The sequence below is a fragment of the Magnolia sinica genome, chromosome 6 (assembly GCF_029962835.1).
Source record: "Magnolia sinica isolate HGM2019 chromosome 6, MsV1, whole genome shotgun sequence".
NCBI classification, from domain to species: domain Eukaryota; kingdom Viridiplantae; phylum Streptophyta; class Magnoliopsida; order Magnoliales; family Magnoliaceae; genus Magnolia; species Magnolia sinica.
The window spans coordinates 8,420,686-8,564,864 of NC_080578.1; the positions used below are offsets into that span (position 1 = coordinate 8,420,686).

Consider the following 144,179-nt stretch of genomic DNA (forward strand, 5'->3'; position numbering starts at 1 on the left):
GAAAGCAAGGACTGCTACCATTTTCCATGATCAGGGGTTGTTGATCTAGTATGACAGTGTGGATGGGCTATTTGGTTGAGAATCACATGATTGGACAATTATTAGTCCTTGTTTCATTTGCAGGGCTGAGATTACATGGGTGGTTTTTTGTGCATCAAAATCATAAGCAGATATGATCATTCAAATGAGTGGATTGCAAAAACTCATAGAATACACATCAAAATCATAATATAAAGGCAAGAAAGCATATCTAAATCATGTGTAGCTGTACGCTTGGGCAGAGAAGACATGAGAAATAGATAATGCCACAGAAAGTGACCTTGAAAGAAGAGGAACTTCCAATGGGCCAACCATCATGTCAATATAGAAATCATGGTTTCACTGTTCTGCAATTTAAAGAACAATACATTGTATCAACAATTTAAAGACCACTATTTAGATCTTTCGAATATCAAATCATTTCCTAACTACTTATAAGTAAAATGCTTTGTTCCTTTGATACATAGTATAACTTTCTTTACCACTTGCTGACGAGGTATTCCTGATGTACTGTGGAATTTGCATATGAAACCTACATCTTATGACATATTTTCTCTCATCTAAAGCTTGGAATATCTGATGCTTTCCATTGTTTCAAGTGTATGGTTTTCTTTGCTTTACAAACTTTTCTTCAGTCATTGGACGCATCACTGAAACAACTGAAGTTTCTACAAATAGGAATATTAATTGTGTTTATCGCCCAATTTGTCATGTGCCTGACCATGCTTTATTTGCACAAGAACATTAGATGCCAAAGGAAGAGGATTGCTTCATGGTAAACCAGGTGAGGGAATTTAATAAGAACATTAGATGCCCGGCCATTTTATGACAGGGCACACTCATAGAATCGTATTCTTGACATTCTCAAAACTCAAAATATCAGGCCAGCACCAAAGGAATCTAATCCCAAACCCAAATGGTTATAAGGAATGAGCTAAATGAAATACCTGATTGATGTTGAATTAATCTCTAATTGTTTTCAGGGGCTTCGAAAATATATATATATTTTAATAACATAAGAAACAATTTTAAGGTGGAAAAAACCAGCAAGATCATCAATGGACTTCTGAAAAAATAATAAAAAAGGAGTCACTACTAGTAAAAATATATATATATTGGATCTATTAAGGGCTAGAATATATAGAGCCAAGTAGCTCAAAGGTAAAAGTTTGACTAGTTTGACTTAAATGACTTCAAAATTAAGTAATATTTTTTAATTCCTGAAATACCTATTGGACGGGGCAAAAGCCATATTCGAACCCTTCAACTGGAATTTTTTTAGTTTCTGGAATATTACTTAGACCCAAACACGATCCCATCCATTTATCAAGTGGCCACACATGATAGAAAAATGATGCCATTGATCTGTATTGTACGTGTTGCACCAGTCTGCTATGTTTGCATGTGAGGGTTGCTGCCATTTGGAGCTTGAAAACGTACTTTCGAAATTATTTTCCTCAATGTGCTTTTCTTTTCCCCAAAGTAGGAATAACTGAGTCTGAAGGCAATGATTGAAGCAAGTGATTCTAATTTCTGAAGTTTGAAAAGTAAATAAGTTTTAGGTGAGTTACACTCTGGTAGAGTATGATGCTTGATCCACATGCGTTCAAAAATTGTACACATGGCACACATTAACTGAAATTAAACCGACTAAACTGTAGAATCCAGTGTTGCTAAGTAACAGTCCCAATAAAAGATTGGTTGAACAATTCCATACTCTTATCCATGGGCACTCCTTTGCTTAAATAGGACAGTTGGATGTTTTTCTGTTTTGAGTAAACTATTTCTTTTCCTCTGAAGAGTCCAGATTTTATAATTGTTAGGGGCTTTAACACTGGTTTGATATCTACCATTTTTTCCCCATCATCTGGGCATCAGATTAACACACATATCCTCATAGATTAGGAGTACGATAGATTAGGAGTACGATCCTAAAATGTTGACATGCGTCACATTATGGATAGGAGTCCTTCTGTTTTATGGGAAAGGATAAACCACATAATTAAATTAGGGTTAATTACTAATCATGCTTAAGGGCTTTAAAGAAATATTTTCCTATATTCTCTCACCTGCCTTTAAGAGCCAATATATTTCAACTTAACTAGCTGCATGCTATCATGGTTTCCAAAAACTTTCTTGACAAAGATTTAGTGAATGGATTTCCAAACATTTCAGAAGTGGGGATATATGATATTGTAGTTTTGCCATTTTTTGGAAACATTTTTTATAGTGACATTTTATATCAATACATTTCAATCTAAAATAGAAGCTCAGATATAGTTCACCAAAGTAATAATAACTCAGTCGTACTCTACTTCTTGAGCAGCATCATATTGGGGCATATATATACTCTGCTTCCGTGCATAGTGATAAGGCAATGAAGGTCTACTTGTTGCTTGATGACATTTATTTTATTTTATTTTATTGATGACATAGCAATACCTCCTAAGGGTGAAAATGTAATGGATGCTTCTTTAAAAAAAAAAAAAAAAAAAAAACTTGGGCACCACTTCAATCTGTCTTTAGATATTTGGAAAATCAAATTATTTCCTAACTATTTATAGGGAAAAATGCTTTGTTCCTTTGATACATAGTATAATTCTCTTTACCATTTGCTGATTAGGCATTCCTGATTTACTGTGGAATTTGCTTGCCAGACCCACATGATAAGACATATTTGGTGTCACCTAGAGCAATTGGAATATATGATGCTTCCGATTGCTTCAAGGAAGCGGATTGGCTGGTGTACCACACACCACCAATGTGGCTGGTGTGTTGACCACCCCAAGTTCTGTGGGTCCCATCATGAGGTATGGGTTATATCCAAACTGTCCTTCCACTAATTGGTGAGCTTGTCGTAAGTCTAGAGATGAAATATAAGACAGATCCAAAAATCAAGTGGACCACACTGTACAAAGCAGTGGAGGATTGAACGCCTACCATTGAAACCCTTTTGGGGTTACAGAAATTTTGGAGCAATATGATTTGTTTTTTCTCTTCATCCAGATCCGTGTGACCTTATGAACAGATTGGATGGAAAGTAAATGTTACGGTGGACCCTATGAATGTTTTAATGGTGAGAATCATTGTCCCCGCTGCTATTTGTGATATGGTCCACTTGAGCCTTGGAAATTACTCATTTTTGGGGTCAAGTTCTAAATGATCTCTCCAAATGGATGAACGGTGTAGATATGATAAATACATCATTGTGGGGCCATGTAACTTTGATCTCCTTTGAACCGTTGGTACAACTCGGAGCTCAAGGAGCGCCAGCACTCCTCTTCGCAGGACCGTACCTACACCAGCTAGGTTGCTGGTGTGTGGCACACCAGCCAATCCGCTTCTGTGCTTTAAGTGCATGGTTTTCTTTGCCTTTTCATACTTTTCTGGACGCATTGGATTCATGCCACTAAAATAATTGAAGTTTCTACAAATAGGAGTTTTAATTGTTGTCCCAATTTGTCAGGTGCCCGACTAGGCCATTTGTGCATAAAAACATTAGACATGAAAAGAAGACTGCTTCATGGTAGACCAGATGATGCAATTTAGTAAAGTCGAGCAGCTGACAAGGTAAGGTATTGATCGACAGAGCACACTCATAGAATGGTACTCTTCACAGTCTCAAAACATCAGACCATGGATCAGCACAAGTCTTCTCAAAAGTAGGATCCCATGACCCAAATATTTATATAAAATGAGCTAAATGAAATACCTGATTAAGGTTGAATTATTCTCTAATTGTTAGTAGGGCTTCAAAGACACATTTCTCAATAACATAAGAAACCATTTTAATGACTTAGAAGGAATATACCGGCAAAGTCATCAATGGACTTTTGAAAAAAAAAGAAAAAAAAGAGTCAACATTAGCTAAATGATATTGAATCTATTAAATACTAGAATTATAGAGCCATGTAGGCCAAAGGTGAAAGTTTGACAAGTTTGACTTGACTCTAAAAGTAATATTTTTTAATTCTCAAAATAACTATTCCATGTATAAAAATCATGCATGGTTGAACCCTAACTGAAAATTTTTTGTTCCTAAAATATTTAGATCCATAGACATCCCATCCATTTATCAAGTGGTCCACATGCTAGGCAGAACAATAATTCTATTAGTCTATGTTGCACGTGTTACACAAATTTACTGCGTTTGCATGTGTGGTTCGTTTGCAGTAAAATTATGTCAAAATCGTAACGGATTGCATCCGTCGCAAAAAACGCCGGTTTAACGACTGACGTGCCCATGTTTCGGGATTTAGCGACGGCCAAAATCCGTTGCTAAAAGAGATCTGCGACGGATTTGGTTGTTGCAATTTTGCGACAGATTGGATCCATCTTAAATTAAGATTTTGTGATGGATTTTGCTGTCGCAAAGTACCCACATAAAACATTTAGCGACGGATTTTATTTGCTTTTGCGACGGATTTGGCTCCGTTGCAAAGTACCACCCATAAAACATCTAGTGACAGATTTTATTTGCTTTTGCAACGGATCATCATCCGTCGTAAATTGACTTTTGCCCCTACCGCATGTTTTTGTGTAGAATATGGTGTAAAATGTGTTTTATTGTAGTCTAAGAAGTGTTTTTTAATAGAATTTCAGTCGTTTAATTGTATTTATTTGTAACGAAGATTATTTTTGTATCAATTGATTGCATGCAAAGATATTTTTGTTTTGTTTTTATATCGAGTGAAAATTATTATTATTATTATTATTTTTCTTTAAAATCGATATTTAAATGCTTTGAAATCTCACATGAAAAATCCCACTACACATCCTTTGTATTTTAGGAAATGAAGTGAGAAAAAAATTGAGATTAAAAAAATCGAGATTTTGATTTACAATTGACATTTTGAAAAAGAAAATTGAGAAGTTTTTAAAAAATCATGATTTAAAAAAAAATCGTTAATAAATTAAAAAAAACAATTAACAATTTTGAGAAAAATTGAGATTTTGAAAAAAATGGTGATCTGATAAAAATCTAGATTTTGAATTTTTTTTAAAAAGAATATTAATTAAAGTTGATAATTTTGAAAAAAAAAAGATATCGAAAAAAATGATATTTGAAAAAGAAAAATGAAGAGAATAAAAAAATAATGAAAAATTTGACAACTTTGAAAAAGGAAAATATTTTGAAAAAGAAATTCAGATTTTTGTATTTTGAAAAAAATTGAGAGTTCTATAAGAATTTACAAGTTTGAAAAAAAATATTTTAAAAAAGAAAATGGAGAAGCTTGAAAGAATGAAGATTTTGAAGATAAAATGAGATTAACAAATTGAGATTTTGACAAAAAAATTGACATTTTTAAAAGGAAAATTGAGAAGTTAAAAAAATTAAGATTTTGAAAAAAAAATTGAAAATATTCGAGAAAAATTAAAATTTTGAATAAAAAAGTAATTTAAAAAAACACTGAGATTTTGACAAAAAATTATCGTTTTGAAAAAGAAAATTGAAAAGTTAAAAACAAAATGGTGCTTTTGAAAAAAAAAATTGCCATCTTGAAATTTTATAGAAGTTTGAATAAATTGTTAAGTTTGACAAAAAAAAAAAAAAGATTTTAGGAAAAAATTGAGATTTTGAAAATAAAAAATCAGAATTAGTATTTTTAAAAAAATTGAAAAGTTTGATAACAAAAATGAGATACTGTTAAAAGTTTTGAAAGAAAATTAAGATTAAAAAAATGGACATTTTGAAAAAAACAACGAGATTTTTAAAAAGAAATTGATATTTATATGTGAAAAAAGTTTAGAGTTTTTACTAAATTACTAGGGATCGATATCCACTAATTGAACCTCCAACTGTTTCTACGTACAAAGATTCACTGGTGAAAAAAATGATAGCCCAAGTATAATGAAGTGAAATTGCAAGAATAACTTATAATGATGAGATTGATCAAATTGTATGATCATGCTATCCTAAGGTTGATTTGAACGGTCGGATATGTTCGGAACGTGCTAATTAGGATAGAGAACAAAAATGGGCTCAATATGACCTGAAACGAATCAGATCCATCCAAAACATTCTTTAAATGGGATGATCAGTTTGTCTAGATCTAGACTGATTTTGGACAATCTGATTGGTACAAATTAAAGAGTAAATATAACTTTAGATGTTTAGATTATATTTCACTCAAATCTGATCATTGGATCACAAGATATGGCCCATCATATTGTTGATCAATCTTGTCCACTAATATCTATTTCATCTGAAACCCGATCGTGGTGAGTGATTAGTTAAATTGAAGTTTGAATAAAAAAAATGGCATTAAAAAAAAAAAAAGAAGTTTGAATAAAATTAATAAGTTTAAAAAAATTTGAGATTTTTATATAGAAATTGAGATTTTGTATTTTGAAATAAATTAAGAAGTTTCATAAAAGAAAATGAGGTTTTGAAAAAAATGGTGATTTCGAAAAAAAATAAAATTGAGAAGTTTTTTCAAAACCTCATTTTGTCTAGTTTGTTATTTTTGCTAATCTTTTGAATTTTGTTAATGAGTTTCTTATTAAATAATATTGTGTTTTTTCGGACGACTATTAGGTGTAACAGATTCAAAAAACAATAATATAGTGCTATTTTGTTACTGCTGAAATTTTAGCGACGGACCAAATCTGTCGCTAATTTCTGAATAAGTCGAAAATCAATGACGGATTTGAGGTCCGTCGCAAAAGTTTATAATGATTTCTAGTTCTAACGGATATTTTATTTTTACGACGAACAATCTGTAAATCTATTGCAAATTTGTGACAGATCCGTCGTAAGATGATACTTCTGAAATTATTATTCCTCAATGTACTTTTCTTTCTTACAAAGTAGGAATAACTTGGCCTGATGGCAATGATCGAGGCAAGTGATTCTAATCTCCGAAGTTTGAAAAAGTAGGTTTTAGGTGAGTTATTTGATACTCTAATGAGTATGATGCTTGATCCACAAGCAATACATATGGCACACATTTACTCAAATTAAATTGGCTAAACTCTGGAATCCAGCGTTGCTAAGTCATGGTCCCAAATTAAGATTGATTCAACAATTCTAAACTTTGCTCCATGGTGCTCATTTTCTTAATGACGCAGGAAAGGACATGATGAGGATGATCACCATCTTCCTCAAATGATAAACACCTTGAATCCACCTGGTCCTCTTGAATACACGAGAAATAAAATAATTTTTGAGAATTTTATTACTAGCCTCCTGAAAATACATGAGTTTGCATGCTTAAATAACTTTAAACAAACTCTAAGACATAATTAGAAGAGACCTAAATGAATAAAGAAACAAAATTTGAAAAACATGCAAGTTTCCACTGTTCGTCGGTGAAATTGTTGATTGGTTGAATTGGCCCAAAAATGTCCAGAGACAAACTAAAAATTATGTGAATTTTGACTAGTCTAAATGGATTTTCACCTATCTAAACTAACAAAAATTGTCCATCATCCAATCTGAAATTTCTAGCAGAATTTCAACCTATATATTCAATCGGTCGATCGGTCGAACTATGCTAAAATTTGTCTATTTCTCTTTGAGCTTCTTTCAGTCCATCTGTGTTAAGAACATGCTTGATCCACATATTACATCAAACCCTTCCATTTGAAAAAAACTCGTCATCGAGTTCTTCAATAGACTTGGTTCACAATACATGTTCAACTTCGTGTGTCGACATTTATTAGTCTCTTCCTTGTACTTTGTAGTAGGGTTCTCTGACATTTCCTAGACATCAACATCAATCGTTGCGACCCGAACTATCATATTCTCCACTGCAATACTCATTTTAGGTAGTTTAGGCAATGTCAACAAGTCGAGTGCATGTTTAGGAACTCGGGTATACACAACTTCAAATTGGGCATGGTCGGTAGATTGATTCTTCGTGTTGTTGAAAACAAACTCAACCTGAGAAAGACCAATCTCCTGCACAGAGAATAATTCATCGAGAAGTTCGACGAGCACAATTGCCTTGAACTCCTGCAACACTGGCTTCATTATCTCTTGGAATGTTCATGGACTCTACATTCACTTCCTTTTCTACTACTGTCACTATCACTCCCATCTCCTAGAGTGTTTGATGAAATCTCATTCATTTACGAGATACTGCTTGTCCACTTTAGAATTTTTAGGTTGGTTCTCCATTTCCACAGGGGCCACACGTATGCCACTGATGAATCCAATGGCCTATCGCGACTCCCTTTCGATCAAGTCACCTCTCACCGACAATTAATAAGATTTCTCTACATAACCCCTCACTGATCCACTATCCTGCTGACAATTTTAGTATTGTTGGAACAATAGCTGATCGTAAGCATTGGGGAAGAATTGCACGTGCATCAGCTGCTTCATCCACAGCCACATGTGAATTAGCGCCTTCATCTGTCTCGTCTACATGAGCTAAAGTTGTTCCCACCAAGCCAAACTCTGCCCTTCAACTTGTAAACCTCAAGTTTATCTTTCTTCTCTTTAGGAATGTCCATGTAGTCAAAGAAACACTCGACTTCAAGTAGCTAATCGAGGAAGTCCTCAATGTGGTGTTAGCCGTTAAAGATAGGAAGATTGACTTTTATCCTAAATTCTCAGTCTGTTTGATTTACCCGATTGCTGCCTCGTTCGGGATGTTGGAGGATCATGTCATCAATTTCCTCGTTGTTGGATCTCGCATCCTTAGGTGTGATTCTGCTATTCATCGTCGATATTGCCCCGCGATCAGCATGATTGCGAATTCTAGCACCTATCGGAGGCGGATCATCTCCACGAACATGGAGTTGTCCTAAGGCCTCCGTCATGTGATCTAGAGCAGCTTGTAACCCTTGCATGACTTACCAATGCTCCAGTTGCACAGCCTCGAAAGCCACCGTTGTTAAAGGATAATTCCCTACAACACCATCCATGGGATTGTTATCCAATCTATTGTTAAAAGTCATTGATCTAAGGAAACATCTCGCTTTGATACCAATTGACGCAGGAAAGGACATCATGAGAATGATCACTATTTTCCTTGAATGATAAATACATTGAATCCACAAGGTCTTCTTGAATCCACGAGAAATAAATTAGTTTTTTGAGATTTTTATTGATAGTTGCCTGAAAATAAATGAGTTTACATGCTTAAATAACCCTAAACAAACTCTAAGACACAATTAGAAGAGACTTAAACAAATAAGGAAACAAAGTCCGAAAAAGTTTTCGCCATCCGTCGATCGGACCATCGATCGATTGATTCGATTGGTTGAACTGGCCCAAAAATATCCATAGATTAAAACTATAAAAATTATGGGAATTTTGACCTATCTAAATGGATTTCCGCCTGTCTAAATTAGCAGAAATTGCCCAACTATCAATTTGGAATTTCTGGCAAAATTTCAACCCGTCGACCTGATCAATTGAACTATGCTGAATATTGTCTAATTCTCTTTGGGCTTCTAATGGTCTATCTGTGCTAGGAACATGCTGGATCCATGTCCTATATCAGACCCCTACACTTGAAAAAAACTCATCCTCAAATTCTTCAACGAACTTAGTTTAAAATACACGTTCAACTTTAGGTGCCGACATTTATTAACCTCTTCCCTGTACTTTGTAGTAGGCTTTTCTGACTTCTCCTTAACATCATCATTTTCCAATGACAACCAACAATTTAGTGTTTTTCAGACTTCTTGGTAATTTCTTGATATTTTTCTGGCTGATCACCACTGTGTTGAAAATTCTCACCAATTCATACTTGGCAACGGAGCCTACCGTTTTCATGTAACATGCTGCTTAGGACCACTGAGCAAAGAGGGCTGATCACATACAGGCAACATGCAACTTGTGGGGCCGCGACATCATCCCCACATGCCACCTGTATAGAGACATCCGTACCATCAAAACTGCGCACCCCACCAAGACTAACCTTCTTGTCTACCCACCAGGTAGGCCATAATTGTATCCTGTGTTCAATGACGTGCAAGCCAATGCGAATTTTGTTCTAGAGAGTGTGGGATATTTTTTCAAATATTATCGATTAATTAACTTGATGGTTCGATCAATCGATCATGGTCCAAATAGTCTAGATTATAATTTATCTAATTCTAAAGAGTTTCAATTGATCCAAAATCTACTGTTCCTATATATCGAAAACATCTATTCTAACGTATCTTTTCCTGCCAAGCTTTTGAGTACGTCCTCCTATCTCTGTAAACTATGAGCCATCAGCAAAACGCGTCAATATGATAAGAAAGGAATTATATTTTGGACCTCAGGCTTTGCACATATACCCTCACTGCGGATTGCCTACAGCCCTAAGCCATATGCGGCTACCGTGATGTATGTGTCATATCTTCTCTGTTCATCCATTCGCCTCCCATATGCTCATGTCTTCATTTCTGACACATGATCCATGATTCGGTAACCCAGACCATTGGTCCTATGGTTGGCAGCGAGTGGGCTCGGGTTAAGCCAAACGTGGCTAGTTTGCAAAGCGGTCAAAAAATTCCAGTCCGAACCCATCCAGCGATCCACTCTCTTGTGGCCTGACCCAACCTACTTAAAATTCATCAAGCCCGTGACCAACTGGACCCCACCCATTTAACTGTAATCTGGTTGGCACAACTGACCCTACCAGACCCAGCACGACCAACTGACCCTGTTCAATGATACAAACATATCACTACGTATCATCTATTAATTTGTTTCGTGGTTAGGGTTGGCTCTGGTTTAGTCATATGGCCCAGTCAATTTTATAAGCTATAGTGGGTTGTTTTCGAGTTCAAAAAATCAACTCGACTCGGCTCGAACTTATGGTGGCCGGCCGGATTGGGTAGTGTTAACCCTAATCCATCCAATTTAAATGGGTCACATTTTCGAACTCATGCTCAACCCATGACCCATTTAGCATGGCCAAGTGCCACCCTTAATTGGTCAATTGCCTCCTACAAAATGTCCCTAGACTCACATAATGGAAGATCCCCAGCACCGGTTTTGGGTATTTTTTGTTGAACCCAACTTGGCTGTTTCTCTTCTGACCAATGGTCAGAACTCACCCTCCTAAAAAGTAATTTTTGAATGTTGTGGGATTTCTGCCGTTCGGCATTTCACAATCCATCCAAAGCTCAAGCTGAAATGGCAATGACAGGTGGGCCTAAACACCACCACCCTCCACGGTTTGGATCATAATATCAGTAGTTTGGATCATAATTTAGACAGTATGGATTATTGGAATCATAATATCTACTGTTTGGATTGTCTAGATTTTAAATCCATCATAATTTAGACGTTCTTTACTGACCTGAATGTTGTTGGGTTTAAAACCCCACTTTTTGCTGACGTGTGGCTGCGGCCACTATAGAACAGAAAACAGAAACTTGAAAGAAGAAGAGAGTTGAACTGCTGTATTTTTAATTGAGTAAGAAATGCATACAATGGTGCCTTTTATAGGCTTTTCTCCTTATGTGAAATAACTAAGATATCCCCATCTAGATGCTTCCTAGGGGTAGCTAAACATAGAAAAAATCCAGAAAAAAATATCTACTGTTATCTTAACTCAACTAGCACTCTAAACTTAGAAAAAAATCTCAACACATAGCTAGCATACACAGTTCTCACACGGTTTTGGATTTGCTCAAATCCACCACCATGTCCAATACTCCCCTTCAAACCAAAACCGGCTTCATTCTGAGCACTAATCTAAGTCTCCTAAATGTGTCAGTCGGCAATACTTTGGTAAAGATGTCTGTCACTTATTTAGTGGTGTGACAGTATTCCAGCTTAACCAATTTCTGCTTTATTTTATCTCTAAGAAAGTGATACGTTGTGTCGATGTGTTTGCTCCTTCCATGTTGAATTGGATATTTGACAAATTAGATTGCCGACTTGTTATCCACGTATATAACAGTGGATTCCTTCGCTACAAGAAATATGCATATCAGCGGTGGACGTCCACAGGCGGCCACAACGAACCGCCCGTGTAAATTTAAAAGAGGGGCGTTTTAACGTGGCCGCCCCTGCATGGATAAGCCACCGCCGCTGCTGAAACAAAAGAGGGCTTTTCACCTCCCGCGTCCCCAAATCCGAGCGGCAAAAATTTATCTCCCGAAACCATCTTCCCTCCTCTCCCCAAAATCGCCCCATCCCCATATCTCTCACGCGCTAATATTTCTCTCCCAAAACCCTTCTTCCCTCTTCTCTCCCAAATCGCCCCATCCCCAAATCGCGCGCACCATCCCCAGATCCCGAAAGTCTCTCTCTCTCCAACGTCCCTCCACTCTGGCCTCTCTTGATATGACTTCCATTTCTATTGTTTATTGAAGACGCTGATCTCTCGGCTGTTGCCCTCCTTGCTGGAACATGCCAAAGTCTGAGAAGGCCCGCAAGAGGAAGAAGCACTAGCAACAGCCGCACCAGTAGCTCCCCTTCTCCAACAGCCGCAACAGTATGCTACTCTCTCTCTCTCTCTCTCTCTCCGGGTTTCATCATGTCTGAAATATCTTACAGAGTGTGATGGATGATACGCAGGCACTTAGAAATTGCATACATGTCATACATGGTGGAAAAATCTGATCTGCATCTTGCGGGTGGTGTGGATTTTGTTTATGGCTTTTTTTTTTTTTTTTCTATTGCTGATTTCTGAACAGGGGAAACTACCAAAAGTAATGGGTATATACTGGTTAGTGCAAACGGTGGTCTAAACCAGCAAAGAGTAGCTGTAAGGCTCTAACTGCTTGTACATTTTCTCCTCTTAGAAAACACTGGTAAACATGCAAGTTATTAAACTACAGCGATTTTAAAACCAGCATGATCAGATTTCCATCAAGCAGCATTTTCAGAAATAATGTGAATGAATTCTTGAAAAGTTAACCAACGGTTTCTACATGCAATATAATAGCACAAAGTTGCCTGCCTTTTAACCTAATGACCTATTTGGATTGGTGGAATCCAAAAAGTAAATGTAGAAAAGAAAGTGTTTTCTGCATATGTGATGTTTTGGGCTGATTGGAACAATAAGCAACCTATGGAAAATGGTTTTCCTTCCCATGGTTTCATAAAACAAAAAGAGGGTGATTTTCGTTTCCTACACAAAACCTGGTAACCCTGTTTTGCATTTTGTTTAGAGACTTTCTCACGTTTGACCATTGACCTTTCCACTTCTCTATGGTAATCATGTTGATTATAACAAACAACCTTTTTATTATTCTTTTCCATGAATTTTCTTATCCACGGTTTTCCTTAGATGTGATGTTTTCCTTTCCAAATCTACTTGTTGGATTTCACTAATCCAAACAGACCCTAAAGTAGAAAGAATGGGTGCTAACATCAGTCATTTTGGGTGCAGATATTGACTCTCTCGAATTGATCTGCAACTTAGAAATTGCATACATGTCCCTTTGGTTTTTGGTATGGAGTTTCAGTTCGCTATCTCTGTTTCTCTCTGTTCTGTTTTTCTTTAATGAAGCTTCTGTTTCTCAGAGTGTGATGGATGGATTGGGTCTTGCTCCAATGTGCCTCATTGGTGCGTAGTACCCACCTGTTGGAAGCTGACTCCATTGAATTGGTGGTTATTATTTTCCAATAAAAGTGATTTTTTTTTTTTTACAGGATGTGTGATTAAGGATGAGAACTACATGAAGCACTTTTGTTTGATTGCACAATGCTTCTCCCTTCCTATCTGATTATACAGCAAACATCATTTTGCATGTCAGCTCAACTTCTCTTCTCCTTCTCCATGGATCTGAAAGAAATCAGGTCTAGTGGTCTGATACTATTAGCTTCTCCACAATCTAAACAAGTGGACCTCCACCGCATTTAAATATGTTTATATATGTGTGTGTGTGTGTGTGTGTGTATATATATATATATATATATATATATATATATATATATATATATATATATATATATATATATTATACCTAGATTTTTATCATATGAGTGCATGCTGCATTTGGCTTGATTTTCGGGCCAGGGAATTCACAGTGGGCCCACCTGACAAACAGCCTAGCTCTCTACATGCGCTCCATGTTAACACGCATGCCTATGAATCCCGATGTCTCAGTCTTGTTAGCAGGCCTATATAGAGTTAGTCTCATTTCAACCCCAGTCATGTTCGATATAGTTATGCTGTGTTTTTGCTAACTTTATCTTATTTCAAACCCTTAAAATGGGTCTGTATTTGTGCATTGATTCTGGGTCTATTTTGCTGTTATTGTCATGTTGTGGCTGCAGCACTGATGAATGGAAGTTTCATATCCTTATGAAGCACTTGAATAAGATATATATATTGTCACCTATATTTTGATTTTAAAAAAAAGATCAATTAAACCGACAGAATTATATGCTTCCTAAGTTGAGGATATGCTCAGTAAGCTCGAGCCTTGAGTTGGGACAAGCAGGTGATAGACTGTGACCCAAATCTCCCATATAGGATGCTCACCATCTAATCTTTGTTTTCCCATTGATTTTGAATATGGACCATTCATCTATTCAAAAAGAGAGGATTGTTCAGTTAGGGAAAACTTTGGGATATCTCCCATTGACAATGACAACCATCCTACCAATGGTATGGATCACTGAGCCATAGTCCACACTTGTTCAATCTTAAGGCTACAAGATATTGTGAATTCAGACTGATTGTTATGAGGAAAAAGAAAAGAAAAGAATCTTCCATCCATTGCTCGTGAACTAGTTCAACTCTTTGGGATGGACGGGGGGATGGTAGTGGACATTGGAACTAATTGGTTATTAGTCCATGAATACATTTCTTTTTCTTCGCTATTTGAAGTGCTTCATGTAGCTTTTCCTTGTTTGACTGCAGGTTTGTAGTCTTGAGTTGGGAGCTTTGTGTATCATGCCTTGACATCTTCACAAGTTCACATTTTCTTTTTCCTTTTTGTTCTGTTTTCCTTGTGTGGATTCATATTTTAATAGATGAATGTGAAGTTTCCTATTAATTGTTGTGGGTGTTTTTGGTGTATGGGTTGTTGTCCATCACAAAACATACTAAAGCATGGACATTTTCTGCATGTAGTACTGAGTGTAGGACCTAGCTTGTATATTAGGAAGTAGCTTGATTTTTCTATAGAATATTGATGTCATGTTCGGATGAACCCATTTGAAAATGATTAAACCATTGGGATTGAAGGGCATATTATCCCCTGATCCCATCATCTAGGTGTTAACATCTAGTCCCCACATAAAAATAGCAAAGACCAGTTTTTTTTTCCAACTAGCTATGGAAATGGGTATTCCTTGTTGTGTTAGAAATTGCTACTTACATCCATGTAATGATGAATGTACTGCTTGTTGATTTATTTTTATTTATTTATTTATTTATTTTTTAAGTCGTCATCATCATCTAAGCCTAAGTCTTTATCGTAGCTAGTTGTGTTAGGCTTTGTCACGAGCTGAAATATGTTCGACTAATGCTCTTCATGACTTGAAAATGTAAAGCATGTAGCAATTTTGCTATACAACATTGATTTCTTTGTGACATTCATGAGGAAGTAGGACTTATTTCATTTGAAACAAAAAATCTTCTTGAAAAAAAGCATACTACTAGTCATTTGCTATGGATCTCATTTCTTCCATTTGTAGATTAGGGACAGGTGTCGTTCTCTACATAGAGAAGGCATCTTCTCAATCCGGTGCAGTTGGTGTTGTGGAAGTCATTGTGATTGTACAAGTAATTAAAAATGCCCCTAATTTACAGATTTATTGACTAAGTTTCGATCTGCCTGATTTTTGGACTCTTGTCCTAATGTGAGCATGAGAAACAAATGGACAGAGTGGCTTGAACATGATATGAAAAGAAGGAAAGAGATAAGTGTCTCTAATTACAGTTTACAATTGTATCTAAGTTCATCAGAGATGCATTTACATGAACAGATCAACTGAGTTGTCGAACATCTAATTACAGTTTATAGTGGTTAATTGATCTTGCTTAATGATATTTAGCAAAAGACATTTTCAACATATCTCCAAAGCGCCAAGAACATCACAATAATGTCCAATACTTTTTCCAATGGTGCCATGTTGTATTCAAATTTTCAGATCTCCTTCTCCTTATTTTTCTACCATTTACATATTTTCTATTTTTAAAAAATTCTGCAAGACTTCCCTTTCAATTCAAATAGTGCTATATTTATAACATATTGTTTTTTGTGCATCTTCAATATCCATGTAACAAGCAGACTCCACTTCTAAAGACATTGAGGTGCCAACCATGCAAACATACATAATCAATGTTTTAAAACCAGACTGGACCTTGGCCCTTTCTCCTGACCGGTCACACCCGTTCTGACCCATTTCAACTAAAAAATATTCTTATTTGTAATCATTAAAAAATAGAAAGAACTAAAAAATAATATGTCATTGGCGTAGTGGTTCAGCCGTTTGATTTTCAAGTGGAGGTAGGGAATTGAACTTTGACTGATGCTTTTTTTTTTAAAAATAAATACAAAAGCAGTAAAAAACAGTCATCCACTTAACTGACTGGATTTCTTGACCTGAAACATTTGGTGGCTGTTCTGGTCCAACGGCTCAGTCCACCTGGGTTTAAAACATGTGCATACTTGTGGTTATAAGAGAAAATAAATTCTCTTTTTCCCCCCTTTTTTGTTGCACTACCAATTATGTTGGTGATAACATTATGTTTAGGATATGTTTGTATGCAGCCGGCTTTGCTTGAATCAGATCGGAAGAACCCATCCTTTTGAGTGGAAGACGGTGCAAAAATAATTGGAAAAGGCGCCCATCTTAATGTGTTTCTGCTTCCACATGAAACTTTATGGATAAACCAAATGCCTGATCTTTTAGATTGAAATCTCTTTGGATAAAAGAATCCAAAGGAGTCAGGATTCACCACCATCCCAAACAGGACCTAAGTTCACAATTATTTGCAATGTTGCTCTTCGAAAAAAAGAAATCACTATTATTAACTTGTTCTGTGTTTGTAACATTGTCTTGTGAGAAATAAAGTGCACTAATGTAACCTTATACTTTTTTATAATACCTTATAACAAGGTACATTACCAATCAGATTTTCTGGCACATGCACACCAAGGAATATTTTCAGCAAGCTTCTGATGGATGAAGAGAGTGACTCTTTTTTTAGGCTCAATCACTACCCTCCATGACCTGAACTTAAAGCATTGAGTTGCAACTTAACTGGTTTTGGAGAACACACTGACCCTCAGATAATATCAGTTCTGAGATCAAACAATACATCAGACCTTCAAATCTCTCTCAGTGATGGGAGCTGGGTTTCAGTCCCACCTGACCACAACTCCTTTGTCATTGTTGGTTATTCCTCACAGGTATAAATCTGCATAATGATGCTTCTTCTTTCTATTTAATTCCCAAGTTTCTCTGTTTTGAAGAATGGGCTTCATATGGTGCATTCTTGCAGGTATGGGCAAACAAAGCCAGTTTATGCATATCGTTTGATGGCACATGGAACTATGGAAGAAAAAATATATAAACGGCAGGTACAGACAAAACATGACTACTAATAAATGATGTGTATGAGGCTTTACTTACCATCAAATTGTGAATCTCTAGATCCCATTCACATGTATTTACTGTATGGTTTATATGTGTATTTGGATGGTATCCTTATTGTTGCATGTTTGATGTTTGCTCTGGTAGTTGGAATGCTGAAGTTCAAAGAATTAGTAGAGGCTTCTATTGTGGTTCTCAGATGTCGAAGAGCATCAAAGCATGCCTGCCCACTTTCAGTCCCAACTGATGTACGGTTTTGCCTGTTTGGCTATATCAGGCTATGTGGCTGCATGGAAAGTTGTATTGCTATAAACATTTGTAGCATGGAAAATGGACATTCGTGTGCATTTGTAGTCTGAAAACATTAAATAGACCGTTAACTGTTTTATTGGTATTGTGCAGTTGCTACTGGTCTACTTGTTGAGGAGACATTGTCTGGTGCACCAGTCCATACAGATAAGGAGCCTCCTTATTGTTGAAACAAAGGTAATTAAACACCTGGGTTGGAGTTGAGTAAATATAGACAACACAGACATAATTACACCAACCTAACTTCTACGAAAGACATTATTTCCTGTTCTGCAAAAATTTTCATTTCAAAGGATTTTGTGTGTGTGAAGATTTCATTGTAATCAAGATAAACAACCAAACAAAAAGATTTCATTCTTTTGTTGTAGAATTTATGATTTCATAGCTTGTTTATGGAAGCATTTTGATTTTGTTTATTTACTTACAATAGGCACTTAGACATTGGTGAAGTTGAATTTTCTAGATTCCATTCTAGTACCAAACGTGGCGATATTGTTGGTGTCACTGGAATTCCAGGTTGGTTGGTTTTCATTTATGTTCTTCAATTCTAGCTAGCAAAACTTTTCCTGTATCTTATCCTTTGGGTATTGGCTGTACTTGCATGTCAAAATATTGATTTCTTCCTTTGTAAACAGTGACACTTGAGCTTTGTAGGAGAAAGTGGATCACTGATTATGTTAGACTTTTGGTATTTGCAAAAGAGTGGAAAGCAGCAGCAATGCGTTCAAAGTCTTATGAATAAAAGTTCATTGGTCTATTGTACATTTGTGATTTCTGATATGTTAAAAATCCCAAAACTAGATGATAAATATTATGCTAAAAGTATCATAAGAACAAAAGATAACTGTAATAATCATGAAAGGTTTTTTTTTTAAATTTTTTTTTGTGTTATGTCCAATGTGGTAACACACGATGAATATTGATAGAGGCATGTGTTGACATGGAATTTTTTTAAAAAGGTTCCATTTCCTTGTTACATAGCCCATAAATACGTGGTTGCCTGAATCTAAATCTTTGCTTTGTTAGTGTCTTCTATTGTGGAATGATCCGATTTAAACACTTTAACAAAATCTAATGTGTTAGCAAACTTTGGGATCATCATACAATTCTGATCATTCCTCTAATACATGTGGTGCTCCATGCCTGTCACAATGTCCAACCTATAGACCAGATTTTGTTAACCTTGCATATGCTATAATGCCTATTTGTATTTGTGTGTATATAATTTTATTCTGCTTTAATGGTTATTAGTTTAGAGTACATTTGGTTGCCACTAAAGAGATTTTTCTTCATATTTCATAATTTACAGAAACCTACTAAGAGCCTAAGACTGGAAATTCCAAAGTCATAAATTTGTTTTTCTATGCCTGTGAAATGCTCATGAGCCAAATGCAGCCTGAATGATTTTTTGATGTAAGATGTTAGAAACTATTCATGAAATGTAGGTTCCAGGGTGTGTTTAGCAGTTCAAAGAGTGGTTGATGGGTACATATATATGTTGATTTCACTGTACAGGTTTTGATTTTAGTATCGAAAACCAATCCCATTCTCCAACCATCCAGCTAAGATATTGTAGCATGGCAACAGTTATTGGACTGTGTCTGCGAGTTAAGCTCATGCGCTGTTTCCCTCTAATTGTTGCCTTGGTCCCTTATTGGCACTGGCAGTCCAGTCCCCATAAATAAATATATGCGGCTGCTGTCTCAGCTGCTCTCTCAAAACATTTAATTGGCCTAAATAATGTGGCTGCTGTAAATGGGACTTGAACATTCAAAGAGTGAAACAGATAACGACAGGAAGAATCAAGAACTGCTTTATATGCAGGACTTACTGAACCAGGAACTGCTGTAAATGGCCTACTGATTCTTCTTGAAGTTAACTTTGCACAAAAGTATTTCCTTCATCGATTCCCATGAAGAGTTGTTGCTCTGAGAAGAATCAAGAACTGCTTTATATACAGGATTTGATACTGCAGTAGCAGCTAATACACCAACCGGTTCACCAGCAAGAGAACTTCCAGGACTATTTTCATCCACCTGTCTATACTCAAATTGAATTATAGAATTGCTGCAGAGGTTTCTCACTGTCCCATCATAACAGATAACGACATCTCTAAGTGTGGCCATTAGATTTTTAAACAAAGTTCCTGGTTCAGTAAGTCCTCTAGAAGAACGGATCAACACTTCCTTGGATGATATGGAATGGACCAAGTCTTCATAAGGGGTCAGACCTTGAAAAAAGGAGCTCTTAACTAACCCAAATGCCTCAGAAGGATAGTCAACACCATTAACAGAATACTTATTTTGGAAGTGGAAACTCATATCCTCAACCAAACTCCTTGAATAAAACTTTCCTCGGTCATAAAGTTGAAGCCCCAAAAAGCCAAGTTGTTGAACAACCTTACTGATAGCTGAATCATTTTTAGAATCTATCAAATTACCCAAAGCAAATAACTTTAGAATATGAGTCATGATAGGCAGTTTTACAGTTTTCAAGTAGCTTTCCACTTGCAACTCTACAAGTTCATTGTAATTTGATCTCAAGTGAAGCAGCAAAGGTGATATGTCCTGAATATTCTTCTTTATATCTTCAGTAACAGCCTTGGGAATGTCAAAATCATTCAAGCCAACACTATATCCTTCTAAAAAGAGAATCTCCATCAGCAATGGCTGCAACATATTAAAGAACTTTACAGCCTCTTCTGTTCCCTTCTTGTCAAGAACAGAAGTAACAATCTCTGTGAATGATGACTGCAGTAAATCTCTATTGAAATCAATCCTCACCATTTCACTTTTACTGATCAAATGCCTCTCCCAAAGCAGTCAAAAAACGCAGGTAAAGCACTCTGTACTATTTGCAAAACAGTCCATAGAGGACCTGTATGGTGAGCCTTACGCAAAGCAGGTTCTGGTAAAATTGGTGAAACACACGTAGCCAATTGTTGTGCAGTCGCTTTGTTCAAGAAAAAAGTCCTAAACATGAGTTTAAGTGACAATAAAGAATCATGCACCAGTTGTAAATTCAGACTACCACTATGAGAACTACGGATTTGCTTTTCAACACTAAATAGCTCCAAAACTTCTGCCTTTGCTGCTAGAGACTGTGGATAAAATATATGAACACAATCCATCATGATGCGTGCATACACACATTCACAAACACACCTCATCCATCCATCCGTGCAAGCATACATACATCCATCCATACTCCATCCATTCATGCATGCATATACACACATAAAAACATGGATTTCATCATACAACCATGCACCCATTAAAAAATGAAATGGAAAATCAGGTTGCTTGTTTTGAAAACCAGTTACTTCCATTTTCTATTTTTTTAAGACTGAGAATTTATTCCTCATTGTGGCAGGCATACACGAACAAGCTGGAGAACAAGGTTTCACGTCTGGAAGGAGAGAATGAAAGGATCAAGAAGCAGAAGGTCAGCATTTCATCTCTCCTTGTGATTTTTTTTTTTTCTAAATGGGGTTGCAGGACCATGCAGAGTTGTTTATATCTAAGTTTTGGTTGGATATTGCCTGAGAATTAGATTGTGTTTGTTTTCCTTTCGGTTACATTTTAAGGCATCTTATGTTAAAAAAGCTAGGATTTAGTGGCCTTATTGTTGTTTTTTTGTTTGTTTTTCATTAGTTTCTCATAGCAAGTTGCGATTTTGGTTCGTTTCCTTTTGCTATTGAAATGCTAGGAATTTACTTAGCATTTAGAAACTACGGGCTGCACCTTGTTTATTTTTCTTTGTTGGATAGACTTGGTAGAAGAGAAGTATCTTGTCCTAGCTTCTTAGGGTCTGCTTCAAGGATCTTTTTTTTCTTGGTTGCCAAAATTCCGATCTAGGACCCTATCTTGTGCGAGTGAAAAAGCCATCTTGTCCATTATCACCACCTCTATCATGGTCCTGTTAGAGTATCTAAGGGCCCGTTTGGCCGGGTGGATTGGAAGGGATTGAATGGTATTAGGATGGATGGCATGGGTTTCTAGGTAATGATGGTGTTGTCAGTGGATTGTCTTGAGATCCATGGGATTGCTATATCCGGATTGCTCTATCCAGTAATCTGGGGATTAAACCTTCCCATCCCTTCCAATCCCACGAACCAAACATGTCCCAGGCAAATTTGAACGGATTAGGGTGGATTGGATGGGATTTAAAGGTAATGATGGTGTTGTCAGTGGATTGTCTTAAGATCCATGGGATTGGGATTAGATTACCGACTTTGTTTAGCACGCCCGACCAATCCCGGGCTTTAACTTCCAATCCCTTCCAATCCAATTCGAGCGGCCAAACGGGCCCTAAAGTAAATTAATGGAATCTTATGAATGTGAATGAACTGAATGAATCATATTTATCATCTACATTCTGACTGTTGAGTTTTCTTATTTTTTCAGGTTTTAGATGCTTCTTGTACATGCCTGACTAGCAACGAAATCCACTTCAAGAATATCAGGTGATGACTTTTGTTTGCTTTTTCTTTCTAAACTTTTTCATACTTGGTATGTTTTTCTTACTAGTTTTCTTTTATAAGGCCAATTTTGGTTTCCTTTATTGCTTATGATTTGCAATACCTGCCAGCAAGCAATTGAGTACGGGTTGTATTGAGGTGCTTGTAAGCCTTGTAGCACTGTATAGTTTGATACAATGACAATTTATTAATGTGGTTGAAGTTCCAATTGAAGGCAAATCATTAAGAAAAAAGGAAATGAAAAAAGAAAGAAAAGAGAAGAAAAGTTCCAATTGATACAATGACAATTTTTTTTTTTTACTGTGACACTTTCCCAACTATAGAGGTGACTTGTGAAGCTGATTGTCCTTTTATTTTCTTGTTTATCATAGGCTTGATTGTTTATAAAGGTTCAAGTCTTCAACAAATAGAGGGCTTGGTTCTGCAGCACTTTACAGCTCCAAGCATTATAGTCTCAATGCTGTGCCACTTACCGAATCAGCTATGCTTCTTAGCCCATTGCAGGGAAACTTCTCAGGGAGGAATTTAGGCTCATTGCAATAAAAGGGCCTACATGTACATCACACATAGTGGACACGTGATTATGGCCAGTGAGGTTGGTGTTGTAGACATTTGCCAGAAGATGTGGCTAGGAAAGGAAGATATATGATTGGTCTAGAAGGGGACCTTACTGAAGCAGTTCATGTGAAAGGCTAGGAAAGGAAGACATTTATAGTTTGTTTTGAAAACTTTAAATTGACCATTAATTGTTTTGTTGATATTGTGCTAATTGTTGTCTTGATGAATGTTAGATTATTGGGTAATTTAAATTCTTGTCATTCAATCATAGGTTTTAATAGTTATGCAGATAGAAATTTGATAGTTAGATCGATGGAGATTTGATTGTAGGACAGCAATTATAGGAAAGGATTAGTCAGAATCAACAGGAATTTGTGTGAAAGGATTAGTAAAGAATCAACAGGAATTATTATTATCGGCACTTTTACCGGCGTTTGTCCAATCTGTTAGCAGCACTTGTTACATCTTTTAGCGGCGTTTCTAACAACATTTACACTGCGTTTCTTATCACTTTAACGACTTTTTTTATCGCTTTTACCCGGCGTTTGTATAATTTTACCGACGCTTCATTGACTTTTAGCGGCACTTTTGTTGCTTCTATCGGCGCTTTTATAGTTTTTAGCGGTAGTCACAGAAGCACCGCTAAAGTATAGTAAGCGCCGGTAAAAGTCTTCTATTCGCGGCGGCCGTTAACGACGCCGCTAAAAATGAGCGACCGCCGGTAAAAGATACAGCAACGCCCCCTCACGTGCCGGACCGCCGCTAATTCTTATACCGGCGGTATTTTAGACTTTTAGGGGTGGTTTTGGCCGTCGGTAAAGGTCATTTTTCTTGTAGTGCTTCTATGGATCCTTCAGCTCCTTTAGCAGATTCTTTAGTCATATCGCCTCACATACAGTGGATGAAGTTGCTGCGTACTCAACTTCATATGTGGACAGGGCGACCACACTCTGCTTCTTTGAATTCCATGTGAATGCCATCGACCCAAGATAGAAAGCATAGCCTGTGGTGCTTTTTCTTTCGTCTTGGTCACCATCCCAATCACTATCAGATTATCCATACAGCATTGCCTCATCATCGTATAGATAAAAGAGACTGAATTCAATAGTCCCTTTGATATACCTCAATACTCGTTTTACAGCTAGCCAGTGTGACTCTTTTGAGGCTTCCATATACCGGCTTAGAAGCCCAACACTATATACTATATCTGACATAGTGATTGTGAGGTACCTTAAGCTTCCGATTAGGCTCTTGAATAGGGTTGAGTCGATGTTTTTTCCTTTTTCATCTTTCGTGAGCTTTAGGCCTGTTGTAACAGGTGTATTTACGGCTATACAGTCGACCATATGAAACTTCTCAAGAAGTTCCTTTGTGTACTTTTTCTGGGATATGTAAATGCCGCCAACTTGTTGCTTCACTTCAATGCCTAAGAAGAAGGACATCAATCCACCATCAGTCATCTCGAACTCTTTGAACATAGTTGCTTGAATTCTTCAAACATCATCTGGCTATTCCCAGTGAACAGCAGATCATCAACATATAAACAAGTTATAAGCATATCACCATGGGTATTCTTCTTTGTATAGACGACATGCTTATACAGACATTTGACGAAATCATTCTCTTGAAGATAGTTGTCGATCCGTGCATTCCAAGCACGAGGAGCTTCCTTCAACCCATACATGACTTTCTTCAGCTGATACACCTTATGTTCCTCCCCTTACACAATAAAGTCTTCAGGTTGGTCAACGTAAACTTCTTTTTCAAGTACTCCATTTAGGAATGCAGATTTCACATCCAGTTGGTAGATCATCCAACTGTGATGAATTGCAAGGGAGATAATCATTATTACAGTGTCAAGGCGAGTAACTGGGGCGAAAACTTCTTCATAGTCTACCCCATATTTTTGTTTGTAACCTTTTCCTACGAGCATTGCCTTATATGATTCGATCTTACCATCGTCATTCCGCTTGATTTTGTACACCCATTTGAGACCAATGGTTTTCTGGCTTTTAGGGAGTGAGGTCAACTCCCATGTTCGATTCTTCTTGATGACATGAATCTCTTCTTCCATAACCTTTCTCTAACATTTTTTTCTTCTTCTTTTGTTAGCTTGTTAGTACACCCACTGTTAGATCACACTTCAACATTAGCCACCCCCACTAGGGAATCGACGTCAAGACCTCGGGCTGTTCTCCAACATTCTTCATTCATAGCTTCCTCAAATGTGAGAGGCTCGTGGTCCGCATATAGGCAAAGTAACTTCACTTCCTCAATTTCTGCGTATATGTCATTGAGGCTTCTCATTTTTATAGGAGCCAAGGGTGAAGGAAAATTGGATGAAGATGTCACTACAAGAAAATAGGCCTTTAGCCACAATTTTTTAGCCTCAGTTGAAAAAATGGAGGCTAAATGTGTCTTGTTCATCTTTAGCCTCAGTTGCAGAGGAACTGAGGCGAAAAGTCTACCTTTTAGCCTCAGTTGCATAGGAACCGAGGCGAAAAGTCTACCTTTTAGCCTCAGTTGCATAGGAACTGAGGCGACAAGTCATCTTTTAGCCTTAGTTGTATAAGAACCAAGGCAAAAAGTCTAGTTTTTAGCCTTATTTGCATAGGAACCGAGGCGAAAAGTCTACCTTTTAGCCTCAGTTGCATAGGAACCGAGGCGAAAGGTCTACCTTTTAGCCTTTGTTGCATAGGAATCGAGGCAAAAGGTTTACCTTTTAGCCTCATTTGTATAGGAACCGAGGTGAAAGGCCTACTTTTTAGCCTCAGTTGCATAGGAACCAAGGTGAAATATCTACATTTTAGCCTCAGTTGCATAGGAACCGAGGCCAAAAGTCTAGTTTTTAACCTCCGTTGTATAAGAACCAAGGCTAAAAGTCTATATTTAGGAATATTGAAGGAATTAATAATTTTTAAATGTTTTGACAATTGTGAAAAAATTGAGAATTTAAAAAAAAAATTGAGAATTTTGAAAAAAAAATATTGAGAGTTTTGAAAAAGATTTGAATTTTGAATTCTTTTAGAACTAAGAATTTTAAAAATTTTTGAGAACTTCTAAAAAATTAAGAATAAAAAATGATAATTATGAAAAAGTATGAATTTTTTTAAAAATTGAGAATTTAAAAAAAATTAAGAATTTTGAAAATTTTTGAAATTAAAAAAAAAAAAGAATTTTGAATTTAAAAATCTTGAAAAAAATTAAGAAATTTCACATAATTGAAAATTTTGGAAAAAATTAAGAAATTTCAAATGAAATCAGATGAGGAAAGATTTCACAGAAAAGCCAAATGTCTACTTTTTAGCCTCAGTTGTATAGGAACCGAGGCTAAAAGTCTAATAAAAAAGAGTGCGAGAGAGATCTTCATTCTCTTTCTAAGGTTTTCCCCTGGGATTTTCTCACGCGCATGGATGCTCCATTCCTTTGCATGTATGCATGTATGACATACATACATTCGGCGCCATCCTCAACTCCTTCCATCCTTCTACCCTTCTCCTATAATACCCTCCGTCCCTGCCTCCGTCGTTCGTCCGAAAGCAAGAAAAAAAAAATGCAGAGAGAGGGAGACAGGTAGGGAAACGATAAAGAAGGAGAGCAGGAAACCGACGAAATCCTCTCGCATCTAGGGTTGCAGAAGCTCTAACTGGTTTTTCTATCCCTTTTCTCTCTCTCCAATGCCCTACATTCTGAAAATCCCTGGAATTTCCATCCTAGGTTTCTTCCACGCACTCCTTGATCTGCATTACCGGGATTTTCTGGAGAGAAAACGGGGGGTTTCTAGGGTTTATAGCTGAGAAAGAATAGAAGCCTCTGAAATCCCGATTTTTTCCTGAAATTTCTAAAAATCTGTTCCATTTTCCTGTTTGTAAAGGTGGATCTGACCATCGGAGATCTTCAAGGTGCTTTGTGTTTGTCACTTCAGAGTTTTCTGGAGAGGAATCGAGAGGTTTTCGGGTTGCTGGCTTTAGTGATACTGAATCCTTGGAATTTGAGTTTTCCCATCTCCTTTTTGGAGACATCTACCATTTTTTTCTCGGATCGGAGCTCAATCAACGCGGAAGCTCGGATCTCTGGAGTTTCCAAACCTTTGGCTTGCTCATTTTCACTGAATTTTTGTAAGAAATCTGACCTCTTGTGTTTCTTTCTCTTTTCCTCCAAGGGAATATGATCTATCTTTCCTTTCCAATCTTTGTTCAGCTCTTCCTTTAAAGCTTTTCATGAGTTTCTTTGATATGTTAAAACTCTCAAAAGCTAAAGTCATCTTTGAACTATTTCTGTTGTTCGATTTCTTTATTTTGCATTTTATAGGTTTTTCCTTCATTAGATTGATGTTCAGCTGTGTATCTAATTCTATTTAAATTAGATGTTGCAATGCTGGATATAATACGTTTTCTTTTTTATTGGATGCTGGATATAAAACTTCTGTAGCTCCTAAGAAGTTTTAAATGGTAGGTGATCATTCTGCACTACTTACTAGATATAATACATATGGTTCACTTGAGTTTTGATTCTATCTCATTTTTTTAGCTCGTGTCCTAAAATTATTTGGCAAAGAAAATGGACGAGGTGAATTTCTCATCAACATTACAGTGGCCCTACCTAGCTCCCATGGCAAGAAGTTCATGGGAAAGATTTCCAAAGAAAAGTCTGGTGGGTTTGTCACTTGTGAGAGTCATTCCGAAGAAAAGCGTGTTGACAATATAGTGGGTATTGCATATGCAATGGATATGCTGGATTATGTTGAAAAGGTCAGTTCTGCTATGGTTTTGATTTTTTTATTTCACTTGTGCTCATGAGACTTGCTTGCAATATGTTTAGGAGTGTAAGTGCTTGCCACTCTTTTTATGGCATGGGACAATTTGATCAATCTGCTTTCGAAAGTTGATAAACTAAAGTTCTACTGTGGGAGCAATTGCGCATAAGCCTACCTACTTTGTACCTGGTAATTTTTATTTGCATTTAATTATGTAGTTGAGAAACTCGCTACATGCTATCTGTAAAGTTGTTTTGCAATTTTATTTTATATCATAGATTCGGAATGGAGCGTCCATAACATCTAATGCTAAGTGATACAATTAACAGACGGTTACCCTGCCTTGTATTATGCTGAAAGACTGTTATACTGCACTTTTGCATTATAAATTTCCATAAAGCTCTTCTTCTTTTTTTTCAAAATGAATGATGAAATTTGGATGATATCACAGATTCAATGTCCGTGTGGAATCTGCTGAGAGAGTTCCGCATAGGAAGGTTCATATGGCTATTGTTCTAAATGAATATGGTGGAACTGTGGGAGTATGTTTACATCCTTCACATTTTCTTTAACAATGCTCATGAAGTTCAAAAGCTGTTCATGTTACTATTTATGTGATTTTGGGTGTTAACTATTTTAATACTGTTGCCTCATTGATATTTTTTAACATCGAAAAGTAGTGAACAATTTTAATACTGCTTTTTGTAATAAAACTGGTACCTACTCTGGTTAACTGCCAGAACTTTTACATGGCGAGAAACAGCCACAACATCTTGCTTTCCTAGCTTGGTTTTTAGGAGGACGGACAAAGACTTGACATGTTGGCATGTTGGAGATGCATCAACATCTTAGGAAAGATAACTGTTAGCTGTCTCCAGTATCCATGAATGTGTGCGCATGCATGCATATCTGTAGAGTATTTAGCCTCATTGCACCCTCTCCTGCTTCCCATTCTTTTGCACTTGCTAACATTTTGAATAGAATGTGTGTGCGTGCATGCATACTCTGTTTGAGGTTCTCTCTGTACATGCTAGCATAGGATACTTGGTTATGGGGTCAAAGGGCATTAGGAGTAGAATGTTACTGGTAGTTTACGACTCTTTCAGGGATTGCCTGCCAATTTTCTTTCATGGAACAGTTTTTCATTGGTCTGCAGATGACCGTGTTACTAAATTAGGAAAAAAAATGATGCTAATATAATCTCGTTGATCTATGTATGTTTGTTGTGATTGTTGTATGATATGGTGAAGCTTGTGATTCAGAGATATACTAAAGCTGGTGTGCGAAATCTGGAGAGTAACTTAGCTGCCCTGGCTCATGCAGCTGCTGTCAAAGTTGCTGAGCAAGAATGTGCAGTTCCAGTCAGCAAAGATGTATACCCGATGGCAGAATGACTTCTTGATACAAGACTTGCAGATGGTGCTGAAGTTGAAATGGAAGTCATTCCAATGGGTGTTAACGGACATGAAATATCAAATGCTCTTAGGAGTACCCCAGCATTGGTTGTAGATGAGACTATGCTGGAAAAGATACTGGGGGTAATATATCTTTTTTCTTGTTAGTCAAGAACCTCTTTTATCTTTATGCTAATGTGTCGAGTTTATGTTTTTTTATTCATATGGTGAACAAATCTGAGGGTATATATTTTGTATTGACACTGGTATGCAGCCTCCTAGGTTTGATGACCGAGAAACTACAGAACGTATGGCAACTCCTGGAGTATCAGTTGGGCTTGTCTGGACCTCCTTTGGTGGAGACGTCCAGTTCGTTGAGGCCACATCAATGGTGGGAAAGGGTGATTTGCATCTCACTGGCCAACTTGGTGATGTTATCAAAGAATCTACTCAAATAGCTCTAACATGGGTAATTTTTGTTCATTTCTTCTTATCCGACATGGATTGTTCGGTTCTTATGAGTCACAGATGCTAGCATGGTTTTAAATGGCAACCCCATTCCTCATGCATGCATCCCTCGTTTCCATGATGGGCAACCTTTAGCTTGTGGTCTCAATTTCATGTTCAGTTTTAACCTCGTCCTATTGGCTATTTCAGAAATCCTCATTGCTGATGTATCTTATTTGTTTTAGGACAGACTTCATCAGAAATGAAATTCCTCAACTGACATTCATTCATGACCCAAAAAAGAAAAAATAAAAAGGAAAAGAAAAAAACTAGTCTAGAGAGTTCAAAATTCAAGTAAGAATTGAATCAGGCATGTAATGAATCATTTTTTGGAGATTCTTTAGGTATGGAAAATATCAAAGATTCTTTAGGTATGGAAAATTTCAAAGATTCTTTAGCTAAGGCCTGTAGTTGTGTCATGCAAGCTTCTTTTTCAAATGATTGTTATATACATTTGGGATTTATCTTTCAATAAAAATATACGTTTGGGATTTTATGTAATTTATTTATTTAAATGTTCATTAATTTGGTAGGTAAGGGCAAGAGCAGCAGATCTTAAGTTTTCAGCTGCTGGGGATATCAGTTTGCTTGAGAATCAGCATATTCATATACATTTTCTAGCAGGAGCTGTACCTAAGGATGGACCCTCAGCAGGAGTCACTTTGGTAACGTCTTTAGTTTCTCTGTTTAGTCAAAGAAGAGTTCGAGCAGGTACAACAATGACTGGAGATTCTACCGAGCATACATAATCTAGTTTCTCTGTTGCTCCAGTACATACTACTAATTATACATGATATAGATTACTACCGAGCATACATAATCTAGTTTACCGCTAAGTATACATATAGGTTATATATCCAAATTGATATTGTAATTTACATATGAAATGATGGGTGCTATTATTATAATCTTGCATGTTCGATTAACTGAATATTTATTAAAAGAAAACTAAGAGGGGAAACAAAATGGATGATGGGATCATGGGAAGTTATCTGGCTAATACAAAGAAGAGGAATCCTCCAGCTGCCCTAAAAGGCTTCTATCTGGCTCCTACCAAATGCAGCATCCGGCCTAGCCTGTTCCATAACCAACCATTTAGCCTTGTGAAATGCTTGATTTGGACATAAGGATTTGTCATTGAAAATCCTGCAATTATGATCCAACCAAATCAACCAAGTGATGCACAAAAGCACCAAGCACCATATCTTCCTTTTCTTCATACCCTTCCTAGTGAAGTGCCACATTGCCAACAACTCTGCAGATTTCCTAGGCATGGCCCAGCAAACCTCCAGTAGCTCAAAGAACCTGTCCACACTTTCCTGGAATATGTGAAGTTTAAGAAGAGATGAACCACATTTTCCTCATTTTTTGGCAAAGGATGCATCTGTTAGGTATTATCATGTCTCTTCCTCAAGTTTTCAAGCATTAGTATCTTGTTTTTTGCCAGAAAACCAACCAAAAGCCACCAACTCAGGGTAGATCTGGGAACTTCCAAATGTACTGGATCAGATCCTTGTGAGATTGCAACTGGGGATCATGAAGCATCAGGTAGAAGAATCTCACTGTATAAGCTCCAGTCTTACTAGATTTCCATACCCATCTATCCCTATATGAGGTGAGATGTTTGTGATCGTGCAGCATTTCCATCAACCTAACATGTTCCGTAAATCTCCTAATTGAGGAGATCCCTCTGAATGTAGCATTTCCATGGTTGATTTTACATAAAACAGAGAATAGATCATACATTTTAATTTTAATGTAAATTACTACTTAATCCACTATAAGATTGTAAACCATAATCCGGATTGTGAGATTTAGAACAGAAAATGTTTTTGGGGTGGCGATTTCTCCAATCAAAGAAGACGCACCATTGCCAAGATTCCATTGACCTGATGTTCCAACAGGTTAAAAGCGGAGTTATTTCTGTTTTTGTTTTTGGGTTCAGTCACTTTCTCGGGTTGTAATAGGGAAGATAGTACGGGGAGTTGTGTTCATTTGACACATGGACAGTCGCACACAAAATTATTGCTAATGGCGAGTTCTTCTTCTTTGCAGATGCTTTCAGACAACCGAACAAGCTGTAGTTGTTCATCAGCCAACCAATCGAAAGCGTGCAAGCTCTATAACCAAGTCATACCCAAATCTTGCATTGTGACTTTGTATTATTTGTGGAACCTAATGTTGTGTAATAGTTTGATTGAGTTTGTTTTGAAAACTTTAAATAGTAAACAAGTGAGATTGATTGTTTAATTGAGTTGTTAACTATTTTGTTGGTATTATGGCTTTCATGATTGATTGTTTCATGAGTGGATTGAATGAATGGATTAGTAGTTTACATAAATATTTTAAAAAATTAAACATTTTTAGCCTCAATATGTAACCGAGGCTTGGATTTAGCCTCGGTTGTTGAGAACCGAGGCTGAAATTCCCGTGGCTAAAGGCTTTAGCCTCAGTTGTTGAGAACCAAGGTTAAAAATAGATTTAGCTCCAATTGGAGGCAACCGAGGCTAAAATTTGGATTTAGTCTCAGTTGGAGACAATGAAGGCTAAAATTTTGATTTAACCTCATTTCGAGAAAACTTAAGCTAAAAAGGTCTTTTCGCCTCACTTGAAGAACCGAGGCTATAAAAGTCATTTTAGCCTCGATTGCTAAAATTGAGGCTAAAGCCTTTAGCCACGGGGGTTTCAACCTCGGTTTGGATAACTGAGGCAAGACTGAGGCTAAAGGCTTTAACCTCAATTTTTAACCTTTTTAACCTCAATTTTGAAACGAGGCTAAAGCTCCCTTTTCTTATAGTGTGTGCTAGCTGAATTCTGATTTGATGAAGTGCTTCAAGGAGAGATGGAACGTACTCCTGGACTTCTGCGATCTAAAGGGGGTGATGTGGGTGTCTGCTCCTGATTCACATGCATGTCTCTCTTCTTCATATTCTTTGGCCTTGACCTGACTTTCTTTGGTCGAATCTTCCTGGTTTCACTTCCAGGATTCTTTCTCGCAGAACACTACATCTCTACTTACCACCACCTTATTGGTTGTGAGTTATAGAGCTTGCACGCTTTCGATTCTTCACTGTAGCCGATGAAGATGCACTTCTCGTCACGATCATCAAGCTTTTTTCTTCTCGCTTCTGAAACTTCAGCGTAAGCGACAGACCCAAAGATCGTAAGGTGCGCTACGCTCGGCTTGTATCCACTCCATGCTTACTGCGGTGTCTTGAATATGACACTCTTAGTCAGACACCTATTGAGCAGATAGACAGTACATGTAACTGCCTCTGCCTAGTGTTGAGGGTCAAGTATTGCATATTAGACCTTAATTATTACCTGATTTTACAAACATGATACTTTTTAATGGTCCATTTTAGTCGTGTCTGTGCTGCAAGGTGAAATTAGGAGTCAGGACTGAAAAAAGGTACTAAAAGCATGGATTTAATGCTCCAAAGTCACCAAGGCAAGGGACGGACTCCAGGGGACCAAGATTGAAGAATATACACACCAGATATCTGAGAAAATCAAGTGATTGGGTCCAAAGAGGCCAGAAAGTCGTCTAGAATGCAAGATCATAGGATTTTCACCATCCGTTCAGCTCAAAAATTTATATCTAGCCTGAGGACCATAAATTAACTATACACATAGAATTTCAGCTCTTAGATCCCTTTGAAAGTGGCCCAATGGATAGATCAGCCTATAAACTATTGATTTTAGGCCCACCTGAGTTCTGGATATGCTTCAAAGTTGGTCTCAACCCATTATAAGAGGATAGAAGACGGATGGACGGAGCGGATTTCCTAGAACCATCATCGTGGACCCCACCTGAGTTGGGTGTGCGTAGTGCACAAGTGCACTAGCCATGCACGGCAACGCTGAGACGGTCAAACCGTCTCTTGACTGACTTCCTTCGAAATTTCAAAAACGCAACAGCGTCTTGACGTTCTTGGGTTGATTTTGATAGAGGGCTCCACCGATCGCCCACATGAACGATCCAAACCATTCAATATGTCCAGAGGTGGGGCGTGACCCACGTAGATGTCTTTTTCAGCCCATGTACACCATCAAGATATTTCCACCGTCATACGCAGGATGAACGGCGAGTTGAGTTGGTAACGTGGGCCATGTTAGAACCTACCAAAACCACCCCCCACGACTGGTTTTTTGCCAGAAATCCAGTGAATGGGGTGGATTTCACCAAAAACATCACTATGGGGCCCACCAAACACGTCATCGCAACTCGTGTAAGGCTTACGCGGGTCCGGGAAATTCGGGATTTCAGGGCGGTTGTGGCCCATCACCAGTGATCGGACTGCCGATCTGAACAGTCCATCGTGTAGACCATCTAAAAATGCCCCAAGGGATGTTGTTTCTTTGGAAAAGAAGTAAGGAAAGTGGTTGTTTTACCGTTCGTTTTCTTGGCTGCGTAAGTAGGTTACGCAGAAACACTCTTCCATCCGACCTTCTCCAGCAACCGACCTTGCTCTTTGCTGCCCATATAAGAGAGAAAGAGAGGACGTGAGAGGCATTCATCAGGATGTGGAAATCCTGGATCCTGGGCAGCCATGGAGGTAGATCTGGACGTGTGAAGGAAGGGAAGAGAGAGAGAGACGTGGAGTACGGCTGGTTTTTCAGGTCTTTTCTCTTTCTTTGTTTTTCTTTGTTCATGCTTTTCCTAGTTGTAGCATGACTATGATAGACTAAGCCTCTTAGCTAGGGCTAAGAGGTGAAGCTTGTAGCATGATTAGGATGGTTGCTTTGCTTTGATTCATGTTTATTGAACTCTCCTGGATTCTAGTTTGATTATGAAGGAATATTTTTAGTTTTTAATAGTTTGTTGTGACTCAAATTACAATGGATCTGCGATTGCTTTGAATATCTTCTTCTTGAATTGAGATTGTGAAATTAGGCAGTCCTGTTGTTCACCATCGTCCCATAGGCATGGTAGGGTGACGGAATCACTCCTAACTTTTACAATTCTCTTATGATTGGCTGTGAGATTGGTAAATTGCTGTTGTTTGCCATCATCTTCTGGGCATGGTTAGGTAACGGAATCACTTCCAACTCTTCACCAATTTTATCTATTGATGATTAGATGAGAAGTTCAGAGATCTGACAAATCTTTTCCTACCAATTGGATAGGATAGGACTTTGATTCCGGTTGTGTCATTGAATCAATGTAAGGTAGCTTCCCAATTGTTACAAGTGGATCCTTGACACCCTAGTTTCCTACCTTTGAATTTTATGAGTTTTAGAGTAATATTTCACAATTATTCTATTCCTTTTACCTGATTTAGATTTCATCTTATCCTAGTCCTAGTTTGAGTTATTTTCAGATTACGTACAAGGTTCAGTCCCTGTGGATTCGACCTCGGTCTTACCGAGTTTATTACTACATCACAACCCTATACTTGGGGTGTGAACAAGTTTTTGGCGCCGTTGTTGGGGATTAACGGTTACGTTTTTATGAAATTAACTAGTTTTAGAATTAGGTTAAGATTAGGGTTTTCTAACTTAGGTCTAAGTTTTTCTGTTTTATTATTATTATTATTATTATTTAGGTTTTCTATTTTTATAAACGTTCTAATTCTAGGATTTTTTTTCTTTTTTTTTCTAATTCTAGATTTAGAAACTTTCCTTTTTAGAAACTAACTTTCTATTTTTGTTTTTAGAAACTTTCTAACTTTAGGATTTTTATTTTTAGAAACTAATTTCTTTTGTTTTCTTTTGTAGGATCTTAACATAGGAACTTCTAATTTGATAACTTTTTTCTAACTTCTTCTCTCTTCTTACTTTCTATACTCATGTAGGATCTTTTCCTTTATCTTTTTTAGGATTAGATTCAGAGTTAAGATTTCACCATGGAAGAGTGGGTATGTCAATATGCTGAGATGGATAAAAGATATTGGGGAGAAATGTATAATGATTATGATGGAATTCAACCTATATCTCAAGATTTTTCTCAAACCATCATCGAGAAACTACTGGAATATTATGCTCCATCAGTTACGAAGTCCTTACGCGATCATAATTATGGGAATGAAGACTATTATCAAACCTCATATTCCCCTACCTATGATCCGTATGACTATAACCAATGGAAACATCAAAATTGGGAAGATGAACTAACAACTTATTATAATGATTATTCTCTTGGATTTCCTACCTTTGAGATCCAACCTAAAACGATTCAAGAGAATTCATATCAGAGTCACATAGACTATTTTGTAGAAATTAGAAAAATGTTAGAAGCGCTTAATTCGCGCCTCGATAGACTAATGGAGGCTTATTCATCTCAACCACAACCCAATCTAGAAATACGATGCGAGGAAAGTGATCCTAACTCACTCTTGAAGAACTCTGTAATTTGGAATGAAGAGTTGGATTATGTTAATGAGCATATGGTTTAATTTCCCAAAGAGTCGATCTCGATGACGGTTCAAAAGAATGATCAGGAGACATGGGTGTCTTTTAAATATAATGATAGTGACACATTTCACTCACATAACACACATGATTTCAATGATGAGGTAAATGTTAGTTTATTCGAACCTCAACCTAATTTAAGAATAGAGTGTGAGGAAAGCGATCCTATCTCAAGTGTGCACTGCACGAAATTAGACGAAAATGCGTATTGAGATGACGATTATGAATGTGCTACCAAAATTCCCCTAGAATCAATCTCAAGTATGGTCCAGGTCAATGATCAAGAAGTACACGAAATGATCGGTTATAAGGATCTACTCCACTCATCTGACAAGCCTGATTTAAATGTGGAGGATGAGCCCCTTACAACCGACCCTTCTAACTCTTGTGAAACATGTTTGGACCACTCCTCTGAATTGAATGATGATATGAGTCAAGAGAAGGACAAGTTGCTCGATATGACTCTAGAATTTGAAACCATCCAGTTGAGGCCACTATCTGAACTGTACACTTTTGACGATTCAATGCCTCTACTAAGTAGCTTCAATGAACAGAGTGTTTACATCGATGCTTCCCCAATTGATTTTCAATTTATCTGTGCAGGGCAAGAGTAAGAGAGTATGCATCCATTCAAAGACGATGAATTTCTTGGGCAGATCATCACGAACTTCAATGTGAAAAATAAGTCATTCTCAGTTGAATTTTTCAACTTTTTGGATGATTGCTTGACACACGGATTCAAACGATCCCATGATAAAAGACATAGTGAATGCCTTGCAAGACAATATCTCGATAGTTGTTACGGACTGAGAAAACCCTTATTCTTAAGCCATTCCTTTCCCAGATTTTAAATGTTTACCATTAAAGGAGGAGGAGCTGACAATGGAACCGAAGTCTGGAACTTCGGAATGTGTTGAGACTACACTTCCTGAAAATTTTTTTGAATTTTATCTACCTCTAGTATCTGATTAACCATGGGATACTAACTTTGAAACTTTTTCTGACATAAGTAAATCATATATACTTTAGATACCGCAGGTGAATCAACGTCAATTTTTTGCTGAGGTACATAAGTTTCTTTGAACATTCATGCTCCAGGGCATCCAAACTTCTGTCACACCCCAAACCTGGAGATCGAATTCACAGGAATCCCGATCACCGAATCCGGTGCCGATAGCTTCCGTAGTACCTCATTCTCGGCTCCCAGCGTACTTCTGTCATGCCGTAAACTCGAAAACTGGGCTCACAAAATTCTAGATTGCCGAATCTGGCGCTGATAGCCTCCATAGTACCCCATTCTCGGCTCCCAACGCCCATTCGCTAGGTTTCGATCCTGGGATGCTACGAGGAGGATTTTCAATGTCAGTTTAATTTATAATAAACATAACTAAAGACATAAGCCACAAACAACAACCAAAAACTCCATTGCGCACACACTTTCACCACCCTCTAAGCTTTTTATAAGCTTTGCATAAGCTTATGCACGACCGTTGCATGCAGGTGACGTTGGATCACAGCAGCACTGAGGTAGGAGCGCGTAACAGATCATTTTGGAGCTTTTGTCTATCATCATTGTATTTCCCGTTATGCACACTGTACTTATAAATTTTTTATCATAGTAGAAATGTGATGGAGTTTTTAGTTGTTGTTTGTGGGTTGTCTTTGGTTATGCTTATTATGAATCAAACTGACATTGAAAATTCTCCTCGTAACATCTCAGGATCGGAACCTGGTGAATGGGCTGGGAGCCGAGAATGGGGTACTACGGAGGCTATCGGCACCAGATTCTGAGATCGAAAATTTTGTGAGCCCGATTTCTGAGTTTGGGGCGTGACAAGCCTATTGCAAAAATGGCTTTTGGATGATTTCGTTGAGGAACCTACTGAGAAATTTATCAAGATACTAACTGGAAGAGGAACCTTATGGCATGACTGAGTAGTTTTTTCCCTACTTTCATAGGACTAGGATAGTTGCTTGATGTCATTCTAGGATAGTCGATTTTATGCCATTAGGATAGTTTGCTTTATATGTTGTTTAAGATAGTTTGCTTTTGTTGGATTGACTCTTGTGCTGACCCGCTCTCACGATGATATATTTAGAAAGCCTCTTGATTCCTTTGTCTAAGTACTATCTTTCCATCACTCATCTTTTACTTTCGTTATCCCATGTGCATTGCATGCTTAATTCTTTTACATTGAGGACAATGTAGATTTTAGGTTGGGAGTGGGCGATTAGGTCACCTAATCAGTGTTTTCTCAGTCTTGAGCAAAAATTGTGAAATTTTTTAATATTTTTCTGAAAATTCTTGTGAATTCAAAGTGATTTTGACAGCCATCGTTGATTTAGAATTATAAGATACGGAGTGTTGGGGATTTACGTCTCTTGGCTTTAGCTATCTAATAGATTCCACAGTTGAGTTTGAATTATTAATTTATAATTAGAAGTTTTAAACATTGATTGAATTATGATTTCACATGTCACATCTCGCTTACACATTGATGTTTCAGTTCGATATTGAAGGATTAACTTGGTAATCACTAAGTATGAAAGGATCTAGCCTGAGAAAATTGAAAGGATTGGGCGAATGGTCTTCACCGTAGGTTTGTTTCTTATATGTGAAGGTTCGATTCCCCAAGGTTGACATTCGGAAAGGGTTAGGCGAATGGTCTTCACCGTAGGTTTGCTCCCTATAGGTAAGGATTTGATTCCCCTCCTTGGCATTATTTTTAATGGAGAAATCAAAAGCCACTGATGAAGAAGATAATTTGCAAGGCAAGTTTCAGTTTAGGTTTTGGTTGTCATAAATTCTCTTGATGGTTACCAATGATATCATGAAATAGAGAAGTGAATATTACTGTTGATAAGCCGAGATTACACTATACACCCATGGATCTTAATGTTAAGAATTTTTTCTAATTGAAGGATTAATATATTGAACTTGACTATAAAGTTTACTGTGCACTTGAGTCTAGGAGAGAGTAATGCCAACAATCAAGAATATTAGAATTCCAGTAACTTGATTGTTTTTCAAAAATCACTCGAGTTCATAGAAATTGTCCTGTAATTCTCAACTTATTTTTCGCATACTTTGCTCGGGACTAGCAAAATGATGGTTGAGAGTTGTGTTGAGGGTTAAATATTGCATATTAGACCCCAATTATTACCTGATTTTACGAACATTATACTGTTTAACGGTCCATTTTAATCGTGTTTGTGTTGCAAGGTGAAATTAGGTACATAGACTAAAAAATGGTACTAAAAGCATGGATTTAAGCTTCGAAGTCACCAAGGCAAGGGACGGACCCCAGGGTACCAAGATTGAAGAATATACACACCAGATATCCGAGAAAATCAAGTGATTGGGTCTAAAGAGGTCTGAAAGTCATCCAGAATGTAAGATCACAGGGTTCCCACCATCCGTTTGGCTCGAAACTTTATATCTGACCTGAGGACCATAAATTAACCTACACGTCGAATTTCAGCTCTTGGATCCCTGTGAAAGTGGTTCAAAGGACAGATCATCCCATAAATCGTTGATTCTGGGCCCACCTGAGATCTGAATATGCTTTAAATTTGGTCTCAACCCATTATGTGAGGAGACAAGATGGATGGACGGAGCGGATTTCCCATAACCATCATCGTGGACCCCACCTGAGTTAGGTGTGCATAGTGCACAAGTGCACTAGCCGTGCACAGCAACGCTGAGACGGTCAAACCGTCTCTTGACTGACTTCTTCAAAATTTCAAAAATGCAACAGCGTCTTGACGTTCTTGGGTCGGTTTTGATAGTGGGCTCCACCCATCGCCCACACCATTAAATGTGTCCAGAGGTGGGGCATGACCCTTAGGTATCTTTTTCAGCCCATGAACGCGATCACGAAATTTCCACCGTCATACGCAAGATGAACAGTAAGTTGAGTTGGTATAGTGGACCATGCCAGAACCTACCAAAACCACCCCTTCCCAACTGGTTTTTTGCCAGGAATCCAATAACCGAGGTGGATTTCACCAAAAACATTACCATGGGGCCCACTGAACACATCAGCGCAACTTGTGTAAGGCTTATGCGCGTCCGAGAAATTCAAAATTTTCGGGTGGTTGTGGCTCATCACCGGTGATCGGACGGCTGATTTGAATCGTCCATCGTGTAAACAATCCAAAAACGCCCCAAGGGATGTTGTTTCGTTGGAAAAGAAGTAAGGAATGTGGTTCTTTTACCGTCCATTTTCTTGGCTGCGTAAGTAGGTTACGTAGAAACACTCTTCCATCCGACCTTCTCCAGCGACCGACCTTGCTCTTTGCTGCCTATATAAGAGAGAAAGAGAGGACGTGAGAGGCATTCATCGGGATGTGGAAATCCTGGATCCTGGACAGCCGTGGAGGCAGATCTGGACGTGTGAAGGAAGGGAAGAGAGAGAGAGACGTGGAGTAAGGCCTGTTTTTCAGGAGTTCTTCCCTCTTTCTTTGTTTTTCTTTGTTCATGCTTTTCCTGGTTGTAGCATGACTATGATAGACTAAGCCTCTTAACTAGGACTAAGAGGTGAAACTTGTAGCGTGATTAGGATGGTTGCTTTGCTTTGATTCATGTTTATTGAATTCTCCTGGATTCTATTTTGATTATGAAAGAATGTTTTTAGTTTTTAATAGTTTGTTGTGACTCAAATTATAATGGATCTGCGATTGCTTTGAATATCTTCTTCCTGAATTAAGATTGTGAAATTAGGCAATCCTGTTGTTCACCATCGTCCTATGGGCATATGGTATGGTGACAGAATCACTCCTAACTTTCACAATCTTATGATTGGTTGTGAGATTGGTAAATTGCTGTTATTTGTCATTGTCTCCTGGGCATGGTTAGGTGAAGGAATCACTTCCAACTCTTCACCAATTTTATCTATTGATGATTAGATACATAAGAAGTTCAGAGATCTGACAAATCTCTTCCTACCAATTGGATATGATAGGACTCTGATTCCAGTTGTGTCCTTGAATCAATGCAAAGTAGCTTCCCAATTGCTACAAGTGGATCCTTGGCACCCTAGTTTCGTACCTTTGAATTTCAAGAGTTTTAGAGTAATATTTCACACAATTATTCCATTCCTTTTACCTGATTTTGATTTCATCTTATCCTAGTCCTAGTTCGAGTTATTTTCAGATTACGTATAGGGTTCAATCTCTATGGATTCGACCTCAGTCTTACCAAGTTTATTACTACATCACAACCCTATACTTAGGGTGTGAACAAGTTTTTGGCGCCGTTGCCGGGGATTGACGGTTACGTTTTTCTGAAATTAACTAGTTTTAGAATTAGGTTAAGATTGAGTTTTCTAACTTAGCTTTAGGTTTTTCTGTTTATTTTTTTAATTATTATTATTATTATTAGTATTATTATTATTATTTTACAACGGTTCTCTTGCTCTTTGGGATATTCCACTCTGAAAGAAGTTCCTTTGTTGTTTTCCAAGTGTGCACGCCTCATACACATGTTCTAGAGCTTTAATAGCAGGCAAGACATGCACCATGTTTGATGAGGACAAAAGTTTCAGGCCACTGAAATTTAGATGGCCAAAGCGAAGATGCCGCATCCAAGAATCATTTTTTACTTTTCCATAAAAACATTTCTCAAGCATTGTGTTTATATGGAAAGGAAACATACGATTTTTCGTCATCTGAACTTTCACAATCAAACGTCCATGCATCTCTTATGGAAATAGAAGAGTTCTCCATGTGTATGACATATCCTTTTTCGAGGAGTTGTCCGAGACTCATTGTATTACTTTTCATGTTGGGCACGTAGTACACATTTGAGATATAGTTTGGAACACCATTCTTTTGAAAGATTTTGATTTTGCCTTTACCTTTCACCAGCATTTTTTATGAGTCTCCAAACATTACATCGCCATGAACTCTTTCTATGAGTTCCACAAAGAGTTTCTTATCGCCGCATATGTGATTGCTTGTACCCGTGTCGAGATACCATACATCCTGCTGTTCACCGCCTTTCTCTTGTGCAAGGAGAAGTGTGGAGCTTTCTTGTTCATGTCCTGATGCTTCGGCATAGTTGGATCGTTCGTCTTGATTTATCGGCTTGCTCCAACAATCAGATGCATAGTGGCCAAGCTTGTTGCAATTATAGCATCGGATGTTCTTTGTACTTCCCCGTCCACGCATCGATCTGCCTCTACCATTTTCTCTTACACGGAAATTGATATTTTTCTACTGGTTTTGACTATAGCTTTGTTGGTATCCGCGCCCTCTGCCTCTTGCGCGATACTAGCAATATGTCCACTACGTTGTGAACTTCCACGTCCACTATTGTTATCATTCAGAGTCAATCTTGACTCCAAAGCTTGTTCCATCGGCATAGAACCGATATTCTTTTGAATTCGTTGCTCATGGACTTGCAACGATCCCATCAACTCCACAATGAAGATTTTCTCAATATCTTTGGATTCTTAGATTGCCACAACCACATGCTCAAACTTGGTTGTGAGGGATCAAAGTATCTTTTCAATAACTTGGATATCTTTAATCTTCTCACAATTTCTTTTTAGATTATTGGCAGTTATAAGAAATTGCGAAAAATAATCACCAATATTCTCACCTTCCTTCGTGTGAGTCGCTTCAAATTCTACTATAAGGGTTTAGAGCCGAACTCTTTTGACATGATCAACACCCTTAAAGATTATGCTAAGGGTCTCCCCTGCTTACTTACATGATGTTGCTTCAGTGATCCGTTCAAAGGTGAAATCATCCAACCATTGATAGATGAGGAAAAGAGCTTTCTTATCTTTCTTTCTTTGATCCTTGAAATTGGCCTTTTATTCGGCGGTGTAGGCGGCTTCTTGCTCCGTTATGGGTTCTTCGTACCCGTTGTTGATGATCTCCTAAAGATCTTGAGATACGAACAAGGCTTTCATTTGTATACACCAGTTTTCGTAGTTGTCCTTACACGACTTGGGTATTTGAGGTTGTATTGTATTTACCATTTAAAAATATTTCAATATATATGCTACTAGAGTTCAAAGACCGTCCGCCACTTGAAAAAAGAAACTGACAGATTTTTAGAAATAAATCTGGACAGTTTGATGACGTTCTTGCTATCAAGGCAAAAAATTAAAATAAAATTGGATGTTCTTGCTATCAAGGAAAAAAATCTAGGCAATTTTATTTATTTTTATTTTTTTTATTTTTTGTTATCAAGGCAAATAAAAAAAAAAGAAAAAAGAAAACTTGGCAGTTTTTGCTATCAAGGCCAAAAAAAAAATGTGAGCAGTTTTTTTTTTTTTTTCAAGGCCAAAAAAAAAACTGAGCAGTTTTTGCTATTAAGGCCCAAAAAAAATCTGGGTAGTTTTTTTTTCTATCAAGGCCCCCCAAAAAAAAACTTTAGCAGTTCTTTTTTTTTTTTTAAAAAAAAAAAGAAAAAAAAATTCTTTTGCTGCTTGTTAGGTTTTTTAAAACCAAACAAGGAGGAAACGTAGCTGGTGCAGGTGACGGTTGCTGCTTGTTTGGAAGGGCACCCACTTCTTGGTGATGAGGCCCAAAGATCAACGGCTTTGGTACCAATTTGTTAGGTTTAAAACCCCACTTCTTGATAGAATAGAAAACAGAAACTTGAAAGAGGAAGAGAGCTGAACTGTTGTAATTTTAATTGAGTAAGAAACGAATACAATGGTGTCTTTTATAGGCTTTTCTCCTTATGTGAAATGACTAAGATATCTCTATCTAGATGCTTCCTAGGGGCAGTTAAATATAGAAAAAATCCAGAAAAAATATTTACTGTCATCTTAACCCAGCTGGCACTATAAACTCGGAAAAAAATCTCTACACAGTTAGCATACACGGTTCTCACATGGTTTTGGATTTGCACAAATCCACCACTGTGTCCAACAAATGTAGGCCATATGAAAGGTGAAGATGGCCTAAAACTAAAGCCAAGATCCAATCCGCTGGCCATAGGGATCAGCCGCAACTCATATCCAAAGAGGACTAGACTCCGGAGCTGCTTGAAAATCTCACCCATCAGATAATCTTAATCATACTATTTGACCATGTCCCATTTGAAAATCTAAGAGAGACATTGATACTCTAGTAAAGTGGTGCGCTTCATACACACGTGGACATACCCTCGTACAGATGGTGTACAAGTACCAGCAATTAAACGGGGTCAAATCACGAGGCCCACTTTGGGAAGGACAGACCCAGTGTCAAATAGATCAGAGTTTCCAGGTTCCAATTAGATGTTTGCTTGTTGAATTTTGATCATGTACCATTTTTCATTTTGACCCTTGTACTTTGATGGCCACCAATAAATCAGTCAGGACCATCCATGCACAGCGCGCAGTTTTTGGATCATGGCCTATCTAAAATGGGTCCCACTTTTTATATGGCTTGAAAAGAGGCAGTTTTACTTAAAAATTAAAAAAAAAAATAAAAATGTATGCCATATGTACAGCGGCTATGTGAATGCCTGTGGCCATAATCAGCCAGCGCATCAAACTAACTTCTCTTGCTTAAACGTTCACTTTCATGTGTAGTAGAGAAGGGCGAGAACCGTTGTAATATGGTCTTTTTCTCTCAGTCAATCTGTTAATCATTGTTCAGTTCGGACAAAAGTCTATCTTTTGATTGACCGTCCATTAGATCATTTCCATGTTATTATTATTATTATTATTAATTTTTTGCATGGACACATTTAGAGTGGGCCCCAACATTTCGATGGTTTAAATTTGATATTTACATATTGTTATTTTTATATTGCAGAATTAATGCATTGTTTATGCATCAATAATAGAGATTTAACATAATAATATTAAGGCATCTGTGATTGGGAAGATATTCTGGATGCTTTAATTAATGGCACTGGGCGATAATTTTGTTTTTCTATGCCTTGTACTCTTAGGAGAACCTCTCAATTGGAATATGATTTTCTGCCTTATATAGATAATGGAATCAAGACATCTATTTATAGGAAAGAGCGCCGAATAAGCTTACCCTCACACTTCTCTCATCTAGGGTCTCGTACCATAAGTTTTCATATCTAGCTTCATAACCATCTATAAGATTCATGGTTCAAGCATCCTATCCCAAACCTATTTGCAATGATCATATCTATAGTGGGCTAACTGAATCACTTGATCTGAATAATCCAATGATCATAACTAAACTGATAATCATGTGTGGCGTGTGGCCCACCCGATAAGAGTATTACACATGTATGCCAATTGCAAAAAGAATTTTTGCCTTGTTTTTTCTATTATTTCGTCCATCACGGGATCAGACTATACATCAAGCATCATCCATCATTGCTTATGAAGAGTAGATCAATCAGATAGGAGATGGGGACGGAAACTATGTTGAAGTAAACAGGAGTAAAGAAGAAGAAGCCCGCACTGGTTGTGCCGACAATAGTCATCAACACCGGATAGCTCCCATTGGTCACCAAAAAAAAAGATATCATGAATGCTGCTGCAGCGAAGAGGACTGAGTTGAATAAAGTAGTGGCAGCGACAACGGACTGGAAAGGCAACCATGCCAGAAAGTCTTTTTCTTCGAAGGGAGATGTGTAGATAGAAATGCACGTGGCAAGGGAGAACATGGAGAAGAACAAGGAAGCGCTGATGCATATTGCGAAGAGTGTGAAATTGGTATCGTGTCGGAGGATCGGTAGCTCGGTTTGGTCGTTGCCGCCAGGTACGGTGAAGACCCCAGCAAATGTGATGGTGGCAATGAGGGTGGACACGAGCATGGTTGTCTGAGACACTTCTTTCGACAACTTCTTTCCTTCTTCGAGGAGGTCTTTATGGCTTTGAGTGAACACTTCCTTAGCCGTCTGATTGCTACTGTTCCGGAGGGGTACCAAATGTGACGGACACAACTTCTTTACCCGCTGCATTAGTGTGTTTGCAAAGTGAATATTTGTATGTTATATATATATATATATATATATATATATAGAGAGAGAGAGAGAGAGAGAGAGAGAGAGAGAGAGAGAGAGAGGTCTCAGGTCTAACCGGTTGGACAAGTTGATACCTTCCAAACCATTAAGTACAACATCCAACCGGCCCACCATTAGGATCATGTTGTACAAAAATCAGTCACATATACTCATCAGATAGGCCCCACCGAAAAACTATATCTATCTATTAACAAATAGAAAATACAAGTGTGATCCTCTCTATGAGTGGATGGGGCTGATTTTTGCAAAAGGACATCCTCACCATGAGTCCAACTTATAGGATGGATTAGATATTGCACCTACATGTAAGGTTGAATGTTATCTTCTAAGTAGATCATAAGTTGTGGTCCAACCAGTTGGACTTGGGACCTTTCTCTGCTTGTGGTGATGTCGCCCAATTACATTAGAACAAACAGGATTTTTCTGCTTGGGACAAGTAGAGGATCAAATTCGCCCTAAATTTACCTAGGATGTTCCAGTTTAGGGGTTGGGATTCTTGGAATCAAACCAGATCGTGTGATACTCAGCTGAAGTATCATGGGAGTCTTAAAACCATGGTAGACTTCCCGTAGAGTTGTGTGAGGCCAACCGTAACGTGTGCATGCATGACATTCAAATTATGCATTTGGAGCACCATCCCTCGATTGTCCTTGGGGCCCATAAATCAGGCCGATCCAAAACTCACGTGGATTTGACCATAAGAAAACAATGTAAAATCATACCTGAAACCTCTATATACTACCTCAGGTGTCCCACCGTATGAAAACAATGTAAATTCCTGACCCAAGACTTTTTTCTTTTCTTTTTTCACACACGCACACACACCCCACACACTCACGCTTTCACCACCTATGGGTACTCGAACTGTTGACCGGGAGTTGAAACTCCCGAGTCTTCCAGCCGAGCAAGAGTAAGGATCCCCGCCCCGAGACATTCAATTGGGAGCGGTTTGGGTGGATCCCTAACTATATGGGGCCCACTGTGATGTATGTGTCTTATATCCAAACTTCCCATCCATTTTGATAGCTCAATTTAGAGCATCATCCAGAGAATGAAGCAGATCCAAACCTCAGGTGGACCATACCATAGGAAACAGTATTGATTGAATCCCCACCATTAAAAACTTCACGAGGGCCATGGTAATGTTTATTTGCCATCTAACCTGTTGATAAGGTTAAAAACAAAAAGACCTGGATGAAAAGACGACATAAATTTCAGCTTCATTCCAAACTTTTTTAGACCAGGAGAAGTTTTTAATGGTTTATTACCACTGTTTCATGTATCATGGTCCACTTGAGATTTTAATATGCTTCATTTTCGGCATCATCCCTTAAAATGAGCTTTCAAAACGGATGCAAGGCATCGATATAAGGAAAATACATCAAGATGGGCCCCATGGTCAGGGATCCCACCCACCTCGGTAGATCCGGCCGGGGAGCCACCAAAGCCGCGCCCTTCAAAATCACATGGTGTGGCGCACTTGAGATTTTGGATTGGCTAGATTTTTGGGTCGTGAATCATACTACCAGTCTGGTACTTATCACAAACCAAACACTCTCCCATTACAAATGAAAGGCGGCCCTCTCACATGCCTCGACTCATCTTCTCCAAGCTTGGCTGCAAGATGCAAGAGAGAAAAAGAAGAAAGAGCGGGAATACCTCAAACCAAACACCCTCCCATTGCAAATGAAAGGCGGCCCCTCTCACGTGACTCGGCTTATCTTCTCCAAGCTTGGCTGCAAGATGCAAGATAGTGTTACCATCTGTATCAATCCCGGCTGCCATAACTGTTGTCGCTCCCTTCATCTTCTTCAATAACCTGAAAACATACTCCTGCCGATGCTTCACTGCCAAATGCAATAGGTTCTTCCCAGCTTCGTCGAGGAATTCTACAGACTCTGGAAATGCTTTCACTATCTCATCTACCAACTCCACTATCCCAAACTTCGTTGCAAGAATGAGCGGTCTCTCTAATTTTTTCCCGTAACTTCTCTGCGGGTCCTGACCATCATGTTCATAGTTCCATTGAGATTCTTTTTCTATCAAATGCTTTGCAAATTGCAATGCCCATTTGTGCTTTTGTTTTTCGATGTAAATGCTTCCGAGTACTGGGCATGCTGCAATGGTTTACAATAAAGGACACCTAATCAGGATTAGGAGTACTAATGCCGCTTCAGATCATAAAAATCTCCTGTAATAAGAACAGAAAAATCTATGGACTGAGCGGCTGCGATCATGCTAATTACAATTGTTTTTGTTTTTTTTTTTTTTTCAAAGCCCTGTGTATTCAATGATTAGACAATACAAACAGAGCAAGGCTATTCGGATAGGGCCAGATACAAAATAGAAATTTTGGCCTGCCTATCATATCCTGTACAAGAAAACACATTCGTAGCTCTCTAATGGAGCCCAACCCCGCCTTATCTAAAAGATACCGGCCCATAATTAGACGGGGCAGGGTAGTAGCCTCCTGGAAAGATCGGTCTGCCTGACTCCCACTCCCTTCTTTGGCTGGGCCAGGCTAATTACAATTGTTTGAAAATGCAAATTCAAGTTAAAAAAGAATTTGCAGTTCTTACCATGCGTGGGGTTCAACCATGATATGTGTATGTAGAACCCAAACCGTTCATTGGTTGAGACTCCTTGTGAGCACCAAACATCCCAAGAATCATCCCTATCAAAAGCTTGGATGGGATATCACACCACAGAGAGCCATGTATGTATGAGGATCATGCCTACAGCCTATATATTCAATTGGTGTGGCCCTTTTCAATTTCGAAATGTTTTGGTTTTCATTGTATCCCTTGATCCCAGTTGGGCGCACCTGTACGTGTGTAGGATAACATGTACAGAGCGGAGTAGACCCTACATTCTACCTGGAAGTCTCTATTGTAGGCATTCTCTCACTCGTGTCCCCAGTGCTACCTTGGTGTGGCCCATGATCTAAGCTATGGATTAGGATGGATTTCGGGATGCAAGCTTAACACTGGAGCACATCTATGGACGGGTGAATGGCACTCACAGATCATGGTAGGCCCCATGCACACAGCTTGAATGTATGATAATCATCATTAAACCAATATATATATATATATATATATATATATATATATATATATATATATATAAGAGAGCCAAATAATGTAGATAAGACGTTTTCCTCACCTAAAAACAAATGCCTGATCCCTGAAACATGAGACAGGATAGAGAGAATTAGTGGTAATAAGTCACTACTGTTAGAAAGCGAACCCTACCTTTTGGTATCAATTTCATCTCTTGATTACGGAGAAATTAATTGAGAGACTAAGATTATGCTAGGATGCCCAAGACACTTAGCCAAGTATGTTCATGCGCTACATGTGAATAGCTCCAACGAGGTGAAGTCCCGACTCATTGGTCAATCGAACTAAATCAGACAACGGAAAAAGGACACCGATGCTGGACTCAGTACTGAGCTCGGTCCTTGTCGGTACTGGAAAACCTCTGTGGGCCCACCATGATATATGAATTTTATCCATGTTGTATTCATAATGCGACCCATCTAAGGGTATGAGCCATAAATGAGGCAGAAAAAATAGTGGGGATAATGACACCGCCATTGATAGTTTCTTAGGGCTCACTGAGATGTTTATTTGCCATCCAACCTGGTAATAAAGTCACCTAAACCTGAATGAAGGGAAAACATAAAAATCAGCCTAATCCAAAACTTTTGTGACCCCGAGAAGTTTTGGACGTAGGCAACTAATCCTCATTTTTTCCTGTGTTTTCTACTACTTATTTTAGGGATGATACCATAAAATCAGTTGGAAAAATGAACGGAGGGCGTGGGTAAATCACATACATCATGGTGGGGCAACATAGCTTCCACAGGTACAACCACAACGGAGCTCCTCCTATGGAATCCGAGTCCGCAAATGCTGCCCTAAGCTCTGTGGAGCCATGTATCTGCTGCTCATTGGTCAATTGAACAGAGTCAAACCAAGGAAAAAGACACGGGTACTGCCCAAAGCATTTTAGAGCGCATCATGATGCATGTGTTATATCCATTTTGTCTTAATTTGTTTAACTAGCTTATTCGTTTTACTAGCACATTTTAAGACATGAGCCCAAACAGGAGTCAAACCCAAACAGGGCTTGGATTGAATGCCCACTATTTCAAAATTTCCTAGGGGCCATAGAAGTTTTGGATCAAGCTGATATTTATGTTTTCCCTTCATCTAGGTCTGGGTGATGTTATGTATGTGTTGGATAGCATATAAACTCATAGTGGGGGTAGGAAAGTTTCAATAGTAGGCGTCTTTCTCTTCATTGTTTCTTGTGGTGTGTATTAGGGTTGTGCCTTAAAAAGCCAATGTTTGGTTGCTCATTAACTTAGATTTAAGAATGGGTTGTTCATTCATTCATTTGCCAATTTAATGCATGTGAAACATGTTTGTTCTTATGAGTTTGAGAGGATCTTACATGTGGTTGTCCATATTCAACTAAGATTGGACAAAACGGCCAGTCACCAAGGAAGAGTTTTGGTTTATGAATCCCAGTACTTTGGCCATGACCACATAGATTCTAGAACAAACTAGTGATATTTAGATAATAGTCATTTTATATGAAGGGAATGACGTGGTATCAAGATGGCTAGTTTTCTCCATCAGGAGCTGACTTAATATCAGTATGCATTCACCTTATCCCACTTGAGTGTGTGAGTGTGCTATGGATGTTATCTTGAAAGAACCTTTTGTCACTTACATTTACTAACAAGTATCTAGATTAAGAGAACCTAGAATGCCCATACTAGAACAATACTTGCAATAGCTCCATCAAATTTCTAGACTTGAGAACGTGTAGATGAAGAGATTTTGTTTGATAGTGCTCTAGCACACTTTGCGAGGTTACCACCTGGCTATTAAAAGCCAGTGTTTTCATTAGGGTCATTGATGCACACACAATTCTATAAGGCTTCCACTTGGTTTACCTTAAACATTAGTATGTGGGCCAATGGTATAGTTTGGATGGTCCATTAGGTGCTTTAATGCTGCAATTCTAAGGTTTTTAATTAATTAATCATAAATTTTCAAACATTAACCTTTTGAGATAGAGAGAGAGAGAGAGAGAGAGAGGAGGGACGCCTCACGTTCCCTCCACACGTGCACATCCCTAGTTTGTGGGGTCCACCTTGTGGACGGCTTGGATTAGCCTCAGCCCCCTACCAGAGGAAATAAGCGTGGTTTTTTGCACTCATTCATCTAAAATAGATCGAGGAGAGACTCCTTATATTAGGAAATAGGCAGGGTAAAAACAATGTGAACTTTCTACACAGGTATGCATTGTGCATGTGTTTTGTGTTTTCTAGAAATAAGGCATGATCATGAATATGGAAATCCGTTAGGCATGATATGCTCTGAATTTTAAAAAAAGTTCTATTCGGGCGTGTTTCATATAAAAATCTAACAATGTGGTCCACTTGAGATTTTGATCTGCTTGGGCTCATGACCTAAAATGCGCCGACGAATCAGACAAATAGAGTGGATACAACACATGTTTCACTGTTGGCACTTCAGAGGAAGGACTTTTGGAATCAACATGCTATCAAAATAGATTGGATGCCTCCACAATGCACTTGGGTTTTCAGTTTGTAGTTTGTACAGTAGGACCATGTACAATCTATATGGCCCATGCATTAAAAATCTCCTTAAGGGGAATATCCTAACCTGTCAATGCATGGCTAAGAAAGAATATAGCAACAGCTCACAATTAACAAAAATTGTCAGAGCTTTTGCAGCTACGATATTCCAATCCGGTGGTATTGGTGCATGGGCCATCCACCGGCAGAGTCAATCATATCAACGAATTTGGATCGTTGAACCATGGCCCACTTCTACAAACAGGAAAACTGAGACCAAGCCGAGAATGGTATAATACCAGGGCCTTAGTACAAAAGAAAGGTTAGCACGATCTTACTGACATAGGACCTGATTTCACGTTACCATTGCATATCTCTATGAAACTGAATTTGCGAAAATCTCCTTCGTCTGACCCTTTCAAGGAATTACTGCTGCCGCTCGTCCGGTAGGGCTTCATAGGAATACCTAAATCAAGAGAGGACAATTAAGTCAATTTATGTTAAGGAAAAAGAAAAGGAACTCACAGGAAGTGAGCATGTTGATACGTTCGAATTGCCCATTAAGTTCACCTCACTTTTCCTGGGCCACAATGAAAAATCTTCAAATAATTGGAGGAACTTTCGGTAACGGCCAAAGAGGGACCGCTTGAATCGAAGAAGGTTTAGTAATCAATGTAAAGAGTTCATTGGAATTACCCCACTTTGGAGTACCTGCCTTCTAAGAACCGTTTTGATCATGTGACCATGACCATTCCATCCATGGCATCGTGAATGGACCATCAGTGACAGAGATCCAATGTTTCCAATGTTAGCCTCCTCATGCCAATATAATTTATTTTTTTAGGCTTTTTAGGCAATAAAACCTAAGGTTTTGTGGGAGCATAGAAATAGCATAAATTTTTAAATCATTATTATTATTTTTTTACATTCCGAACACTATTTTCAATTTCTCTAGGACAAAAATGCTTTTAAATACCTTTTTCTATTTTCTAGCCATGTATCTTCTTTTATCACTACACACTTGGCTAACTTTTCTTTACCACCGCACTTTGATGGCAATTTTTTATGCTTTTTAACTACTATCTGTCGGAGACTACCACCTTAATAAAATGGGATCTTTCTTATCATTTTTAATTGTTATGTTGAAATAGACTTGTTTGAGAAGAAAATGAAATAGCTTGTTTGGGACGAAAATGAGAGAAAATAAGACAAAAAAATATTACAACTATTTTAATTAAAAAGGTGTCTTCTTTTCTCTTTAAAAGATTTTTGCTCAAATGTGTCTTCTTGAGAACAAGCTAGTAAAAGGAACAATAAAAAGGGAGAAAAAAAATAGCAAAAAGTTCACTTTCAGAAGATGGATTCTTACTTCTTTGAAAAATTCCACTCATGTGTTTGTTTGAGAAGAAGAAAAATAGAATGAAAGAAAAGAGAAAGTAAAAATTTTACTTTTTAAGATAGGTTCTTCTTCTTTTTACAAAGATTATGGTCAAATAGGCTTATATGGCGAGAAACAGATGTAAAGAAAGGGAAAATATTAAAAACTTAATTTTTAAAAGATGACACGAAGTCTAGCGCATGTTTGCTCTCGTTTCCATCATTACACGATCCCATAAAAATAAACATAAATCCCTCATTAAAGGTTGGATCGATGTGATCTTGAGTTTATTGAAAAATTAATTTTACAAACTTTCAAATGACTTTGAAATCATCTCATCTTGATATTATTTGACTTTTTAAATGTAGGCCCAAAGTCTAGCTATTGGTAAAAGACCATTTTAAGCCTAATCTTTTGAATAAATAAGAAGAACCCATTTTCTAAAAGCCTAGGTTTTTTTTTTTCATATATATATATATATATATATTGACGAAAACTTTTCATTTCAATAGCTTAGGTTTTGATGTCTCTTCTTTCCTTATATTAATTTCTTCCTAAGTAGATTCATTTGATAATAATTTTTATAGGAAAAACAAAAACTCATTTTTATAAAGTAAATCTTTTGTTATCTATTTTCTTTCCTTCTATCCGTTTCTTTCTAAACAAATATATTTGATCAAAATCTTTTAAGGAAAGAAAATGATCTCATCTTTTAAAAGTGAAATATATGTGAAATTTGTTTATTCATTTTCCTCTAAAACAAGCTCATTCCAACATAATAGGAATTAAAAACAAAAATGTATATATATATAAAATCCATTTTTTTTAAAAAAAAAGTTTGAGATTTTACCAGAGATCAAGAGTAATTGGAAAGCATAATATCATCGAAAAGTAGGTAAAAAGTACAAAAGATTGATGAAGTCCTGGTAGTAGAAGAGTTAGCCAACTTGTAGTGATAAAAGAAGGTATAACAATAAAAATTTGAAAAATAAATATATCAAGAAGCATTTTCATATGGGAAAAATTGAAAAAGATGTTTTATGTATTAAAAAAATTATTGTTTGAAAAGTGGTGATATTTCTTTGCTCCTACAAAATCTTGGACTTACTCGGGTAAAACGCCCTTTTTATTTTTTATTATTATTTTATTTTTTTAGGATGTCTTATTAGAGGGGTTTTTTTTTTTTTTTTTTATTTTTTTTATTTTATTTTATTTAAAACCTCGGAATAAAAACATTTACATCCCAACTATGGACGGACTGATCCATTGGCATTGTTTTGCCTCTGTTGCCACTCAGGATTCCAGCGCACTTCAACCCATTGGAGCCCGCACCTCAGGTCTGATGGCTGGAACCGTTCATCCTTCACAAAGATGATTCTGACCATCACAGTGGGTAGATGAACCTGATTTTCAATAGCTTCAGATCAACTTCAAAAATCAATGGTTGTGATCGTTATGGAAGGTTGATTATTAAAGATCGATGCTAGAGATCTGGCCAGACGCCACGTGTTTGAGATCCGAGCGACTAGTGTGCCCTGTGTGAACATGGTACATAGAAAAAAAAGAAGAAAGGAACCTTATAGGCGTTGGATCTGCATCAATTTTGTGCTCATACCTTTAAATGATACGAGAAAAGGAATAAACGGCATGGATAGACAGATTCATCACGGTGGGCCTGCCCAGAGAATTGCCCGTTCGTGGCTACAGACAGGTGGGTAGGACGCAATCTGTGTCCCAATTTGGACGGTTAGGCTTTACTTTTAGGGAAATTGATCGTGTTGGCCTCGAGTGTGGTCAAATTACCTTGGGAGGTATTACCTTCCCAATATCCCAAGAGTAGCCTAACAACTTTTGGATATTATTTGAGACGAAATGCCCCTATCCTTAGTTCAAAAGTCCTACTGTCCTGGAGTGAATAAGAAGTTACCTTCTTTTTGTAACCCCGAGAAATTGACGGATTGGCTACTCCCTCCTCCCATTAGCCAATGGCAAGTGCTTGGTGCTCTGTGGGCCCCGCCATGATGTATGTGTTTCATCCATGCCATCCATACATTTTTCCATATCATTTTATGGTATGAGACCAAAAATAAGGTATATCCCAATATCAAGTCAACCACATTACAGAAATAGTGTTGAATGAGCAAAGACCATTAAAAAAAATTTGGGGGGCTATAAAAGTTTTGGATCAAGTTGATCTTCATTTTTACCTTCATCTGTGTCTGTATGACATAATCAACACATTGGATGTCAAGTAAACAGTACAGTGGGCCTTAGGAGGATTTTAATGGCTAGGTAGTAAAGGAAGTGGATACTTTGAAAACTACGATCCAAACAACATAACAACCACTACCCATATAACATGACAACTACGACCCATGCAAACCATGACCCATATGGGGCCACATTGATGTATGTGTATAATCTATACCGCCCATCCTTTTTGTCGTATCATTTTAGGGGTAAGGCACAAATATCAGCCTAATATAGTGCTCGTGTGGGCCAGAAAATAGAAAATAATAGTGACTGTAGAAATTTTTTAGGCTCACTGTAATGCTTTTTAGAAGTGGATACTGCCCAAGTCAGGACTTTTTGGGCCCACAGTGAGCTAGCCGACAAGGTGGATGGATCGGATCACCCCATTGTGGGCCTTAAGTTATAGTACTAATGATTTGGTAGAAAAGGAAGTGAACACGTTGCAAACCACGAACTATGCAACATGACAACCACAACCCATATAATGTGGCAACTATGACCCATGCAAACTATGACTCAAATGAGCCCACATTGATGTATGTGAATAATACATACTGCCCATCCTTTTTGTTGTGTCATTTTAGGGTAGGGTTAAATATCAGCCTGATCTAGCGCTCGTGTAGGCCACAAAATAGAAAATAATGTTGACTGTCGAAACTTTATAGACTCACTTTAATGTTTGTTAGAAGTGGACACTGCCCAAGTCAAGACTTTTTGGGCCCACAGCAAGTTGGTCGACAAGCTAGATGGATCGGATCACCCCATCGTGGGCCTTAAGTTATGGTACCAATGGTTCACACGCACTATATATCATTGTTGTCAACCACGACCTTTTGTGAATAAAAACCACGATCCTTTGTGCATGCAAACCACAACCCTTCGAATGGATCGTGGGTGTCATGTAGCAAGGGTCAAGGTTGTTATGTTATATGGGTTGTAATTGTCAAGTTATATGGGTCGTGATTTTCATGGGTCGTGGGTGTCATGTTATATGGGTCGTGGTTGTCATGGGTCGTAGTTGTCATGTTATATGGGTCATGGTTGTCACAAGTCCTAGTTATCATGTTATATGGGTCGTGGCTGTCATGTTATGTGGGTCGTGGTTGATATAGGTCATGATTGTCATGTTATATAGGTCATGGTTGTCATATTATATGGGTCATGATTGTCATATTATATGGATCGTAGTTATCATGTTATATAGGTCGAGGTTGTTACGTGACATGTGTAGTTCGTGGTTGAAACATAATAAGGGTCGATGTTGTCATGTTATAAGGATCGTGGGTCCGGTCGTGATTTATGTGTCGAATCCAATTTGTCCATTGGATTTAGAATTTTATTTAACGTTATAGGCCAAAAAATGAATTACATCCAAAATATTTATGCCCAAAAAGGTTTTCAATGGTAGGCTTTCAATTTCACTACTTTTTATGGTGTGGTTTACATGAGCCTCTGATATGCCTCATTTTTTGGCTCATCCCTTAAAATGATTTTTCAAAATGAATGGACGGCATGGATAAAATATATACATCACAGTGCGCCTAATAAGACTATTTATCTCTACATATACATTAAGTAACCTAACTTATTAAAATAACCTTCCCGAGGTCTCCTTCGGCTAATGTCACTTACTAAAATGAGATCAAAGTTACATGAGTCCCACAATGATGTATTTATTCAATCCAAACTGTTTATCAATTTTTAAAGATTATTTTAGAGCATTAGCCAAAAAATGAATCACGGTGGTTCATTTGCATTAAACGCTAGTTGCATTAAATGTAAAAGTCATTTGTGATGTGGTCCATTTGAGTGTTAAATCTGCTTCATTTTTGTGCTCATGCCCTAAAATGATCTGAAAAAAGGGATAGACGACTTGGATAAACAGATACATCATGATGGGCTAGCCCACAGAACTACCTGTTCAGGGCTAGAGACAGGTGGGGGTAGGATGCAATCCGCGTCTATCCCGGATACAAACACGGATTAGATGGAAGCGGACCTCACACCAACTATATAGTTATTGTATTGACGCCAGCAAGTTCTGTGGGTTTGACCATAAGGTATGTGTTATATCCAAACTGTCCATCCATTTGGTGAGCTCGTATTAAGGACTGAGACAAAAAAAAAAAGAAAAAAAAAAAGATAGATCTAACGATCAAGTGGACCCCACTGCAAAAGGCAGTGGCGGATTGAACGTCTACCATTAAAACCTTTTCGGGGTCACAGAAGTCTTGGATCAATATGAAATTTGTTTTTCCTCTTTATTCAAGTCTTTGTGACCTTATGAATAGATTAGATTGAAAATAAACGTTATGGTGGGCCCTACGAATTGTTTAATGGTGAAAATCATATTCTCCGCTGTTATTTGTGGTGTGGTCCAGATGATCTTTGGATATGATTCATTTTTTGGATAATGCTCTAAAATGATCTCTAAAAATAGATGAATGGCGTAGATATAATAAATACATCATTGTGGGGCCCATGTAAATTTGATCTCCTCTGAACCGTTCGTATAACTCGGAGCTCGAAGAGCACCAGTGCTCGTCCTCGCATGGCACATACCTACAACAACTATATAGCTGGTGTGTGGTACACCAGCCAATCCGCTTTCAGATTAGATAGGACGAGGATTAGCCACCAGCTAGTGCTTTGTGGGCCTCACCATGACGTGTCCGTTTCATCCATGCCGTCAATCTATTTTTATAAATCATTTTATGGTATTATAAAAATAATGAGATATATCCCAATATTAAGTGTACCACATTAAAGGAAACAGTGTTTAATGAACATTGACCATTAAAAACTTTTAGGGGGCCATAAAAGTTTTGGATCATGATGATATTTGTATTTTCCCTTCATCTGGGTCCGTATGACCTAATCAACAGATTAAATGTCAAATAAACAGTATAGTGGCCCTTAGGAGGATTTTAATGGTTGATATCCAATCAATATTGTTTTCCTGTGGTGTGGTCAACCCGAGATTTATATCCCTCTCTCATTTTTGGTATAAAGCCCTAAAAGTATCTGTAAAAATTTATGAACAGAATGGATGACATGGTGTGGCCCACATAACACCGAACACCAGCCATGGGGCTGGTGGCAAGGGGAGTAGCTAATTCGTTCCCGATTAGATATAGACGGGTTGAGTAGCGAGTCTGGATACTCAAACTTTCAATAGCAATCCGCACAGGTTGAGTAGCGAGTCTGGATACTCAACCTATCAATAGTTATCCATGCCCATTTTTCTTTCCCTCATGTAAGCTCACAATGGGGTGATCTGATCCATCCACCTTGTCGGCCAGCTCATCATGGGCCCAAAAAGTCTTGACTTGGATAGTGTCCACTTCTAACAAACATCACAGTGAGCCTGTAAAGTTTCAATATTAACCTTTTTTTCTATTATGTGGCCCACATGAGTACTAGATCAGGCTGATATTTGGGCCCTAACCCTAAAATGACACGGTAAAAAGGATGGGCGGCATGGATTATACACATACATCAACGTGGGCCTCAATGTATGGTTAAATTCTTAAGTCATGGTTGTAATGTGGTAAGGGTCGTAGTTTTCATTGGTCGTGGTTGTTATGTTATATGGGTCGTGGTTGTCATGGATCGTAGTTATCATGTTATATGGGTCGTGGTTCTTATTTTAGGGCCAAGGGCAATAAAATGAAGACTACGACTCATATAGCATGATAACCACGACCCTTACCTCATGACAACTACGACCCATGACAACCACGACTCATGACAACCACGACCCTTACTACATTATAACCACAACCCTTACCGCATTACAACTACCTGATGCGACCTATGCTACTATACAGATATCGTTTGCATGACTATGGTGTGACTTGCACTAACTTAGTGTCTACATGAGATAAACATACATAAGATCCTTATCGTCCATTAGATGAAACGATCTATTTACACCGTGGATATAAATCTTAACTGGACCATAACGTAGAGAATGTCGTAGAATTCTAAGTAAAATTTCTAATCTCAATTGTTTCTCATGGAATAGCCCACTTGACTGTTAAATCATTCTCATCTTTGGGTCTCAATCTAAATATAAGGTGGGGCATCTAATAGACGGTGTGGATCTTATCCTCATGAATACCGTACAAAGTTAGAAAACTAATGTACTCATCCGTACCAAAGCTAGTCTGGTGTTTTTCGAATATAAGATGACTATCGATAGACTACATGAGCAGAAAATGCAGGCTATATGGGTCGTGATTGTCATATTATATGGGTTGTGGTTGTCATGTTATATGGGTCGTGGTTGTAATGTGGTAAGGGTTGTAGTTGTCATGGGTCGTGGTTGTCATGTAATAAGGGTTGCGGTTGTTACATGTTCACTTCCTTTATTACCAAATGAAAGGATAACCATTGGTACAATGGCCTAAGGCCCACAATGGGGTGATCAATTCCATCCACCTTGTCGGCCTGCTTGTCGTGGGCCCAAAAAGTCCTGAATTGGGTAGTGTCCACTTCTAACAAACATCATAGTGAGCATGGAAAGTTTCAACAGTGGGTTCCATTGTCACCATTATTTTCTATCATATGGCCCACACGAGCTCTGGATAAGGTTGATATTTGGGCCATAACCCTAGAATGACAGGACAAAAAGGATGGGCAGCATGGATTATACACATACATCAATGTAGGCCCTACTAGTTTGGTCCTTGCCTATGCGCGAAAAAAGGTTCTGTAAGCATCACTTTCTTGGTTTTAAATATGTTATAACTTCTTATTCCCTAAAAACTGTATAACTACTTATAAACAAGGACAAGGGCATTTTGGTTCAAGTAATTTACAGGAGCTTGTCAGAATGTCACTCTTGAAATATTTGAGAGGTTGAATCTTGTTAGGGAATTTGACCTTCAGACGTTGATATCCTGGGAAGTACTTGCGTTGTGATGGTTAGGTGGGGCCTACCTTAATATTTTTTAGAAATCCACCCCATCCATCCGTTTTTTGACCTCATTTTAGAGTATTCCTCAAAAAATAAGGTGGATCCAAAACTCAAGTGGTCCACGCTAAAGGAAAAAGTGGGGATTACGTAACCACCGTTAAAATTTTCATTTTACCACAAAAGTTTCATGTCAAGCCAAATATTTTTATATTTCACTTAATCCTAGTGGTAATGAAGTTATAAATAGTTTGGATGACATATAAACATCGAGGTGGAGCCCTAGGAGATTTCAAGGTAGGAAACTCATTCCCCCCAACTTTTCCCTCTTGCGTGGCACATTTTAGTTTTGATCCCTTTTGTGTGGCCCATTTTAGTTTTGATTCCCCTCATTTTTGGTCGCGTGTTCTAAAATGTCCATGCAAAACAGATGGACGGTGTGGATTTCTCACAGACATCACGATGGCCCACCTAGCATCCCAGTGCAGGAACTTCTTGGCTTTAGCGGGAAAGCCGCGTCCTTATTTTTCTAACCGTTTATTTTTCCCATGTAGATTTGATGGGAATGATCAACGGTCCAAAACCATCCTTGGAGCAATGCATGTTCAGTATACCCAACTGACATCTACCCCGATCTATGACACGCGTATTGCCTCCTCACACACATGGGCAGTTGAATCACGACCCAAAAAAAGAAAAAAACGTACAAGCGTACAAGGCGGCCGCTATCTTTTCACCGGCAAGAGTAGGAGAACCCAAAGAATAAGTGTCAAATACGGTTCTGCTTTTGAAGGAAGTAGAAGAGAAAGCCAGGAGATGAAGGGCTGTCATTCCACGTTCGTCTCTGCTGAATGCTATTTTTGGAAACATCTCTAATATCTCCAACGCTAGATCTGCTTGTTCAACGGAAAATGTCAATAAAATGATGAGAAATATGATTATACCATACACGTGGCATACACATAACTAAATCCAAACCATTCTAATGGTGAGCCCCACTATAGGTATGATTCTAAATGTATGATTCGTAGCTGTCCATTACCATTAAAATAAAAATTAGTCAATTGTCCAGATTAAACCAATAAATTTTTGTTCATTGAAGGTGGCTCATGTGTGGGTTCCTTGATGTAGAGAGGGTCGTGTAAAGTTACATGGCGAAGAAGGATCAGAAAAGGCCCGGTCGACAACAAAAGTGATCCGGACGGTCGGATCTTAAATCAGGTGTATCTCACGGATCAAAATGAGTTATCGGACATAAAATGTATAATTTTGGGGTAAAACAATCTACTTTAGCCAACCAACCCTGCTACACCAGGTTGCCCAAGCCAGATTTGCCAAATATCGTCAGATCGACGGTCATTTCCTATTTTAATTCCGTTTTTATTATAAATAGTAAGTTTTAGTTTGATTATAACTCTTCATCCGTTGGGCTTTAGGAGTTGCGCGCAACGCAAAAAGAGCGTAGGGTCTGTTTGATTTTCCATGATACATGTAAATTAGGGTAAACAAGTAATTATTACTTTTTCATGTTGTTTGAAAATATGAGAGTAATTCCACCTCGAAAATCGAAACAAAAGTGTTAACTTAAATATGTGGACCCCACCATAATGTATATGATATATCCACACCGTTCATCTATTTTATTAGAACATTTATGAGCATTAACCAAAAAAAAGAGGCGGATCCAACACTTAAATGACCCACACAAAAGAAAACAGTGGCCTTAATTCATCCACCATGGCCTTTTTTCATCATCTAACTCATTCATAGGGTCACACAGGCGTGGATAAGGGGAAAACACAAATATCAGTTTGATCCAAAACTTTTAAGGGCCCCAAGAATTTTTTAATGGTAGGCATTCGATTCCTGTTGTTTCCTGTGGTGTGGTCCACTTGACCTTTGGATCTGTGTCATTTTTTTGCTCATGCCATAAATTTGTCTAGCATAACAAATGAGCGGTGTGAATAAGTAACATACAACATGACGGGCCCCACATTGATGTTGTAAATTTCTCGATTTAAGTGTTGAAAAGGTAAGTTATCACATCTACATTGGGAAAGACATGGTAATTACCTAGGTAAATAATTATTACCCATTTACATGGTAATTACACTTGAGCCGGAAAATCAAATGAGCCCTTAGAAAAATTAGGAGAACAACTTAAGCCAAATAGGACACTTACTATTTTTAGTCGAAAACCTTGCGCACTAGTAGACATCACGACTGTCTATTTATAGCAAGTTTACTATTTATAGTACGTCACGAATTCTAAGAGTTTTAGTCGTAGTTTGATTATGATTTCTTTCCCATTGCTTGGTACCCCTATTTAAAGGGTTATGAACTCGTTTTTTTTTTTTTTTTTTTCATTCATCAATCAATTTAGAATTTATTAGAATTTATTTATATTTTCTTGCTTTTTTTCCTCATGGATTCGAGAAGTCTCTGTGAGGAGTCCAAAGAAGTTATGTGGATTCAGAATAGTTATGCTCTCGAGGAAGACGGTGCTCGACCTCACGTCCTCCCCTGCATCAGTTTGGTATCAGAGCAAGGTTTTCCCTTGGATCGATGGCTTCTTCCAACGGGTCGAGCAACAATCCTATGGATGATGCTCCAGAGAATTTACCTTTAACGGTGACAGCTTACGTACCTTTAACGGTGACAGCTTTCAAAGCGGCACAGCAAGAGAATCGGCAAGCCATGTAAGAGCAGCAAGCTTCCATCATTCGCATGATGGATCGCTCGGCAGATCGCATAGTGGAGGCCCTAGGGCAGCTCTGTGTTCCTGATGGTAATCCGCTACTACCAATTGTCGAGACTCGTAATCGACCTGATCGTAGGATAGTACTGGCAGTGCATCTAAGGGTCATTCCTGAGGAAGGGGAATCCAGCGAGGAGGAGATCGACAACATAATCTTCTAACACCCCAGACAAGGCAGCGATCGAGTATATTAAACAGATCAAGAATTGAAGATGCGGGTTAATATTCCTAGCTTCAATGACCAATTATACATTGAAGATTTCCTCGATTGACTTTCTGAAATTGAGCAATTCTTCGACTATATGAACATCCCTAAAGTAAAAAAGGTTAAGCTTGTGAAGCTTCAGCTTCATGGAAACAACTGCAACTCACATGAACCAGGTAAAGGAAAGCACCAATCTGCACATGGCAGCAGATGAAACAACTACGACGTGCCCAATTCCTCCCTAGCGACTACGATCAGGTATTATTCCAACAATACCAAAATCGTCTATAGGGTAGTCGGTCGGTAAGAGAATATGCAGAAGAATTTTATCGCCTAGTGGCGCGTAATGATTTAGTCGAGACTAAATCGCAGCAAGTCACCCGATTCAATGGTAGATTGCGTATGGCGATCTAGGATCGGGTCCAGATGCAGTTCGTCTAGACGATGAATGATGCAATCAAGTTAGCTACCTGGGCGGAAGCGCAACTTGAACGTCCTAACACACGGACCTATCTTACTGTAAGTCACCGCGACAGGTTCACCCTAGGGAGTTCCACAGTCCAAGGGGAATGAGCCCATAGGAGCACGCACTCAACCTCGTACACCCGTGAATCGGGATCAAGGAAGTGGACAAACTAGGCCCCAAAGGGGCATATTGACTGCCACTGGCCTAAGCAGGATCTCGAACCCCTATGCTAGGCCAAGGGGAGACCATTGCTTTCATTGTGGCCAGTCGGGTCACCTGTCAAATACTTGTCCCTAGCGACAAGTGGTGAACCTCACCATCAATGATGGTAGTGTTGAAAACGTTGACAAGGATCCAAGTATTGAAGAACTAGAGCATGCCACAGAAGACGAGGCGGATGAGTCAGGTTGGGTTCAGCAGGATCATGGTGAATCACTCGTCATGAGGTGACTATTGTACGCACCAAGGAAAGAAGTATACCCACAATGACATGACATCTTTCGAACTAAGTGTACAGTAGATCGAAAAGTCTATAATGTGATCATCGACAGCGGGAGCAGCGAGAATATCATCTCTAGGGTAATAATAGAATAATTGAAATTGAAAATGGAGCATCATCCTTCCCCATATACAATCAGTTAGATCAAGAAGGTCAGTGAAATAAAGGTAACTAAACGGCGCACCATATCCTTTTTAATTGGCAAACATTATAAGAATGAAATAGCATGCAATGTGGTTGACATAGAAGCATATCACATACTACTCGGTTAACCCTGGCAATCTGATTATGATGCCACTCATAAAGGGCGACATAACATATATATCTTCGTCAAGGACGACCAGAAAAGCATATTTACCCTTATGGATCCAGAGGGATCACCTGAAGCTTCTAAACTGGAGGGTCATTTTTTCTTAATCATACGGGACTTCATGGAGGAATCTAAAGAAATAGGACAGGCCTATGCACTAATCGAGAAAGGGAAAGAACTTGATCCCACCAACATCCTTTATGAACTAAAACCCTTACTACATAAGTTTAAAGAAATTTTTCCTGATAACCTTCCCGATGGATTGCCTCCCATACGAGATATCTAACACCATATTAACCTTGTCCCTGGATCCAGCTTACCAAATCGTCCTCACTATTGGATGAGTCCGAAACAGTACGAAATTCTACAAGGGCAAGTGAAGGAATTGATCTGTAAGGGTCTCATCAGAGAAAGCATGAGCCCATGCGCCGTACCTGCTCTATTAACTCCTAAGAAAGATGGGAGTTGGCACATGTGTGTCGATAATCGGGCCATCAACAAAATCACCATCAAATATAGGTTTCCCACACCATGGCTGGACGATATGTTAGACATGCTTGAGGGCGAAAATTATTCTCGAAATTGGATCTGAGGAGAGGCTACCATCAAATTCGAGTATGGTCGGATGATGAGTGGAAGACGGCCTTTAAGACCAAGGAAGGATTGTATGAATGGATAGTTATGTCCTTTGGTCTTTTGAATGCGCTTAGCACATTTATGAGATTATTGAACCAAGTTATGAAACCTTTCATTGGGCGGTTCGTTGTGGTTTATTTCGATGATATTTTAATATACAGTTAAGACGAAACAACCCATATGGAACACCTTAAGAAGGTCCTTCAAGTGCTCACTGAAAATAAATTGTATCTCGATTTTAAAAAGTGCAGCTTCATGACTGATAGCCTGTTGTTTCTGGGTTTTGTCATAATATCCATGGGCATTCGGGTAGATGAGGAGAAAGTGAAGGCAATCAGAGAATGGTCGGGTCCCACAAATATTCACGATGTGCGAAGTTTTCATGAACTAACGACATTTTATCGTCGGTTTGTGAAAAATTTTAGTACCATTGTGTCACCAATCACAGATTGCATGAAGAAATGACAGTTTCTGTGGATTTATGAAGCCAACACGAGCTTTGCCAAAATTAAGCACAGGTTATCCACGACCTTGGTTCTTGTACTTTCCAATTTCGACAAACTGTTTGAAGTCGAATGTAATGCCTCATATGTCGAGATTGGGGGAGTCTTGTCTCAAGAAGGTAGGCCGGTAGCCTTATACAGTGAGAAACTTAGCGATGCATGCAAGAAGTGGTCTATATATGAGATCGAGTTATACGCAGTGGTCCAAATATTACGACACTAGCGACATTATTTAATTCAAATGAAATTCATACTTTACACAGACCATCAAGCTCTCAAATTCATTAATAGTCAAGCTAATATTAACCTTGTGCATGCTAAATGGATCTCGTTTTTACAGGAATTCACGTTTGTGCTAAAGCATAAGTCTGGGCAACAGAACAAAGTAGTCAATGCACTGAGTCACCATGTAACTTGTTAGTCACTATGAGCAATGAGGTTGTCGAGTTCGAGTGCCTTAAGGACATATATTTCGACGACAACGACTTCAAGGACACATGAGTTAGATGCTAAGAAGGTCACCTCGGTGACTTACATATGCAAGATGGGTTCTTTTTCAAGGGAAATCGACTGTGCATCCTCAAAAGCTCGTTAAGGGAACAGATAATCCAAGAACTACATGGAGGTGGCCTTAGTGGACACATTGAGCGAGACACGACGTGGGATCTTATGGAAGAATAGTATTACTAGCCGCAATTAGTATGTGATATGGGAAAGGCAGTCCAACGTTGTTATATTTGTCAGACCTCCAAGGGGCAATATCAGAATACGGGCCTCTACACCCCGTTACCCGTGCCTGAGGGCCCTTAGGAGGATTTATCTATATACTTCGTGTTTGGTCTCCCACGAACACAACATGGCATGGATTTGGTGTTCGTGGTAGTAGATTATTTCTCCAAGATAGCGTACTTTATTCTATGAAAGAAGACTCTTGATGCAATATACGTGGTGAATCTATTCTTTAGAGAAGTTGTGTGGCTACATAGGGTTCCCAAGACTATTACTTCTGACCGTGACACGGAGTTCATTAGCCACTTTTAGTAAACTTTGTGGACTTGATTTGATACATAAATTTAATTTAGCAGTGCCTACCACCCACAGACTGATAAGCAGACCGAGGTTGTGAATTGCATGTTGGGAAACCCCCTTTAATGTATTTCAAGAGAAAAATTGAAGGAGTGGGATTTGACCTTGTCTCAAGTAGAGTTTGCATTTAAGAATATGGTGAACCGCTCGACAGAAAAATTCCCATTCCAGGTTATTTACGGACGAGTACCATACCACACACTTGACTTAGTCTCTCTGCCCAAGCTCCCAGGCATAAGCATTGTAGCAGAACATATGGTAGACAAGATCATGGATATTCATGTGAAGGTACGAACCAAGCTATATGCCTCAAACAAAAAATATAAGAAGCAAATGGACAAGCATCGGTGACAAAAAGTGTTTGAGGTGAGCGACCAATTAATGGTCCATCTGTGCAAAGAAAGATTTCCGATCGAAACGTACAATAATTTGAAGAGTAACAAGATTGGACTTATACCAATCATCTGAAAGATCAATGACAATGCTTACGTTGTTGATTTTCCAGATAACATGCTGATCTCACAGACTTTCAATGTCACGGACCTGATCGAGTATCATGAACCAGAGCAAGACGAGAACTCGAGGACGAGTTCTTTTGAAGTGGAGGAGATTGATGTAGAGAGAGTCGCGGACAGTTACATGGCCAAGATGGATCAGAAAAGGCCCAGTCGACGACAGAAGTGATCCGGACCGTCGGTCCTTAAATCAGGCATATCTCGTAATCAGGAATGAGTTATTGGATGTAAACTATATGATTTTGGGGTAGAATGAACTACTTTAGCCAACCAACCCTGCTATATTGGGTTATCCAAGCCGGATTTGCAAAATACCGCCAAATCGACAGTCGTTTCCCTATTTTAATTATGTTTTTACTATAAATAATAAGTTTAATTTGATTATAACTCCTCATCCGTTGGGCTTTAGAAGTTGCGCCCAACGTAAAAAGAGCTTAGAAAAATTAGGAGAACAACTTGGTGAAGCCAAATAGGACACTTACTATTTTTTGGTCAAAAACCTTGTGCACTAATAGACATCACGACCATCTATAAATAGTAAGTTTACTATTTATAGTAAGTCGCGAATTTTAGGAGTTTTAGTCGTAGTTTGATTCTGATTTCTTTCCCATTGCTTGGTATCCCTATTTAAAGGGTTGTGAAGTCATTATTTTCATTCATCAATCAATTTTGAATTTATTAGAATTTATTTCTATTTTCTTGCTTTCTTTTCTGATGGATTCGAGAAGTCTCTATGAAGAGTCCAGAGAAGTTTTGTGGATTCAGAATAGTTATCTTGTCGAGGAAGATGATGCTCGGCCTTACGTCCTCCCCTGCATCATTCCTTTTCTTAGGTTTTAATATAGGTTTTGTGTGGTTCTTACTGTCTTTTTTTAAAAAAAATCCCACATGGAAAAAATAGAGTATAATGTGGCGAGGCATGAAGACTACAATTTACAGTGGTTCCGCACAGTTTAAGCGTACCATAAAATTCCACCTTATAAGTGGACCTGTCACCATTTTTTGTCCTCGACGACAGGGACAATGGCACCCTAGGACCCCAGCAATCAACAACTCCTGTGAATGCAATCCTTCAGAACTTGCCTCAGTCGCCAGTGCCCCTGGTGCCTAGCCCAAGGGCCCAACTCCCTCTACATTCCTTGCCTCCTCCCATCAATTGCACTTATGGCAGAAGAAGCAAGCTCCAGATGAAAAAGGCTACCAACTTACAAGTAGTAGGTGAGTGGAATAGTAGGTTATGTTAGCTGAAGCGCAGGGCCATGAACTCTAGATGTCTAACTGATGGATAGAGCGCTCATTTGGAACGCTCTATCAGAACTTTGAAGCCTCTGATTAGAAGGTACAAGCCTTGTCTAGTGGCGATTCTAGAACCTATGTTACATGATGAGAGAAGGGTGGCTATTGGCTTGAAGCTCGGGTTTCATTCTTCCTCCTCGAATGGCGATGCGGGGCGGGGGGGGGGGGGGGGTCAAAATATGGGTATTTTTCCATGACAATTTGAATACTGCGATTATTTCTTCCTCTAATCAAATGCTCTCTCTAAGCATGTGTTTTCAGAACTCCATCAGATCCGTACACCTATCCATTGTTACGCCTGCTGCAGTTTGGTGCTCAGGAGATCTCTTTGGCAGGAGATGGAATCGCTGAGTAATCTCCTCTTAGGTCCATGGGCAATAGGTGACGACTTTAATGCAGTGTTGGAATTGGACGATAGATCAGCAAGTCAATATTTGGGTAACATCAACAGATCAGATTTTCCAGATGTAGTGCATCATTCCAGGCTTATTGATGCGTGCTTTGTTGGCAATCGGTTTACCTGGAGCAACAACAGATCGGGGCTCGCCCGCATGTGGGCGCGGCTAGGTAGGGTGCTCATTAATAGGCAATGGGCCTCTTTTTTCCCGTCCTTCCAGGTCCATCATCTCCCTCGCTGCAACTTGGACCACTCCCTTCTTCTCCTATCTTGTCCTTCGCTCGCCCAACCTAAGGTAAGACCCTTCTGATTCCAAAGAATGTGGACTTTACACGATTCTTTCAGATAGGTTATCAGTAAAGCTTGGGAAGGAAAAAATGCTCAGATCATCCTCTGTTGAACGTCCAACTCAAAATGAAGAAAACCAAGCAACTACTCAAGATGTGGTAAGGAAGTCTGTGGCAACATTTTCAACAGAATGAAAATGGTTGAAGAGGATCTCGATAAAGCCGAACGTAGATTATAGGAAAACCCTTCCGATCTCCTTTTTCTGGAGAGTGCAGTAGCCAAGAGAAGGTTGGCAATCCTAGAGCAGATGGAGGAGGTCTTTTGGAAGCAGAAAGCCCGAAATTCCTCGCTCTAGGAAGGAGATCGCAACACAAGATTCTTTCATGCCTCAGCAACATGGAAGATAAGGCACTCGTCAATCTCCTCCATCAAACTAGCAGACGGTTCAACTACTTCTAACCTCGATGGCATCCGATTAGCGACTGTTGACTTCTTCGAGCAGCTTTTCCAGGAAGAGCCCATCTCCCCAGCCCCAGACCTACTTTTGGCAATACCATCCCTCATTTCGTAGCAGGAAAATGACTCCTTATCCCTCTCTTCCATGGGGGGAAGTTCATGCGGCAGTCTTATCCATTCCTCAAGATGGAGCTCCGGGGCCTGACGGCCTCACTGCAGCATTCTTCTCCGCTTGCTGGGAGATTGTCGAACAGGACATCCTTGCCGCAGCTCACTCCTTCTTTCGTGGGGGTCCCTCTTCCAAGGGCTTTCAACGCTACCCTCATTTGTCTAATCCCCAAAAGCCTCTCAGCATCCTCTTTTACTGATTTTCGCCCCATCAGTTTATGTAACGTCATTTACAAGATCTACTCGAAAATTCTAGCTACCAGATTAGGGACTCTTCTTCCCAAACTGATATCAACTGAACAAGTGGCGTTCGTTAAAGATCGAGCCATAACCGAGAATATCGCGCTGGCCAATGAAGTGGTGCGTGAGCTTGGCAGAAAAGTGAGAGGTAACAACTTAATAGTTAAATTGGATTTGGAGAAAGCTTATGACCGGGTTAATGTTGAGGGTCAAATATTGCATATCAGACCCCAGTTACTACCTGAATTTATGAACATGGTACTGTTTAACGGCTCAATTTAACCTTGTTTTTGCTGCAAAGTGTGTTTAGGAGCTTGGACCGAAACAGGGTGTTAAAAGCATGAAATTAACACTCTAATGATGCCAAGGCAAGGGACAAACTCCAGGGGACCAAGATCGATGGATTTACATACCAGAGATCTGAGAAAATCGAGAAAATGAAGCTCAAGTGGCCTGAAAGTTGGCCAGAATGAAAGATCACAGGGTTTCCATTATCTTTTTGGCTCGAAACTTCATACATGGCTTGAGGACTACAAATGAACCGTACACGTCAAATTTGAACCATTGTATCCCTTTATAAGTGGCCTAATGGACAGATCATCCCCTTAAATCCTTAAGTGGGGCCCACCTGATCGTTGTTTTGGAATAAACGTCTTAAAATAAATGAGAAAAGGAATGGTTGGAGCGGATTTCTTATATAAATCAAGATGGGACCCACCTTACATGGTGCGTGTGCACAGTACACGTGCACTAGATGAGCACCGCACCTAAGGAATTGGTCAACAGAAGCTTTGACCGATCTTTCCTAAAGGGAATTTAAATTCCTGTTTTGCCACCGCTGAACAGAGATTGCAGACGGGTTTTCGTGGGCCACCATGATCAATTGTACGGTGATCGAGACCGTTCATCAGATTTTAAAGGGCCCTATGATCACTTTATAGGTGTCACAATTGTAAGACCCGTATCCTAACCGTATCGTTCCGTAAGCCTTCGCGGTCCTCCCGGTCGAATTCCAGCGACCCGTGATCTGTTATCTGTATTTGCGCGCGATCATGAGTCGTGTCCCGTATATCATAGTCGGATCGACTCGAAACTTATACCCTTACGACTGTGTCGTCGCCGTGGTTCCGACGCCGCATATTACGCACCAAGGGGTTACTCGGTCCAGGAGATGTGGGCCCATGTTCAGTTCAAAGAAAATGCCGCGTATTGCAATACCGAGAGAATCTCTACAATAGGTCAAATCAATCAACTACATGTCACCTTACCCAAAAAAAGCAACCCAAAGTCAACTCTCCCTCTCTCCACCCATCCCTTTTCAAGTATACCCATCACTCACCCCATCACTTACCCATCCCTCTCTTTCTTACATCCTCTCTCTCTCTCTCTCTCATCTCTCTCTCATTTTTCTCTCCCAAGCACCATGAGAGCACTCAATGTCCATGACTTCGATGGAGATGCTTGTGTGGCCCACCTTCTTACCTCCCATCCTCGCCCTCCAAATAATCTCGACCGTTGAATCACATCCCTTGGAGCTTGGGGAGACCAAAGAGGCTAGAAGATTTGCAACGGTGAGTGATTTTCTACCATTGTTTTTATGATTTAAGGGCCCACATATGGTGGGACTCATCTTGATGTATGTGATTGTAAGCTAGAGGGGCCCATAGTGGCGGGGTCCCTCTTACTTCTCCGATCTCTCCATTTTTCTCTATTTCCCCCTCTTTCTCTCTTTGGATATGTGTGGCCGACCCTGATGCAACCCCATCATGATGTATGTATTAGATCCATGCCATCCACACGTGGGGCCACCTCGATGTGCGTGGTTGGTGGACCACGTGTACATGGACCCACATCGATGCCGATACTGTATTCATACCGTCCAGCAGTTGAGGCTGCTGGACTGCATGAAGGAAAATACAAATATCAGCTTGGTCCTATGCTTTTGGGCCACCTGTGTGGATCCCACCTTGATGCATCTGCCTACATGTGGATCCCACATGATGTATATATTTTATATCGATACCGTCTAGTTTTCCGCACGGTGGAAACCTTACCGTGATTTATGGGTCTTACCTACACCATTAGTACAGTGGGACCCACTATGTTGAATATATTTCATCCACACCATTCATCCAGGCGGTGGGTCCCAGTAGATGCAGCTGCTGATTAATGTCAGCAGACCTATGGGCCACTGTGATGTATCTGTATCTGCACCGTCCATTTCTGGACGGTGCTGTGTGGGGGCCACCGTGATGTGTTGTACTTGCACTGTGCATCCAGGTGGTGGGTCCCACGCAGCATGCAGCAACTGCTGCTCCAGGTCAGCAGTTTCGTGGATCCACCATGAGGTATGTTTAAATCCAGGCCGTTGATCAGTAGCATCTACGGCTGGAAGTTAACGTTTGTAATATATATAATATAATATAATATAATATAATATATATAGGTGTATATGTTTTATATCTCCACCGTCCTTCTATGGACAGGTGGAAGTCCTCCTGTGGAGTGCTGTCCATGTGGACACCACAGGATGTATCTATCTTAAATACAGTCCAGCTCTGAGAGGACGGTGGAACCCACCGTAAATATATTTGTTTTATCCCTGTTGTCCACGTGTGGACCCAGCAGTGATGTATTTGTTTTCAATCCACGCCGTCCGTCCGTGAGATGCACGTGGGACCCACTTCCATGATGTATGGGTTTGATCCTCACCGTCCAGCACTCTGGACGGTGGGACACCTTTTTGATGTATGTGTTTCAAATCCTCACCGTTCAGAAGCTGAACGTGTGGGGCCTACCATGATCGATGTATTGTATCCTCACCGTCCAATCTCTGAACGGTGGGAAGTTGATTAGCTGGAGTGCCTCGTACCGGCTATATGTAGCTGCCGTGGGTCCCACACGGATATATCCAGACCGTCCATCAATGGACGTCCAGAGGCTGGCGGTTTGATAAATATTATAATTACATTAAAGCAATACAATATATATATACATATTGATATATATCTGGTGGGCCAAACATGGGACCCACCAGATGTATGTGTTTCATCCACCATCCATCATCTGGACGGTGGAGCTTCCTGTGATGCATGGGGTTCACCGACACCGTCCATCTGGTGGGAATCCACTTGATTTATGGGTCTCACCTGCACCCGTCCAGCAGGTCTGGATGGTGGGTACCCACCATGAGATATGTGTTTTATCCTGTCCACTGTCTGGACAGTGGTGTTCAACATGATGTATATGTTTTCATCCATGCCGTCCATCTGATTTCTGGACGGGTGGGGGCCCACCTAGATGTACGTATTTTGTATTCGCACCGTCCATTCATGTGGCCCCACATGATGTGTGTGTTTTATCCAAGTTGTCCATTGATGGGCCCATTTGGAATGAGCAGGGCCCAACCCATTGAGATGTATTTGAGGCCCACTATGTATGTGTGAGGCCCATTGGTGCAGCCCATTGACGCGGCCCACTTGTTGTATCTGAGGCCCCTGGGTCATGACCCATTCATATGTATTAATGGCGCATGTGTAAGGCCCACCTATGATGTTTATTTGCGGCCCATAGTGACATGTATTAGACCCGTGACGCGTGGCCCATTTGGTGTATATGAGACCCATGTGTAGGGCCCACCTAATGTGTATTCGAGGCCCATGGGCTGTGGCCCATTGTGATGTATTTGAGGCACATGGGCGAGGCTCGATGTGATGTATGTGTGGCCGTTACGTTGCGTATAAATCCCTTATGTGGGCCACTCCTTGGGAGCAATGTTGGTTAGATGTCCACATTGATGGGCAATGATGGTTAAATGTCCTCATTGTGACATTCCCTTAGGCTTTGTTAAGCCCATTCTTACCGATTCCGATCAACGTGACCGATTTGCCGATTTTGATTATCGATCAATTTCGATCGTCATAATCGATTTGTCGATTCCGATCGACGTGATCGATTTGTCGATTCTGATTATCGATCGATTCCGATCGTCGTGACCGACTTGCCGATTCCGATTGACGTGACCGATTTACCGATTCTGATTATCGATCGATTCCGATCGTCATAACAGATTTGTCAATTCCGATCGACGTGATCGATTTGTAGATTTCGATCGACGTGACCAATTTACCGATTCTGATTATCGATCGATTCCGATCGTCATGACCGATTTACCGATTCCGATCGACGTGACTGATTTGTCAATTCTGACTATCAATCGATTCCAATCGTCATGACTGATTTGTCGATTCCGATCGACGTGACCGATTTGCCGATTCTGATTATCGATCGATTCCAATCGTCGTGACCGATTGTCGATTTCGATTGACATGACCGATTTGCCGATTCCAATTATTGATCGATTCCGATTGTCGATGTCAAGTATCGAGGTCGATTGACATTGTCAAGGCCGATTGTCGATGCCGATTGTCGGTGCCGGTTATTGATGCCGATTATGAGTATGTGACAACATAGCATCACGATACATGCCCATACATATCATCTGCATGTTTGTTATGAGATGTAGTTGATCATTGCATATGTCATTGGGCATGTTGTTATGAGACTCCCTGATAGGCGTAGATTATCTCACATGAGTACACGGTATGCGTAGGATTGATGCATGACTGATTTGTATGACTCATGCATCTTGCATTGTGTGTTGTGATTACTGTACGCCCTAGCGACATCAGGGTCGTAACCTCCACAGGTATTTCGTGGATGGTCAGATGGGACACCAAAAATCTGTTCTACATGGGTTACTATAGATATCCCTGAGTGAAAGTTCCTAAACCCTCTTGGTTCCAGAGGTTGCTCCAACGTCTAGACCTAGTGGATGCATGAGCACATGAGGGCCGTATACCGTTAGGCCGCATCTCCCACTATGTCGTGGTCGGTTGGAAGGGGGTACGGCTTTACCTGCCCGAGAGGAGGGGGCAATGCTAGGCTGAGTCTGACCAGCTCGAGAAATGGGTCCGCTATCGACGAGCCGGGCCCGATATTGGTAGGCGAATAGTGAGGTCTCTTCCACTTACCTTGTTGCGTGCGATGGGGTGGCAATCTGGTTTGGAGTGTAATAGACCCCGGTGATTTTCCAAAGAGGAACTGTACTGAAATGTGGACTTATTGAGTAGGAGTTGCATACTCATATATTCATTTTATTTACTATCCACTCGAGCTGGTGGTGCGCAACTAATTGTTTTGTACCTTCGCATGACCAGGATTTCGGTTGGACGCGCAATTAACCTGAGATCAGGAGTCTACCACATTGGGTCTGACTATCTAAATTTAGGTATGGGACTGGTTTGGATAGAAGCCCTTTGTGATAGACCCCGTAGCTTGCGATACTACGTACTACCATCCCGACTTCACAGTTCAGCTTAGTCATTTCATTCGCACCGCATATTGCATTGCATTCTCAACATATAGTATTTAGCTTACTACCTCCACATTGCATAGCTGATCTACATTCCTTCATCAATATATGATATTGGTTTGTTATATTTTTACATCACATAACCTAGATAAGGCTGATGGTATTTATAGGCCTATTAGCATGTCTTCGCATTACTCTGATATCGCATGATTTATGAACTTGCTAGTATTTTGAATATTGTATGATTTATGGGCTTGTTAGTATTTTTGCTTACTCTGATTACTCTGATATTAGTTACTGGGCACTTACCTTATGCACACACTTTCACCACCCACTAGGCTTCCTATAAGCTTATGCACGATAGATGTGTGCAGGTGGCATTAGGTTGCCACAGCGTTGAGCTTGGAGTGTGTAGTGGACTTCTGGAGTTTTGATTTTTGTCATATGTATTTTTCTTTCAGCATTGTATTCAAATGTTTTATATTAGTAGATATGTGATGATGATGTTGTTCTTCTGATTTGGGTATACTTGTGGTTATGCTTCTTATGAGACAAATGCACGTTGAAAAATCCTCCTTGTAGGATCCCAGGATCGGAATCCAGCGCATGCGCGCTAGGAGCTGAGAATGGGGTACTACGGAGGCTGTCGGCACCGAATTCAGCGATCGAGAATTTTGTGAGCCCGGTTTCTGAGTTTAGGGCGTGACAACAATCCCATAAGGCAATGAAGGAAGATTTCCAATCGTCCAAATGGAAGATAAACGGTGCAATGAAATAGTCGTGAGCCACACTAAAATCACTCTAATCTCACCATTCTCGACCGATTTTCGGTGATAAATCCAATGAACGGACTGGATTTGTCGAGAAACACCAAGAAGTGGGCCCCACCAGCGTCCAACGTCAGTCCGATGGCGCTGCTTACGCACGATCGCGAGATCCAGGATTTCTGGGAAGTTCCATGATTAAGGGTGTGATCGAATGCATGATCCAGACCATTCAAAGTCTTGATAAGGGGGTCATGCTTCTTCCTATGGTGTCAGAATGGATGGATTAGATGGCCATCCACGCCAAACACAAATCCAACGCATCTGTTTTGTGCGTTCTCCTTACGCAGGAACAAAGGTCTATTCCTGCTGCAATTTGGACTGCGAAAAGAGGTCGGTTCCTCCGACTATAACCACCGCCCATTCCTTCTTTATAAAAGGAAGTAAGAGAGAGAGATCTAAATCATCTGATTGAATCCAAGTGCTAGGACGTCCGTCTGGAAGAGAGAGTTTAGAAATTTCTATTTGTTTTATTGTCTTTATTATGCTTTTTGAGAGAGTTAGCCCAATCATGCCTGGCTAAACCTCTTAGCTAGGGCTAAGAGGAGAAGCTTGTGGAGTGATGGGAAGATTCTACGGCTTAGATTATGTTAGTTGAAGTACTTTGATGTTAGTTTGATTAATAGGGAATGTTTTTAGTTTTTAATGGTCTGTTGTGACTAAAATTACAATGAGTCTGCGATAGCTTTAAGCATGTTCCTTTCCTCTTTATGTTTATGACATCAGAAAGCCTGCTGTTCACCATCGTCTCCTGGGCATGGTTGGATGATGGTACACTTCCTAACTTTCATATCATGTTGATTGGTTGTTAATTAGTTTAATTCTATTATTTACTTTGTCTCCTGGGCATGGTTTGGTGATGAAATCCATTCTAATTTATATACCTTTCATCTCTTGAAAACTATATCAAATGAAGTTCAGTTTGATTTTCATGGTTATACCCTCCAACTGGATGAAGAGCGGACTCTAAGTTTAGTTGAGTTCTTAAAGCAGCATAAGATCTCCCTGATCTCTACAAGTGGATCCTCTGAATCCCTAGTTTCCTACCTCTGAATTCTCTAAGTTTTAGATAAATATTTCATCATTATTCCCTCAATTACATTCGATTTAGATTTCATCTTAGTGTAGTTCTAGTTCTATTTAGTTTCAGATTACGTACAGGTTTCAGTCCCTTGGGATTCGACCTCGGTCTCATCGAGTTTATTACTACATCACAACCCTATACTTGGGGAGTGAACAAGTTTTTGGCATCGTTGCCGGGGAATCACGACTACGTATTTTTTAAATTAATTGGTTTTAGAATTAGATTAATATTAGGATTTTCTATCTTTAGGTTTAGATTTTTCTGATTTCTAGAAACTAACCTGTTTTCCTGTTTTGTAGGACCTTGACATACACATTCTAAATTGGTAATCTCTTTCTAATTTTCTAATCTTTCTGTTTTCTATTTTATATTAGGTTTTATCTTTAGAAACTTTCTAATTCTAGGATTTCTTCTAATTTAGAAACTAACTTTCTTTCTATTTTAGGTTTAGAATTTTCTTAATTTGTTTTTAGAAACTTTCTATTTTCCTTTTTAGAAATTTTTTCCTTTTTTAGAAACTAGTTTACTTTTTATTTTAGGATCTCTTGCTATTTCTAGACTTTCTATCTGTAGAAACTTTCTTGGTTTGTTTTGTTTTGTAGGTTCTTAATTTAGGACTTCTATTTTGGTAGCTTCCTTCCAACTCTTTTTTCTTATCTTCTAGATTTGTATTTCTTTCTTTCTCTTAGGTTTAGGTTTAGAATTTGAATTGAGGGCTGTGAGTGTTTCATGCCCAAGTGCAACACTCTATGTCTCAAGGAAGATTGGTTGAGGGGTTATCATTTCATCGCAGGATTAGACACCACTTGAGATCCTCAGAGTTAACTGAGGTTATGGCCGTAAATCAACCTCTTCTACCCCAACATAGGGTGGACGACGTCCAGGATGAGAACGAGGTGCATCAAGCACCCCCGCCTCGTACTTTACGAGATTATTTACAACAGGCGGGGGTGAGTATGTCCTCATGCATGGTTTTTCCAAAAAATATAGGACACATGAATATCAAGCCAGGGGTGATCCAACTCCTTCTAAAGTTTCATGGGCTTGAATCTAAAAATCCATATATACACTTGAAAGAGTTTGATGAAATCATAGCCACTTTATACTTTCCTAACGTATCTGAGGACACGATCAGGCTGAAACTCTTTCCCTTTTCTTTGAAAGAGAAAGCTAAGACGTGATTACATTCACTACGTCCCCGATCTATTGGCACATGGAATGACATGACAAAGGAGTTCATAAAGTAATTTTTTTCATATCACAAAAAGAACACCCTTAGAAAGTCAATCATGAACTTCGCCCAAAAGGAGGATGAAACATTCTTCCAATGTTGGGAGCGCTTCAAGGATCTTGTCAGCTCATGCCCACAACATGGATTTGAAATATGGTGCATTACACACTTTTTCTATGATGGACTGACATCTTCCATGCGCTAATTGGTTGAGACAATGTGCAATGGAGAATTTATAAATAAAAATGTTGATGATGTATGACATTACTTGGATAGACTTGCTGAAAACACATAAGCATGGGACACATACCCAAAATCAAATACCACTACTAGGCCCACTCAATCAAAGGAAATGGGCACGGAGTATACCTTCTGAAAGAGGATGATAATCTCAATTCTAAAGTGGCTAATCTCATAAAGAAATTCGAGGCCATGGAATCAAGGAAGGACAAGGGTAAGGAAGTTGTTTGCGGTATTTGTGGTTGTAACAGTCACACAACTGAAAATTGTCCAACTATATCTGCCTTTCAAGAGGTACTGACTGAGCAATCCAATGCTGTAAATAATTACCAAAGGCCTTTCAATGGACCCACCTCTAACATATACAATCCTAGCTGGAGAAATCATCCAAACTTCAATTGGAGGAATGAACAAACTACTCCTCCTCAAGGTTTCTTTAATCAAATTCCAAATCAAGTGAAACCTCAAGAGGATCCGGTTCTAAAACACATTCAAGACCAAGAGCTACTTAATCAGAATACGACACAAGCAATCCAGGAAATCAGATCAGCAATTGGAACGCTTGTGTCGTCTGTCCAAAGGATGGAGTCACAATTAGCAATTGTGGGAAAGGGGATGCTTCCTGCTCAACCTCTCCCCAATCCCAAACCGCAATATGAAATAAGTGACCCTAGCTCTTCAAATCAGATGGAACAAGCTAAATCCATCACCACTCTTAGGAGTGGGAAGATCATTAACAAAACTATTCCGGTTAGGGCTGAAAAGCCTAAGGATCCAGAAGAGGACAACGATGATAAACCTAGTATTGCTCCACATGAATTAGAACCGAAACCTCAAGGGAAGTCGTTTGTTCCATTCTCCCAACGGTTGATTGCACCAAAACCTCTCTCTAACTCTAAGGATATTCTAGAGGTGTTGAAACAAGTGAAGGTCAACATTCCTCTACTTGATGCCGTAAAACAAATACCTTCATATGCCAAATTTCTGAAGGACTTGTGCACGACCAAAAGACGGCAGAATATTCAAAAGAAAATCTTCTTGACTAAGAAAGTGAGTGTCATCCTAAAGCAAGATATGCCGCATAAATTCAAAGACCCCGGTAGCCCAACCATATCATGTGTAATCGGGGACTAACGAATTGATCACGCACTTCTTGACTTAGGAGCGAGCGTCAATCTGATTCCATACTCGGTATACAAACAGTTAGATTTAGGTGAATTAAAACCCACCCTAACCACACTACAACTTGCTGATCGCTCTGTTTGTGTACCAAGAGGGATAATTGAGGATGTGTTGGTCCAGGTCGACAGATTTTATTACCCTGTAGATTTTATCATCCTGGATACCGAACCCATCAGTAACATGAGTACTCAGATTCCCATCATTCTTGGTCGCCCATTCCTTGCCACTTCAAATACAATTATCAATTGCAGGAATGGTGTCATGACTATGTCTTTCGGGAATATGACATTGGAGTCAAACATATTTTTCAATACAGGCAGATAGTTAGAGGATGATGACGTTTTTCACGACATTAACATGATTGACTCTTTCGTGGAAGATAGGATACCTCTGACCTTATCCTCTGACTCTCTACAGATGTAACTGGCCCACTCCCATGATTTTAATGATGACATGATTAGAGAGATGGGTGCCATGTTTGATACTGCGCCGGTACTTGAAGTAAACCGATGGAGGCCACAATTTGAAGTGTTGCCCCAAACCGATGCAGTGCCTCTACCATCTAACTTCAAAGTGCCGAAGCTTGACCTAAAATTTTTGCCCTTTGATTTGAAATATGCCTATTTAGGTCAATAAGAGACATACTCAGTAGTGATTTCATCCCACCTTGAAAACAAATAAGATAGTATGCTCATTTCTACTCTCGAAGAAGATAAATGAGTTATTAGACATATCATCACAGATCTCGATAGGATGAATGAACTCCTTTCAACTGAATATTTTGACTCTTTGGATGATTGCTTGGCACACTCTACAGATTCAAATGATCCCATGATATAAGAAATAATGGATGCCTCGCAAGTCAACATCTCAGTAGTTGCCATGGACCGAGAGAATCCTTACTCTGAAGCCCCTCCCTCCCCAGATCCTCACTGTCTACCATTAAAGGAGGAGGAGCTGACAATGGAACCGAAGTCTGACACTTCGGAATGTGTTGAGACTACATCACTTCCTGAGAAGTTTTCTGAACTTTATCTACTTGTAGTCCCTAGTTCATCATGGGATACTAATGTTGAAACTTCTTCTGTTATAGGTGAATCGTATATACTCCGGATACCTCAAGCAATTCAATGAAAAATTTCTTATGAGGCACATAAGTTTCTCTGGAATGTCATGCTCCAGGGCATCCAAGCCTATTGCAAAAAGGGCTTTTGGATGATCCTGTTGAGGAACTTACTGAGAAACTTATCAAGATATTGGCCGAAAGAGAAAGCTTGTGGCATGATCGACTAGTTTTTCCCTACTTTCATATGACTAGGGTAGTTTGCTTTATACTGTTCTAGGATAGACGGTTTTATGCCATTAGGTTAATTTGTTTCCTACATTATTTTAGGATAGTTTGCTTTCGTGTCTTCACTCTTGTGCTAACCGGCATGCTATGATCATTGTGGAAACATTCTTCTTGATTCTTTCATCTAGGTACTATCTTCCCGTCACTTCTCATTTACTTTCGTTGTCCCATGTACATTGCATGCTCATATATCTTTTACATTGAGGACAATGTAGATTTTAGGTTGGGGGTGGGAGATTAGGTTTCCTAATCATGTTTTCTTGGTCTTGAGCAAAAATTATGAAAAGTTTTAAATTTTCTAGACTTTCTTGTGAATTCGAAGTGATTTTGATGGCCATCTTGGATTTAGAATTACAAGATAAGTAATGTTAGTAATTTATGACTATTGGATTCAGTTATTTGTTAGAATTTACAGTTAAGTTCGAACTGTTAATCCATGATTAGAAGGTTTAAACATTGATTAAGTCATGATTTCACAAGACACATCTCACTTGCACATTAAAGTTTCAGTTCGATATTGAATTGTAACTTGATGATCATTAAGCATGGAAGGAACCAACCTTGGGAATTTGTCCATCATGTTCAATAAGACGAATATAGAAAAAGAAAAAGAAGTTTTTGAAAAAAAAATCAAAGATAAAAAAGAAGAATGAAAGAAAAAAAACTACCTAGCTAAAACAAATAGTTGTCATCAGAAAAGGGTTGGGTGTACGATCTTCACCATAGGTTTGCTCCCTATAGGTGCAGATTCGATTCCCCTCCCCTTCGATGGAAAAATCAAAAGCTGAAAGAATGAAAAGAAGAACTATAAGAGAACATGGTACTGTTTAACGGCTCAATTTAACCATGTTTTTGCTGCAAGGTCTGTTTAGGAGCTTGGACCGAAACAGGGTGTTAAAAGCATGAAATTAATGCTCTGATGATGCCAAGGCAACAGACGGACTCCAGGGGACCAAGATCGACGGATTTACATGCGAGAGATCTGAGAAAATTGAGAAAATGAAGCTCAAGTGGCTGAAAGTCGGCAAGAATGAAAGATCACAGGGTTTACATCATCTGTTCGGCTTAAAAATTCATACACGACCTGAGGGCTATAAAGGAACTGTATACATAAAATTTGAACCATTAGATCCCTGTACAAGTGACCTGACGGACAGATCATCCCCTTAAATCCTTAAGTGGGGCCCACCTTATTGCTGGATACGCTTCAATTTTGGAATCAACGTCTTAAAGTAAATGAGGAAAGGAATGGCCGGAGCAGATTTCTTATATACATCAAGGTGGGACCCACCTTACATGGTGCTTGTGCACAGTACACGTGCACTGGATGAACACCGCACCTAAGGAATCGGTCAACTGAAGCTTTGACCGATCTTTCCTAAAAGGAATTTAAATTCTTGTTTTGCCGCCGCTGAACAGAGATTGCGGACTGGTTTTCGTGGGCCACCATGATCAATTATATGGTGATCAAGACCGTCCATTAGATTTTAAATGGCCCTATGATCACGGTCTAGGTGTCAGAATCCCATAAGGCAGTGAAGGAAGATTTCCAATCGTCCAAACGGAAGATAAATGGTGGAATGAAATAGTCCGTGGGCCACACCAAAATCACTCCAATCTCACCATGTCGACCGGTTTTCTGTGAAAAATCTAATGAACGGACTGGATTTTTCTAGAAACACCAAGAAGTGGGCCCCACCAACATCCAGCGTCAGTTCGATGGCACTGCTTATGCACGATCGTGAGATCCGGGATTTCTAGGCAGTTCCATAATCAAGGGTGTGATCGGATGAATGATTTAGACCGTTCAAAGTCTTAAGAAGGGGGTCATGCTTCTTCCTATGGTGTCAGAATGGATGGATTAGATGGTCATCCACGCCAAACACAAAACCAACGCAGCTGTTTTGTGTGTTTTCCTTACATAGGAACAGAGGTCTATTCCTGCTGCGATTTGGACTGCGAAAAGAGGTCGGTTCGTTCGACTATAACCACCGCCCATTCCTTCTCTATAAAAGGAAGTAAGAGAGAGAGATCTGAATCATCTATTTGAATCCAAGGGCTGGGACGTCCGTCTGAAAGAGAGAGTTTAGAAATTTCTATTTGTTTTACTGTCTTTATTATGCTTTTTGAGAGAGTTAGCCCAATCATGCCTGGCTAAACCTCTTAGCTAGGGCTAAGAGGAGAAGCTTGTGGAGTGATGGGAAGATTTTACGGCTTGGATTGTGTTAGTTGAAGTACTTTGATGTTAGTTTGATTAATAGGGAATGTTTTTAGTTTTTAATGGTCTGTTGTGACTAAAATTACAATGGTTATGTGATAGCTTTGAGCATGTTCCTTTCTTTTTTATATTTATGACGTCAGGAAGCCTGTTGCTCACCATCGTCTCCTGGGCATAGTTGGATGATGGTACACTTCTTAACCTTTATATCATGTTGATTGGTTGTTAATTAGTTTAATTCTATTGTTTACTTTGTCTCTTAGGCATGGTTTGGTGATGGAATCCATTTTAATTCATATACCTTTCATCTCTTGAAAACTATATCACAGGAAGTTCAATTTGATTTTCATGGTTATACCCTCCAGCTGGATGAAGAGGGGACTCTAAGTTCAGTTGAGTTCTTGAAGCAGGCATAAGATCTCCCTGATCTCTACAAGTGGATCCTCTGAATCCCTAGTTTCCTACCTCTGAATTCTTTAAGTTTTAGATAAATATTTTATCATTATTCCCTCAATTACATTCGATTTAGATTTCATCTTAGTGTAGTTCTAGTTCTACTTAGTTTCAGATTACGTACAGGTTTCAGTCCCTTGGGATTCGACCTCGGTCTCACCGAGTTTATTACTACATCAGAACCTTATACTTGGGAAGTGAACAGTTAACTGGCCAAATTCAGTTTCAGCGATTCGCCTATCTGTCTGTTGGAAGCATGTTGGAAAAATTGCTGGTTCTCAGTTCTTATAAATGGGGAGGCATCGAGTTTCTTCCAATCTTCCAGAGGCATCCGCCAAGGAGATCTGTTGTCCCCATCCCTGTTTCTTATAGCGTCCGAGGTGTTCTTTAGGAGCTTTAACATCCTCGTCAACAGAGGTTGGGTCCTGCCGTTCAAGCTTCACCGTGGGAGCCTGCTGATTTCCCATTTGCTATTCACGGATGACACCTTGCTCTTCCTCAATGGTGGCCGCTCATCTCTCCTCACTATCAAGAAATTCCTCCAGGCTTTCCAGGCAGCTTCTGGTTAGAAAATAAACATGAACAAGAGCTGTTTCATTTGCGATGATAAGATGCCAGCGGGGAGAGTGAGATCTATCCAGCGTCTCCTGGGTATCTCAAAAGTCGCACCTAAGATCCCATATTTGGGAGTGCCTCTATCCAAAGGTAGATTGAAGAGGCAAATTTCAGAGCTATTCTCGAGAAGGTGGATAGCCGTTTTAGCAGGTGGAGGGCCAGAATTTTATCTCAAGCGGGCAGATTGATGTTGATCAAACACGTCCTCGGAAGCATCCTTATCCATACGTCGGCTACAGTGCACGTCCCGGCCCACGTTTTCACAGTTTTCGAACAGAAGTTCACAAGATTCTTCTGGGGTTGGGCCGAGGGTAGGAAGAGATTACCATGGATCGCCTGGAACAAAATTAGTTCTCCAGTGGAAGAAGGAAGCCTGGGAGTCAGGAAATTGAAGGAAGTTATGACTGCCCTGCGCCTCAAGCTGGCCTGGACAGCGAAACACGGCTCCACAGCTGGACCCTGGGTCCAATTTGTCCGCAGTAGATACGCCAATGATCTTATCCCGGCGCCTGAGGGTGGCTGTTGCAGCAATGTCTCCCCTTTTTGGAAGAAGATCAGGATCCTTTTTTCGTCCATTGATGAGAACGCGCAGTGGGAAGTTGGGGATGGCGATATGAATCTCTGGGAGGTTAACTGGTCTGGACAGGGGCCTCTCCTCCGTCTAGTCATCGATCCCATTCCTGCTGATCTACGTACACTGAAGATCAGAGACTTCTTAAGGCCGGCTGGCCCTCTCCCTCCGTCAGCTGTCTGTTTGTATCTGTCGTAAGAGATTCTGGATCAGATTGTCCATGCTGGTTTTGCTACTTCTCCAGATCCAGCGAGATGTTATTGGCCTCATGAACCATCTGGTTCCTTTTCTGTCAAGCCAGCTTGGTTTGTTTCGAGGTCCTGAGGTACTGCCCCTGGCTGGGTTTCATGGATCTGGCACAACAAACTGTATCCCAAGATGTCCATCTTCGTTTGGAAGTTCTTACAGGGTGCTCTTCCAGTTGATGAAAGAATCCAAAGTAGAGGGATCCAGCTTGCATCCCGTTGTAACTGCTGTGACCCAGGCCCCACTCATCAACTGGCTCAGGAATCCATCCTTTACCTTTTCCTTGAGGGACAACAAGCTTCGAAGGTGTGGCGCTTCTTCAGCTCCTGGTGCGGTATCCCCTTCCCGAACCATCAAACGTTGGAGGGGAGACTACTTCAATGGCGGAGGGCCCTGGCTCCAGGTTCCGCCCCGACTCTCATCCGCTACCTCCTCCCAATCACCATCCTCTGAGAGATCTGGAAAGCTAGAAATGCGGCCAGGTTTGACAACACCACTATGAGTGATCGCTCCATCAAGTCCCATACCAGGATCTTTTTGGAAATGCTTATTGGATCTTCCATGGAGGTGGCCCTGCAGCGTTACCCATCCCATGCTTTGAGGACCCCTCCGGCTCCCGCCCACTCTGGAATTATCAGATGGCGCAAACCTCCCCCAGGGTGGGTCAAGGTTAATGTGGATGGGTCTTCTAGAGGGCATTCGGGCCTCTCTGGGGGTGAGGGTCATGATTCCGCCGGCAATCTCATCTTCGTCTTCTTTCATGGCTTTGGCATGGGCACTAACATCGGAGCGGAGGTCCGTGCGATTCATGACGGCGTCAAGTTATGTTTACTAGCAGGACTGACCAAGGCAATTGTCGAGTCTGACTCCAAGGTGGGCATAGACTGCATTTCTGGAAATTCTCTTATTTCGAGGCATTGGAATCCCTAGGTTGATCAGATAGCTAACCTGGCGTGCAGGGGCATCTACTCCTTCTCGTACATTGCTAGGGAAGGAAATGGCCCTGCTGATGGTATGGCAAGGGGAGGTAGTAGGATCCAAGCAGATCAGGTTTTTCACCATATTAGGGATCTACCCCTTCTGATTCGTGGGCTGTTATTCCTTGACAAGGTGGGTCTTGGTTATCTCGGGCCTCCCCGTGGAGCCCCCTGTTAATCCGGCTTTGTTCGCCCTGACGGGGTTGCTTCTCGGTAGTCTTATTCATCTGTAGGCCATCTCCCCAATGCTTTTCCGCCCATTCCGTGGGGTCCTTAGAGGTCCTTCTCTATGGTGAGGGACAGGGGGCCGTTTTTTGTTTTTAGGCTCCCCTGCTTTGTTCTTTTCGGGTTTTGCATATTCATGTATAGTTACGATAGGCGGGTTGTTTTGTTTTTGTCTTCAACCCGCCGGAATCCCAGCTAGGTTGTATCTTCCTGTTTTTTTCAATGGCTTCGCAGGCCGTTGTTCAAAAAAAAAAAAAAAAAGCGTACCGTAAAATTCACCAAGAGCAGCTGCGTGAAGGATAGTAGCTCCGTCGTTCCTCCTCAGTATCGTATCACCAAACTTCTTAGCGACAGAAACAAGGAAGATCAACATCTCCTTCTTCCCATACATGGCAGCCCAAAACACAGGCATCTCGCCACGGTCGTTGCGGCTTAAAATCAAGTTCTCATCCTTCTTCAATATCATCTCTGCAGTCTCGACTTTTCCGGCCCTGGCAGCTTCATGGAGCGAAGTGTTTCCTCTCTTGTTCTTCGCTAGGCGGGTGTGTTCTGGCAGTAAGTCTAGCAGCTCGCCAACCACCTTGTCTTGATCGGATTGCACTGCAATGTGAACGAGCGTGTTGCCTGTAACGACAGTGACTGGAGCGGCGTCGCATAAGGTTGGCCGCTCTCTATAGAGGGTGAGGATTGCTTCCCACTCCCCTTTGATTGCAGCTTTTAAAACATGGACTTGAGCCATTGGAAGAAATGGCCACCGTTAACTCAGCAACTTTGATGAAGAAAAATTGGCATTATGTAAATGAATAACAAGCATCTCCCTCCAGCTAATGAACCTTTTAAAGGACACCTAAGGGGGTAAGCCAGATGACGACACGTGGAGAGAGAAAGGACTCAAAGAGAAAAAGAGGACTCGGATAGAGTAGTGTAGCGCACAATTCCATGAAGGAAAAAATAAAAAGGTACCCCACCGTTATGTACGTGTTTTATTCAAGCCAGGCATTTTCCCAGCTCATTTTAGGGTATGAGCTCAAAAATCAGATCTACGTTGCACCTTACCAAGGAAACAATGATGATTGAGTGCCCACAATTAAAAAGTTTTATAATATTTATTTTGCCATCCAATCCAAATCACGCAACACTTTAAAAAAAAAAAAAAAAAGGATTAGTATTCCATCAACACTGCTTCATATGGTGTGGTCCACCAGATGTTTAGATTTGTTTTAATTTTGAGCTCATGCCATAAAATTAAGTGGCAAAATGGACGGCAGAGTGATAAAACACATATATCATGGAACTACGTCTGTAAGTACAGAGAAAATATGAGAGGCCAGAAAAGAGAAATTTCCAACTATGAGCCCCACCTTTTATCCACCGTCTTTTCCAAAATGTTCCTAAACTTTACTTCCCAAACTAAACCATTCTGTACGGATACACTATTTTCGAATGAAAATACCCTTGCATTCAGACGGTTTCACCTAGATATGTAGCTATGGATTATAACTGTAGCTATTTGTAGCATAAGGTCTACAAACTATACTATGCAAAGGCCAATGGTACACTACTAATAGCTACGCGTAAAATCCGTAGCCATAGCTTTAGGTCTAGAGTGTGGATAGTGCAACCGTGCAGAATGCAAGGTTATTTTCGTATGAAAATAGTGCATCCAAACAGAATGGCTTTGTTTGGAAAAGTGACGTTGGGAGCGATCGGAGAAGACAGTGGGTAAAAGGTGGAGTACATAGTGGGAAATTTCTCGACGTGGGGAGATGATACGGTAGAATGGGGAGAACCGAAATATGGTAAAGACATCTCTGGTTGGTACAAGTGGCACAATCATGTGTCAATCAAGTCCATTCATCTATTGGACCCTAGCATGGATGGATTATTTAACTGTGTATGATGCGTGCTCACATTTTTCAGCGTCGTAGCACACTTGAGTTTTAGATCTACCTCACTTGGCAGCTGATAGTATAAAACGACATAATGGATTTACAGAGTATTATATAAAATTATCATGGTGGGCCATGGCTTGTAGAAAATAAGAGAGTAGATGCGGATTAGCTACCGACAGGTTGAGTAGGGATACCCGTTATTGAAGTGATGTCACCTAATTCTGTGGGCTCCACCATGATGTATACGTTGTATCCACATTGTCTATCCATTTTTAGAGATCATTTTAAGGCATAAGCCAAAGAATGAATCAGATCCAAAGCTTGAGTGGATCCCACGACATAAAATAGTGGAGAGAGTGACGCTCACCATTAAAAACTTTTAAGGACCACAAAAGTTTTTGATCAAGATGAAATTAGTGTTTTCCGTTCTTTAATGTTTGTGTTAACTTATGAACAGGTTGGATCTCAAATAAACATCACGGTGGACCTTAGGAAGGTTTCAATGGTGGCATCACCCTCCCCATTGTTTTCTATGGTGGGATCCACTACTCCAGCTTTAGAATTCTTTTGCTCATGTCCTAAAATGATCTCTAAAAATGGATGGACGGTGTGGATACAACACATACATCATGGTGGGGCCCACAGAACTTGGTGACGCCACTTCAGAGCGTGTCTCACTACTCAACTCGTCAGTAGCTAATCTGCGTCCTGAGAGAGTGGGCTATTCGCCAATTCATATTAAATAGATACTTATTGTAGGTAAAATTACGCTGTCAGAGGTTTTATGCTCGCGAAATTTGAGCCCTTGAATTGAAATTTTTTAGACCCTGAAATATTTCTTGGACTTGAAGCGCATCCCATCCATTTATCAGCTGGTCCACACATGCTAGAAAAATGGTACTAATGTAATGTTCTATCTTGCACGTGTGGTGCACAAGTCTGTTACGTTTGCATGAGTGGTTCGTTGGCATTTAGAGCCTAGAGATGGTACTTCTGAACTTAGAATTCCTCAAGTACAACTTTTCTTTTTCTCAAAGTAGGAATTACTTGGTCCGATGGCAATGATGGAATCAAGTAATCCTAATTTTTCTCAAAGTAGAATTACTTGGTCCGATGGCAATGATGGAATCAAGTAATCCTAATTTCTGAAGTTGGAAAAGTAAAAGCTTTCGGGCGAGTGAGTTGATACTTTGGTAAAGAATGAAGTTTGATGCACGCACAACCCATGGCACACATTAATTTAAACAATCAACTACCCTCGCTTCTGGTTCTATGCTAAAAACCCCTCTTCTTCAACATTTTCAAATAACCCCCATCCTTTTCTATATACTATCACAAAACACCTTATATTAACTTATAATTGTTAAATTTATCCATTGATTATATTAAAATAACACCTTTTGTCACGACTCGAAATTCGGTGACCAAGTGCACATCCCAAGAACTCGGCATGACTCCTACACTAAATGTAGTTAAATCAATAAAATGTGTATATCACAGACAACTGTTGTATAAATGATATCTATAAACCATCTAATGTTCCCCTGTTCTTTGGTAAGATAAGGCCGTGTGTCTTGTATATCATTCATTGGTTCAGCCGCATCCTCTTTCTCTTGCGCCAATAGGTCAACTTCGGTTACATCTATTTTCTTTTCATCAATAAATTGGTGAGCTAACCAAGTCTAGTGAAAGTTTCCACCAAGGTTTGTTTACACTAAAACGAAGAATAGTAAAAGAACATAAATCACATTTAATAATAATTAATCTTATTAAATGCGTGAAATGCATGTGTGCACCAGGTATTTGATGTATCTACCTGCATGAGTTGAAAATTCATCTACCCACATCCATCACAAGGGAAGGTTGCCACTATATTGGTAGGCAAGGGTAAAACCTGCATCTAGAAGTGAAACTACCAAAATAAACAATTCATTCGAGGACGTGTTATGAATGCATAATATTTAGTTTTTTATCATTCATTCGTAGATTAATAGTTATTACAGATTGATTAGCATATACATGTATGAAAAATAGATTACACAATTTTTCAGGCATTGATATATGTAAGCATGTGTTAATAGAAAATAGAAAGCTCTAATTTAGCATACTTAATACAATTGTCAAAATAGAAATTTAAATTTGATTATCATGTAAATAAACACTATTTTGCTTTAAATAAGAAGGAAACAAGTTGGGATCCATCACCTGAGGATTCGGTGATAGTTTTAGAATAATCAAATTAGAAAGATTCAAAAAAATTCTAAAATACAATATGCAACAACAATCATTCTTCTAATTAATTAATATTAATTCATATGATGGGTCCCACCTTGATTGATTGAGATCATGATTGTGGTCTACACTATGTTCAAATTGGACTCCTTCAGAACCAACCCTTGACACATGGTTGGTGATCCTCATAGTTTCATGTGGGATCCACTTGATCAATCAAAGTGATCTCCACCTGACCCATTATATTTAATTAACTCATCAATGATAACTAATTGTGAGTCACAAATTTAATGGTCTAATTAATTAGATTTCTAAAATTGAAATGTAAGTAGTTTATTTACCCTTTGTTGGTCGAACCAAGAGAGTCTGTTGGGCATCAATTCCGTCGCTTTTACCCAATTCAATCGATAGAGTGCATGTGCCGTCAAAATTTTGATAAAATTCACATTGCCTGTCGGACCGACAATACTGTGGGTTGGACCGAAAAACTCCAGAACACACTTCAATTTGATATACCGAATCAAGGTTTTTAGGTTTTTCTTAATCTAGATTTAGGTCCACTTGAGGTAAATAGATCAGATCCAAGCCGATCAATGGCCTACTAGAGAATGGTTAAAGAGGAGGGCTAAATATCAGTTTGATTCGACTCTCCGATTGTCCCAAATAGTTTTAATGTCTTTTTTTTTTTTTTTGTAGCAATCATCATTTGATTGATAAGGTCCAAAATCATGGTCAAATTAGCCGGATCTTTGAGGTTCCAGCATATTTCAACTTTCACAATTTGACGGACCATGTGGATCAGACCCCACATGACAATGTGGCCTGACACAATTTCCCATGCTAAAAGCTAAAGATACATCTAAGTTGGGTTTTTGGGGGAGAAATTGACCACTATAGATGCCACTTTTTACCCGGCTTCTTTTCTGGAGAGTCTCAAACTTACATTCCCAATCTAAACCAAAATTGTACGGATAGAAAATTGAAGATGAAAATACCCTTGCTTTTCAAAAGCTATCGATTCTATTGAAGCAATGGCTACGCTACGTAATGCTACTGTTATAATCCGTAGCCATAGATCCCTTATCTGATATTGGAAGGGCAAACTAGAAATTGAGCGGGGCAAACTGAAAATTGAACAGGGAAACTAGAAATTGAGCAGGGCAAACTGAAAATTAAGTAGGGCAAACTAGAAATTGAGTGGGGCAGCAAATTGGAAATTGAGCGAGGCAAACTAGAATTTGAGTTGGTCAAACTAAAAATTGAGCGGGGCAAACTGATGCATGCATTTGGTGTCACATCCCAAACTCGGGAAACGGGCTCACAAAATTCCCAGTCGCCGAATCTGGTGCAGACAACCTCCGTAGTATCCCATTATCGGTTCTCAGCTCCCATACGCCATGTTCCGATCCTGGGATCCTAGAAGGAGGATTTTCAGGGTGATTTTTTATTTTTATTTTTTATTTTTTATAAAGGAGTATAATCACAAGTGTACCCAAGTCACAAAACATCATCACCACATATCCACTAATATAATATTTGACTATAATGTTAAAAGGGAAATACATCATATAGCAAAATTCTAAAAGATCAGGCATATGCTCCTGCCTCAATGCTGTTAAGGTTTAGCATAACCTACATGTAACGAACATGCATAAGCTTACTACGAAGCTTAGAGAATGTGTGCATGTGTGCACAATGCATATGCCAAGCATACAAATGTCAGAGTAAGCGGAAATGATGGAAGGCTAAACAGACAATTCCATAAATGATGTTAGTCATACCAAGGCTATGCAAAGCAAGGCCTACATGGCCGAATGTCATATGCTAGAGATGCAACGCAAGCATGCCAATCATCAACTAGTCCACGTATTAATATGGTTCATCACTGGAAACATCATCGGGGTCTAGTACACTCTAACATTGGTTGTCACCCCATCGTGCGCATGACCAAGTGAGTGAAAGAAACCTCACTATCCACCTTGCCAGTAGTATGCCAATGTCCATCTGGCTCATCGATAGCGGACTCATTTACGAGCTGGTCAAACTTAACTTAGCTTACAGCCTCCTACCCTCGGGTGGATAAGGTTACACCCCTTTTCAACCGACCATGACACAGTGGGAGACGCGGCCTACTGGTATTTGGCACACAGGCACTCATGTTATCCACTTGATCTTGACGTTGAAGCATCCTACTGGTACCACAAGGGTTTACGGACTTTCACCCAAGGACATCCATAGCGCCCTAATGCTAGAACAGATATTTTCATTATCCAATTTGACCATCTACGATATACCTGTGGAAGACATAACCCTGGTGTCGCTAGGATGTAAAGTGATCGGGACATACAAGATGCGAAATGCATGAGTTATACCATCTAAATCATGCATCAAACCTGCGCATACAGTACGATCATGTGGGGCAACCCTATCTCATATGGAGTCCCCTAAGTATCTCAACCCAATGACATATGTTATAATCAACCACCACCCATAACATGCATACAAATGATGTGTATGGGCATATGTCTAGACATGATGTCATTATACTAAGCATGTTCTTAGTGTGTCCTACCAGGCCAAGTATACTAGCATGTTATCAGACATATCAGACAATAATCGGCCTTAATCAGCACATCATATACAAAGAGTGAAAACTGAATGACATGCCCCACTAGAAATATAGAAATCTATATGGTATGTCCCACGTTAAAGTAATATTAGCTTCTCATGTAGCCTGCAAGGCATGAATATATAAAATATATATAACAAGGTGGGGTCCATTGGGAGTGACCCAGATGGACACCCACATGTACAACACGTGTGTCACTAGGCTATCAATCCATTTGGGCATGTGACCCACTAATGATGTCTCAAAATAATCAGATTATCAATAACATCACTATAATTACTTTAGTAGAATGATCTGTACCGTCTAATCATTGCTAATGTAAATTGACGGTTACAAATCATTAGTTAGTCACTAGGATGTGATCATATGCTCATGGTCCATCTGAGTCTTGGGATTTCATCAGTTTAGGCAAGGTATATGCTTAAATGGATTTAATAAAATTATAGTTTCAATATTCACACACCAACTAATTTAAAGATTTCGATTTAAAATCTTAAATATAACCAAAGACCTAAGGGGTCTCGATTCCAGGGATTCCCAAGTCTAAGGGATCCCAAAAACTAGGGATTCTCAAGCGCAAGGGATCACAAAACCAAGAAATCCCAAGTCCAAGAGATTTCTACCCTCACATTACCTTATGGTACGGCCCACCTAAGATCTGGATCAACCTGAATTTTGGGCCCATGGCCTAACATATTTTGATAAGACAGATGAACAGAGTGGATATATATGATACATACATCATGTAGGGTCCCATGTATGGGGGCAGCAGCCCAAGGTGGCTTGGACCCCCAATAACACATTTCTTTTTCTCTGTTTCTCTCTTTTTTTTTTTTTTTTTTTGGTTATGCACCATCAATGCGTGCCCTACATGAATTTTTTACTCCACTCACCATGTTGTCCATCTCAAGCAGGTCTAATGAGCTCTAATTTGGGTTAATTTGGACAAACAAGGACTCCACAGTGGGCCTTGGAAGATGTCAACAGTAATGGTTCGTTTCCCTCATTACGGCCCACTTGAGACCCGAATCTATCTCATCTTTTGGCCTAAAGCCTAAAATAATCTTGCAAAGACGGTGAATGATGTGGATTCAATATAAATATCAAAACAAGGTCCCACATGTGAGACCCAAAATTGGCCAAGAATGAGTTAACTCCCCGGCATGACATTCTATGTATTTTTCATGTTATTATTATATTCATTGTATGTTTTGCATACACTATTAATGTGGGCCCCGAGTGGATAATCTAATCCGTTCATTGTCTTGGCCACCTCAAATGAGGTCAAATAGACTCTGACTAGGACTGGTTTTGATGATCAGAGACCCCAAAGTGGGCCCTAGAGTGTTTCAACAGATGGGCATTGTTCCCTTTAGTATGGCCCACTCGAGACTCAAATTTGCCTCAAAATTTATCACATGACCTAAAATTATATGGAGAAGATGGTGAACGATGTGGATTAAACAAATTCATCATGCTGGGGTCCACGTGTGTGGGTCAGCCCAATGAGGCTTCCACCCTCACTGTTACCGGCAATAACGTCCAATGACATGCCTTTTTGGTTTTCCTCTTTCTTCCTTTATATATATATATATATATATATATATATATATATATATATATATATATATATATATATATATATATATATATATATATATTATTTTCTACTATATGAGGTCCACTAGCGGATAATCCATTCCGTCTATTATATCGGCCAACTCTCTATGGACCAAAGGAGTCTAATGATGGATAGGTCCACCACTTATACAGACAATAATAGGCCTTAGAAAGTTCCAATTGTGGGACTTTGTTTCCCTCGGTGCAGTCCACTAGGAACTCAGATTTATCTCATTTTTAGTTTCATAGCCTAAAACGAAATGGGGAAGGTGGTGGACAGCGTGGATTAAACAAATACATCAAGGTGGGGTCCATGGTTGGGATGCCTCCACCCTACGTCTGCATGGTTGACGTGAAGGGGTGCTCCGATTCTACCATCGGTCGTGGTGTGGTCCACCTGATGGTTGGATCAGTTAGATTTTTGGGCTTCATGGCTAAAATGAGCCAACAGATGGATGGATGGTGTGGATCTAAGAAATACATCAATATGGGTCCTACAAGTGAAAACTCACTCCAAACCTCTCATGCAAAAAGTAAGAAATGACATGGGTAACCCAACCCCTTAGCATTTGTGGTATGGCCCACCTGAGATTCAGATTAACTTCATTTTTTAGCTCAACGCCTAAAATGAGAAGAGAAATTGGATGGATGGTGTGGATGATACATATATATACATCATGATGGGGCCCGCGAGTGAAGTCCACATGGTGGCTTTGGAAGGTAATTGTGCGTGTAAGAGACATGTCTCTGCACATTTTTGTGTCCAGGGACATAGTGCCACTATCCCTCTCCCTCTTTTGTGTTTTAAGGGTGAGGTAAGGCCCACCTAGGAAATCCACTTCATTCATTTGAATGTCCAACTCGTGGTGGGGCCAAGAAGCTTTGGATCATATCAATTTTTAGTGTATTTTTCATCATCCAAGTGTGCTTACATAATCAATTAGTTTAAAAAGAAAATAAATATCACAGTGGGCCACACAAGGTGGTCCATGCTATGATGTGCGGGACACTCTCTCTAATAATGTGGCCCACTTGTGGGTCCCACAACACTATGAGAATAAGAAAAGAAACGGAAATGAAGGGAAATAAATCCAGTCGGCTATCGGGGTGGCCCCCCGCCACTATAGGGTCCACCACATACTCAATATATGATCAAGGTGGGTCCTACCCTTATGGGCCCACCAAAATAGAGAAATCACAAAGAATTAGAGGGTTTTGACCCTCCCATGCACTCACTTAAAAGGATGGACGGTTGGATCGTCTCGGATTGGTGATTGGATGGCCTACCAAGCTTCTTTTCATCCCTAATCTTCTTTAATCTTACTTTTCTCGATTCTCTTACTCTTTGTCTCTTGATCTTTCCTAATACTCTCACAAGCTCTCTTTCTTTTCTCTTAATCTCTCCCTAATCTTTCTTTCTTTTTTCTCTTTCTCTCTTAATTTCTCCCCAATCTTTCTAATATATATATATATATATATATATATATATATATCCTAATCCCTCTCTACTCTTGATAGGAAATGGTAAAAATGAGAGTGAGTTAGGGAGTTATTGTGGTAGAGATTTTAGGATAGGGATGGAATAAGGGCAAGATGGAGGGATAAAATGGGGAGAAAAAGAATAAGAGAATGATGGCTAGCATAAGTAAGGGTATGGGTTGCATGAGAATGACATGAGTTTGTTTGACTAATGGGGAGAGAGTGACATTAAGTGATGGATGGGTTGATGGATTAATTGATTGATTGATTGATTAATGGATTGATTGATTTAACAACATGGGGATTTGTACAAGTGGGGTCTGCGTGCATTGTGTGGCCCATATCGGATTGTGCCAGAATTGTAACTTTAAATTTAAGGGTCAAAATGGAGTGTGTTGCGCGGCGTTAGAATTATAACGCCCACACGGTCGGTATGATACGAGTCTCGGGGTATCGTGGTACAAAAGTAGGGTAACGATCAAAACTTGTCGATCTGGTCCACCGGGAACATGCCGTTGTTTAATTAAAAGTCTATGGAAGGTCTCGCGAGGTTACGGGTCTTACATTTGGTCCATGTAGGATTTCTGTGAATTTTGAAATCCATTACACATGTGGGCCTCACATTGATGCACGCATTTATCTATGTCATTCATCCATATAGACCATTTACATGTGACATTTTAGTTATATATGTGTACAAGTGAACGACATCCGTTGTGAATTTGGTCCGTTGATTACAGTTTCATGGTCCACCAAACATGATTTTACAAATTCCAGTTTGCCTCATTCAATTTTCAGTTTGCCCCACTTAATTTCCAGTTTGTCCCGCTCAATTTTCAGTTTGCGTCGCTCAATTTCCAGTTTGCCCCGCTCAATTTCTAACTTGCCTTGTTGGTTGGCTGGTGCAAGTTTCGTGGGTCTTATCATGAGGTATGTGTTATATCTAAACCGTTCATCCATTTGGTGAGCTCATATTAAGGCTTGAGATGAAAAATAAGACGGATCTAACTATCAAGTGGACCACACTGTAAAAAGCAGTGGGGGATTGAACGTCTACCATTAAAACCCTTTTAGGGTCAGAGAAGTTTTAGATCAATATGAAATTTGTTTTTCCTCTTCATACCGGTCTTTGTGACCTTATGAATAGATTAGATGGAAAATAAATGTTATGGAGGGCCTTACAAAATTTTTAACGGTGAAAATCAATTTCCCCATTGCTATTTGTGGTGTGGTCCAGTGGATCTTTGGATATAATTTTTTTTTTTTTTGGATAATACTCTGAAATGATCTCCAAATATGGATGAACGTTGTGGATATAATAAATACATAACAGTTGGGCCCGCGTAATTTTGATTTTGTTTTAACCGTTGGTACAACTCGCAGTTCAAGGAGCATCGGTGCTCGGTCTTTGCACACCCGCCAATCTGCTTTCGGAAGGAAGACAGGAGTATTTTGGTCCGGTGAAAAGTCGCCCTTTCAACACAGGGGTATTTTCGTCCTTAAATGCTCCATCCGTACATTCAACGTCTAAGTCGAGAAGGTAAGTTTCGGACTCTTCGTTATAAATCAATTTTTTTTAAAAAATAAAATAAAATAAGTGGGTAAAAAGTTGCGTATACAGTGGTCAATTTCTCGTTATTGCGGTTTTCATGTGTATGGTTTACACCAAACGAATGTTCCCATTCTGCTACATACTCACATGTGATGGCTCCACGGTTGATCCAAACCGTACATCATGTACGACTCATTCATAAACAGTAAATAACAAAATAAATTTAAATAAATAATATTAACCCAGAAGATCTTTTACACCGAAACCCCATAGTTAAATTTAAAATTTGAATTTATTATAGGATTTTGCAAAAAAAAAAAAAAAAGTACTTTATTACAGTTCTATCACTAAAAAAGTTCTTATCACTTAGTTAATTGGGTGGTTTCATTTCTTAAAGATAAAATTATATTTTTAAATATGTTTAAGTGTTTATGTTTATGTGGTGGGCGTGTGTGTCATACTACATACAGAATAAATTTGGAGTTGTTACACTTTTATCCTTCCCGTGGTCAAGATGAGAGAAATTTATGTTTTCCTCTTTAAGAAATTTCTATCCGTGACACATAAATTTAAACTGTAAAAATGGTAGAACTATTTAATCTATGTGGTCCACCGCCAATGACAACTGATCCAAATCATCCGATGGTGTATTTAATCCATATAAATGATAGTTGAAATGAAGATTTCTTTCATCTTTACAAAGTTAAATATAAAAGCTAGATTTCATGTCCTTAGCAGCTCAATTAATCATAAATAATATTTTTAATTGCTAACTTTAAAAAAATATATTTAACCACAAATGTTTTATAAACATATAAGAAAAAAAAAATGAAGTTAACTGGCATACGGCGAAAATAAATAGTGGAATATGCAAAAACTCCTCTTTTCTTTTTCCCCTTAGAGAATTACTCTTGCAGATCATCTGCTTGTGTTCTCCCAACCACAGTACTTGTGCATGTATGTATGGCAATCTAAGCTGTCTAAATGGTGGGCCCAATTTAAGATGATGAGAATTTTACTCCACAAGAAATTGAACAAAAAGCTGCTGAATGAGCCTATTTCTCCTGTGTACCAATTGAGGTATTTTAAAATAAACAATGATTACTTTCTTGGCATGAGGAAAGGAACTTAGAAAGCCCTTTTTTAATATAACTGAAGGTTTTTCAGAATGTTTATTCGAGCAAAATAAAATATGTTAGATTCTATTTTCCCCTTTCGGTTGGTGGGGCATGTTCTGAAAATCAGATTTATTGTGTGATTTCAACCGCTAATGATAGGTAACTATTTGTTGAAATTAAAAGTCAGGACTGCAATGTTTATTTTTAGATTATACCTATTATATGGACTTTTGATGAACTGATGATCCAAGCTACTCAAGTTGTGGCCGCAACCAAACGAGCCCAATGAAACTCCTGGATTTCTCACTCTTCCGTTTGGCATAGACGTCATGTCCCGATCCATTTCGATATGGGCCATGAGTTGTAGCCGAACCACCAGACTCATGACCCACTGCCATGTGGCCCAACCTAACCCACTTAAAATTCGCAAAGCCCAAGCCCAACACAACCTAACCCATTGGGTTGCAATTGGATCAGACTCGATTGACCCAATCCAACCCACCATGAACCCACTCGATTGACCCAATCCTCTAGGCCCCTAAACTTGGCCCAATGGCTAGGACCAAGCTTGAAATTTGGGTTTGGTGCTGGGCTGCGTCAGGCCCAGGCCAACTTTGAAGAGAAGGATCGGTTTAAGAGTACTTGTGGGCGTTTTTACTGTATGCATGTATAGTTTAAAGACACTCAACTGATCAAAACTGTATATAAAAAAGTTTAGGCAATGGGCTGACCGGACGCATTGCGGCTCCTTTGGGTAGAGGTGGGCATCGAGTCGAGTCGGACCGAGTTAGGTCCAACTCGTCACGATCCAATTTTGTCAAATACCTGAGCTGAACTTGATCCGACTCGGGACGAGTCTAGAGGGCCTGACTCGATCCGAACCAAATCGTGGCTAGGCTGACTCGAACCGAGCATGACTCGGTCAGAGATCCCAAATCAGATCGAGTCAATGGGTCATCAGGTTGGCTGGCCAAGGATTCGAAAAAGACCAAGTCAGCCTAGATGCACCATAGTGGGCCCAGGTCACTCAAAGTCATCTATTTGATGTTTTATTTAATTAAAACAATAAATAAATAAATAAATAATACCTGAAATTGAGTTCGAATGGGTTGGGTAGGCAAACGGGGAGAGAGAGAGAGAGAGAGAGAGAGAGAGAGAGAGAGAGAGAGGGGGGGGGGAGGAGGAGGAGGAGGAGGAGCTCGAAATCAAGCCGGACAGCGGACGGGTGATGTTGTGCCGTGTGTGGACGGGTGGAGGAGAGGGATAGGAGGAGGAGGAGGATGGGTGCTGCTCTGTGGCTGTGCCGGAGTAGGGGGCTCTGGGACCGGGTTGAGTGCGGCAGGGCGGTTGTTAGGATTAGGGTAGAGAGAATGGGGTTATTTTTGTCAGATTTATATAGTAACCAATAACCAGATCGAGTCGGTATTCAGATCAGATCGGATCGAGTCCGATCAGATCAAGTTTTAGTTCTATGTAACTTGAACTCAAGTCGCTCGGGTTTCGGATTGGGATAGAGCTACTCCATCCGAACTTGAATATGTCATTTGGTTTGGGTCAAGTTGGATCTGACTAAGTCGGAGAAGTAAGATCTGACAGAGTCGATGAAACGGATCCACCAAGTCGAGTCGGGTCCTGCCCCGCTCTACCTTTCGGCAAAGCAAAGTAAGCTCAGTTTTCAATTTCTAGTAGAAGATTATGGTTGGCTGATCCTGACCTCCGGACAATTGGATTCATTACAGACGCGCTCCAATAAAATCTTGTACATATCAAGACCGTAGCATGGCCTTTGTTGCATGGACTTGACTTAGTAGTGACCCTGTTTCAACAAATCAATTATAAATCAGTTGATCCTGACTGTCAAATCGTAGGATTTTTACCCCATATGTATGGACCACTGCCTATATTTATCTTTAACCATTCATTGGCAGCTCCTTTATGGAATGATTAGGACTGTCTTTTGGTGTCATTTAAGGAACCTTTCGGTGGAAGCATTGGACTTCATGTATACAATGGGTTGATGATAACTTATTAAAATCTGCACTCTCCTCCAACTTTGACCAGAGTAAGATATGGTGAGAATTTTCAGCCCAGTGATTAGCGGTCAGAACAACACCAAGAAATTACCAAAAAGTAGAAAAACCCAGGACCTTTGATTGTTGCTGCAAGCATGTGACTCCTAGGAAGCCTTTTTGGAGCACAGGTTTAGTTCTTGTGGACCACTGATTAAATTATTACGACTCACTTCAGAGGAAAGAGAACTGATCACCTACAACAGGCAACAGAGGTTTTTGTGTGGGTCCTTACTCTTGCTCCCATGGTAGACTCACCTGGTCAAGAGTTCAAGTACCCATAGGTGGTGAAATCCCCACAGCGTGAGTGTGTGGGGTTGTGTGTGCGTGTGAAAAAAAAAAAACAGAGGTCTTGTGGTGCCACCCACTAGGTAGACCAGGCCTATATCTTGTGCTCATTGACGTGCAAACGAGCGTGAATTTGGGCTAGGTACTCTTCATAGTGGAGCCTACGGCTACGGTGTTCATGGCACTGATTGTGCTGTTGCCAGTAGTGAAGCGGATTGGCTGGTGTACCACACACCACTGACCTGACCGGTGTGTGTACGCGTCATATCAAGATGAGCGCTTACGCTCCTCCAGCGCTGGGATGTATGAGCGATTCAAAGAGTATCAAACTTACGTGGCCGCGGATGATATATTTATTATATCCACACCGTTCGATTCAAAGAATATCAAACTTACGTGGCCCCGAATGATATATTTATTATATCCACACCGTTCAACCACTTTAGATATAACACATACCTCATGGCGGGACCCACAGATCTTGGTGACGTCAACACAGCAGCCAGGTCAGTGGTGTGTGGTACACCAGCCAATCCGCTTCTTGCCAGTAGATGATTAGTTTTCATCTACGTAAAGGTCCACAGAGCTTTGCTTATTCCACACGTGTGTACAAAGCTAATCGTTATATGCCACAAATGTGACATCATGGAACGAGGGTGCAAGATCCAATCCAACCATCAGGTCGATCCAATGTTTTAAACGTTCTTTCTAAGAAATAAATCCAGCCCACTAAACATTTTAGCCGATATTAGAAACAGGTGGACGGGATAGAAAATTCTGCCATATTTTATTTTTATTTTTTACAACTGTGTATTTGTTTCGTAAACTCCGGCCCACCTGACTTGCTCACCAACCCTGACTGATGGAGTCGAGCATCTGCATGGCGCGCGGTACCCGTATGATGGATGTATCTGGCACCGACGTTGGATGGTGGCACATGTGGCGTGTACGTTAACTGCGTTGTAGACCCGAGTGGGTTTAGCAATGATCATGTCCCTAATATACCCTTTTAATAATCTTTCCCACGTTATCGGCATCAAAAATAACTAAATCAGTACCCCATATATATATATATATATATATATATATATATATAGGGAAAAGGTACTATGCGCTCGACCTCGCGATAAGCTCCGAGGTCGAGCTGTGTGGGCCCCACCGTGATGCGCGTCGACCAACAACACCGTGCATTTGATGGGTCCCCTCTAAATTATGGGATATCCCAACAATCAGCCGTATATGGAACTCAGGTCGGCCATACCATCTAAAATCATGTGAAAACATGCCAAAAACATATAAAAGTACTTGGTGGGGCCCACTTGAGTTTTGAATGCTGGTGAAACTTAGTCTGAACCCTCATCCAAGTGGGACACACATAATGGATATGGGCTGGATTTGTAAACCACATCTCGGTGGGCCCAAAAAATGATTATGAATGTTTTAATGGTGCACAGCCCCTCCCCACTTCTGTATGTGGTGTGGCCCACACAAGTGACGGATTGACTTGATTTTTAAGACCTAGGCCCACAATGGAATGGTGCATCTGGCTGATAGGGTAGATGTTCGAAATGCATCACGGTGAGGCCCACACAACTCGACCTTATGGGGCGGTCCCATCAGCTCGAGCACAGGGTACCTTTTCCCATATCTATATATAAGCTTTCCATGACTTCGAGCTCCATGGGCTCCTCGGTGATGTGGTCGGACATCCACCCGCCCCCATCAATTAGATGCATGCTTCCATGGTGGGCTGGGAACCTAAAATCCAGGCCAATCCGTTACTTAGGTGGGCCACACCACAAATGATAGTTGAGAGTGGATGCCCATCTACTAAAACCTTCCTAATTGTTTATATGGTCCACTAAGATATGTTTCAAACATCCAGCCCACTCATTGTGGGTGTCTCACTTGAATTACAGGTTATACTAAATTTTAGGTCGTTTCAAAAATTAGTTGGACCCTACCAAGTACTTTTTGATGTTTTATGCATAATTTTACATACTTTCATATATGATGTAGCTCACATGAATTTCAGCTACAGTTTATTTTAACAATATCGCATAACTTAGAGGGGTTCTACCAAATGCACGGTGTGTGTCGGTCGCACGTGGGGCCCACGGAGCCCAACCTCTCCCATGAGGTCCACCTCCTCTGTCAACCTTTGTAATTTTCCTTTACCATGACCAGTATTGGAAGAATAGGAAAGTTAAGGATTATTCTCAGAGAAAGACATTGATGCTCTGGTAAAATGGGCTTATTCATACACGTGCACGTACCATTGTAGACATGGTGTACAGGTACCGCCAATTAAACCGGTCCAAATCACGAGGCCCACTCTGGGAAGAAAAGAAACCCAAAGTCAAATAGATTATCTAAATTCAACACCAGATCCATAGCTCAACTGGCAGACCGAGTGAAGATACCTCGTTTCAACACTTGAGGTCTTGGTATGGATCCCTAGCGGGGGTGGCTAACATAGAGGGTTTGTATTGACATGGGTATGTACTAACAAGCTAATAAGAAAAGAAATTAAAAAAAAATAAAATAAAATAAAACATTATCCAAATTCACAACCAATAGATGCTTCTTGAATTTGCACCATGCACCATCTTTCATTTTTGACCATGTATTCTGATGTTCGCTCAGAAATCACCATCCATGCGAAGCAATTTTTGGATTATGGTCAATCTAGAATCGCTCCCACATTTCAACATCTAGCACTTAATTACACGTATGGCATTCATGAAGCGTCTGTGTGCATACACGTGGATAGCTATATACTCAACCAGCATATCAAACAAGTTTCTACTTTCGTGAGTATTCCACGTGTGCAGGCAGAGAAGGGCAAGAAACGTCGTCTTTTCTCTCCTGTCAAATTCAATCTCTTCCTTACAAATAATCAAGGGTCAGTTAACTACCCTTAGCAAATCCCAACCACCGAACCCTTCTCTGCCAAAAAGCTCTGCTGAACATCCAATTCCAAAAAAAAAAAAGATAGGACTCTTCCTATCTTGATTGAATATGACCCTGTTTTGCATCTTTTCATGATTGTAATCGATATCTTCAGTTGCTTTTCTGGGAGTAAAGATGGCCGAGAAAAAGGGCGGAGATGGGATTATCAGTGCTGTCTACAAAGTCAATCTTCATTGCAAGCAATGTGCACGTGAGATCGAGAAGCCCCTACGAAAAACCAAAGGTGAGACTGACTGCCCACTCGTCTTTAATGTTCATCACTGAATACTCAAGATATTGCAGGTGGGCCAGTAGATCCAGGCCTTCCATCTAGCGACTAGCAGGTCCCGTCCATCGATGGCCGCATTTAAAAATCTCCATGAACGGATGATCTTATCCGTTTGGATGGTGGCTATGGAATTGACGGTTATGATAAAGATGGATGAACCAGGAAGCTGGTTTCTAGAATGGTCGATTTCGTGTGATTTTCGATTCAAGGCCATCTACGGTCACAGCCCACTAATTGAATGGCCGGAATTCCCCCCCCCCCGCCGTTTGTCAGGCATACCGCATGGACGCCTCGTCTAGATACAGTAATCAAGGGTCGGTATCAACCAATCTGCATTCAGGGGATCGGTTGGTGGGCCCACTCTTGATTATTTAATTCGTTGTATTTGGGTGGTGTGGATGAGGTTGGATCATCCACAAAATTTTAGAATTAGAATATTCTACAAACATTGTAGGTGGGGCCCACCTTAGTGTACGTATGGCATCGAGCTTGCTCAGAAGGGTCACCTAACCATGAAAATAGGAGACCCTGAAGCACGGTGCAACTTGGCTGGGACCTCAGAATCGGCAGGGTGGAAACGGATTGGCTACTCCCCCTGCCATCCTCCAATGGCTGGTGGTCGGTGCTCTGTGGACCGACCATGATGTATGCGTTTCATCTGCCGTCCATCTATTTTTCTGGATCATTTTATAGTATGAGACCAAAAATGAGGTACATCTGTATCTCAAGTGGACCACATTACAGGAAAGTGTTAAATGAACATTGACCATTAAAAACTTTTTAGGGGCCATAAAAGTTTTGGATCAAGCTGATCTTTATTTTTTCCCTTCATCTGGGTCTGTATAACCTAATCAACAGATTGGATGTCAAATAAACAGCACAGTGGGGCTTAGGAGGATTTTTAATGGTGGACATAAAATCACCATTATTTTCCCGTGGTGAGGTCCACCCGATATTTATATCCCTCTCATTTTGGATCAAGCATTAAAATGATCCGTAAAAATGAATGAAAACACATGCATCATGGTGGGGCTCACATAGCACCTACCACCAGCAAGGTGAGTAGCCAATCCGTTTCCCGGCAGGGTTGGTGGTCTGACACTGAGAAGCGGATTGGCCACACACCAGCAACCAAGCTGGTGTGGGTTCGTGTGCTGACGCTCCTCGAGCTCCCATTTATACTAACGGTTTAAAGGATATTAAAGTTACGTGGCCCCATGATGATGTATTTATCAAATCTACACCATTCATCCACTTTGCAAGATAATTTTAGATCTTGATCCAGAAATAATTAATTTCTAAGGTTCAAACGTACTACACCACAATTATCAGTAGGGACAATGATTCTCACTGCTAAAACATTCATAGGGCCCACCATTACACCTATGTTCCATTCGATCTGTTTATAAGGTCACACAGATTTGGATAAAGAGAAAAAACAAATATCATATTGATCCAAAATTTTTATGACCTCAAAATGGTTTCAATGGCAGGCGTTCAATCCTCCACTGCTTTTTACAAGGTGAAACACTTGATTTTTGGAGCTGTTTTATTTTTGGGCTCAATATATTTGGGCTCTAAGCTTCTTCTTTTTTTTTTTTTTTTTTTTCTTTTTTTAAAAGGGGGTGTGGGGGGTTAGCTTGTTAGTACACACACTCCATGTTAGCCACACCAAGACCTTAAGTGTTAAAACGAGGTATCTCCACTCGGTCTGTCAGTTGAGCTATGGATATGGGTGTTTTCCATTGTGTCTGCCAGTTAAGCTATGGTTCTGGGTGTTTTTTGGGTTCAAGCCTTAGGATAAGCTCACCAAGTGGACGGATAACTTAGATATAACTCATACCTGGAATTTGGCTACGATCAACCCACCAGCCACATCGGTGCGGTGCTGCGTTGTACACCAGCAAATCCGCTTCCCTGGTGTACCACACACCACCAACCTGGCTCGTGTGTACGAATGGTTCAAAGGATATCAAAGTTATATAATACCCACAAGGATCTATTTAATCTATCCACACCGTTCATTCATTTAGCTAGAACATTTTAGAGCATGATACTAAAAATGAATCATATAAAATTCTCAATGTACGACACCACAAATATCAGTGGGGAGAATGATTCTCACCATTAAAACATTTATAGGCCCACTATAATGTTTTTTTTCTATCCAATCTTTTATAAGGTCACACGGACATGGATTAAGAGGAAAAACAAATATTATATTGGTCCAAAACTTAAATGACCCCCAAAAGGCTTTCAATGGTAGACGTTCAATCTCCCACCTCTTTTGCAGTGTGGTCCACTTGATCGTTGGATCTGTCTTATTTTACAGCTCAAGCCTTACAACAAGCTAGCCAAAAGGATGGACGGTTTGAATATAACATATACCTAATGGTGGGACCCACAAAACTTGGTGACTTCAACACACGCCAGCCAATCTGTTTCCGACAATGGGGCTCCCTCATCTATGACACCAGCCCCAAAATTGAAGCAAATGCAAATCTCAGGTGGACTGCACAACAAGTAACAATGGTTAATGACTATAAAAAATATTTTATGAATCATAAAAGCTGATATTTGTATAGTCTTTAAGAAATTTTCAATATTGCAAGCTCAATAACCAATGTTTCCTATGGTGTTGTCCACATGAGATTTATATCCGTTTCATATTTTGGTTGATGCTATAAAATGAAATGCCAAAAAAGATGGACAGTACAACGCATACACTGAGGTAGGTCGCATGGTCAGCCAACCACCCACATAGGTAGTTCCAGGGTCCCAGCCAAGTGACGCCCCCCAAAAAACAGACCAATTCAACTGTTACTTAGGTATCCATGTGAATTTGGAGGTTATTTTTTGGTTGTACATCATTTTCTAAGGCATGGACCACCTGATTATATTATAAGACAGATTTGTTTGGAAATCCTATGACCATGAAGGAGCACGCGCGCTTGACAAACAGCTTGTATCATATCATCAAACCTCCCCACCTGACATTTATCAGGCATCCGGATTGGATGCCTCGCCCTGATCGAGATCAGTGTCAGAGAATCCACATTCGGGGGATAAGATGTTGGCCACTCCTGATTCTTTGTGCATTGTATTTGGGTGATGTGGATGAGGGTTGATTATTTTACTAACATTGCCAGTGGAGCTCATCTTGGTGTATGTCATTGAACATTCCAGAAGAGTCGCCTGAAAATGAAAATGGGACACTCCATACCACGTGAATTTGGATGGTTTATGGTGGTTGGACATCATTTTCTATGACATGGACCACCGGCTAATTTTATAAGACAAGTTTGTTGAGAAATCCTATCATCATGAAGGGAAGAACTTCACAAGTCATTTCTATTGCATAAAACAATACAGTGGGCCATGTCATAAAAAGCATGCAACAGACAACCATCCAAGAACATCTGAATCACGTGGAGGCTCGCAAAATAATTAGAATGGCCTTGATTTTTGAGGTGTCCAATTTAATGATGGGTTAGTGTTTTCATCGCTAAATAGAATTTGTGATGCAGTATTTGCAACAAATTTGGCGACGAGGAGCACTCGTCGTGAAAAAGCTTTTGCAACGAGTTTGGGGCTTCTAGCAACGAGTTGACTAATTGCAAAAAGTCTAAATTGTTATAGCGAGGGTAATCCTTCTTGACAGATTGGATGCTACGAAAACATCAAGGTTGTCCCAATGCACAAGAACAGAGGATATGTCCTGGTAGACTTCTCCGTTGACATCTTTAGTCCCGAAACTGATAGCACATGTTTATACTGATACCTGAAATGTACCCACAATTGATTTTGTAACCAAACACTGTCCTGCCCAACGCAATTTTTGAATTTTGCAACAGCCAATGTGCCATCACTATCTTAAAAACCTAAGATAAAGAGTATAGCATCGATCAAAAGCAAGGGACATTCTTAGTTCTTACCATGTCCTATAAAACAGGAGTTCAAAAGGTGGAAGTCGACATGGAGGAGAGCAAAATCACAGTCGTCGGTGCAGTCGATGGGAAGAAAATTCAAGAACTGATTGTGAAAAAGAGCAAGAAGACGGTGGAGATGGTATCTGTCGAGGCCAAGAAAGATGAAACATCAAAGAAAGAAGAAGTAGGCTTCCCATTTCTTCAATGAATACATCTGATACTGAGCCCCACACAAATTCAATCCATGCTTAGTTGGTGGGGTCGAGTATTCTCCATCGTGGCGATCGTCTTCTCCCGTGGACAAGATTCATCCACAAAGTGAATCACGTAGATCTGTGTTTCATGAAATTCGCTTAGAGTATTCGTGGGTGAAGGGGTCTCGCTCGCATGTGCCAACTTAGAGCAGCTGTATGAGATCCAGGCCATTATTCATCAGGTGGACCACAATGTGAACATTCCTTAGTTCTAAAATCAGATAGTCACTCGTCAGTTTTACCAGACTTTCATATGAAAAATAGACAGTTGGAAACAATATCCAAATTCTAATTTGGCCCACCTGATGAGTGAACTAGATGGACTTTTACAACAGTTGTTCATAGTGGGCCAACATGATAAATGGCCTAGATGGCATCCATGCCAGCCCTTTCTCCATCTCACTTGGTGTATGCCCCTTCAAGTTCCCGTTCTCACAATTACTAAAATTTTCATGCTGCATTCAGAGATGCAAATTATGCAGAATGCTGTGATCCTAGCAGCTTCCTTCCTGTGGCCAGAGATCAGCTTAACCTACTAATCGACTTGTGAGCCCCACAGTGACTTATTAATGGCAACCAATCCGTCCAGCTTGTGCACCTACATCTTTTCTCCTTGCATCCCAAAACTCAGGTGGGCCAAACCATGTAAAAAAAAACTTTTCTTTTTAATAATGACAGGGTGTCCCCGTTTCCTTTTGAGGTAAGACTATTCCCTGCGTATGTACGCAATCACCTGCCGACCATGTGCATCGGGTAATCCACGAAGAGGAGACTCGAACTTGTGTCTATGTGGATCAAACACACGACCCAAGATGTTCACCGAATTCGTGATAGTACACCATGTAAACTCATTCCTAAAATCTCTTAAATTACATTATGTGGCCCACCTGAGTAATGGACTGAGATGGATTTTTACAACTCCACTCTTACTGGCAGGATGCATCTTCTGAATGGATTAGATGTCATATATCAAACACAGCGGACCTAACATACAATCTAGAAGATTTTTTATGTCAGCCTCTGCCCCAACTCTTCCCTATCGTGTTGCCCATCTGGAGTTATGGATTAGCCTGGATTTTGGGATCCAAGGAGAACACTAGGAGACGGGTTGGATATCAAATAACGATGAACCCACATGTAAATTTCTAGGTTAAACTTATCCTACAGACATTTGTAGTGGATCTGGCCTCCTTCCTTTATGCTCCATTCAATGCAACAAATTCCCCATTGATCAAACAACATAATCCTTCCCTGCACGCATACATACATAAACATATGATTTTATACATGTACAAAGATAGGTACATGTATAATGTACACATACACGTGTATTTGTTACTGCTATAATTTTTTCTTTTATTTTTTTCCCTTCAGGTCGCTTTGATCACAACTGTAATTAAGGTTCCAATGCACTGTGAAAATTGTGAATATGATCTGAAGAGAAAATTGGTTAAAGTCAAAGGTAAGGATGATTCGACTTAAACCAACCATCCAACTGAAATCAATTTCAGGACTTGACTATTTTTGCCCGTAAATGCAGGCGTTCGAACTGTAAAGATCGATTCAAAAGCACAGACATGTACTGTGGAAGGCACTGTGGAGTCACAAGAACTGATCAAATACGTTCAAAAGAAGTTCTCACACAAACATCCGGAAATCATTGTCCTGAAGGAAAAGAAGGTGGAGGAAAAGAAAGAGAAGGTGAAGGAAGACGGACCGCAGAAGAAAGAAAAAACAAAGGAAGAAAAGAAAGTGGAAAAGAAGGTGGAAGTGATATGGGAAAAGAAAGAGGAAGAGAAATGCGAGGAGCGCAGCGCTCCTTATTTTGTGCACTGCACCCATGCCCCAGAGCTATTCAGTGATGAGAATCCAAATGCATGCTGTGTAATGTAGATATTAAAATAATTAAAATAAAAATAATCTTTTATAGCCTTCTTTTAATTTGATTTGGCTAATGGTAACTTGATGTAGAGCGGGTTGCGTATAGTTTCATGGCCAAGATGGATCAGAAAAGGCTCAATCGACGAGAAAAGTAATCCGGACCATCATACCTTAAATTGGGCGTATCTCACAATCCGGTGTATTTCGCAATCCGAAATGAGCTATCGGACGTACCACATATGATTTTGGGGTAAGATGAGCTACTTTAGCCACCCAACCTGCTATGCCGGGTTGCCCACACCGAATTTGCGAAATACCATCAGATCAACGGTTGTTTTCCTATTTTAATTCTACTTTTACTATAAATAGTAATTAAGTTTTAGTTTGATATAACTCTTCTTTCGTTGAGCTAGAAGTGCTTGAAGCCAAATAGGACACTTACTATTTTTAGCCATGACCATTTATAAATAGTAAGTTTACTATATGAGTTTTAGTTGTAGTTTGATTATGAAACTTCTCCCGTGGCTTACTATCCCTATTTAAGGGGTCACGAACTCATTTATTTCATTAATCAATAAAATTGCAAATTTTATAGAATTTATTTATATTTTTCTTGCTTTTTCCTCGTGTCTCTATGAGGAGTCAGAGAAGCTCCGTGTATTCGGAGTAATTATCCTTGAAGAAGACGGTGATCGACCAAATTACGTTCATCCATATGTCATAACTTTTTAAGCTAAATCAATGGCTATTTGAGTAAGTGTCCAAGTAGAACAAAATCTGTGGGACAGTAGCTCTGTGCGGTCCACCTTATAATGTTCAGTGATTAAATCTCAAAGTTAGCTCAATCCAAAAATCAGGTGGGCCACATCAGGCTAAAACAATCTTAAGAACATGCCGTGTGGTCTGCATGAGTTTTGCATCACGCGGATTCGAGGTGCATCTGTTTATCCTTTTGATCATCGCATGAGGAACGGATTGGATGGAATATAAAACCCCATGGAGGGGCCCACACAAATACTTATGGTTGGCGTCTTTTACCATTGTCTCATGTGGTGTGGCCCACCTGACTTGTGGATCGGATTGATGTTTATCAACATGAACTAACGGTCAGGGATTCACGGGATGGACATAGTGGATGTCACACACGCAATTTGTTGGACCACGTGGAGCTCACTGTTGCACCCAACCGGGTACAACATGTGTTGTAGAGGACTGTGGTCCAATTTTGTACGTACAAGCACAAAAACACGAGGTGGGCCAGTTTAGAAGCAGTGGAATTTTATTTTTTTAATCTTTTTTATTATTATTATTATTTATTTTTCGCAGGTACGGTGGGATCGGACCCTGCAGTCTCAAGATTGCCACACAAAATACTGTTCCATTGAGTGATGGCAATGTACCTGACATTGTATCAGGCCTCATGTTTTCGGGCACAACGAAAGCAGGCCGATAAATCCCATTCTATCTGCTGTTATAGTCATCTGTCAGGGCTGATATCTTGCTAATTATGGAATACTTAATTAAGATCAATTAAGATAGAAATAAATTAAATAAATTAAAAGTTAGGCCTGACGCTGAAACCAGGCCTATCCGTGATTCAGGTGGGCGACACCAAGGGAAACAGATTGGAGGATGGCTGTCCCCATTGTCCACTATTTCTAACCATGTGGTCCACCTAAACCACATATGGGCCAGCTTTTTGGGCCCTGGGCCTAATTTGGGGTGATAGACCTGATGTTGAAGTAAATATCACAAACACATCACAGTAGAGGCCACGCAAGCTGCCACCCTTTTGCTTGCATGCATGGTATCATGCAGCATGACTTGGGGGAGACCATACAACTCTATATATTATACTGATATGTATACAAACTAATTCAAAACTATTAGCTGATAACAACTATAACAGCTCCCTTTACGGGCCTGGCTCACATGTTGAATAGCTAAGGTACCAGAGAACTGGGCCCGTATTAAAATGAGCACTGGCAACATGCAGTATGCCAAAAATTAGAGCATGTGCTCGTTGAGCGAGCCAGACATCTGCTGAAATTGGCCGGTTGGATTTTTATTTTTATTTTTATTTTAATATAGTCACGCATTTTTATCATACAAGTTTGATCTGCCTCATCTACAAACCAACTTTATTTATGGTTTTGGACATATACTCAAAGTGTACACTACCCAATGAATAGCCCGGATGTCTGACACATGCCGTTTGAGTAAGCCCTGCCACGGCATTCTATTATTACCGACGGTTCAGATTAGGCTCGTAATGGATTATAGCCAGAAACATTATGACCCATTATATGGGGACCTAAAACCTACCGGAACAAGAATATGATAATCGCGGCACGTTGTCTTTGCAATTGATTATTCAACAGTCCAAACGCCCTCTTCAGACTAATTGGACTATCTAATAAATTAACCTTTTGTTTGAATCTAAATTCGATTGTATCTTGATACATATGTGCAGTCGCGAGGGTGCCAAGGCCTAATGCCGCTCAATTTGATCGGATCGCCTTTGACCCTAAGCATTGAGATAGATCGAGTGACCTAATGATTCGGTTGTTTATTCAGTCACATGTAATAAAAGCTAGGTGATTTATGAAAGGGATGGTTCATTTTTCTAATTAATTCTTTTTACCTTTCGATCGAAATGACTTTTATTTTTCATCTTGGCAGTAATAATCGATCGATTAACAATTTAACATGAGAATTATCAAAATAAAAGTAAAATATAATTGTATTTATTAAAGATAAATACTTGCAAATTAAAGAAAAATTCGTTAGCGACTATGATGTATACTGTGAGGTCCTATTGATTGAATGCTATCGATCTGGCTCGATTGATCAACTGCGTTGATCAATAGTTCCCTTTTTTGTTTACAAATTTAGTTTAAAAGAGTAATGGTTGGTCGTCTTAGTTTGGTCAAAGGTGGGCCCCATTTAATGGAATAATTTAATTAATTTCGTGAATTGTTAAATCATCTTAATAGAGGTTTGGATTCTAAATTTCAAAACATTCGACTATCTGATGAATTCGACTCTAATATGAATAGGTGAATGTATCCCAAACCTGTATAATTAAGATAAATGATATGATTGTTATGATCGGTATAATTGATGGTGGTGTTACTTGACTATGATTCTTGAGGTTTGATTTATGTTCTAAATAATTATTAATGCGAATAGTTTATAACGTGACATGTAAAGCATTGATGGCATAAATTCATGATCAATTAGACATATATGTTGGTCACACATAATAAATTATAGACATTGAGCATACATTACATGCATCCATAGTGTTCCTGCAATGATTCATAAATGCAGGCTCTAGACGACTGCATGCACACCTCGTGCATGGGTTCCTGTGGAATCTCTCCATATGGTTTTTTAATGTAGTGTGGGTTGCGAACACTTTCATGGCCAAGATGGACCAAAGAAGGCCCAATCGGAAGTGGAAGTGATCAGGACCGTCAGAACCTTAAAACATTCGTATCTCGCAAACAGGAATGAGTTTTTTGACGTACCATGTATGATTTTAGGGCACGAGAAGCTACTTTAACCAACCAACCTCCTATATTGAGTTTTCCATGCCGGATTTATGAGATTTCATCAGATCGATGATTGAAAGTCCATTTTATTTCTGTTTTTACTATAAATAGTAGGTTTTAATTCAATCATAACTTTTGATCCTTTGAGTTTTAGGAGTTGTGCCAACGTAAAAAGCGCTTGGAAAAATTAGGAGAATAACTTGGTTAGGCCAAATTGGACACTTACCATTTTTAGTCAAAAACCATAAAGTCTAATAGGAATCATGAAGTCTAGTAGTAAGTTTACTATTTATAGTAAGTCACGTTTTTAAGGAATTTGAAATTAAAACTCTATCCTTAGTTTGAGTTCACTATTTAAAGGATTGTAATTCTATTTTTGATTATAAATCAATTTATTTTGTATTATTAAAAATTATTTTCTGTTTTCATTCCAGGTGAATTCGAGGAATATCTATGAGGAGTACAGAGAAGCTCCGTGGGTTCGGAGTAGTTATCCTTGAGGAAGATAGTGATCTACCTCACCACGTTAGTGAAAGCCTACTCACATAGTATAAGTATAATTTGCTCATGGATGCCTACTTACGATGGATGTCTGATGGGTATAGATTTAAATTGACGGATATCCAACCCAAGCAAGTGAATAATCATCCCACTTGACATGTATATCATGATATATATCTCAACATTCATATTCACAATTGTATACATGCCATTCCATTTTTATTGTGTTATTTTATATCATGTTACATAAAAATCATGCTGGATTTATTCACTAGCCTGGCCAACTAATATTGTGGATTGACAACCATATATAAATGAACAAAATAGGAAAAGCACCGGAGAATGAGTTCGGGTTAGCAGATAAGGCTTATGACCAATGACCAAGTTTGACAAATATGAACTTACTGCATTAGATTGATAAATTGTTTATGCTATTGAATGAAAGGAGAGTATTTTCTATTCTTTTTAATTACTGATGTTAGACTTGACATTACATTGCTCATAATTATGATTTTGTTAAAAGCAGTATTTGATATTCCATTTAAATAAAGTTCTAAATGGGTAAACATAGTTTAATTTTTTATTTTATTTTATGGTTGCGAATATGATGGAACAAGTATCAGCGAAAGATGTGTAATTGTATGGATGTTCATGTGGTGAAAACTTGGAATGTGCTCAATTGTGCCTATTAACAACTGATTGGTAATGGGAATGATGTATACTTTGTATACAAGTCAAGGATTGTAATTCATGTCTTAAGGTCAACACTGTGTATCCAATTTTCGGACATGACAGAATGGCTCACCTAAGTTTTGGATTTGCCTTAGTCTTTATCCTATCATGAGATGGTGAGACGGATATATAGGATGGATGTCAAAGGACACTGCTGCTGCTGTAGGCAGATGTTTGGGTCAGTCTCCATGAAACATGCAGCCTGTGTAGATGATATAAGAGATGACATTTAACCATGAGTTAACTGAGTAAGTGGCTTGTTAATTGGCTTTTACCATGAGTTTTTTAGTCATTTAAAAAACATTGTACATTATATGTACGAATTTCTAATTTGTATATATACTAAATAATAAGCAGCCATATGGAAAAAATCACCCAAAAAATTAATGAAATGATATTATCAAGATAATATCATGTGATTGTCAAAATATTGACAATTTTTTTCACAATTTTATTGCAATAATGTCCCAATATTAATAGAAAAAACCACTTAGAATTTTAACTAACTCATTAATAATTATATATTTAATTTAAAAATCTTACTATTTATTAATGTATAGTAGACTGTTTTTCTTTGACTTTTTTCAAAATTTTAGCAATGTTTGCCCCCCAGAAAAACCTCATATTTTGAAAATCTCCCGAGAAATCCCGAGAACGAAATTTATCACTATGGCCAAGTCTCGAGATGGAGAGCATGCTAACAAAGTTACAATGGAATATGGGCGCGCATGCAAATCAACCAGTGTGAGAGTAAATAATAGTTTCATGGATTAAAGCGTGGCCACTCATCTGTCAAGCACGTGCCAAGCATGTAATCTAATTCATAACATCCAAATAACAGGCCATATTGTTGGCAGAACATATCCAAAGACTCAGCGGTCCAACTGATGCATTACAGGGACAGTTAACAGCAATCGAAATTCAAAAAGAAAAATCAGATGGCTAAGATACTGGTTAGTGTTATTTTTTCCAGCTACGTTCCATAAGTAATAGGCCCCATGATTCGACGGTCTGGATGACATGCCCATGTGCAAGAAGACGTGTGACTAGCACCAACATTGCTTACATGATGTTATCGTTTAGAAAAATAAATGCTTTATCTCAGAAGAAAAGCTTTGCTAAGCCCACACGCGTGTGCATCAAAGGTACTGTACACTCCATACGTGTCAGTCGAAGATTCATTCCATCCATCAGAACGGCAACACTATTGGTGGCTAGTCAAAGAATAATCAGGTGGGCCACCGTCTGGGGCCCACATGCTGATTGACCCAATTTTACTTTTTTGGAAAACAGGTACGTGGTCGGAGTAACCTGGTGGATGGTTTAGAGCTCGCAAGTACGTGCCATGCTGGACATGTGTGATGTGTACATGAGATTTGTTGCACACGTGTGAGCTTAGCAAAGCTCCTTCGAGGAAATATAACTACATTACCTGCCCTTCTCAACCGATGACTAAATAGCACTATTAAATGGTTTTTCCAAGGACTTGGCTACCTTTCTTTCATTCTCTTCTTCCTAGAAATTTCCTTTTGAAAATTGTTGAAGAGCACGGCGATTTTTTGCACTATTTGAGAACATTTTTATGTGCTACGTTCTCAATGAGCCGGAAAACATCATGATCAGTTAAATCACTTGAGTGCAAGAACATTTTCCACTGACTAAGATGGGAGTTATCAGAATCAGCTCCATGGTATGAAACGGTTCCTTGAACTTGAAGCAGGAAGTAGGCAGTGAGGTTGATCACCATCTTCCTCAATTTATAAATACCTTAAATTTACAAGGATCACTTGAATCCACAAGGAAAAATCTTGAACTGACATGAAGAAAGAAGAAAACTTCCAAGGAATTGAATTATTAAATTAATGAATGAATAAAAATGAATTTAACACCTATTAAATAACCCTAAATGAACCCTAATAACATATTTAAAAAGTTCTAATCAAATTATAAAATAAATTTAGAAAATCACACAAACTTCTCATGTCTGCTGACCGGTCAAAACAGCCAAAAATGTGTCAAGAGACTCGAGCCAGAAATTTTGCAATTTTGAACATGTCGACCTATCAAGCTTTTGACCTTGTTGACAAGATCTGTCGACCAGTCGAAATCGGCAGAAATCAGACAGCAAGCAGTATGTGATTTCTAGCGGAATTTTGACCTATCGACAAGATGCCAAACTATGTTGAGTATGCTTAATCCTTCTTGGCTTTTCTTTTCTTCACCTCATCTTAATCATGAACTGAGTCCACAACCCATTCTACATCAGAACTCAAGTTCTTCTTGAATGCTACAAAGGCCTCAAGAAATCGAAATTTTCTAATGCCTTACAGATTGGGAGTTAGGATGCATCATAATGTCCAAGTTGAGAAACAAATGTTTCACTACATGCAGGCATCTCCTATTGCGTTTTATGTGATCGCTTGCAATAGACGACTTGTCTTAAATTACAGCAGACTCAAAGTAATTTAGGTGCATTTTTGGTGTAGAAAATATGGTAACCCAGTTTGAGTAGGATTAGGTTGAGAGGATGTAGAATTAATAAAATATCTTTTATGTCTTCTCTTGTAGACAATGTAACACATTGTGACTAATCATGTAATAGAAAAATTTTGTGTGCGCAATTCGAATGCCAGAAACATTTTCTTTTATGGCTTCTTGATTAGTGAACATCCACCTTGCCACAAGCAGGATGATTATGAAAGAAAAGGAGCGGCCTTCAACATCCATCCAACCCAATGCTTCAAACCTAAACGGGATTCCTAGGGAGAAGGGATAACCCTGCATTTGGAGATAAGCACGCAACATGGTTAACGATTATAAGCTCTCCACCGAAGCGTCACAGAAATGGAGCAATTCCTAGTCCCATTCCAATGTCTAACGGCGCATCCGAGCTCTTCTACATTGGAATAAGCATGTTAAATGAACTGGTAGTCTAGACCTTCGAATAAAAAGAAATTTCAAGACTCGCAACCTGTTCAGCGAATTGGAAGCATTATCTTTCCCTCACTTGGATCACTAGTAAATACTTGGTTTTCTTTGCATTGGTAATGGAATGATCAGCGGTGGAGCCGATCCTTCCTCGGTGCATTATAATTCTAATGGTGTTCTTTAGATATCAAATAGAACTAATGCTCATAGCATTAGTGTAATTTATGTAGTTAAACACAGCAGGATTTTCACAATCATAGCAAGATAGACAAGAAAAAAAGGAACCCCGAAAGAGTATAAGATTCAACATTTGGTGTGAAGTTTTCTGAAATTTGTGAAATGTAAATAAGACATTCTTGAAATAATTTTTCATAGTGGAAATATTTGAAGGTAGAGATACTGAAAAGGTGGAGAGAGGGAGAGAGAGGAGAGGAAACAATATTTAAGGATTCCCACTTGCTGGAGTTTTATATGCAATGGCCCTTGCTTTTGGTTTTCCTCTCATAACTCATGCTGGTAGTAGAAACACATGATCTAAGCTGTGAAATGTTTGTTTGCCTTAAGGACAGTGGATTTATACTACGAAAGGTCTTCAACTGTAATAATTACAAAAATGACAGTGGCACGGTATTAAAAAAAGAAAAAAGAAAAAAGAAAAAAAGAAGCTCCTTTTAGCGTCCATATGTGCTCACATCACTTGGAGCAAAGAATATTTCAATATAATTTTAGGGGATATTTAAATAAAGACGCTTAGGTAGGAAGAGAAAAAAAAAAAACAAAAACAAACGGATATAGGAAGAGTAAAACCAGTTAATTATTGCAAATGATCTTACAGAGATTTTAGTAATTAGAAAGCATCGAGAAGAAAAACAAGCAAAATCCAATTTGTAGAAATTCAAGTTGCATCAAATCTTAGAAGAAGAAAAACATCAAAACCAAATTCGTAGAAATTCAAGTTGCATCATGTTAGAAGAAGAAGAAGAAGAAGAAGAAGAAGAAAAACAGCAAAACCCAATTTGTAGAAATTCAAGTTGCATCAAAAATCTTAGAAGAAGAAAAACAGCAAAACCCAATTAGTAGAAATTCAAGTTGCAGCAAATCCTACAAAAGAACCCTAGATTCTATTTTCAGTTCATTTTTTGTTCCTATCTAAACAATGCCAAAAACAAAAACCAATCGCCCTAAATCTTGGAAGATCTTTCCTATGAAAAGTCCCATCAAAGAAAAAGCACATCATTGATATGAGAAATCCTACGTATCGAAGGCAGCTGTGGACTTATAATATCAACAAATCTTACCACATGAAGTAGAATTTGTGGTAGTGTCAGTGATGAAAGTGATGCATGTAATCAACAACCCCAGCAGAGAAAGCTCATAGACCTAACACTCAAACCCTTTGCTTATGAAAAGTAAAAAAGAAAAAAGAAAAAGAAAAACTGAGAAGAAGAGAAAGTGAAGTCCATGAAGAACATCAAGAAACATTACCTGAGCAAATTCAATCACAAGGGGAGAGAGAGAGAGAGAGAGAGAGAGAGAGAGAGAGAGAGAGAGAGAGAGAGAGCTAATTGTATACAATCCTTGAGTAAGCTGACCTTTCCGATCCATCGGCGGCGATTATTGGGATGCAATGGACTTCAATCTCATCTGAATTCTCATCGCCACGATCCTTTCACCGTAGATGTTTCTCAATCAAAAACAGATCTCAGCCATCACTCAGAAAGGAGGCCTTCCCACCATTGCGTTCCCCGCCCAATCTACCGGCAGCTGGCAATTCGGCATGTTCAACGGCAAATTGAAGAAGGGCAGCGTCGCCGACGGGTCAGGGAAGGAGCTCGTCATCCCCCCACTCGACATCTGCTGTGACGCTGACGGCTGTATCTGCAGCGGCTCCTCCTCGTCCAGCGGCAGCCGTTCGTAGGCCACGTTGGTGAAGGACGCAGCGATCACGATTACAGGCCCCGCAGCGATCAGCGCCCCGACGACGCTCCCGCCCACAACCTGCCCCTGCCCGCCGGCAAGGAAAACAGTCAAGCTCGTCGCGCCTGGGGGTGCAGGCGGCGGCAGGAACGACCCAGTCAGCGACAGGATCTCGAACCGCCCGTGCAGCGTGACTATGGCGCCAGCCGATGCGGGCTGCCGCAGACTGACATCCGTCACGATGCCGCTCCCACTCAAGATACAGATCCCACGCTGCCGCCTGCGAGCATAGGTCGATATACAATCAAACACATCGCAGCCGTTGGCGACTTCCAAGATGTGGGCCCGGAGCGTGTTGGCGCTCTCCCTCGTTATGATAACCGGCGGCTTCGGTTTGTTCTTCGATCCAGGTGGCCTGCCACGGGGGCGTCTGCCCACAACGTCTCCCAGCCCAGCGCTACCCGAGCCGAGCTCCAGACCCTGACTGCTTTCATCCCCACCGTCGCCTTCGAACTGGCCCCTGTTGTGATCGTCGTCTGAATCGGGTTGGTGATGGCGCTGCAGGTGAAGTTCTGGAAGGTGGAGATGGTGCAGGTACCTTGATGTCGGGCCTAAGTCCAGACCCGCCATTCCAACATAAAAAAGAAAAATAAATTTAAAAAATGAATTTAAAATAGTTTTATTAAAGAAAAGGGAAGAGAAAAAGATGGCTGTGGGGGAGTCCGACGCTCGAACGAATAGAAAACGAGGATCGAGCACACAGAGAAAAGGAGGAGACGAGAGACGGAGAGAGGGGGCAAAAGGTAATATTAAAAAAGTACGTGGGTGTCTATGTATTTGATTTGATATTTGGAGTACGGCAGAGATGGTTTTAATTATATTGTTTGTTTGTCTAGAAATGGTGTGGATTGGGTTAACCCTGGTTAAGGAGAGTTGACCATGGGTTAAGGAATGAGATGGGGCCCACTTGAAAACGTGAGGATGGCAAGTGGGGAGGAGGCTGCGGCGGGTGGGGACCCTCTTGTCTCTTTGGATGGCTGGCATCCTCCCATCCTCCGTCTTGTAGCCACGGCTGGGAGAAAGCTGATTAGCATACAAGGCTCGGCTTCCTTATTTCTTTTTTATGTCGTGATATATGATCTAGCATGTGTCGCGTCTCACTGGGACTGCATGCTGATTGGGCAGATGATCTGAACCGTCAGTATTTACGGGCCCACGGATGGAACTTGTGATGAACGGATAATTGAAACCGCCGTGATTTTGCAAGTACGGAAGAAAATTTACAATGGCTTTTACTCAGCTTTAAAAATCAAAGGTTAGGATAATCACTGAAGCCTGGTTATTGGATTCCTTTTTTTTTAGAGGATTATTCATCGTGGTAACGAGAAAATGGACGGTACAAATCATCCGACCATCTCGCCATGTGGGCCACAGTGGGTGACGATACAGCCCCCCTGCAACTAGCCAATGGCTAATGGTCAGTGCTCTGTGGGCCACACCATGATGTGTGTGTTTCATCCATGCCGTCCACCCATTCTTTTCAGGTCATTTTATGATATGAGCCCAAAAATGAGGTTTATTCAAGGCTCAAGTGGACCGCACAGTGTTGATTGAACGCCTACCATTAAAAACTTCTTGGGGCTAATTTTTTTTCCATGGTGTGGTCCACCTGTGATTTATATCTAGCTCATTTTTGTAATTAAGCACTAAAATTATATTTCAAAATGAATGGACGGCGTGGATAAAATACATACATCATGGCGGGGTCAACACAGCACCGACCACTAGCCGCAGCCAGCGTCACTAGCCAAACCGCGTCTGCGTTATATGAGGTTTGTTGAGAACACGCGCGTTGAAGGCACATCATCTAGGCGCGGCTAGAATGGCAGACAGGTGCAATATCCAAGCTGTTCTTTACGCGGGTCTAATCGGATAGATTTTTCTCCTGGAAATAAAGCGGGTCCACTCATCAGTGGGCCGTGATAGAAAGAGAAGGACGGATGGGTTAGAAAACCTCCATCGTTCACGTACGTTTGTTCCTTAAACTGTGGCCCACTTGTCAAGTGGACCGACCACAATGATTCTGACTATCACTTTGTGTCGGTGAAATTAGCAGTTAGAACATCGAAGAGAAAATTTTCAACCGCTTAATTTCAGCTCCAAAAAAACCAAAGGTCAGGATCATAACTGAAGCTCGATTATAGGACCATAGCTTATTTATGGCTGTACCTAAATCATTGACGGTTCAGATCATTGGATGATCTTATCCCGTGGCCCCCACATGATAGCTACCCTAGCCGCCACATACGCACAATGACATTACATAGTAAGTCATTAAATGATTTAATTAATTGAATTTAATTTAAATAATAATTACGATTGAGAATTGATAAGTCCTACGATTGAGAGCACCATGAGGTTCACCTACACTTGACAGTTCAGTGATAGATCCAGACCACCCACTAGGTCCAACACGCATTTCCTCGGCTACCACGTGAAAATGGAATGCTCCCATCCGTCCATTTGTTCACTTTACAGGCATGCATGGCGATGGGTAGGATTGCCATCTGAAAGCGATCCATGTTTGGGCCCACAGATATATGGCCTGGATCGTTGATTGACTTAGATTTGGTGCATACATGCTGTCATTACTAGCATGAATCCATAGGCATTCCAAAATGTATTTTCAAAAGAACATTTTGAAATGCATGCTGAGATTCCACACCCACCGTTGTTGGAAGGTGGGAGATCTGTGTGCATCGAGGCTTGGTGCGCTATCGTCACGCTAGGGGTGTATCGCCAGTTGAAGCGAGTAGCCTCAGCTTGACTCGGCTCAGCCACTGGATAGCCTCAGCTATGCTTTGCTCGGCTTGGTCCTCGAGCCTAACTGTCAACCTCGGCTTGGTTCGTTCAGCAGCTCAGGCGAGTTCACACTGCACCTTCAAAATTCCTCTGTATATGAAACAAATGTAATAGTTTTATAGGTAATTTATCAAACACCTTCTAAGCAATATAAAAATCAAGAAAAATCTGCATATGCCTTCCTTGCCACCCGCCATGCTTCGTTGAGTCATTTTATCAAACACTTAATGAGCAACATCAATGGCAAAGTAACCAAGTCACCGAACTGGCTCAATCCAAGTTCAATTCGAGTTAGATTCGATCCGAGTTGAGTCAAGCTGGGCCTGCTCGGATTCAGCTCAAACTCATTTTCAAGCTCAAAAAATCAGCTCGACTTAGCTTGAACTCAGCTTCGAATCGAGTCAAATGAAGCTTTTTCAAGACAAGTTGAGTGAGCTAACCGAGCTAGCTCGGTTCGTGTACACCCATACGTCGCACAACCCCCCACGACTTATTTTATACTCCGGCTGCATATGATGCTCAATACGCAACCACTCAGAAATTTTACACGTGATGTACATTACCTAAGTTAAACGGACTAAACTGATGAATCCACTATCTCTAGTTCACAGTCTTGAAATCAGATTAGTTGAATAATCCTAACCTTTATCCGTGGACATTTGGTGGATTATTGGTACTTTCAATTTTAACCGTCTAATCTGGTAGTCAAGTAATCATAATAGCGAACTTTTGGTTCATGACACATCTAAACTCGGAATCATAATTGGATAATTTAATTTGATGTACTTACATGCCATGTATGCAATTTCTAAGTACGTGCGTATCATCCATCACCCTCTGACAGAGTATAAAAGCCTCCTCATGTTTAATGGTCCAGCAGCCATGTTTCATAATTTGGCCAATTGCCTGATGCAGCGTATCATGGACGAGGTTTAGCTACTGGCCCAACACCGGCCAGCTAGTTGGCTACATGATGATGTATATGTTGTATCCATGTTGTCCATCCATTTTGCAATCTTATTTTAGAGCACGAGCCTAAAAATGAGGCAAATCCAAATCATAGGTAAACCACATCATAGGATACAAAAATTGTATAGATTGAACATCTACCATTAAAAAACTTCTTAAGGCCCACTATAATGTTTATTTACCATCCAACTTGTTGATAAGTTCACACAGATGTAGATAAAGAGAAGCCACAAATATCAGCTTAATAAAAAAAACATTTATAGCCTCTAAAAAGTTTTCAACCGTTAACGTTAAATCCCCACCGTTATACTCCAAAAGTATGCTGTCACGCCCCGAAATTCGGTACTCGAGTTGGCCAGGCCCGAACCTGAATTCGAAGACTGTGAGTTATACTTAAACAAAATATACATCGCAACGCACATTATTTTCATGCATTTTCAAGGCAATCAGAGCAAATAAGATGGGTCAAAATAATTATCATTAAATAACATCCACAAATCAATCATTGAATATTTAGTTACATTAACATTCAAAAATAATTAATAACAACATATATTGATCTTTAATTAACTTCTAAATAAATAAGGGAAAAAGTTTTCAATCTTGCCCAACTGATTCTTCATATATAAACCCTGCAAAATAATCTATACAGGTGTAAACGCGACAGATCGTAGGGTCACATCCTTCTCAAAATTGAAAATTCTACGTTAACACAAATAAAACTCAATAATATAAATATGATTAATTACGAGTATTGAATCGTTATTTCACATTACAACAATAATAATTTATTTTTTTCATAACAACAAAATAAGACAATGCAGTAATCTAAAATCATTTTTAGTTCAATACAGGACAGAACACCCGTGTGTATTGATCCTTTTAGGGAATGACCCTCGGCTAAGCACTAGGTGAATAAACTTTTAGGGTAAATACCCAGGGCAGAGTGCCCATATGTGTTGATCGTTTTAAGGAATTGCCCAGGGTAGAGCACCCGTGCTGATCCTTTCGGAAATGACCCTGGGCAGAGCACCCGTACCATGCCGATCTTTTCGGGAATGACCCTGGGCAGAGCACCCCATAAAAATATAATGATCCTTTTAGGGCAGAGCACCCATAAATTCAAATACATTATTCATCATGTAATAATAAGGAATTAATTGCAATTTGAGCACATAACGATAATTAATTGAAATCAATTAATAACTCAAATAAATTACATTTATACTATGCAATTAAGAATCAAATAAAATAATCTGCAACTAATGATAATAATCAAATAAATTGAACACATAACAAATAATCAAATCAATCTATATATTAACCTAAAATTTTCAACAGGGAAGATCACCTACCAGCTATTAGAGTGATAGATTTGATGTGATGATGGATTCTACATGTGGATGGTTTGAGTTGATATCTCATGAACTCAATTTGACGCATTTAAACTTATATCACTCGGTAAATGTTTTCAACGTAAAACGATTGCGTCCCTATACAAATCATACATGCTGATTTATTAAGACATACACTAGAGTTTCTAATTATCTAATATTTAAAATATAAAAAATATAACACATTAAATCACCGAGTTGACTCGGTGAGTCGATTCAAATCAAGGCTACTCTAACATATAAAATCAAAAGATAGAGATAGAAACTTAGCTGATAAATGGCTCGAAGTCGGAATCTAGAATCAGCTAGGATGATCGGACCAGCGGGTCATCGGGTTGACTCGCTGAGTTAATTCGATGAAATTGCATGTTTCTCTTTCTTCCTTTTATCTTTCTCTTTTCTTCCTTTTTATAACTCTTTTTTTCTATTCTCTGATCTCTCTCAATGTTACTCTCTCGATCCTTTTTCTCTTGTTGATGGAATGACTGATTTTTGGTGTCGTAAAGAAGACAAGGGTCGTCAATAACGAATTTGCAACCAGTGAGTTTTTCTTCATTCCGAGGTTGATGGACGATGTAGATTAGTGTATGAAAGCTTGTAAGTGCATGGCAATGGAGGTCCAGTGGATTTTTGCCAGTGGGTTCTTGGTTTAAAAGTTTCACACATCACAAGCTATCAACATGATTTTCTTGGAGTATTTTATGGTGTTGAGGATAATCTCAATGAATTTTGAATAGCCTGGATGTTGTAATGTGAGAATGATGGAGAAAGAAGCAAGCAGTTTGAATCGAGGTGGGTGTACGACCCACCAGTTTTGCCGAAGGAGAAGGAAGAGAGAGAGTCCAATAGGGAGCGGGGAGAGGTGACATACTATTGCACGTCACTGCAAAAGAAGCTTTTTTTTTAGAGAATACAGGAATGATGTGACAAATCCACACTGTTCATCAGTCTTGTCGGGTCAAGTTAAGGCGAGGGCCCAAAAATGAGGGCAATCCAATGCTTAAGTGAGCCACATCATAGGGAACAGTGGGATCAAATATCCACCATTAAAGAAAAATTACGGGTGTTACATATGCACTTTCTCGAATGAATAAAAGAAAATCTGACATTTACGAATGCACTTTCCCGAATGAATAGAAGAAAATCTGACATTCACGATTGCAACAATTGGGATGAGAAAGACAAAGCTGAACTGGTCAACTAAAGTCGAGTTTTACTGAGCCAGAGCTCAAATGCTCGAATGCAAAATCACATGGATTTTGCCGGAGCAGGCCACTGTATTGTTGGGATCGCAGTGAAAAATCTCGGGAAAGTCTCGTGAAAATGAAATATCTAAAAATATCAATTACAAATTAATAATGATGTTAAAATTTTCAAAATGTAGGTATAAAATGATTTATTTTAACGGCTAAACAAATTTTTTATACATTCGTGATAAGTTCACGATAAAATACGGAAGAATAAAAACTACCGAGATTTTGAAAATATCACGACAGTATCGTTTGATCAAAATTTCTCGAAAATATGGAGAAATTTTCAAAACCGTGGCGATATTTGTCACCTAGGAATTATTTGATCCTCGACCGAGGATGTGGAAAGTATACCTGAGCCTTCAGTAGGTGAAGGTGGGGCCGCTGGTCTGGTGATCTAGACGGCTGAAATTATGGGCCGTAGATGTGTGGCCTGGATCTTGTACATGCTGGCATACTATTTTCTTTTTCTTTTTATTTTCTATTCAATTATTTATTAAGTCAACTTGGTCTTTTCTGGAGGGAATCAACAATACGGACAAAGCTGGCAGACTCTCATCTTATCCGTCTGATCAGGAAGCGGATTGGCTGGTGTACCACACGCCAGTCTAGCTTATGTATTGACGTCAGCAAGTTCCGTGGGTTCCATCATCAGGTATGTGATATATCCAAACCGTCCATCCATTTGGCAAGCTCATATTAAGGTTTCAACCGAAAAATAAGACAGATTTAAAGATCAAGTGGACCACAGTGCAAAAAGCAGTGGGGGATTGAACGTCTAGCATTGAAACCCTTCCGGGGTCACATAAGTTTTGTATCAATATGATATTTTTTTTCTTCTTCATCTATATATTTGTGATCTTATGAACAGATTGGATGGAAAATAAACGTTACGAGGCCCTATGAATATTTTAACGGTGAAAATCATTATCCCCGCTGCTATTTGTGGTGTCGTCCAGTTGAGCTTTGGATATGATTTATTTTTCCAATAATGCTCTAATATTATCTTGAAAAATGGATGAACGGTGTGGATATAATAAATACATCATTTTGGGGGCCATTTAACTTTGATCTCCTTTGAACTGTTCGTACAAGTCGGAGCTCGAGGAGCGTCAGCGCTCGTCTTCGAACGACACGTACCCACACCAGCTATATTGCTGGTGTGTGGTACACCATCCAATCCGCTTTCATCTGATCAGTGGACCTAAAAGCTAGCCTAATAATTTGGATTGTCAGACGTGGGATTATATAGGCCCACATTTCTGAAATCAAATGTGAATAGTGTACTAATGTGTATATTTTGGGCAAGTGGGCCCATATTTCTGTGATGCAGTAGTTTTGTATGATCCATGGATGGAGCATGGCTCCAAGAAAAAATTCTGTATTTGTTGATTCTATTCATTCCATCCATGATGTTATTATTGTTAGATAAACTCACATACCTTGTATAACTATAGACCTTATATGGTTCCTTTCCATAAGTAAAAGATTCTGATTTTATTATTTTTCTTATATATATGGCTGTAATCTCTATGTATTCAACTGCTTTGGGTCGTATCAAATACAGAAAAGCTTTCAGCTCATCTCGGTTTACAATTACGATAATTGTTGTCTTCTTTCGGACTAATTACTCATGGGCCACTGATCCAACGGTTGTAATTGTCTCATCTATTTTATTTATTTTTTTGCACCACACATTCACTGTGAGCTCATCACGACTCCGTAATCCTTCTTACCAAGTCGGTGTTGGTTTTTAAAAAGAGGTGCGCTCACATGTAGGGCTATGCACGAGTCAAGCTAGCTCGAAAAGCACGCTTGACTCGGCTCGACTCAGCTCGGTTTGACTCGGCTTAAAAGGCTGACTCAAGGCGAGTCAAGCTTGTTTACTAAAGCTTGAGTTGAGTTTAAGCCAAGTTCGACCATTATGTATTTCAACTCAACTCGACTCGAAGCTTGAGCTCGAGCTAGAGTAATATATTTTAATAATATATATTATATTAATATTAAATGTAATATATATATATTAGTTTTTTTTTTTAAAAGAAAAACGTTAAAACTTAAAAGTTTTTATTAAAAAACCATATCACCTGTCCCCATTCCTTCTTTTACTTTCCCTTACCCTACTGAGGTAAACTCAATTCGACTCGACTCGAAAGCTTTGGTAAACAAGCTAAGTTTCAATGTTGAGCTCGAGGGCGAGCTCAAACTCAAGTATAGCATGGACGAGTCAAGCCAAGCTTGGCCCACCTTGACTCAACTCGGCTCGATGTACAACCCTACTCACATGGGAAACGGATTGGCTACTCCCTTGACACCCACCAATGGCTGGTGGTGGGTGCTCTGTGGGCCCCACAGTGCTCTATGTGTTTCATCCATGCCGTCCAACTATGTTTCTATATCATTTTAGGTTGTGAGATAAAAAAAATGAGGTATAATCCAATCTCAAGTAGCCCAAATTACAGGATACAATGTTGAATGAGTGTCGACCATTAAAAATGTTTTGGGGAATATAAAAGTTTTGGATCAAGCTGATCTTTGTTTTCTCACTTCATCTCGGTCTTTATGACCTAATCGACGGATTGGATGTCAAATAAACAATACAGTGGGCCTTGGGAGGATTTTAATGGTGAATATCCAATCACTATTGTTTTCCTATATTGTGGTCTACGATTTATATACCTCTCATTTTTTTGGATACAGCCCTAAAATGATTTGTAAAAATGGATGAATGGCAAGGATGAAACACATACATCATGGTGGGGCCCAGCATATGACCTCTAAATTCACAAAGTATAGCCCACATGAGTTTTGTAATTGCTTGATTTTTTGTATGTGCCTTCGTCCTAGGTGGGCGCATCTGATGAATGGATTAGATGACATATACACAACAAGGTGGGACCCAAAGATAGTGGAGAATGTTTTGTTGCTTAGTTGTCTCATCACAACTTCTCCACGTGGTGTGGCCCAACAGAGTTTCCATTCGAGTGGATTTTTGGTCCCACAACCTAACATCGAGGGGTACATGAAATGGACAGTATGGATCGGATGCACAGTGATGTGGGCCCACAAAATCCTGGTACCCGAAAAATATGACCGTGTATCATGAAAAATAGATCGTTCATGATAGGTCCCGCTAGACGGACGGCCCGGATGAATGTAACACCCTGCCATGAGTACTGTGGAGAGATGGCTCGACCATATTCCGGCTTTTCACGCTACACGGACGCTGCCCTAGTGATCTTTATGCCGGTGGACCACCAAAAATGGACGGGTCGTGTGCCAAAACCGCACCAACCGGTCGATCGTACGGCCTATCTCACAGCAGGCTGAAATGGACAACTGAAATTGGAAAAGAAAAGCCCTTGGGCATAACCATCTGACGGTGGGGCCCACTAGTTCGTGGGTTCATTGTAATTTTTACATCACTCATGGTGGACCCCAGTTGGGTTGGAGTTGGGGCGAACTATCCACCTCTTGGCCCTATTTCACCGGTTATTTTCACCGATATAAAATCCATTGTCGGGAGGGTTTCTCTACAATTCCCTGTAGAAGGGGATTATTCTCCAAGTTATTCATCTGCATGAAAATGGTTTTTCACCTGTTGTGAAAGCTATTCATCTACTTATGCACTACTGCCTATGTGGGGGCACCTTGATACGTATGCACCATCCAACCGGTGAATTATCAGAGCCCATCATGATGATGCTCTTCCCAAAAAGTCGGGCCTAACCAATCGTCAGGTGGGCCACACCATACAAAACAATATACAACCACTTAAAAACGTCTAAATTCACATGTTTTGGTGGCTGACATGATTGTACACGGCACGTTCGGTCCCACAACCCAATCTTGATGGTTAGGTATGCCATGCACACGGCACGGTATGTCCCACAACGCAATCTTGTAAAATATGTTTATTCTACAGGGACATCCAGATGAACCGACATGGTAACAGACACTAATAATATACAACACTACAAGCTCTGTGAGGTCCACTGTGTTGCATTTGTAAAATCTATTCTCTCCAATAGGTAAGAACTACCCTTTTCACCGTACATACATAATATAAGCCTGATTAAAAAGTCATACAGGCGACACCACCGGGAACAGTAATGTTTCTTCCAAAACCATTAAGTTTCACACGATGTGGCCCATATGAGTTTTATATATAGCTGATTTTTGTATTTTTTATTCCTCCTGAATATTTGAACATGATTAACGGGTTTGATGAAGGATAAACATCATGGTGGCCACAGACATAGACCTATGATTGGCATCCCATTCCTATTGTTCGAACTGGTTTATCCAATCTGTGCCGTGGATCTAGCTGACATTTGATCTTTGTATCCAACTTCGTGGATAAAACCTAACAGACGGAGTGGATTTTACTAGGGGTAAAACAAGTGTTGCAGAGGATTCAGTTCCATCCTAAAAAATTAAGACAAGCGGAATTAAATCGTACGTAGGCATGTTTGTTATAAGTGGGTCCATGGTCCGTTAATCAAGACGGTTGGCTGTTATGTCCCATCTTCCACTCTTCCAATCAGAACATTCCAGCGACCAATATGCACGGTTGCTGTATTGTTTTTATTTATACAATATATATATCTGTACGCCACAAATCAAAAGGTTGACATCGTCCTATCTTTGATATTTTTATCCATCACGCGGTACGCAACAGACCAATGGTCTGCATTAGCCTCATTTTTCAGAAGTGAAAATAACATGATTTGCGTGTGCCCCCTTAGGTGGAAGCTATGTGGGGCCTACCGTGATGTTCGTGTGACATCCACTCCGTCCATTACTTTAGCTGGATCATGTTAAGGCAATATACCAATAACAAGGCAAATTTAAAACTTAAGTGGGGCCCACGACAGGAAATAGTGTGGATTGAGAAGTTTTGGATCAGGCTAATAATTTCACTTCATCTCAGCAGGAATAACGTTATGAACGGTTTGGATGGAATATGAAACATCACCATGGTCTCCCGAGAAGGTGTCATTGGTGGGTGTTTCCATCCCTACTGTTTCCGTGTGGCCCACTTGAATTTTGGATCTTCCTTAGTTTTGAGCTCATGTCCTAATGTGATCTTGCCAAACTGATGGATGGAGTGGATTTGTCACGGAAAATGGTGGGCCCCACAAACCTTCCGCAAGATCTATCCAATTGGGGAGACGTGATTAACTAGTGATGATTCAAAAAGGGTTTGCTGGGTTGGTGTTGACTGTCGAAAAACAAGCGTCACGAGTTCGAACGAAATGGGCCCACCCCATAAGGAAGGCCACGCACGTTTGCCACACCAAACCTATCGAAGTTTTAAAAATTCAGAAAACTAACTAGAAATTAAAAAGAGGTGGACCCTCATCAGCTCACTATTCATAGCATTTTACAATTGTTTAAGGAATGCTATTTGCAGGTGAGATTCTCCAGGTGCCTAGCACGAGCTCCTCACTACAACCACCAACGTGACACACGTGTAAAATATTTATTAATTCCCTTCATCAACCGTGCCACAGAGTGAAATGTTTGAACTAAAATACATGGCCCCTTCACAAATAGTCCTAAAACTCGGTGCCTTGACTCGAAACTCAGCTGAGTCAACACAACTCAATCAGATTTTTAGCCGAGTAGAACTAAGAATCTTGTTGAATCATTGTTTATATATATATATATATCAAATCATTTTTTTATAGGGAAAAAAAAAACATTACTAACTTACCAAGTACCACATTTGGAAGAAATTGAGAATTAAAATAAATAAATAATAAAATACTCATAATTGATGAAATTCTATTCTTAAAATAAATGATTTTTTCAATTATTAAATATTGAGTTGAGTTGTATCAAGTCTTCAGGTTGGCCTAATCCAGTTGAATATTGAGTTGAGTTCCGGAGTATTCATGCATAATGTGGGCCACACTCCGAATATATTACTAACTTTAGGAGTTCAAACTTTTACGGTTCTAAAACTTGGTGATTTGATTTGACACTTTGCCTAGTCAACTCAACTCAACGGGATTGTGAGTAAACTAAAAAACTTGTTAAGGTGTGAGACTTGGCTCGGAAAAACTCATTGAGTCAGCTCACCAACTTAATTGACTCAGTGTGACTTGAATCAAGTTAATCACTAGCTAGATCATTGGTTTTTAACTTTTTATTAAAAAATATTACAGTTGAACAAGTATATCATTATGACTCGCGGGTGCTATGTTTCGCAGAAATGATGCTTTTATTCATACCCATGCACTCAACGTCTATTTTTTTAATCGAAGCACCGAGTCTTGACTGAATCGTCCTCTTCGGTGAATGGACTCGACTGAGCCTGAGTGTTTGGTGCGAATGGACTTGGCTGAGTCGAGTGCTTGGATTGAGAGAGAGAGAGAGAGAGAGAGAGAGAGAGAGAGAGAGAGAGAGAGAGAGTTGGCTTACCTTACAGGTGTTCCACGTGTTTAATTTTTATTATTATTATTATTTATTTTCAGGGCACAAGCAGCGAAGGCTCGCCTGATGAACGTACCCAGTCGTGCACACGTATCCAAACTTTGTATGTGTAGCTCTTCTTTGTAATTTGCAGATCTCTTACCGTAGATAACACGGCCAACGGCCACCTTGGGTATTAGGCCATATATAATTTCTCTACTCTGTTCGTTCCTCTCTCTAAATGGATTGCACGTGCCATTCTCCTAGTTTTTATAATAGAATCGTGATTCAATGAGGCCTCCTCACGTGAGGGGCTAAATTACCATGGGATCATCTGTCCTACGACAGGAGTGTCAGAGATTGGACCATTCATTGGGTAGATAAACTGTGAAATGCAATGAACCAAACACATTGTTAGCCGTTCCAACATAACTGTGAAAACTGAGCGGTTAGAAAACAAATGGTCCAACAATCCAAAGCTGCGTGATGAGCGTAGGCAATTGATTTTTGGTACATGGCAAGTTCACTGTGCACCCTACCCAACGAATGGCACAGATCTCTCATACGTGTGACATCTGATATGGGAACCAGGCCCCACAGGAGCTGCCATGCAGGGCTGCACTATATCACAGTAATTTATGTTATCCGATTTAGTCCTAAGGGCATGTTTGGATGGCGAGTAGAATAGGTGCGCTCACCCAAGAGAGTGTTGTGGGGCCACCTTGATGTAAGCATTGTATTTTCACACCCTTCATCTATTTTACAAAATAATTTTGGAGCATGCGCCTACAAAGAGAGAAAAACAAAACAAAAACAAAACCAGACATCCAAATCTCAGGTAGATCATATTGTGATAAATAGTAGTGATTGACCATAAAAACCTTTCTTATGGACTGCAAAAGTTTTGGATCAAACTATATTTTTAATTATTTGTTATATATATTTTTTTCATCTAAGCCTGCGTGATCTTATCAACAAATTGGAAAATAAACATTACACTGCCCTTAGGATGTTTTTAATTTCTTATAATATGGTTAATTAGAGATTTGGATTTGCTTCATTTTTGGGCTCGTGCTTCAAAATGATCTAGGAAAATGGATTGATGCTGCGGATATACCGTCTTGTGTGAGGCCAGGGCAGCACTTAATCCACTCTCATTTGGGTGCCACTGAAAATATGTTTTAATTCATTTTTCTCCTTGTGTGCCTGATGAAAGCATACTAATGGCTGGATTTGAACTTCAGTTGTAGCACATTTAGGTATCTAAAAAGCATAAAATTTCACTAAAATATATTTGTATTTTTGACAAATAGTTAAGATTTTCAGACACTTGGTACATACGCAACATGTGAAATACTGTCTATCCTAACTTTGCAGTTAAACTGTACCTGCAGGAGATCAATGTCAACAAACCAACGTAGACACATGATTGTTAAGAATTACCCTTATCAATCTTTAACTATAAAAATTGTGGTACATGCACTACCATCGATCTTTAACTATAAAAATTATGGTACATCTGCCAATGTTTGTCTACAGGCATGTAACAATACAACAATCCAATCTTTAATCTCTTCACATATATATGTCATGAGCCATCCTCTACCAATTCTGTCATTTGATAAAAGGTACAGAACAACTAGTTAACCTAACAACATGCCATAGTTTACTTAGGGCCTGTTTGTCTGGACGGATCCACGGTATTAAGAGCGATGGGATCGCCATATTCCAGGATTTGCATGATGAGCCAAACAAGCCCGATGAACTTGTCCCGGGATATAAGCAATCCTATAGACATCACCATCTTTACCTTAAAATTGATCCCATCCTTTGGTTGGCCGGATTGGAAGGTAAAATCCAGGTATAGGCTGGCGTGCCGAACGGACCCAGTGGACTTATCCCGGGATATAGCAATCACATGGATCTTAAACCAATCCACTGACACCACCATCGTTACCTTAAAATCCCTCTTATCCCTCCTAATCCCATGGGATTCGCCCGGCCAAACAGGCCCTTGGAGGTGACGCCACTTAACTTAAATTCACGTCAGGCATGCAGTGAACTCTACTGGGACAATAAAAATTCCATAGCTCTGGCCTATCTAATCATTAGGTGGGCCACACTATAAAAGACAACAACCAACAACACAAAATTCACGTGATGTCTGACACGAAGGTATGATCGGCCTGATTTAAGTAGGTCTAACTTTTCTTGGTAGAGCGAAACTGCTGAATAGGTTTGACGCTTGTAGAATAAGATTATTGTACAAGGACGTGTAGGAGTGGAACCGGTCACCCGATTTTAATAACTTGCTCACGTGTCTCACCATAAACTCCTCTCATACGTCAAATCCTTTGATGGGTGGAATTTCATTGAGGCCCTACTTCCCGCTGTTGTGTAGAAGTGACCCCGTCTGTAAATTTCGAAATTGATGAAACTACCCTTGATAAGGAGAACGGATAGGCTACTTTCCCTACCACCAGCCCGGTTGCTGGTGGTCAGTGCTTTGTGGGCCCCACTCTGAAGTATGTGTACCATCCATTCCGTTGATCCATTTTTACAGATCATTTTAGTGCTTCATCCAAAAAATGAAAGGATGCAAATATCAGATGGACCACGACACAGGAAAACAATAGTGATTGGATATCCACCATTAAAATCCTCACCGGGCCAATGTACTATTTATTTGAAATCCAATCTGTTGATTAGGTAATACAGACCCAGATGAAGGGAAAAAGCAAAGATCAGCTTGATCCAAAACTTTTATGCCCCCAAAATTTTTGTAATGGTCTACGTTCATTCAATACTGTTTCCTGTAATGTGGTCCACTTGAGATTGGGATATACCTTATTTTTGGTCTAATGTCATAAATAATCTAGAAAAATAGATCGACAGCATGGATGAAACACATACATCATGGTGGGCCCACATAGCACGACCATCAGCTATTGGCTGGGGGCAGGGTGAGTAGCCAATCTGTTTCCCTTGATAAGAGGGGAGCGGTTAGAGGTGGGGCATGTTGGACGAGCGGTAGGTGAGTCTCCGGCCTCACAGAATACAGTGCAGCAGTTACCATAGGGCCCACCTTGATGTATCTATTCTGTGTCTATTAGGGCCATTCATTTTTTTCAGATTATTTTAGAGCATGATCCATGAAAATCAAGAAGAACAAAATCTCAGATGGACCACATATACTCTAGGAAACAGTGGTGATTAAATACCCTACAATTAAAAACTTATTAGGGCGCACCTTAATATTTCCATGGTCCTTATTTCCATCATCCATTGATAAGGTTGCATAAGCCTGAATAAAGGGAAAAAACAAATATCAGCTCCATCCAAAACTTATGTATCCCATTAGTGGTCGATGGCCACTTTTTGCTATAGTATGGTGCACCTGATAATTGGATGTAGTTTAATTTTGGGATCATGTACTAGAATGATATGGAAAAAAAGATGGACAGAGTGAAATCTGAATAGATACATCAAGGTGGGCACCATGGTAAGGGTGGCACCATCTTGGGTGAGGGTGCGGCCAGAGTCTTACTGAGTCCTCATGTGTCTGTGTGGAGTACGGTGCTCGTTGTTAGACTTTCTTAATTGTGAGAATGTATTAATGGATGTGTCCTTTCATATAAAAACCGCAACTTATTTCAATCTTACCATTAAAAAAGAAGAGGCACAGTTAAATTGTCCGATCATGTGTAATATTGGCGTGAGTTGTCAAATCAATCAATGAGTTGTCGTCAAATCAATTAATGAGTTGTCAATTAAGAGAAAATCAGAAAGATTATATTCGTGATTGTACAACTCATTGATTGATTGTACAATATTTATGTATAGTCAAGAATAGGGTTGCTAATCTCCCTATATATTTGTACAATATCTCTGTAAAGAAAGTATGAAAGAAATACGATAATAGAAAATTTGACATGGTATCAAAGCCAGTCAATTTCTGGCTTTTGGTTTACGTCTAACCCTTGTTCATAGCCTTCTTCCGCCGCCACCTTCACATATGGGAAACACCGAAACCCCGACGAAGTCCGATGACTCCTCCATCGACCATAATATGCTCATCTCTGAAATATTCACCACAAAAATGGCTGAGGCCCTGCCCAAAGCTCAGGCCCCAACTGTGCTTTCTGAACCTGCGGTTGTCCCGATCGGCATCAAGTTGGATGGTTCTAATTATACTTTATGGTCCCAAGTTATCGAGATGTACATCTCCAACAAAGACAAGTTGGGCTACATCAATGGTGAGTTACCTCCACCATCTCCGACCTATCTATCCTTCTGCAAGTGGCGTACTGACAACGTCATTGTCAAAGGATGGCTGATTAACTCCATGAATCCGGCATTAATTGGCAATTTCATTCGATTTTTCATGACCAAAATGGTTTGGGATTCAGTTGCTACCACCTATTTTGATGGTGGCGATACCTCTCAAGTCTATGATCTCCAGCGGCGCGTCTCACGTCTCCGCCAAGCAGGTGGCTCCCTGAAAAAATACTACACCGATTTGCAAGGCCTCTGGTGTGAGATTGATTTTCGATGTCCCAATCTGATGGAGTGCCCTGCTAATATTGAACGTTATAATAATCTTCTTCAAGAAGATCGGATATATGTATTCTTGGATGGTCTTGATGACAGGTTGGACAATATTTGTAGCAATGTGTTGCAGATGCATCCGTTTCCCACCGTGGAGCAAGCATATGCCCATGTCCTCAGGGAGGCTCTTCGCCAGGTGGTGATAAACACTGGCGACCACGAACCACCTCCAGGGGCAGTGCTTACTTCGAAAGGCCTAAAGCTTGGACTGTCTGGATCGACTTCTCAGCATATTGGGAAATATTCCTCTAAAGCCCGTACCTCATCCGATGGTCTCAAATGCTCTTATTGTGGCAATACGAAGCATACACGTGAAAACTGATTCCAGTTGCATGGGTACCCCGATTGGTGCTACGAACTTCAAGCCAGAAAAAAATAAGACGGTACGACTGAAGGTGTGAGAAAGGCTGCTATGGCAACAGTCGAACCTTATCTCTCTCTCATCCCGCCCACTGCTTCACCTAAATCAGACTTTTCTCCTGCGGATCTAGGTAACATCTGTCATGCCTTGCTTAGTTGTTGTCATGATGTGAACAGTAGTGATTGGCTCCTCGACTCTGGGGTCACGGATCATATGATGTTTGATCCCACAGATTTCTCCCATCACTCACCTTAAAGGCGCACCAGCATTGCGAATGTTAATGGAGTAACCTCATCTGTCACAGGAGCCGAATTTGTAACCCTATCACCCTCTCTTTATTTACCTAACACTCTGCTTGTTCCCTCTTTATCTCACAAACTATTATCTATTAGCCAAGTTACTACAGATCTAAATTGTGTAGTGTTAACGTTTTTCGATTTTTGTCTTATTCAGGATATTTTCATCAAGGAGATAATTGGGTGTGGTACTAAGAGGGGGGATTATACTATATGAAAGATTTTAGTTTGGGTCGTGCGCATCACTTGTCTTCTACACTTGGTTCTAAGGCTCGACAGATTTGGCTGTGGCATCGTCGTTTGGGACATCTGTCATTTGGGTATTTACGAAATTCATTTCCTAATTTATTCTCTAATGTGGAGACTTCTGAATTTCACTATGATATTTGTATTTTAGCTAAAAGTCATTGTGTTATTTATCCATTAAGTATGAATAAAAGTGATACACCTTTTGCTTTAATTCATTCTAATGTATGGGGACCCTTTCCTTTATCTATTATATCTGGTGTACGATGGTTTGTGATATTTGTTGATGATTGTACCCGGATGACCTGAGTATATTTGATGAAACATAAGGATGAAGTGTTTTGTATCTTTCAGTCATTTCATGTTATGGTTCAGACATAGTTTTTCGCTCATATTCGGATTCTCTGCTCTGACAATGGTGATGAATATGTTAATCATCACTTTCATTCCTATTTTCAACAAAATGGTCTTATTCACGAGACCTCATATCCTTAGACTCCTCAACAAAATGGAGTTGCTGAACGGAAGAATCGGCATATTCTTGAGACTGCCCAGGCTCTCCTTCTAGGCGCTCATGTTCCCACACGACATTGGCCTGATGCTATTACCACTGCTGTACATTTAATCAATCGTCTTCCTTCCAAAATATTAAAATTCAAGACCCCATTACAGTCTCTGTTAGTCTCAGTCTCTCTACCTACGTGCCTAATTCTCCCTCCTCGCATATTTGAGTGTGCGGCATATGTGCACCTCCCTAAGAACCAGCGCATCAAACTTGACCCATGTGCCCTTTGGTACCTCTTCTTGGGCTATGCTATACATAAAAAAGGTTACTGTTGCTATAATCCTACTACCAACCGTACCTATGTGACTATGGATATCACCTTTCTGGAATCCGAACCGTTCTATCATTCTTCGACATCCACTTCTTCTCTTCAGGGGGAGACACTAGATGAAGAGTTGAATTGGCTAAGTTTTGACTGGCTTAAAGATCGGAATGATACACCAATGATTAGTGAGGAATCGATAAATACATCTTCAGGGCCTGACACATCATCTGAATCTAGAGGGCCTTCGGCAACTGAGCTCACATCATCAGGAGAAGAACCCAAATCCTCCCATCTCTCAGTGCCTGCAGACTCATCTCCTAAGAATATTCCTGAGGTAAGCAATTTCACTATACCCTCATTTATGAATAACATAGATATGTCTGCTGGGTATACCTTACCTTTCAGGAATAACTGTGGCAAGCCACCAAACAGATACTCTCTAGACATTGAAGAAAGAAAGTCGAGGTATTCAATTTCCAAGTATGTTTCCACCGAAAAGCTACTTGAACCTCTTAAGATATTCTCACATGAGTTGTTCACATGTCATATTCCCACTACAGTTCAGGAAGCTTTAACTGATCCCAAGTGGACACAGGTAATAGAGGAATAAATGGGAGCACTACTAAAGAATAAAAAATAGACCCTGGTTCCATTTCCTAAAGGAAAAAAATAGTCGGGTGCAAATGGGTCTTCTCTGTTAAATACAAGGCAGATGAATCTATATAACGATACAAGGCAACGCTAGTCGCAAAGGGATACACTCAAACATATGGGGTAGATTATCAAGAAACCTTTTCGCCGGTAGCCAAGTTAAATACAGTTAGGGTCTTATTATCTCTTGCAACTAACTTGGACTGGCCATTGCACCAGTTTGATGTAAAGAAGGCATTTCTCTATGGTGATTTTAAAGAGAAGGTCTACATGGATACTCCTCCAGGCTATACAGCATCTTCAAAAACTGAAGTTGTATGTAAATTGTAGCGAGCACTATATGCATTAAAACAATCTCCTCGAGCAGGGTTTGGGAGGTTCAGTTTGGCAATGAAGAAATATGGCTTCCACCGAAGTGATTTAGATCATACATTATTTCTGAAGCACCAACGGGGTAAGGTAACAGCTTTAATTGTATATGTTGATGATATGTGAAAGTGTCCTGGTTTGTCAATTAGCCTGAGTGTTGAGTCGGACAGACTGCAGAGCCTCATAGGAAGATCAATTCAAGCGTCTGCCTCAACCGGGATGTGTGCAAGTTTGCCTCAGGTAAATCTAAGCCTCACACTTTATGTCCCAAAACACTAGGTATATAAACCCTTAAAATAAATTAGAACATCATAGGGTTTAAAGTTGAGAAAACTTTTTCAAAATTGGAAAATTCTCTAAGTTTTCTTGCTTTGTCAATTTTATCGATACACTTCTCGATAGAATCGACTTGTGCTGTCGATATCCTCAATGCTTAAACGATATCATCGAAATGAGGACAAAATATATCCAACAACCACATACTCATCTAGACTGATGTATTGATGTATCGATATACATATGGATATCATTAATATTTGAGTCTCGAGTCCATCGAAGGTGACTCGATAATATCGACAGACAGATCTCTGGCACCCCTGTTTTTACTTAAGAAAATCACATGTGCATCGATATATCAAAGTCATTCTCGATACCATCAAAGTTCAAATCTCGATGATATCGGTCATGGGCGCCTAAGTTCTCCAGCAATTATTTCAGGATTGTTTATTTGCAATCGAGGGGCACTCGATAGAATCGATATTCAAATATTTATGATATCGATACGGTTTCGATGACATCGAACAGGGACAGAAACTGTCCAGCAAGTTTAAACGAAAATCCTTTGGATTTATCGATGCCTCGATACTCTATCGATATCATCGACATTCAAATTTCGATGATCTCGAAGGTCCCTCGATCATTCTTGTAAACTTGAAATATTTCATAGTAAGTCTCTCTCATTTTCAAGTGTCGATGAATCGAACATTTCATCGATGATATCGGAGTTCAAAATCTGATGACATCGATGAGAGTTTCGATTCCCTCGACCAGCTAACAAAAGGTTTTAAAAGTGTATGACATTTGAGTTTGTGTCATCGAGCGGCTAGTCGATGCAATCGAAGAGTATACGCTCGATGATATCGACTTCGCTTGATGATATCGAACTCTGTCATAAATGTGACCGTTTTATATCCATTGGAACCTTTTGCCTATATAAAGAGAGCTTGTTTATTGTTGCTAGTAGAAAAAGAAGAGAGTACTTTTGAGTGTTTTACCTTAGATCATATACCCAAAGCCCTTTCTCTCAAGGGAGTTCATCCTCTAATCCACCCTCATCATTGATATTCAATAGAGTGGACTAGGGAATGAACTTCTACATTCAAGGATCCTCCAGTTACTACCTTAATGACAAATCATTAAGTTGAGATGCCTTGAATGCATAGATGATTGGAATCTCTTTATCTTCCTACTAGGAAAACATTTAGAGAGTAGGATTCCATCATAATCTTGACCCAACCCGTCGCTATATATTGGTATATCTTTTGAGTTGTGGATCAAGGAAGCAGAAGACTCTTCATTAACAAAGAAGGAGATCTTCATCAACGAGCTAAATGAGACTCATCCACTTATCTGTAAGTAACTAAAGTCCAAAGGACCCTTTGATCATTTCTCTGCAGGATTGGGTCTAAAGTGTTTCTCACTCTTACAAGCCCTTATAGGAGGCCTCCGGCGGGAGTGTACGTGGTGGGTGCGTTGTGTGGACCCTTGCTCTGTGGAGAGCATAAACATCCGGTTGAAGGTGAATCTGTTTAAAACCTTAGGTTAGAGGTGAACCGTATGAAACTTCAGTTAGGGTCTTATGGAAGATCCTTGGCCAGTGTGCCTAAAAGTGGGTGTGTTGTGTTGACCTTTACTCGTGAGAGCATAAATAGTCAGCCTCAGTATAGGTTGTAAAGGTTGAAGGTGAACCTGATTTAAAACCTTAGGTTTGAGGTGAACCGCTGTGAAACCTCCTTAGTGAAATCCGGTACAGTTAAGGGTTGAGTGCAGTTACCGGGAGTGGAGTAGACAAGCAGTCGAATCACTATAAAAATGACTGTGTTTAAGATTGTTATTCTTTTATTTGTGTGATTTGCATCAATATTTTCATATCTGAATATCAGAGATCACACCTCACACACATACATAGTCATATCCATCATAAACTAGTTTGCCTATTGTTCACTTATTAAATAGTTTGTGATTGGATCCTCTACCGGGCTTGGAAGCTAGTAGAGTTACTTTTGAGTAATCCTAATATGAGCTTGTTGTTAGGATTAGTGTAATAGGATTTTAAATAAACCATAAAAACTTTAAAAGTCCTATTCACCCCCTTTAGGACATATTGGTATATTCCTACTTCAACTAAAGCGGCCTTTATCGCAATTTCAATTGGTATTAGAGTGGGTCTCTCTTTAGGGGCTTCACCACCTAGAGAGTGATTTCGACTGAAGTTGGGAATATGACCAAAGGAGAGGGATCATCGGTCACTAAACCTTTAGTATTTGACGGATCAAATTATGCATACTGGAAAGCTAGGATGCACTACTTTATGAGATCTTTGGATCATGATGTTTGAGATATAGTTGAAAGTGGATATGTGCCACCATCTGAACAAGTTGTACTTGATAGTGGCACAACCATCACAAAATCCAAACCAAAAGAAAAGTGGATGACGTTCAATAAAGAAAAACAGACTGCTGAAGCTAAAGCTATGAACGCCATCTACTGTGTCGTGTCCCAAGATATATTCAATTAAATAAGTATGTGTGGGATATCTAAAGAAGCATGAGATTTATTGGAAATAACCCATGTAGGCACAAGCATTACGAAGAGATTTAAACTTCAACTCCTGACTTCACAGTTCGAAAGTCTCAGAATGGAGCATGAGACCTTTATGGAGTTTTTCACTAAGCTGAATATTATTTGCAACTCCATGGGTGGTTTGGGAGAAAAAGTTCCAGTTCCTAAACTCTGTAGGAAAATACTGAGATCACTGCTGAAACGGTTTAATTCCAAAGTAACAACCATTGAAGAGTATAGGAATATTGATGAAATGAAAGTATAAGAACTGGTAGGTTCCCTACAAACTTTTGAACTACATTTCAAATAAATCCAAAAATCCAAAACTACCGTCCTAAAAACTTCAAAGAAAACAACAAATATGACAGTGGAAGTGAAAAAGATGATGAAGATGAGGAAGTGGCTTTGCTGGCACAACAATTCAGGAAATTCTTTCAGAAGAATCATGGTCGTCCCTCCAAAGGTAGAAAGGTGGACAACAAACCCTCTATAGGCAAATTTGGTAGAAAGACCAAAGAACCATAATGCTATGCCTGTAAGAAGTATAGACACATATCTACGGAATGCCCAAATAGAAAAACTAAGGGGAAGGCGATGGCTGCCACATGGGAAGATACAGAAGAGTCAAACTCAGAATCTAGTGATTCAGAGAGTGATGGAGACTAGAAATCCTTGAAAATTCTTATGGTCTCCACTACTCCAATCATTCCCAGTGAATCTGAAAACGAGAAAGAATAACAAGCCACTCAATCATTTCCGTTAGATAATGAGGAAACTGAAAAGGAAGAAGAAGAAGAAGAAGAACAAAACAAG

General features: G+C 39.6%; 4 protein-coding genes, 1 long non-coding RNA gene and 1 other non-coding gene across 14 annotated transcripts; 3 read left to right on the plus strand and 3 right to left on the minus strand.

Annotated features, from left to right (window-relative positions):
- Window positions 1-16,140: 16,140 nt before the first annotated feature.
- Window positions 16,141-18,561, plus strand: LOC131249849 (protein CHROMATIN REMODELING 20-like). 6 transcript variants are annotated; one of them, XR_009172873.1, is made up of 5 exons: window positions 16,414-17,310; window positions 17,403-17,481; window positions 17,642-17,742; window positions 17,897-17,980; window positions 18,234-18,561. XR_009172873.1 is itself a non-coding variant. In XM_058250598.1 (4 exons), exons 1-4 carry the CDS (start codon window positions 17,246-17,248, stop codon window positions 18,249-18,251), a joined length of 246 nt encoding a protein of 81 aa, XP_058106581.1. In that variant the 5' UTR covers window positions 16,414-17,245; the 3' UTR covers window positions 18,252-18,561. The 6 variants fall into 6 exon arrangements, 2 of the variants coding, with proteins under 2 accessions (XP_058106581.1, XP_058106580.1); XR_009172872.1 differs by lacking the exons at window positions 16,414-17,310; window positions 18,234-18,561 and adding an exon at window positions 16,141-16,404 and having other exon boundaries at window positions 17,897-18,220; XR_009172871.1 differs by lacking the exon at window positions 18,234-18,561 and having other exon boundaries at window positions 17,897-18,220.
- A 7,884-nt stretch (window positions 18,562-26,445) lies between these two features.
- Window positions 26,446-28,400, plus strand: LOC131249851 (uncharacterized). The gene is made up of 3 exons (XR_009172875.1): window positions 26,446-26,959; window positions 27,372-27,592; window positions 28,049-28,400. It is a non-coding gene; the product is annotated as an uncharacterized LOC131249851 (long non-coding RNA).
- Window positions 28,401-45,099: 16,699 nt separating this feature from the next.
- On the minus strand, window positions 45,100-87,263 carry LOC131248178 (ankyrin repeat-containing protein NPR4-like). 4 transcript variants are annotated; one of them, XM_058248279.1, is made up of 6 exons: window positions 86,718-87,263; window positions 60,744-60,929; window positions 51,852-51,953; window positions 49,036-49,056; window positions 47,530-47,987; window positions 45,100-45,801 (listed from the first exon to the last, which is right to left on the minus strand). In XM_058248279.1, exons 1-6 carry the CDS (start codon window positions 87,187-87,189, stop codon window positions 45,208-45,210), a joined length of 1,833 nt encoding a protein of 610 aa, XP_058104262.1. In that variant the 5' UTR covers window positions 87,190-87,263; the 3' UTR covers window positions 45,100-45,207. The 4 variants fall into 4 exon arrangements, with proteins under 4 accessions (XP_058104262.1, XP_058104264.1, XP_058104263.1 ...); XM_058248281.1 differs by lacking the exon at window positions 60,744-60,929; XM_058248280.1 differs by lacking the exon at window positions 49,036-49,056.
- Window positions 78,413-78,519, minus strand: LOC131250198 (small nucleolar RNA R71). The gene has a single exon (XR_009173126.1). It is a non-coding gene; the product is annotated as a small nucleolar RNA R71 (small nucleolar RNA).
- A 16,898-nt stretch (window positions 87,264-104,161) lies between the features above and the next one.
- Window positions 104,162-110,682, plus strand: LOC131248179 (heavy metal-associated isoprenylated plant protein 4). The gene is made up of 4 exons (XM_058248283.1): window positions 104,162-104,525; window positions 108,523-108,683; window positions 110,128-110,215; window positions 110,294-110,682. The coding sequence occupies exons 1-4, from the start codon at window positions 104,417-104,419 to the stop codon at window positions 110,644-110,646; spliced, it is 711 nt and encodes a 236-aa protein (XP_058104266.1). The 5' UTR covers window positions 104,162-104,416; the 3' UTR covers window positions 110,647-110,682.
- Window positions 110,683-119,727: 9,045 nt separating this feature from the next.
- LOC131248180 (AT-hook motif nuclear-localized protein 23-like) lies at window positions 119,728-121,095 on the minus strand. The gene has a single exon (XM_058248284.1). It carries the CDS (start codon window positions 120,897-120,899, stop codon window positions 120,066-120,068), a length of 834 nt encoding a protein of 277 aa, XP_058104267.1. The 5' UTR covers window positions 120,900-121,095; the 3' UTR covers window positions 119,728-120,065.
- Window positions 121,096-144,179: the final 23,084 nt, after the last annotated feature.

Bases quoted from the DNA above. Each gene is read 5' to 3' on its own strand.
- LOC131248179 (XM_058248283.1), top strand. From the start codon at position 104,417: ATGGCCGAGAAAAAGGGCGGAGATGGGATTATCAGTGCTGTCTACAAA. The intron at 108,684-110,127 runs GTAGGCTTCCCA...TTTTCCCTTCAG, and splicing joins AAACATCAAAGAAAGAAGAA to GTCGCTTTGATCACAACTGT. The intron at 110,216-110,293 runs GTAAGGATGATT...CCGTAAATGCAG, and splicing joins AAAATTGGTTAAAGTCAAAG to GCGTTCGAACTGTAAAGATC.
- LOC131248178 (XM_058248279.1), bottom strand. From the start codon at position 87,189: ATGGCTCAAGTCCATGTTTTAAAAGCTGCAATCAAAGGGGAGTGGGAA. The intron at 51,954-60,743 runs GTACGTTTTTTT...CTCTTGATTTAG, and splicing joins AGCGGCCGCCTTGTACGCTT to GTATTCCTATGAAGCCCTAC. The intron at 45,802-47,529 runs GTATTCCCGCTC...ACACTAATGCAG, and splicing joins GGGAGGGTGTTTGGTTTGAG to CGGGTAAAGAAGTTGTGTCC.
- LOC131249849 (XM_058250597.1), top strand. From the start codon at position 17,246: ATGGGAGCTGGGTTTCAGTCCCACCTGACCACAACTCCTTTGTCATTG. The intron at 17,311-17,402 runs GTATAAATCTGC...GCATTCTTGCAG, and splicing joins TTGTTGGTTATTCCTCACAG to GTATGGGCAAACAAAGCCAG. The intron at 17,482-17,896 runs GTACAGACAAAA...GGTATTGTGCAG, and splicing joins AAAAAATATATAAACGGCAG to TTGCTACTGGTCTACTTGTT.
- LOC131248180 (XM_058248284.1), bottom strand. From the start codon at position 120,899: ATGGCGGGTCTGGACTTAGGCCCGACATCAAGGTACCTGCACCATCTC.